Genomic DNA, 110,488 nt, shown 5'->3' on the forward strand with positions numbered 1-110,488 from the left:
AGCTATGATCTAGGGAGACTTTTCTGGAAATGTCTCACTGCAGTGGCCTCACTCATTTGACTTGAGTACACACTATCTTGTCTGTAGTAAACAGAGGTGTCGCTAGCAGTCTCACTTCAAAATTCTTGCTTGATTAGAACTGCCCCAGGCTCTCGTTACTCAACTGCGACTTTAACACCATGTGTCTGATATGAGCGGGAAGGATGAATTAACTAGAGCGACAGGCGAGCAACGACAGCAGATATTCATGGTCACATAGCACCCCTGTACGATGAGTCTCCCAATATTTTTCAGAATCTTTGGTATACTGCATGGCTGAAAAGATCTTAGGGACTGAAACATACTATGTGCTGGACTATAAAGGGTGACAGGTATAATCAAAAATGAGAAATTCTCAACCACGGTTCTACTGGTAAACCATCATCAGACGAGCACTCCAGTCTGTCCTGACTGAACTGCAGTGATATTTTCCGTAAGTAATATTGCCACCCCTCACCTTTTAATCCCTCCCACTCTATCATGTCTAAAACAATGGAAACCCAGAACACTGAGCTGCTAGCTTATCTTCCCCCCCCCCCCAATACTGCAAGCATATCTCACTTGTGACAATGGTGACATTGTCATAATTCTGCACGCCACTCTATGCCTTAAGCGCTTTCCCACAATACTCTTTGTATTGAAATATTCACTGCTCAGGATGTTAGTCCCGTCATGCTCAATCTTTTGATTCCCAACATTGTATGTGAGCTTAACAGCATCTTTCTCCACAGCCCATTCCACCATTTGTTCCGGTGAACTGGTTCCCATCCTCCAGCAATTCTAGTAAACCTCCCTCTTTCTTCCCCAACTCCCCCCCCCCCCCCACCCCACTGGTACAACCTTCCTGGTTGGATATTAGACCACCCCTAGTTCAGGTGCAAGTGGTCTCTTCTGTACAGCTCCCACCTTCCCTGGAAGAGAACACAATGATCCAAAAATCTGAAGCCTTCCCTCATACACCAAACCTAGCCGTGCATTAAACTGTATCACCTGGCTTTTTCTGGCTTCTCTAGCACATGGCAAGGGAACCAGTTCCGAGATCACAACCGAGGAGGTCCTGTCCTTTAGCTTGGCATCTAACTTCTGGAATTCACTTCACAAGCCCTCATCATACCCATGTCATTGGTGTGGACGTGGACTATGACCTCTATCTGCTCACCAATTTAAGAATGCCGTAGACTTGATCTAAGACGTCCCTGATCCTTACACCTGGAGGCAACATACCATTCGGAAATCTTGTTCTCATCTATAGAACATGCAGTTTAAATAATTATTTAATTATTTGATTATGGATTATAATCTGTTCCCGAACTATTCTTCAGAACTTGTATGATTTTGATTCTTCCCATTGTAAAATGCCACCTGATGTAAGCTGGCATGTAATTTCTCTTCGACTTTTCTTCCTGATCTTGATACTGTGAAAATTTTTTGTGGAAAATCCTCCTGGAAAGTGGTGTGTGCTCCTCATAAGCAGCTGAGGTGTTAGAGCTCCCTTCGCTTCTGTTCTGCTGGAGCAGCTGAACCTTTTTACTTGAACAAAAGCCTGCATTCTTGCAGCTGGCGTTGCTGAAAATCATTGCACTGAATCCCATTATGCCTTTGAAGTAGCACATGACAATGGACAATTAAAGGAAACTAAGTGGGTTTCTCTCCTCTTTGGAACTCGAATAAAACATGGTGAATTAATTATGAATCTTTTTTGTTTTGTTTTTATAAACTATGTGGCTCCTATTGGAGGGAACAAATGAACTGATTCCTTTGCCATGTAGCACTCCAATGTGTTCAGGCTGCCACTACTTAGCCAAATTTGTTTGATGAACTGGTGCAATTCGAGCGTGATGCATCAGAGGCTGAAAAGACTATGGACTAAAACCCACTATGTGCTGGATGATGGGTGTAAATGAAAAAGAGAAATTCATGATTAAGGCAAGTTAAATGACTTGCCAAAGATATAATCTTGAAACACACTGTCTCTATCTGTTGCTGCTGGACCCTCCCCCTGGTAGTCATTCGTGCATCTCCAAATAGACTTTATGCAGTTACCTAAACGGATGGGTTGTGATTTTTTAAAAATATTTCGACGGGTAAAAGCTTATCCAGCTTAGAGAAATAATGTTGTGACTGTTGCTATTTTTTTATTATGAGAATTTATACCTAGGTTTGGAATTCCTGAGAAATTCTCAAGTGGTAACGGTCCACACGTTCTGGGTAGAGTTATACAGGGATTGACAAAAGCCTTGAACTGTAAATATCTTTTCACCTGCCCTTACCACCCTCATTCTTACGGGTCAGCTGCAGGACAGATGGGTCCTGAAATGAATGTTGTGCAGCGAGACTGAACAGAGGTGGCCAGAGGCACATCCACTGGTGCTCATGACAATCTGTGCTCTAAGGAACAGGCCAAGCTCCACATGAGATGGTATTGCAACGTCCCTTTTTAATTAAACAGATGCATATCCGTAATATCAGTGTATAGCTCTAACACAAAAGTTCCCAGCAGGATGCACTTAAAGCCCAGAAGATGGTGCTGGCTGTAGAGTGTCAAACCTACCAGCCGAGAGATTAGGTACTAGTGAGAACTTACCAATGAAAGAACAGCCTGGAGCCCTGTTGGACACACTGGACCACTGCTCTGCTATACAATAAGGAATGGCTATCATTCCTTTCTGAGACCACATTTTGGCAAGTCGAATCATTTGCTGTACTCCTACTACTTGCATACGGACAGGGACTAAAGAGCAAGGTTCCAGAGATCAAGACAACTAAGAGGTGGCCACAGGAGGCAGAGGAACGGTTATAGGATTGCCTTGAGTCAGTGAACTGGGTCGTGTTCAGGGAACTCATCTGAGGACCCGAATGTCATTACATACTTTATGAAAACAGTTGCAGATGAGTATGTCCCCACAAAATCATTCAGGATTTATCCCAATCAGGAGCCCCAGATGAAATCCAGAAACTGCTGTGAGCTGGATCAGAGGCACCTAAGTCTGGAGGTCAAGAATGTTACAAGAGGTGCAGGTATGATCTCCAGAAAGCCATCGCATGGGCAAAGTGGAGCTTCTGGACTAGACTGGAATCAACAAGGTATGCTCGACAGCTGTAACAGAGTTTGCATGCCATAACTTCATACAAAGTTAAATCTTACATTTGGGACAGCTCAATGCTTTCTATGCTCGCTTTGACCACCAGAACAGGGAGGAACCATTGCGCCCCCCTCCCCCCCAATGTCTCCCGATGATCCTTTGGTCTCAGTATCTGAAGGTGACATGCAGGCTGCCTTCAAACATCTTTGGAACTTGAATAAAACATGGTGAATTAATGTGGTCCAGATAGAGTACTTGGCCCAGTACTGAAGACCCGTGCTGACCAACTAGTTGGTGTATTAACAGGAATCTTCAAACCCTTGCTCCAGCAGGTATGGTGCCCATCTGCTTCAAGCAGGCTTCAATGTACCAATGCCCGAAAAGAGCATGGTAACCTGTCTCAATGACTGTTGCCCAGTGGCACTTACATCCAGAGTGATGAAATGTTTTGAGAGGCTGGTGTTGAAACATATGAGCTCCTGTCTGAGTGGCGACTTGGACACCTAATGAAGCAACAGATGCTATCTTGTTGTTTCTTCACACAACCCTGGAACATCTGCATAGTAAAGATACGTACATCAGGATCCTCTTTATCAAAATACAGCTCAGCAAATTATACCATCATACCCTCAAAACTAATCAGTAAATTTGAACATCTGGGACTCAATATTTTCATGTGCAAATGGATCCTGGATTTCCACACTTGTAGACCCCACTCAGTTCATATCCACAATCTCCATCAGCACAGGAGCACCACAGGGATGTGTGCTTGGCGCCCTGCTCTAGTCACTACATCTATGACTGTGTGGCGAAGTACTGCTTCAACACCATATGCTGATGACACCATTGTTATGGGCTGAATCACCATACAGGAGGGAAATGAAAATTTGGCTGAGTGGTGTAATAACAATAATCTCTCAATCAATGTCAATAAGAACAGGGAACTGATTGTAGATTTCAGGAGAGGGAAACCAGAAGTCCAAGAGCCAGTAATCATTGGAGGATCAGAGGTGGAGTGGGTCAATAACTTTAAATTTCTGGGTGTCACTATCTCAGAGGACCAATCCTGGACCCATCATATAAATATAATTGCAAACAAAGCAGAACACTGCCTCAACTTCCTCAGGAGTCTGCAGAGATTTGGCATGTCATCAAAAACCTTGGCAAACTTCTTTAGATGTGTGGTGAAAAGTGGCTGAAGTATGGCCTGGTTTCGGAACAGCAATGCCTTTCAGCAGTAAATCCAAGGAAAGGTATTGGATTTGGCCCAGTACATCGTGGGTAAAACCATCCCAACCATTGAGCACATCTGCATGAAACACTGCCATAGAAAATCAGCATCCATCATCAAAGATCCTCACCACCCAGGACGTGTTCTTTCCTTGCTGCCGCCATTAGGTAGAAGGTACAAGTGCCTCAGGATTTGCACCACCATTCAAGAACAGTTACTATTCCTCAAATATCAGGCTCTTGAACAAAGGCGGATAACTACACTCATTCTGCAACTGGTGTCCCCACAATCAATGGTCTCACTTTAAGGACATTGTATCTTGTTATTTCATGCTCGTTATTTATTGCTATTTATTTATATCTGCATTTGCACAGTTTGTTGTCCATTGATCTTGTTTACAGTTACTGTTCTATAGATTTGCTAAGCATGCCTGCAGAAGAAGAATCTCAGGGTTGTATGTGATGATATGTTTGTACTCAGATAGTAAATTTTAGTTTGGACTTTGAAAGTTAAGGCAGCAGTGCCACTGAATCAGGGAATAGGTGGCCTGAAGAGCTTTGAAAGTGTGGGCTGACGGACTGAATGCTTCATCTTTGCTATTTGTCACCTTAAGTAATCACTATGTATTATAAATTTTGGGTGATCTGGACACCTATTTTCTGCCTAAATGCAGAAGTACAGTATCTCAGGAGACTAATACTCCTAACACTTTTCTTCACCCTAGTTATGAATATTAATTGTGTACATGCTTGCTGGGTGTGCTGTAAAGGGCACCTATACATTCGGAAGGTGGCTTGCCAATGTAGTCTGTACCCCTGAACCAAAGTGAGCTTGATTCATGGTTTTCCTTCGATAACAAAACCAGAACTGCAAAGGGAGCACAGGGCTGCACTGCCCATAGGAATGACTCCTGGGATAGTATCAAACTAATTACCACAGTTACATAATCCCCTTGATTTCAAGCTGCTTCTTGGGGATGGGGCGAAGTATGTTCCTGTAACCATCAAGGGATGGGATGAGACTTGGGTAGCAGTATCTATACAACTGGCGACCCTCTGAATCTTGTTAATGGTACTTACTGGGTTTGTAGTCGCCAGTCTGATCAGTGGCTGCAAGAAATACCCCTTAAAAATGGGATATTTTGCCTAAACTGAATGCACAGTTGTTATCTTGACTACATAATACCATGGATATACCACCTGCCTACTCTCTCTACATCCTACTGTGTGGAGCTGCCATCAAAGGAGCATGATGAAGACTGAGTGCTTCTGGACTGTAGTCTTCCTGTTCCGGGGACCTACTAGCCTGGTTACCTACCGGCTTGTGAAAGCATTAACATGGCTTCAGCACTGCTGGAGAAACTGGCTACAAACATTGTCTTAGCATTATGTAACAGGAGCTGGGCCATCAATGATGTTGCTGCTGAATTTCTGACAATTCACACTGTGGCCCTGCAGAATCGACGAGCATAGAGTTTCTGTTGTTGAAGAGAGGTGGTACTTGTGCCATTATTAGCTGTGAATGTTGTACATACATCCCTGATATCAACAGTCAACTGTCCCTTCTGAATCTCTTAACGGAGGCTCAGAGACGATGCTATTGATGTTATTCTCTGCAGAACAAAAAGCAGAAGTAACAAGCTGGATGGACAAAAGAGAGGCAGTGGATGTCATTTACTTGGATTTTCAGAAGGCATTTGATAAGGTGCCACATATTAGGGTGCTTAACAAGATAACCCTATGGCAATACAGGAAATACACTGGCGTGGATAGTGGTCTGACAGGCAGGAGGCAGCGATTGGGAATAAAAGGTGCCTTTTCTGGTTGGCTGACAGTGACTAGTGGTGTCTTTCAGGGGTCAGTATTGGAACTGCTACCTTTCACGTTGTTTGTCAATGATTTAGATAATGGATTTGATGGCTTTGTGGCAAAGTTTGCAGATGATACGAAGTGGATGGGTAGGTAGTGCTGAGGAAGCAATGCAATTGCAGGAGGAATTAGACAAATTGAAAGAATGGACAAACAAGTGGAAGATGGAATACAGTGTTGGGACATGTATAATAATGCATTTGGTAAAAGAAACAATAGTGTGGACTATTATTGAAATGGGGAGAACCTTCAGACATCAAAGGTGCAGAAGGGTTTGGGAGTTCTTGTGCAAGACTCCCAGAAGGTTAACTTACAGAAGGTTGAGTCTGTGGTAAAGAAGGCAAATGCAACGTTGACATTTATTTCAAGGGGAGTAGAACATAAAAGCAAGGAGTTAGTGCTGAGCCTTTATAAGACACTAGTCAGGCCACACTTGAGTTTGGGCCCCATATCTCAGAAAGGATGTGTGGTAATTGGAGAGAGTCTCAAAAGAGATTCACAAGGATGATTCCGGGAATGAAGCGGTTAACATATAAGGAGCTTTAGGCAGCTTTGGGCCTGTACTCGCTGGAATTTAGAAGAATCCGGGGACATCTCGATGAAACCTACCTAATGTTGAAAGGATATTTCCTATTGTGGGAGTATCCAGAACTAGAGGGCACAACTTCAAAATTGACGGGTGACCTTTTAGAACAGAGGTAAGGTGGAATTTTTTAGCCAGGGAGTAGTAAATCTGTGGATGCTCTCCCACAGACTGCGGTGAGGCCAATTCCATGGGTACATTTAAGGTATATTGATAGCTTCCTGATCAGTCAGGGTATCAGTGGATATGCTGAGAAGGCAGGTGTATGGGGTTGAGTGGGATCTGGGATCAGCCATGATCAGATTTTATGGGCTGAATGGCCTAATTCTGCTCCTAATATCTTACGGTCTTATAAGAAGTGTGGAAGTTGTGGTAAGGCAAGGGTTAAATACAATATCCAGTCAAAATAGCCTGCGGCAGTTGTAGTCAAAGCAGACTTTTGATGTGAGATCACCAGAGCCAATGAGAATGACACTGTAGAGTGTTTTCACATCTTTTTATTATTCCTGTCTTGACTGTCTCTGTCCCACCTTCCCCCACCCCACCCCACCCCTGCTGTATAAAGGGAAGCTTTGTTCTTAGTTGATTACACACTGCCATACTAAGGAACAATTGCTTTACTACTTTCAAACTGTTATTGGTTGTCAGCTTGGCAATTAATCTTGTTAGTCAGGAATTCAAACATACACAATTTACCAAATGGTTAATATTTGTAACTCATAAGCCAATTCTGTATAGATTTAGCACTTTTATGTCCCGGTTTGAGAACAGGGGCCATGCTGTTCTCAAGCCAGGGGCCCAAGTAAGTAAAGTATGTTTAGTCAATGCATTCTGGGCCCAGTTATTTTGTGTAATTATTGGTAACCACCTCACAGGGACATTAACAGATCAAGACAATCAGGACAGTGGGGTGGGGACACTCACAGCCAGGGTCATTTGGGAACACATGCACCCTAACTTACCCTTCACCTCCCTGCAGTGGGGTGGGGACACTCACAGCCCAGGACCATTTGGATACACATGCACCCCAATTTTCCCTTCACCTCTGCAGTGGGTGGGGACATTCCAGCACAGGAACATTCGGAACACCCACACCCCAATTTCTCCTTCACCTTCCTGCAGTGGGGTGGGGATGCTTACGACACAGAACACTGATAGCTCAGGACCATATATATAGAGAACCATATTCTTTATATCTGTTCCTCCAGCTTCTGCTGACATTTTGAAGGACTATAGTATAATGTAATCATGGTGATTGCAATGAGTTTCATTCCTCAGTTCTACCTGGGTGTCCTTGCTGGATGTGTCCTCTTTGCCATAACATTCTCCGTAATCATGCTTACTGGTCCATAGATCCCAGGGTTCTCTTTCCAGCCTTCTTTAATAAAGGCACAACATTAGCCCTCCAACCGCCTTCCATTGCTAACAATACCAGTATCTCAGCCAACGTGCCCACAACAGTTCCCATACTGTTCTTGGATACACCTGACCATGACCTCGAAATACACTTCTGCACATGGGGCAGGTGAAGGGCCTTTCACTGGTATGACTGTGCCGATGAATTTCCAGATGGAGTAAGTAAAAGAATGCCTTGCCACATTCACCACATTTCTGTTGTTTCTCCTTGGGCCAACATCCACACTCAGAACCTACAACAATTTCTCCCTGCTGCGAATAACACTGCTTTCTCCAACTTTCAACAGCTGGTGGTGTTCAGATTCTGGTGGGCTGATCTTGGTATGTTATTTGGATCAGTCATTCCCCTGTTTCTACCACCCTTCAAATTAGATTTAGAGCCGGAGATGGGAAGGGAAAAAAATGAAATACTACTTCACTGTCTGTTGTAATTTAGTATTTTTTATGTCTTGCACTGAACTGCTCTGCAAAACAGCAAATTTCAGGATGTACTCAGTGGAGCTATTTTATTACGTACACCTGTCCACCTCATTAATGAATATATCTAGTCAGCCAATCATGTGGCAGCAATTCAGTGCATAAATGCATTTAGATATGGTTAAGAAGATCAGTTGTTGTTTAAACCAAATAACAGAATGAGGAAGAAATGTGACCCAAAGTAACTTTGACTGTGGAATGATAGTTTGTACCAGACAAGGTGGATTGAGTTTCTCAAAAACTGCTGCTCTGGGATTTTTCTGCACAACAGTCTCAAGAGTTTACAGAGAATGGTATGAAAAACAAAAAAGAATTTAGTGAGCGACAGTTCTGTGAGCAAAAACACTTTGTTTATGAGAGAGGTCACAGGCGAATGGCGTCTGGTTCAAGCTAACACGAAGGCAAAAGTAACTCAAATAACCATGTGTTGCAACAAGAGCATCTCTGAATGCACAGCTTGTCAAGCCTTGAAGTGGATGGCCTGCAGCGGGAGATGACCACGCTGAATGGTGGTGGGAAAGAAGCTGTTTCTAAAACATTGAATGTGCGTCTTCACGCTCCTGATCCTGAAGGCTTGTTCCTGATGGTGACAATGTGAAGAGGGCACGTCTTGGGTGACAGGCTAGTAGGCAGGTGAAGGGAAGGTGGGGGAGTGAGATGAAGAGATATGTGTGTCATGCTGTCTCTGTGTCGGTCTGCATCTCCGTGCCCTTCTGTGTGTCCATGTCTTAAAAGGGGAGAATTTGCAAGATGCACCCAGGAAAAGTTTCTTGAAACAGAGCCCACCTAGGGATGGAGCTCTAATAGACCTTATTTTGGGGAATGAGCCTGACCAGATGTTAGAAATTTCAAAGGGGGGAAGCATTTTTTGGGAGCAGCGGCAATAATTCAAAGGTTGAAGTTATGGATAAGGCCCTCAGATGAAAATGCATCACTGTCTGGTATGATGGCTCCCAGACTGAATTGAAAGAGGTTGCAGAGTCAACCAGCTGCATCACAGGCACTCCCTACCTTCGAGGACATGTTCAACAAGCAGGGCCTCAGGAAGCCAGCATCCATCATTAAGGACCGTCACCATTGAGTACATTCACCCTTTTTGTTACTACCATCGAGGAGGAGGTACAGGAGCATGAAGACCCACATTCAGCATTTTGAGGACAGCTTCTTCCCCTCTGCTGTCAGATTTTTGAATGGTCCATGAACACTACTTCATCATCACACAAGTTTGCCCACTCTGGGTCTTGTCATCTCCAACTGCTGACGAGGCGCCAACTGTCTCTCTCCTATTCAAATCTCACACTTTCTCAATATATGGCCATCCACTCTATTCATATCAATCCCAACCCACAGACAAGGGGTGGCTGGCAGACTTAACATCTACCTTGTTGAGGCCAGGCAGAAACTTACTTGTCCTTTGTAAAGGATGCCACTCAGAACCATCAGGCCATTCTTTTCTGCACCATCACCAACCTCATCACCTTTGAAAATCGACCATCCACTGTCACCAACCTTACCCCCCACGGTTCTCATTTCTACCTCCTTCCCAAGATCTACAAACCTGATTCTCCTATAGGCCCATCGTTTCTGCCTGTTCCTGATCCACTGAACCCGTGTCCGCATACCTCAAAAAGTAACCTGCGGTGTATTGCTGCTGCAAAACAACAAATTTCACATCACATCAAATGACGGTAAACCTGATTCTTATTCTGCTCACTTGGGGATGGCTGATTACAACTGTATTAGTCAGACACTGGAGAAAGTAGATTGGGAATAACTGAAGGTAAATCCATACCTGACGTGGAAGTGGGCTAACAGACAGTTGGTTAAGAGTTCACAACCAACATGTGCCTGTGAGGGTGAAAGGCAAATGATTACAAGGTTCAGGTTGTTGTCAATTTGGTCAACAAGAAAAAAGAAGCATGTATGAAGATTAGAAAGCTGGAATCAGACAAAGCCCTTGAGGAACATTTTCAAAACATGATGCTTCAAGAAGGCAGCATCCATTATTAAGAACTGCCATTAGCTAGGACATGCCCTTTTATTGTTAATTATCATCTCAGCCAGGTATGGAATCACCAATACCCTTGAATGGAAAATCCTATAAAAGGTAGTTGATTCAGCCCAGTAAAGCTCTCCTCTATTGAGCACATCTATATAAAAAGTTGTCGCAGGAGAACAGAATCTATCATCAGGGACACCACCACCCAGGATATGCTATCTTCTCACTGCTGCTATCAAGATAAAGGTACAGGAGCCTTAGGGCTCACCCCACCAGATTCAGGCATAATTTTAACCTTTAACCTTCAACCATCAGGCTCTTGAACCAAAGGCAATAACTTCACAGCTCACTTGGCCTAACATGGAAGTGTTCCCACAACCTATGGACCCACTTTCAAGGACTCTTCATCTCATGTTCGTGATATTTATTGTTTATTTATTTATTATAATTCTTTCTTTTTGGATTTGTACCCACAGACAAGGAGTTGACCCAGACAGAAACTTTGTGCAAATATTTTATGTATTACACTGTACAGCTCCCATAAATGACAAATTTCACAATATTCGGTATGTCAATGATAATAAACTTGATTCTGATCATAAAGAAAAAAAAGAATTTAGACAAAGAATGTTAGGAGGAATATAATGGGCCATGAAATGTCCTTGAAAAGTAAAAATAGGGAGAATCCTAAGGCATTTTACATAAACATAAGGAACAAGAGGTTATCTCAGGAAAGGGTAGGTCCATTGATTGAGAAAGGGATTTATACATAAAGTCCTGATGAAGAGTTTTAGCCCAAAGTATCAATGTTCATTTCCTTCCTGAATTGCAGATAATATCCCTGGTCGGGTGCTGAAGGTCTGTATGGCCCAGTTAACAGAGGTATTAACAAACATCTTTAATATCTCTGAAACAGTCTGCTGTCCCTGCAGGGTTCAAGTCAGCACAATAGAGAGCATCGGTAACTGGCCCAGTGGCACTGACTTCAACAAAAATGGGGTTTTCAGCAGTTGGTAATGGATCATATAAAATCCCACCTTCCAGCTTCATTGGACTCTTTACAGTGAACCTACCACTCAAACCCATCCACTGATGATACTATAGCCTCAGCTCTCCTGTCCCAACTTGCAAACAATGCTTCATACGTTAAGATGTTAATTCATTGACTTCATCTCAGTATTTAACATGATCATTCCTCAGAGGGTAGTGGGTAAACTGTCCTTGTTGGGATTCAACAACCTCTCTGTAATTGGACTTTGGACTTCTTGACGAGAAGACCCGAGTCAGTCCGAGTTCGTAACAATATCAAAAGCTCCATCACACTGAGCACTGGTGCCTCCCATGGTTGAGTGGTTAATGCATTGATGTTCATGCTTCTGACTCACATCTGTGTTGCCAGACTCAGTTCAAACTGTATCATCAAGTTCGCCAATGATACTGCAGTGTTTAGCATCATCAGCAACAATGATTAGTCGGCATAAATGAAGAGAGAGGGGTTTCTGAAATGGTGGAAAAACAATAACCTGTCTCAACGTGGACAAGACAAAAGAGATGATTGTGGACTTCCAGAAGGCACAGGTTGACCAGTCTCCATTGTATATCAATGGCTCTCCAATGGAGCACAATGTTCCTCAGTGTGAAAAAACAGACGATCTAACCTGGACCTACAACACCCCCTCAGTAGTTAAGAAGGCACAGCAGGGTCTACAATTTCAGAGGAGATTGAAGCCACTTTTCTAGAAATTTCTACCAGAGCACCTCAAGACTGCCTTTGTGTGGTGTGGAAGCTGCGATGCATTGAACCGCAGGACCCTACAGAGGACAGTAAGAGCCACCGAGAGGATCCTCCCTCCTATTTCTGACTTTTACCGGGTGCATTGTAGATGAAGGGTCCAAAGCATTGTTGAAGATCTGTACCACCCATCCCAGACCCTCTTTGACAGACGACCGTCAGGAAGGAGGTACATAAGCATGAGGATTAGGACTGCCAGATTGGGTAACAGCTTCTTCCCGCAGACTGTAAGAATAATGCATACCCTGCCACCACTGAGTTCTCAATACTGGGACAGTGAGCTGTTTACTGCATGCATTAGTAAAAGTAGTTTACAGTACTAATCTATCTAATATTTTGGTGTATCTGCTATGTGTGATGTATATTGTGTGGCTCCACTATGGTGTGGAGAAGTGTTGTTTGTATATACGCGCTGATACAGTCAGTTGACAATAAAGTTGTAGATATATATTGATATGGAGAGATAAATAGTGCAAGAGATTAGATATATACAGCAGAGAGATAAAGGTACATATCTCTAGCAGGTAGATAAAGAGAGAGATCTTTAAGTAGTGCAAATATTTCCCTGTTCAATGCAACTTTGCAGTAGGTAGATTGCCCAGGGGCCCAGAGCCTGACGTCAGACGTGACGCCACCAATAGCGGAGTTGGGCGGCGGTTTGGAGCCAAGTGCTGGGCCGCACGTTTAATCAACACCGAGGAGCGGAGCGGAGCGGTTCCCGGCCGGGGAAAGAGGCGTCGCGGTGAGGATAAACCCTCCCCAGCCCCGTCCCTTACCAACCTCCCCGAGCTGCCGCCGGCAGCGCTTGTGTATCGGTGGTGTAGAGCGCCCGTGTAATTGTGGCCATTGATCCCACGGCGCCCGGTGCGCCGGCAGAGGATTTGGGAGCCGGCGGGGCGCTTCCAGACCCTGCCGAGCTCTCCACACCCAGGTGTGGGCATGCAGCGGAACTCAGACCGGATAAGTAGCAACTGAGTTACACTCTAGTAAATAAACGAATATATTCTGATTACGCTGCTGCTTCTAACAGATGATGCGAGAACAATTGCCTTTTTAACTTTGGTAGATAAATTGACCACTGTAAATTAACCGAGCGTGTAGTAGGGAATTACCGGTAGTATGACTGTGGAGAATAAAGCAGAAATAATTTTGATTTAGTGTTTATAATTGGAATGTATTTGGGTAAAGGGGCCTTTTTCTGTATTGTATCTCTTGACGGCAGCATGATGGACACTTTATGTTTGTTGGTGTGAGGAGAAAAGGGCGGATATAGTGTGTTTGCACTCTCAGAAGGACTGTGTAAGGTGCCACTCAAAGCTATAAAGCACGATCAGGGCTGAATGGTTTTGTATCATTTAGTGTAAGGTTACTACTGCGCCAGTGACCAGAGTTCAATTCCCGCCGCTGTCTGAGTTTGTGTTCTCCCGGTTCAATTTAGTAAATTAATTGGCGACAAGTGTAATTGGGCCGGAAGGGCCTGTTACTGTGCTGCATCTCCTGTGCTGTACTGTGACTTTGCATGCGAGGGCAAGGCATGCCCCTATCTTACAGCTGAGGTTGAGTGTCAGGTGGGGACCAAAGATGAGTCAAGAGTGGACGCATCAAGATCCCCCAGTGTGAGAAGTCTATGACTCTGGCTCTAAGTGAGCGCATCCAATTCAGTGAAATAAACAGAGTAGTGGATTAGTTTGTAAATGACTACAGATTCAGAATTTTGGGTGTTGAGAGCTATCTGGGAGCCTTGCACCAGTCACTGAAAGTGAAATTAAGCTGATGGAAGGTATTGGGAAGGAATTTAAAGAGATAATGCTGCAGTTGCTCAGTAGCCATTTTATTGGCCTCTTCCTGCACCAGATAAACTGAGCACTGAGTCTACGTTCACCATCTCCTGCTGCTGTGGCCCATCGTTTTCAAGGTTTGATGTGTCCACGTTCAGGGATACACTTCTGCACACTACTGTTGTACCAGGTGGTTACTTGAGTTGGTGTCTCATTCCTGTCGACTTGAACCAGTCTGGCCACTCTCCTCTCACCCCTCCCATTAACAAGGTTTTTGCCCATAGAACTGCTGCATAGTCAATGTTCTTTCATTTTTCGCACCTTTCTCTGTAAACTCTTGAGATTGCTGTGCATGAAAATCCCAGGAGATCAAGAGTTTCTGAGATATTCAAACCTCCCTGCCAAACACAATCATTCCACGGTCAAAATCACTTGGGTCACTTTTCTTCCCCTTTCTAACCTTTGTTCTGAACAAAAATTGAACTTCTTGACCATGTCTGCATGCTTTTATGCATTGAGTTGCTGTTACATCATTGGCTGATTAGATGTTTGCATTAATGAGCAGGTGTACTCATTAACGTAGCCACTCAGTGTTTCTAGACCCTGGTGAGATGGTTTCTGGAATATTGTATATGAGTGTGATCTCCATCCCAGCCTGCAGTAAGATCCACCCCAGACGGCCCTTGAGGTTGAGTCCCTGAGTACATTTAAGACAAAGATCAATAGATGTTAAGGTACCTGGAATGGGCTGCCAGGGGAAGTGATGGGAAGCAGATACAACTGGAACATTTAGACAGATGCATGAAAGGCAGGGAATGGGGACAGATGGATCCTGTGCAAGTAGATGGGATTAGTTTGGATCAGCATCACGGTTGGCACAGACATGGTGGGCCAAAGGGCCTCTTCATCTGCTGTACTCCATATTGAGGGAACCAAAGAAATGGGGTCAGTACAGGGAAGATGCATCGAAGGAAGAGATCAGAGGTAAAGGGATGAATATCACACTGCCACTTCTTGCATTGTTTTCCTGATTTCTTCCAGAAAAAGCTCATTGATTTGAACATCTCTATTCAGTTTCTGCTCATTGAAGAATCTCACTAGCTGCTGCAAACTCTCCAGATGGACCAACTAAAATCCAATTAACGATGCATGAGGATTACAGAATCAGGTTTATCGTTGACATGTCATGAAAGTTGTTGTTTTGCAGCAGCAGTACAATGCAATAAATGTTAGACTGGGGATTCTGAGGCTTTAGCTCATTGAGGCTTATACAACACAAAGCGGTTGTACTTCTCGTGACTTTATTGAAGGCATTGATTAATCATTCACAGTCCAGGCTGGAAAAGTATGTGAACCCTTGTATTTAATAACTGGTAGGACTACTTTAGCAGCAATAACCTCCTTCAAATGTTTCTTGTAGCTAGTGATCAAACTTGCATTATGTTGAGGAGGAGTTTTAGACCATTCCTCCATACAAATCTGGGATACTTTGTATGAACAGCCCTCTTCAGGTCATGCCACAGCATCTTTAATTGGGTTAAGCTCTGGACTTTGACTCAACCATTCAAAACACAAAGTTTTCTCCTTTTTAAAGCATTCTGTTGTTGATTTACTGTTGTGTTTCGGATCATTGTCTTGTTGCATCATCCAACTTCTATTAAGCTTCAGGTGACGGACCACTACCCTGACATTCTCATGTAAAATAACTTGATACAATTTTGAATTCATTGTTCTCTCACTGATTGTGATCTGTGCAGCCCCTGAGACAGCAAAGCAGACCCAAACCATGATGCTCCTTCCACCATGTTTCACAGCTGGGATGAGGTTTTGGTGTGCAAAGCCCTTTTTCCTTCAAACATAGCAGTGTGCATTTCTGTCGAAAAGATCAACTTTTTGTCCCATCTGTCCACAGAGCATTGTCGTTGAAGTGTCATGAAACGTCCAAGTAGTCTTTTGCAAACTTGAGACACGCAAGAATGTTTTTTTGGAGGGCAGTGGTTTCCTCCGTGGTGTCTTGTCCAGTGTCTTTCTTACAGTAGAAACATGGACAGAGACTTTAGCAAGTTCTAGAGGTCTCTGCGGGTCTTTTGCTATAACCTTTGGATTCTTTTTCACTTGCTTCAGCATTGCACATTGTGCTTTTGGTATGATCTTTGCAGGATGCCCACTCCCAGAGAGAGTAGCAACAGTACAGAATTTCCTCCATATGTAGGCAATTTCTCTTACTGTGACCAGAATATTCAGGTCTGTAGAAACTTTTCAAGTTTCCTGCATCTCTACCAGTCTTCTAAGGTCCTCTGAAAGTTGTTTTGATGGAGGCATGGTGTATGTAAACAGATCTTTCTTGAGAAAACCAGGCTCTGTCAGTAACATGACTTTGTGTGTCTTTTTATAACCACACTTGCAATCTCATCTTATTGATTGGAACACCTAATTCCAAATAGCTTTTGTAGAAGGCATTACCCTCAGAGGTTCACCTACTTTTTTGAAACTTGACTGTAATTGTTTAAATAATGTACTCAGTATTGATGAGAAGTACAATTGTTTGTGTGTTATTAGTTTAGGCAGATTGTTTGTCTATTATAACTTAGATGAAGATCAAACCACATTTCATGAGTAACTAATGCAGAAAACCAGGTAACTGCAAAGGGTTCACAAACTTTTTCTTGCAACAGTACCAATGACGTTGATAGGAAGATGGATGAGGTTCTGCCATGTGGGTTCAGGGAGTTAGGTGCTATGTTAAAGGACAGGACCTTCCGAGTTGTGATCTCAGGACTGCTATCTGTGCTGTGTGCTTGAGGCCAGAAATAGGTTTAACATACAGTTTAACATGCGGCTAAGGAATTGGCGTAGGAAGGAGAGCTTCAGATTTTTGGACCATTGGGCTTTCTTCCAGGGAAGGTAGGACCTGTACAGAAGAGACAGTTTACACCTAATTTGGAGAGGGACTAATATTGTAAAAGAAAGGTTTGCTGTTAATGCATGAGTTGGGGAGGGGCGGAGGGGTATGGATGGGAACAAGACTGCCAGAAGAGATGGTGGAATGGTTGTGGAGTCATGTTGTTAAAAACTCAGACAATGTCAGCAAGCAAAAAGTTAGGCATGGTGGGACTAATGTTCTGAGTTGCGTATATTTCAATGCAAGAAGTATTGTAGGAAAGGCAGATGAGCTCAGGGCATGGATGAACACATGGAATTTTGATATTGTAGCCAACAGTGAGACTTGGTTGCAGGAGAGGCAACACTAACAACTCAGTATGCCAGGGTTCTGTGGTTAAACATGTGATGGAGGAGGAAGGATTAAAGGAGGAGGGGTGGCGTTACTAATCAGGGAAAATGTCACGGCTTAGTCAGGACAGACTGGAGAACTCATTAAGTGAGGCTTTATGTGTGGAATTGAGGTACAAGAAATGTATCACCATGATAATGGGGGCTATATTATAGACCGCCCAACAGACTGCAGGAGTTAGAAGAACAAATTTGTGGGGAGATCGCAGACTGTGGGAAGAAACATAAGGTTGTGATAGTAGGTGATTTTAACTTACAACATATTGACTGGAACTCCCATAATGTAAAAGCATTAGATGGGATAGAGTTTGTCAAATGTCTTCAGGAAAACTTCCTTAATCAGTATATGGATGTCAGGGAATGAAACAGAGCAGGTGGCAGAAAGTTGTGCAGGGGAACACTTTGCAACTAGTGATCATAATGCCATTAGTTTCAAGGTAATTATAGAAAGGATGGGTTTGGTCTTCAGGTTGAGGTTCTAAATTGGAGGAGGCCAATTTAGATTGTATTAGAAGGAATCGGCCAGGTGTGGATTGGTATAGGTTGTTGTCTGGCAAAGATGTACAGGTGTCCCCGCTTTAAAAATGTTTGCTTTACGCCACTTCGCTTTTACAAAAGACCTACATTAGTAACCTGTTTTTGCATTACAAAGAGGATTTTCACTTTTATGAACATTTTTCCCGTATAAATTAATGGCTCTTCACTTTACGCCATTTCGGTTTAAGAAAGGTTTCGTAGGAACGCTCTACCTTTGTAAAGGGGGGAGACACCTTTACATGAAAAGTGTGAGGCCTTCAGAAGTGATATTTTGATAGTAAAAGGCTTGCATGTACCTGTCACAATAAAAGGTAAATATAACAAATTTAGGGAACCTTAGTTTTAAAGAGAGATTGTTGCCCTGTTTAAGAAAAATGGGTGTTTAGCAGGTACTGGCAGTTAGGAACAATGAGGTACTTGAGATTTCGAAGAAATGCAAGAGAACAATTAAGAAATCAGGAAGGCTAAAAGAAGACATGAGGTTTCTCTAGCATACCAGGTGAAGGAGAATCATAAAGGCTTCTACAGATATGTTAAAAGCAAAAGAATTCCAAGGAACAAAATTGATCCTCTGGAATATCAGAATGGTAATCTGTGCGTGGAGACAAAAGAGATGGAGAGAGATCTTAAATGGTTTTTTTGCATTTACTCAGGAGATGACATAGTCTATATGATTGAGGCAAAGCACAGTGAGGTCATGGATCCAAATCAGATTACAGAGGAGAAGATGAGGCAAATCTGGGAGGATAAATCTCCAGGACTTAAAGGAGGCAAGTGCAGAAATTGGAGAGGACCTAGCAGAGATATTTAAATATCTGCTAGTGACAGATGAGGTCCTGGAGGATTGGAGGATAACTTATGTTACTCTGTTTAAGAAAGGCTCTAAAAATAAATAGGAAATTTTTGGCCAGTGAGCCTGACGTCAGTAGTGGGAATGTTAATTGGAAGATATTCTAAGTGAATGGATATATGAATATTTGGATAGATGTGGGTTGATGAGGGATAGTCAGCATGGCTTTGTGCATGGTAGGTCGTGTTTAACGAATCTTAGAGTTTTTTGAGGATGTTACCAGGAAAGTTGATGAAGGTGAGGAAGTGGGTGTTGTCTACATGGACTTCAGCAAGGCATTTGACTAATTCCCCCATGGGAGGTTGGTCGCAAAAGTTCAGTTGCTTGATATTCAAGATGAGGAAGTAAACTGGATTAGACATCGTCTTTGCGGGAGATGCCGGAGTGGCAGATGGTTGACTGGAAGCCCGTGACTCATGCTATGCCACAAGGATCGGTGGTGCTATTGTTTGTCATCTAATGTGATAAAGTGGATCAGGGAATTTGCAGATGGCACCATGACTGGGGCAGTAGTGGACAGTGAGGAAGACTATCAAAGCTTGCAGTGGCATCTGCACCAGCTGGAAAACTGGGCTGAAATATGGCAGATGGAATTTAATGCAGATAAGTGTGATGTGTTGTACTTTGGGAGGGCGTGCCAGTGTATGTCTTTACATGGTGAGTGGTAGGACACTGAGAAATGCGGTAGAACAGTGGGATCTTGCATTACAGATCCATAATTCTCTGGTCATAGGGCCGTAAAGAAAGCCTTTGGAACATTAGTCTTAATAAATCAAAGTATTGAGTACATGTGTTTGGTTGTTATGTTGAAGTTGTGTAAGACTTTGGTGAGGCCTAATTTGGAGTATTGTGTGGAGTTTTGGTCACCTACCCACAGAAGGATATAAATAAAATTGAAAGAGTACAGAGAACATTTTCAATGTTACTTGGACTGGAGGACCTGAGTTGAACGGAAAGATTGAATAAGTTAGAACTTTAGATTTGATAGAGGTATGCAAAATTATGAGGGGTATAGATAGGGCAAATGCAAGCAGGCCTTTTCCGTAAGAGGATAAGTGAGACTACCATTGAAGTCAAGGGTTAAGGGCGAATGATGAAATGAATAAGGGGGTCATTGGCAGAAACATTTTCATTCAGATGATGAGAGGGTGGAACGGGCTGCCAGATCAAGTTGGGGATGTGATTGTGATTTCAAAGTTTAAGAGATATTTGTACAGGTAAATGGATGGGAGGGGTATAGAGAGCTATTGTCCGGATACAGGTCAAAGGGATAGGCAATTTAAGTGGTTCGATATGACCAGATGAGCCAAAGGGCCAGTTTCTGTGCTGTAATTTTCTCTGACTTTGAATTATAATAAAAATTAATTTTAATATTTAAGTCGTGCAGAAATAGTGATGTCATGTTCATGGTGCATTTATAAATCAAATGGTGGAGGGAAAGAAGCTATTCCTAGTACGCTGAGGGTGTATGTCTTCAGGTTTCTGTATCTCCACTCTGATGGTAGCAATGAGCAGGCATGTCTTCAGTGCTGGTGATCCTCAATGATAGATACCACCTTTTGAGGCCTCGCTCTTTGAAGATGGCCTCTGGTGGGGAAGCTAGTGCCCATGATTGATCTGAGTTTAGAACCCTCTGCTGCTTTTTGCAATGCCATGCAGTGGCTCTTCCAGACCAGTTGGTGATGCAGCGAGTTAGATTGCTCTCTACAGTGCATCTGTAAAAATCTGCTGGAATCGTTGGGACATACCAAATGTTCTGAAAATCCTAATGAAATATAACCTCTTACCATCATATCCTTGCTTTTCTGCTATAATACGACGTCAGCTGTGGTGTGAGGTGCTTCATTCTTGCCTGTGGAACAGCTGAAGGGGCCACACCTCACTGCTCCAAATTAAACACAAAAAATTTGCAATTCTGCTGCAGGGTGTCAGAGCACTGCTCTTCCTGGACAGGGTTTGGGAGAAGAGCCTGACTTTTGTGCCCCATGTCATATGCTGTTCTTTTTCTCTCTGGCTTTGTTGATTAGTATGTAAAGGGGGTTTCTTCTTTTTCTTTGTTACTGTGTATGTTAATCAAAATGGCTTCTTTGTTTTGTTAAAAGTAGGAATGCTTCTTTGTTGCGAGAGAGTGCTGGAAGCTTGTTTGGGTTAAAATTTACTGATAACGAGAATTGTATTCCTTTGTAAACCAATTGGGATTAATGTTGTTCTTTCTTCTGAGTCTGTAAGCTATTGTTGGCGAGCTTTTGGGGAGATAGGCGCGAGGGGGTGAGAGAGAGAGAGGACGCGATGCTGTAAACTGGGCGAGGAACGGACCCCAAGTGGGGGTCCAAGGTCCAAGGTCCAAGGACGAAGATAGATGTGCTTGGCTGGCCACTTCGGGTGGTACTGAGCTGCGAGTCGAGGAGTTCGGAGGGGATGGAATGGTGGCCAGAAGACTTCAGTAATTGAGCTCCAACGGTTGTGCACAAAGTGGTTTGGACTTTGATAAGTTGGCGCCTTTTCTTTATTTTCTTTTCCTTCATATATACTGTATCGTTATTAATCACTTAGTTATAGTAATCTTTATAAATTGTACTCATTTAATCGCATATGGTGTACTGTCTGTTTTTGGGCGAGGGGGGGACATCACACAGCATCCACACCAGCTGATTACCCAGTCTGGCGGGGCCGAAGGCTGCTCCCCCTAGACGAGAACGAGCTGAGCGAGCCTGAGGCGACCCAGGGGGTTACATTGTGGGGTGCTCGCCCGGGATTGATTTCTGTGGAAGCTGTGTGATCGCCCTCTTTAAATTATGTCTGCGGCGAAGAGCTGGTGTGCCTTTGCGGGTGTGCGATTGCTGGTTATCTCTGCATGTGTATTGGGTGGGGTGGCTGTTGGTGCCCCGGAGGGCGTTGTTCGAGTTCCGACTAGCGTTGACGAAATGGTGGTGGGGCCATGGGCTGTCCATGCTGTTAATGGAGCGGGGAAGGACTGGTGGGTATGTTCCAGCTATGGTGGGCTCTGCCCGGTTGTTGGAATAATGTCCAGCCCTAAAGGGGCGGAGGCGGGAGCGGAGCGGACCTCTCAGTTGTTGGGTGAGTGGCAGTGCTTGGCTGAGGGAAAGCGACTGGGATTGGTTGGAAGTTTGAGTAGGCGGGCTGGTGGCGTTGTTAGAACTGTCGGGTACAATTACCTCGGGGTGACAGCTGCCAGTTCTGGGAAAGTGTGGGAAAATGCGTGTGGTTCGACTGGAAGTCAAATGCCGCAGCTGGGGGGCTTATCATATCCGTGGCAGGAGATTGGTGGAAAGTTTTTAGGGTATCCCTTTTGGCTAGGGGGGCAGATAAATTGCTTGTGGTGCCAAGGGGATCTGTCAAGGGGATCAGCTCCTCCCTCAGTTGTTCAGTTGATCCAAGAGGTGTTGGGATCTTTATAAAGTGTACTCATTTAATCGCATATGGTGTACTGTCTGTTTTTGGGCGAGGCGGGGACATCACACAGCATCCACACCAGCTGATTACTCAGTTTGGCGGGGCCGAAGGTTGCTCCCCCCAGACAAGAACGAGCTGAGCGAGCCTGAGGCGACCCAGGGGGTTACAAGTACATAGCTAGTCTGTTGAGAATGGATCCCCAAGGTTAGTGCTTTGTTCTTTGTGTGAGTTGTGGGAACTCTGGGAGTCTCTCTGCAGCTACTTGGAGACTGATTTAAGGAACTGGAGCTGTAGCAGGATGACCTTTGGCTCATATGGGCGAATGAGAAGGTGACAGGAGTTACGTTGCGGGAGACAGGTACCTGGGTGACCAGCAGGAGAGGGATAAAGTATTGGCAGCCAGTGTAGGTTTTCCCTGTGGCCATCCCCCTCAATAATAAGTTTACTGCTTCAGATACTGTTGAGTGGGAAGACCTTCCAGAGGGAAGCTGCAGCAACTGATTCTCTGGTAAGGAGTCTGGCTCAGAAGGGAATTGGGCAGAAGAGAAGTTCATTGGTAATAGGGGATTCCATAGTCAGAGGAACAAAAGGCAGATTCTGTGGACATAAAGGAGACACCAAGATTGTATGTTGCCTCCTAGGTGCCAGGGTCAGGGATGCTTCGAATGAGTTCACAGCAATGAAAGCCAGTAGTCGTGAGACATTTTACCCAATTGACAGAAGTAGGAAAAGGGATGAGTTCCTGAAGAGAGAATATGGGAAGATGGGTAGAAAACTGTAAAGGAGGACTTCAAGGGTAGTAATCTCTGGATTACTGCCTGTGCCATGAGCCTGTGAGGGTAAAAATAGGATAATTAGGCAAATGAATGTGTGACTAAGGAGTTGGTGCAGGGGGCAGGGTTTCAGATTTTGGGATCTTTAGGATCTCTCTAGGGGAGGTTTAACCTCTACAAAAAGGGCAGGTTACACCAGAACTTGAGGAGAAATATACTTGTGGGCAACTTTGCTAAGAGTTGTTGGGAGGGTCAAAAGTAATTTGACAGGGGTATGGGACCAGAGTGATTGGGCTCAGGATTGTGCAGTTGGTATCTACACAAGAAGATTCAGTGTGGAGTGAGTCTGTGAGGAAGGGCAAATGTGATAGGGCAAAATTGCAGTCAGTGGGATAATTTGAAGAGTTACATGGGGGAAAATTGAAAAGGGTGATGAATACAGGACTGAAGGTGTTATACTTAAATGCACACAGTATACAGAATAAGGTAGATTATCTTATAGCGTTGTTAGAGATTGGCAGGTATGATGTTATTGACATCACTGAGTCGTGGCTGAAAGAAGAGTGTTGGGAAATTAACATCCAAGGATACACGTTATATTAAAAGGACAGGCAGAGACTGTGGGGCGTCTATTGGTTAAAAAATGAAATCCTTCAAAAATGGTGACATAGAATCAGAAGATGTAGAATCCTTGTGGGTAAAGCTCAGAATCTGCAAGGGTAAAAAGTCGCTGATGGGAGGTATATAGAGCCAGGAGATGCGATACAAATTAGAATGGGAGATAGAAAAGGCATGTAAAAAGAGCAATGTTACAGTAGTCTGGGGGGATTTCAATGTGCAGGTAGATGAGAAAAATCAGGTTGGTTCTGGATCTTGAGGGAATTTGGAAGCTTTTTAGAGCAGCTTGTGGTGAGCCCACAACAGAAAAGGGAACACAAAGTGCACTGCAGATGCTGTGGGCAAATCAAGACGTACAAAAAAGCTGGAGGAACTCAGCAGGTCGGGCAGCATCCGTTGAAAGGAGCAGTCGACGTTTCAGGTTGAAACCCTTCGTCAGGACTAAAGAAGGAGGGGGCAGGGGCCCTATAAAGAAGGTGGGGGGAGGGTGGAAAACCAATCAGAGGAAAGATCAAGGGGTGTGGGAGGGGAAGCAGGGAGGGGATAGGCAGGAGAGGTGAAGAAGGAATCTAAGGGGAAAGCACTATGGGTAGTAGAAGAAGGCAGAGTCATGAGAGGTGATAGGCAGCTAGAAGAGGAGGCAGAGTGAAAGTGGGATGGAGGAAGGGAGGGGGAGGGAATTACTGGAAGCTGGAGAGTTCAATGTTCATACCAAGGGGCTGGAGACTACCCAGATGGTATATGAGATGTTGCTTCTCCAACCTGAGTTTGGCCTCATCATGGCAGTAGAGGAGGCCCTCTATGGACATATCTGAATGGGAATGTGAAGGAGAGTTGAAGTGAGTGGCAATTGGGAGATCCTGTCTGTTGTGATGGACGTAGCGTAGGTGCTCGACGAAGCGGTCCCCCAATCCCCCGCACCGGGAGCACCGGATGCAATAGATGACCCCAACAGACTCACAAGTGAAGTGTTGCCTCACCTGGAAGGACTGTTTGGAGCCCTGAGTGGTGGTAAGAGATGAGGTGTAGAGACAGGTCTAACACTGATGCTTGCAGGGATAAGTGCCAGGTGGGAGATCTGTGGGGAGGGACGTGTGGACGAGGCAGTCGCGGAGGGAACGATCCCTGCGAAAAGCAGAGAGGGGTAGAGAGGGAAAGATGTCCTTAGTGGTGGGGTCCTGTTGAAGGTGGTGGAAGTTGTGGAGGATAATATGCTGGATCCGGAGGCTGGTGGGGTGATAGGTGAGGACAAGGGGGACGCGGTCCCTGTTGTGACGGGAGGATGGGGTGAGGGCTGAAGTGCGGGAAATGGAGGAGATGCGGGTGAGGGCATCATTGATGACGGCAGAAGGGAAACCACGATTCTTAAAGAAAGAGGACATTTAGGATGTCCTGGAACGGAAAGCCTCATCCTTGGAGCAGATGTGGCGGAGATGGAGGAACTGGGAATAGGGAATAGAATTTTTGCATTTGGCAGGGTGGGAAGAGGTATAATCAAGGTAGTTATGGGAGTCATTGGGTTTATAGAAGATGTCAGTGGACAGTCTATTTCCAGAGATGGAGACCGAGAGATCAAGAAAGGGGAGAGAAGTGTCTGAGATGGACCAAGTGAATTTGAGGGCTGGGTGAAAGTTAGAGGCAAAGTCAATGAAATTGACAAGCTCAGCATGGGTGCAGGAAGCAGCACCAATGTAGTCGTCAATGTATCGAAGGAAAAGTTGGGGAGCAGTACCAGTATAGATTTGGATCATAGTCTGTTCCACATAACCCACGAAGAGGTAGGCATAGCTGGGGCCCATGCGAGTGCCCATAGCTACACCCTTGATCTGGAGAAAGTGGGAAGAGCCGAAAGAGAAGTTATTAAGTGTGAGTACCAGTTCCGCCAACCTGAGGAGTGTGGTGGTGTTGGGGAACTGGTGAGGTCTATTGTCCAGAAAGTAGCGGAGGGCTTTGAGGCCTTCTGGCCCTCTACTCTGTCTCCTCTTCTAGCTGCCTATCACCTCTCATGACTCTGCCTTCTTCTACTACCCATAGTGCTTTCCCCTTACATTCCTCCTTCACCTCTCCTGCCTATCTCCTCCCTGCTTCCCCTCCCCCACCCCTTGATTTTTCCTCTGATTGGTTTTCCACCCTCTCCCCACCTTCTTTATAGGGCCCCTGCCCCCCCTTTAGTCCTGACGAAGGGTTTCGACCTGAAACGTTGACTGCTTCTTTCAATGGATGTTGCCCGACCTGCTGAGTTCATCCAGCTTTTTTGTACAGAAAAGGGAATTCTGTATTGGGTGTTGTGTCGTGAAACAGAATTGATTAGGGATCGTAAGGTAAAGGAATTTTTAGAGGACAGTGATCATTATATGATAGAATTCATCCTGCTGTGTGAGAGGGAGAAGCTGAAGTATCTGGATAAAAGTGGAGTATAGGCAATTACAGAGATGAGGGTAGACCCGGCCGAAGTTGATTGGAAGGGAACATCAGCAGGGTTGACCTCTGAAACACAATGGTTGGAGTTTTTGAGCGCAATTCAGAAGGTGCAAGATAGATGCATTCCAAAAAAGAAGTATTCTAAATGAAGGATGTGGCAACTGTAGCTGACAATTGAAATCAAAGACAGCATAAAAGCAAAAGAGTGGGCTTATAATATTGCAATAGTGAGAAATCGGAGTATTGGAAACCTTTTGGGGAAAAAAAACACAGGAAGCAACTAAAAAAGGGCATAAGGAGAGAAAAGATGAAATATGAAGGTAAACTAGCCAAGAATATAAAAGCTGATACAACTAGTGTTTTTAAAAATAAGAAAAGATGGCGCCAGAGTTATTTGTAGACCCACGTGACTTCATCTTGGGAGCTACTAATGCCAAGAAAGCTTTTGGCACATTGGTCTTATAAATCAATGTATTGAGTACAGGAGTTGGGATGTTATGTTGAAATTTTATAAGATGTTGGTAGGGTTTTAAGGCATTGCTCAGGTTGCAATAGGATTATTGTGAGTAATTTTGGGATCTCCATCTAAGAAAAGATGTTCTTGCATTGAAGTGGGCTCAGAAGAGGTCTACAAGAATTATTCCAGAATGAAAGGGTTAATGTATGAGGAGCGTTTGATTACTCTGGGCTTGTACTCTGTAGTCTAGCAGAACCTCTGGGGATCTTATTGAAACCTGTAGAACTGTGACAGGCCTAGACAGAGTGGATGTGGAGAGAAGGTTTCCTGTTATGGGGAAGTCTAGATCTAAAAGGTACAGACTCAACATAGAGGACGTCCATTTAGAGCAGAGATAAGATGGAATTTCTTTAGCTAGAGGGTGGTGAATCTGTGGAATTCATTGCCACAGATGGCTGTGGAGGCCAAGTGATTGGGTATGTTTAAAGCAGAAGTTGACAGGTTCTTGCTGTGTTGGGATGTCATATGTTACATGGAAAGGGCAGGAGAAAGGGGTTGAGAGGGACAATAAATCAGCCATGATGGAATGGCAGGGAAGATTCGATGGGCCAAATGTTTAAATGTTACAATGTCATAGTCGGGGAGCTACCACCAGAGTCACAGCTGATTAAAGTGATCTGTTCTGAGTTACTACCCTGTACTTACTGATGATTTTTGTAATTTTTTAAAGGATTTTAAAGATGGAAGAATTGTGAATGCTTAACTCAAATGGAATATCATATCAGGTCTGTGGCCCCACTCAGCTGCCCAACACCTGACTATCATCGGCCTGTGAACGTGGAGGGAGAGACGCTGGTTTGTTTCACTTCAGACCCCAGGCAGTGAGGGCTGTTGCAGGCACCGACCGTGACACAGCTGGGGAGAAGACACGCTGTCTACAGTGGGGAGGGGAGAAACCACTTGTGTGAGGACAGGAACCAAGTTGCAGGGAAGCCGAGTAACTTCTTCCAGCCCGTGAAGGAGTGGGCAGTGATCACTCCAGTCCAGATTGGGAAAGGAACAGCCACTGCACCGAGAGACCGTGTGTGACACGTTGGGGGAGGTGAGCTCACCTGATCTGTGGCTGGGAACTTGTTCACCACATCCTTATTTTTGTACCAATGAAACATTCATTCTTTTGATTGAGGAAGTATTTTAAATGATCCATTTCCCCTGAGAATATATATATCTTTCCACCTGTTTCCATTTAAGGAAAGTAATTCATTTGCTCATCTTTTTACTGACTGATCACTGAGGTCCTGAGGAAACATTGTCCTGCTGCTTTGAAGGGTCTCACTAGGTCATAAGCCCTGATGAAACCCAGGCAAATTTGCACCTGGTTCACCTCTTCTGCGAGAGGGAAAGGAATCACTCGCTCATCCCACTTGGTGACACACCATTGACTTCATACCAGGGTGAGTCCATTCTCCTACTCTGATTGTGGGGAGGGGTTCATTCGGTCATCCAACCTCCTGACACATTGGATCGCAGTAAGGACATTAAGTGACCTGGTGACGTGATGAGCGGCCAACAAATACCTGCCAGGGAGAGGCAATCCACCTGCTCTCACTGCGGGAAGGCTTTCACAAATTCCTTGAGCCTGCAGGAGCACCAGCGAGTGCACATCGGGGAGAAGCCTATCACTTGCTCTGATTACGGGAAAGGGTTAACTCAGTCATCCAGGCTTCTGACACACCAACAAATTCATAATGGAGAGAGGCCGTTCACCTGTTCCAAGTGTGGGAAGGGGTTTACTCGGTCATTCAGGTTCCTAGCTCATCAACGAATTCACACTGGGGAGAGGCCATTCACCTGTTCTGAGTGCGGCAAAGGGTTCACTATGTCATCTATCCTTGCTAGTCACCAACGAATTCACACTGGGGACAGGCCATTCAGCTGCTCCCAATGTGGGTTGAAGTTTACTCGGTCGTCTAGCCTTTTGACGCATCAGCGAATTCATACCGGTGAGAGGCCCTTCAACTGCTCCACGTGCGGGAAGGGGTTCACTCGGTCTTATGAGCTTCTGAGGCACCAACGAATTCACACCAGGGAGTGGCCATTCACCTGCTCCGAGTGCGGGAAAGGGTTGACTCGGTTGTCCGAGCTTCGGACACACCAACGAATTCACACCGGGGAGAGGCCATTCATCTGCTCCGAGTGCGGGAAGGGGTTTGCGAGGTCATCTGTCCTTCTGCTGCATCAACGAATTCACACCGGGGAGAGGCCGTTCACCTGCTCCGAATGTGGAAAAGGGTTTGCAAGGTCATCTGTCCTTTTGATGCATCAACGTATTCACACCGGGGAGAGACCGTTCATCTGCTCTGAATGTGGGAAAGGATTCACTCGGTCATCTGACCTTCTGCTTCATCAGCAAGTTCACACCGGGGAGAGGCCGTTCACCTGCTCCGTATGCGGGAAGGGATTTACTCGGTCATCTCTCCTACTGAGGCACCAACGCATTCACACCGGGGAGAGGCCGTTCACCTGCCCTGAATGTGGGAAGAACTTTGCACGGTCATCTCACCTCTGCAGACATCGCCGAACGCATACTAAAGGAAAAGTTTAAATGTGTGGTTCGTGTGTAGGAATTTAAGTTATGAAGCTGCTGACACAGCAGTGAGTTCACAAGCGACTGCAAGAACTGATTCTGTATTTATTGCTGCTGTTGATCACATCCAGGTTTGGACCCTGGTCATTGGACACATTTGGGTTGTTTCCCCTGGAACTGCAGGTACATTTGTATTCTGCATCAATTATAAATAAATATGTTCTGTGTGAATGAACTGGGATTGAGGAGGATGTGAAGAGACTTTGAGGGGTTGCAGACAACCTGAAGGGACGGTAAAGAACACAGCGGATGGAGTCGTGTGGGAAAATGGGAAGACATGAACTTCATTGGGGAAATTCCCAATGTTAAAGAGATCATAGGATGTCAGACAGGAAGAAAATGGCGTGCAGTCACTATTAGTCATGACCTTGCTGACTGTTGGGGCAGGTGGGAGGGGCAGAATGGCCTTTACCTATGTTAGGATGGTCACACAAATCAGGGAGCACAACCACTGAGGTTTCAGCAGCATTAGTGAAGGGAGAAGCTGTGAGTCGTTGGTCTGGTCTCGTGACGCAGGGTCTTGACGAAAAACATCAACTTGTCCCATCTTCCTACAAAGATGCTGCTCGACCCGCTGAGCTCTATCAGCATCCTGATTTGTATTTCCAGCATTCAGCACGTGGTTCACCTGGGAAAGTGGGCCAAGGGCTGTACGTGAAACTTAAACCAAGTGCAAAGTGTTGTATTTTAGGAAGTTAAACCAGGGCAGGACTTGCATGGTGAATGCAGTGTTTTGGGGAGCATTGGAGAAGAGAGAGACCTCTGTGTACGGAGTTCCTTGAAAGTGGTATCGTGGTTAGACGGATGTTGAAGGTGTTTGGCACCCTTACCCTCATCGGTCAGGGGATTGAGTGCAAGAGTCAGCACCTGGCTTGCAGCTGGAATTTATGTACAGTTCTGGTCACTAACAATAGGAAGGACGCTACTGAGAAGTGAAAGGTGCAGAATAGATTCACAAGGATGATACCAGGACTGGAAGGTTTCCGTTATAAGGATAGACTGGATAGAACAGAGAACCCTACAGCACAGTGTCGGCCTGTGATAGTTGCTTCAGCCCCACACACATAAAACTGCAGGTTGGGAAGTACACCGAAGGCTATTTTGTCCTTTCGAAAGTTATAATGTTTACGTAAGTAAACAATCAAAGGTATCGTGCCCCACATTTGGCAGTTGCAGCGATGCAGTGGACCTTTAACATCAAACACGCTAAATGTATCTGTGTTTACTGTTTCGCTAAAATTGACTTTGTCACAATGTGGCTGAGTTGTTCCTTCATCAGCACTGTGTGTTCTAGAGTTCAAAAGCAAGCCTGTCCATTAATCTCTGCTAGACATGAACACCAGCAAAGACTTGACAACATTGTAGATTTAACTTCAAGGTATGTTACGTAGGACTAGATGTTAATACAACAAGTGTATGGGACATTGGAAAAAAAGTTGAATTTCCCCATGGGGATGAATAAAGTATCTATCTATCTATCTATCTATATCCCTTCTTTGACTACTGAGACATGCTGCCCAGACTCAGCGGGGTGGCCAAGTGAGTGGTGGCATCTTCTGGGTTATCAAGTGGGCGCCCTCTTTCCTCAGTGTTTCACTGATAGGCCCACGACACCTCCAGAGGGTTCAGCAGTGAATCCCGGTGTCCCGGGCTCACCCCCTAGATGCCATTCACTCACTTAGGGTCCAGATGGGAAGAACACCGAAGGCTATTTTGTCCATTCGAATGTTATAATGTTTACGTAAGTAAACAATCAAAGGTATCGTGCCCCACATTTGTCAGTTGCAGCGATGACCCTCTGAATCTTGTTAATGGGTCTTACTGGGTATGTAGCTGTCAGTCCAGTCGCTGGCTGCAAGAAATACTCTTTCAAAATGGGCTATTTTGCCTAAACTGAGTGCACGGTTGTTATCTTGCCTACTAAGTATCATAGATGTACCACCTGCCTACTCTCTCTACATCGTACTGTAAGGAGATGCCATCAAAGGAGCATGATGAAGACTGAGTGCTTCTGGACTGTAGTCTTCCTGTTCTGGGGACCTACTAGACTGGTTACCTACCGGCTTGTGAAAGCATTAACATGGCTTCAGCACTGCTGGAGAAACTGGCTACAAGCATAGTCTAAGCATTACGTAACACAATCCAGGCCATTAATAACGTTACTGCTGAAATGCTGACAATTCACACTGTGGTCGTGCAGAATCAACTAGCACTAGAGTTTCTGTTGTCTGAGAGAGGTGGTACTTGTGCCATTATTAACTATGAGTGTGGTACATCCCTGTCATCGACATCCAACTGTCCCTTCTGAAACTCTAATGGAGGTTCAGACACTACACTACTGAGATTCGTAAGATTCAGGTGGTTGTCTGCAGAACAAAAAGAAGTGTGGAAATTGTGGTAAGGCAAGGGTTGAAGAGAACACCCAGTCAAAATATCCTGGGTGCTGTTGTAGTCAAGCTAGACCTTTGTGAAGTGAGATCGTCAGAGCCAACCTAGAGTCAAGATCTGTGAGAATGACTATGGCAGTGTGAAGCACACAAGAAGAACATCTTGTTGAGTGCAGTCAAGTTGTCAGCTCATAGTGACCCTATGGATAGTGTAGATGACCAGAGGGTTTTCGCGGCAAGATACGGAAGTTGATTGCCAGGAATTCCTTCTGCGCAGATACTGCTGCTGCCCTGGTCGGGACCCCGCTGGATTTGAACTGGGGTCCATCAGTCTCGAAGTCTTGTGCTGGTAGATTCCCTTTACCAGTCAAGATAGAAATAATGAACAGGTATGAAATACATTCAGCAGCTAAGGGACAATTGCTTTACCAACTTCAAAGTGTTATCTGTTGTCAGCTTGTAGTTTCTGTTGACTTTTAATATCTGTACTGTGAATGGCGATTGATCTTGAAAGAAGGAATTCAAACATACACAAACTACCAAGTGGTTAATATCTGATAAGTATAAAGTATATAAGTATACTGATAAGTATAAAAGTAACAGTTTTCTGTCCTAGCTTGAGAATAGTGCGGTCACGGGCCTTTCCCCGGTGTGACTGTGCCGATGAATTTCCAGATGGGATGGTACAAGAATGCCCTGCTGCATTCACCTAATTTCTGTTGTTTCTCATGTTCAACAACTAGGATCTCAAGAAGGCAGCGTCCATCATTAAGGACCCTCATCAAGGAGGACATGCACCCTCCTCGTTACTACTATGATGGAGGAGGTACATGAAGAACCATGTTCAGCATTTTGAGAACAGCTTCTTCCCCCCCCCCAGTTGTTAGATTTCTGAATGGTCCATAAACACTACATTATTATCACACACATGTACCTGCTCTGGATCTGTTGTTCTCTGACCAATGACTAGACAGCAACTGTCTGTTTCCAATTCGAATCTCACATCCTTGGAATACACGGCTATCCACTCCGTTCACATTAATTCCAAACTCGCCATCAAGCACACAGAGAAGGGGATGTTGTTCTAGTCTGGTAGACTGACAATTTGCTGAGGCCAAGGAGAAAATTTCCAACTCCTCCTCTTACTTGTTGCCTGAAAAGGATCCCATCAGGCCATTCCTTTCTCCACCATCACCAACCTCAACACCTCTGAAGATCTCCTATCCACTGCCACCAACCTAAAAGTACTCTTACCCTCACTCGGTTCATTTCTATCTCCTACGCAACCGAAATCTCCCAAGTTGCTTCTGCCCATTCCTGCCCCAGTTAACCTGTGTCCGCATGCCTCAAAAATGAATCACGTTTTCCACTGTACTGCTGCTGTGAAACAACAAATTTTACCTCGTATCAGGCAAACCTGATTCTCATTCTGCTCACTTGGGGATGGCTGATTACAACTGTTTTGGTCAGACACTGGAGAAAGTAGATTGGAATCAACTGAGGGTAAATCCGTACCTGACGTGTATATCTGTTAAGATCCCATTGGTTGGGGTTCAGGACGAACATATGCCTGTGAGGATGAAAGATAAAGATCACAAGGTTCAAGTTATTGTCAGTTTAGTCAATAAGTAAAAAAGAAGCATATACAAAGTTTAGGAAGCAGAATTAGACAAAGCCCTTGAGAACATCTTCAAAAGGCGATGCCTCAAGAAGGTGGCTTGCATGATTAAGGACTGCCATCACCAAAAGGCATGCCCTTTTACCATTACTTATCATCACAGCCTGGTATGGAAACACCAGTGCCGTTGAATGGAAAACTCTACAAAATGTAGTGGATACATCCCTAACAAGAGAAAATCTGTAGAAAACACACAAAAAATGCTGGAGGAACTCATCAGGCCAGGCAGCTTCGATGGAAAAGAGTACAGTTGATGTTTCCGTTCGAGACCCTTTGGCAGGATAAATCCCTGTAGATCATGGGTAAAGCCCTCCCCACCATTGAGTATATCTGCACAAAAAGTGGTCGCCGAAAATCAGCATCTATCATCAGGGGCCCCACCACCCAGGAAATGCTGTCTTCTTGCTTCTGCCATCAAGATAAAGATACAGGAGCCTTAGGACTCACACCACCAGGTTCAGGAACAGTTAGTACTCCTCAACCATCAAGCTCTTGAACCAGAGGGTATAACTTCACTCAACCTCACTTGCCCCATCATTGAAATGTTCCCCAATCTATTTTTCAAGAGTTCTTCATCTCATGTTCTTGATATTTATTGTTTATTTACTACTTATTATTATTTCTTTCTTTTTGTATTTTCACTGTTTGTGTCATTTGCGTGCTGGTTGATAGCCCAAGTTGGTGTGGTCTTTCATTGCTTCTGTTGTGGGTTTATTCACTATGCCCACAAGAAAATGAATTTCAGGGTTGTATGTGGTGACATATTGTATATGTACTTCTATAATTAATTTACTTTGAACTTTGACTACCATTAGGGAGGAGGTACAGGAGCCTGAAGACACACATCCAATGTTTTTGGAACATCAGATTTCTGAAAGGACAATGCTCCCATGAACACATCATCACCATATTTACTTCCTTTCTGCACTAATATTTAATTTTATGTCTTTATTATTGCAATTTAAGGTATATTTTATGTATTGCAGTATACTGCTGCCATAAACAAGAAATTTCATGGTAATAAACGGAATTCTGATTATGATTATAAAGAAAAAATAAAAGAACTTAGTAAAAAATATTAGCAGGAATATAATGGGTCATGAAATGTCCCTGATAAGTAGAAATAAGGAGAATCCTAAGGTATGTTACATAAACATAAGGAACAAGAGGGTGTCTCAGGAAAGGGTAGGTCCACTGATTGAGAAAGGAATTCATACATGAAGTCCTGATGAAGAGTTTCAGCCTGAAATATCAGTGTTCCTCTCTGTTCTGAATTGCTGAGTTCCTTCAAATTTTGTGTGTGTTAGCCAAAATTCCAGCATCTGCAGAATCTCTTGTGTGTCTTTTGGACAAGACCAGAGGAAGGGGTGAGGCCCCTCTCTGTAATAAGTACTTTGTAATAGAATTTCACAATGAGAAGATTGTGATTGATGGTGAGATGAGAAAAGGGGCAAATTAGAGGGCATGTTGTTAGAAGAAAGGGGAGGTGTTGGGTGCCTTAAAAAAAAAATTAGGATGCATATGTTCCCAGTGCCCAATGTAATCTATCCCAGGATAATGAAGGCAAGCATGGTGAGATCTTTATATCTTATTTAGCCAAGGACAAGAATCCAGAATACTGGAGAATAGTCAAAAGTTGTTTGTACAAAAAAAAGTAACCTGGAAATTATCGACCAATAATCATTACACCAGAGTAGGAAAATTATTAGAAAGCATTCTTGGAAAAAGGATTTACTTGGATTAAATTTATTTGGAAAAGCACGGGCTTATCGAGAAAACAGCGGGACTGTATGTATGGTGGAGGTCCTTTCTCACAAACCTCATTTTCTTGAAGTGACAGATGATTGAGGGAAGGGCAGTTGATATTATACGTCTGGATTTTAGTCAAGTACCTTATGGTAGGCTGGTCCAGAAGATTATGTCACATGGTATCAACGGTGAAATGGCAAACTGAATCCAGATTAATTTGGTCACAGATGACCAGGGGAGGTGGCAGAGTGTTGTATATCTGACTGGAGGTCTGAGTTTAGTTTTGTAAGGTTTGTGCTGGCACCTGTTGTTTCTAATATTTGGATGAAAATGTAGGTGGCCTGGTCAGGTGACAGAAAAACTGGTGGAATTGTAGGTGGTGAGAAAGATTGTCAAAAGGATAAACACAAGAGATTCTGTAGATTAGCATGCTGGAGGAACTCAGCAGATCAGGCAGCATCAATAACAAGGAATAAACAGGTGATGATTTGGCCCTGTTCCCACATTGGGATTGGAAAGGAAGGGGGGAAAAGGGGAAGGTGGAGAGAGGACAAAGCTAGAAGTTGATGCAAAGGCAGGTGAAGGAGAAGGCAAGTGGATGGGGGAGGTCGATGAAGTGAAAAGCTGGAGATGGTGGTGGAAAAGGTAAAGGACTGAAGAAGAAGGAATCTGAAAGGAGAGTGGTCCATGGGAGAAAGGTCAGGAGGGAGGGGCACGAGGAGAGGTGCTAGGCCAGTGAGGAGTGGTAAGAGGTGAGCCAGAGTGCAGAATGGAAAGAGCTGGAAACAAGGGGATAAAAATTACTGGAAGTTAGAGAAATCAGTGCTCATGCCTTCAGGTTAAAGGCTGCCCAGGTGCAATATGAGGTGTTGCTTTTCCAGCCTGAGAGTGGCCTCATTGTGACGGAAGGGGAGGGCATGAACCAACATGTCAAAGTAGGAATTAGAATTGGAACTAAGGTGTTTGAACACTGAAATCTTGCTTGCTGTGGATGGAGAGAAGATGCTCGACACTGCATTGGGAGCACCTGCCCCAAATGACTTGCAAGTGAAGAGTTGCCTCACCTAGACGGACTGTTCAGGGTCTTGAATGAAGGTGAAGGAGGAGGTGAATGGACAGGTGTAACTTTTCTCCCACTTGCAGGGTTAGTGCTAGTTGGGAGGGCTGAATGGAAAAGGGAATCAGGGAGAGAGCCATCCCTGCTGAAAGCAGAAAATGGAGTGGGTGGGGGTGAGGTAAAAATGTGTTTGGTGGTAGGCTTCTGTGGAAGATGGCAGAAGTTGCGGAGAATGATGTACCGGATGCAGATGGTCATGGAGTGGTAGGTAAGGACAAAACAAACTTGTTAAGGCAGCGGAGATATGGGGTGAGGGCAGATGTCCGGGAAGTGGAGGAGATGTGGATGAGGGCAGGATTAATGGTGGAGGAAGGGAAATCCACTCTTTGAAGGATGTTCTGGATCTGATGATGCTGATTAACTAGCTGGAAAGTTCACTGAGATCTCTTTGGCAGTCTGAGCAGGCTTTATTTATACCAGTGCCCTCGAAGAGCACGGTGACCTGCCTCAATGACTATTGCCCAGTTGTACTTACAGCCACAGTGATGAGGAGCTTTTGAGAAGTTGGTGATGAAACATCAGCTGCTGCCTGTGAGGCGACTTGGATCTGCTCCAATTTGCCTACCAGAGCAACAGGTCCACAACCGATGCCATCTCACCAGCTCCTCAGTCACTGGAACTTCTAGACAGCAATATGTCAGGATGCTCCTTATCAACTACAGTTCAGCATTCGATACTATCATCCCCTCAAAACTAATCAATACACTGATGACACCACTGCCATCAAAGGGGTGTGAATCAGCATATAGGAAGGAGATTGAAAATCTGGCTGAGTGGTTAAAATCAGAATCAGGTTTATTATCACCGGCATGTGACATGAAATTTGTTAACTTAGCAGCAGCAATACAATGCAATACATAATCTAACAGAGGGAAAAAATTAATGAATAAACAAGTAAATCAATTACAGATATTGAATAGATTATTTAATAATGTGCAAAAACAGCAATACTGTATATTAAAAAAAAGTGAGGTGATGTCCAAAGCTTCAAAGTCCATTTAGGAATCAGATGACAGAGGTGAAGAAGCTGTTCCTGAATCACTGAGTGTGTGCCTTCAGGCTTCTGTACCTCCTTCCTGCTGGTAACACTAAGAAAACAGCATGCCCTGGGTGCTGAAGGTCTTTAATAATGGACGCTGCCTTTCTGAGACACCGCTCCCTGAAGATGTCCTGGATACTTTGTAGGCTAGTACCCAAGATGGAGCCGACTAGATCTGGCTTTTAATAATCTCTTACTCAATGTCAGCAAGAAGAAGGAGCTGATTATTGATTTAGGAATTGGAAACAAGAGCCAGAAGACAGCGGAGGTTTCAGATCAGAGTTTTCCTACATGAGCTGTCAACCATGGCTGGTGAGTCCCATCTGCCCAAAGCAGCTGGTTTTAAGGCACCAGAAACCCACCTTTGTCCCTTCTCCAGTCAGTGGAAATGATTCCACAGGGGTTGGACTTGGTTATAAGAGGCTATTTGAGGCACATGCCATTGGGGGTATTTAATAGGTAGTGGGAGCTTACCCCATTACCACTCCCTGCTATAACAACCATAAGAAACCATGGGCTTATTGAGTATGACCTCAAGAAAATAAATCTTAGGGTTGTATATGGAAACATATATGTAACCTGACAAATTTACTTTGAACTTTGGAAAGGAAGCCCCAGCCTGGGAACAGACGAGGTTGAGTCAATGGAACTGAGGACATGGAATGGCATTTTTACAGGTGGCAGTTTGAGAAGAAGTATTGTCAAGATTCTTCAAGAATCATTAGGATTATAAAAGATATCAGAAGACAGTTTGTCTCCAGAGATGGAGACAGAGAAATTGATAAAGGGACGAGAGGTGTGAGAAAAGGACCAAGTGAATTTAAGGATGGGGTGGAAGTTAGATGCAAAGCTGTTGAAATTGCTGTGCTCAGTCTGGGTGCATGAAGCCAGCACCAAAGTGTCCACCTCAGTGTTTAAAAAGAAACAACTGGTACCAGAGGCTGATGAATGAGATGTTGGTTTAAACGTACACTGAACTATTTTAACAGAAGCTAGAAAAGAGGTTCCCTCACACTGTCGATTGAGAGAAGATACACACAAAAGATAGGCAATGATGTTAATGAATACATGGAACGCATGCATACCATACTTAAGAAATATTTCAGATTAATCTTCGAAGGGAGGATTCCCATCTTATTAAATGTTATTGTAACTGAGTTGCAACATGGGTCATGAAAAATGCTTGCTGTTACTTGTGTGGGACTAGAATTGTGGGTGTTTTGCAAAACTGTCAGAACTAAAGCATCAGAGTGTTAACCTGCCCCAGTGGGTTTGCGTAAAATGTCATACATATTATTTAGAAAACATTGCATCAGTTGTCCTGTACAATTTGAATGTTATTTAACTTGCAATACTGTTTTATATTTAACTAAAATGGCAGTGACTGGGTTTTAGTTTAATGCTCTGTCTACAGTTTCACTGTGAACTTTAAGTTTTAACATTCTCTGGTCCATGGCATTAATCATGGAGTCATCAGCCAATGAGATGGTTCAGCTCCAGAGCAGACGAAGGATGTGCTGGTTGATCAGTCAGCAGAAATGCTGGTGACAGGACAGTCAGCCTGCACAATAGGATGGCTTTGGATTATCCACTTGTAGAGAAAGGAGACACCTCTGCCATAATTACAAACCGGCTGGGACTTTGTAGCCCTTCATAGCGCTAGGAGGTAGGTGGCTACGATAGTTCACGGGGGGGGGGGGGTCAGATAGGCACTTTGATTTTATGTTTAGTAGTTTTGTGATTTGCTCATCATTTGGTGGGGCATCTGTAGGAATTGTATTAAATCCTGTAATGGGGTTGCCACATTGGAGCTGAATGTACTGTAAAGAGTTAAACTTTATATGTGCAAATATCTTTACGGTGGCCTTGGGTGTATATCACTATCTGCAAAAGCTTGGATCATGACTGTGAGAACCTAAAATTCACATGAACACAGAGCCTGGACTCATGAAGAGTGTTGGCAAGTGAAGACTGGATCGGCGGTTTGAGCCGGTACTAATGTATTGATCCACTTCCTGCAGCATTTTATATCAGTGGAGTGCGTGTGACAGTAGAACGGTCGGGGGCTTAGTGGGGACTGAATGACGGGCTGGGTCACAAACAGTGTAATGGATCGAGTAGAGCAGGAGGTATGCTGCAGTGAGGGGAGGAGTTCACACACATCTTGTTAAATATTTTAATGCTTCCTCTACCTGCCCGAATAAATGAAGTTTTGAAACCGATAAGGGGAATTTGTATCTTCCTGACATAAGATCCACAGCCCTTTCGGTGTAACATTTGCCAGGGGCCCGCACACAACTTAATGCCAGTTTTAAAGTTTGCTCTGTTCTGATAATCACCAGGGCAAACCAGAAACTGCAGAGGTTTATGCACTGCTTGGGGATTGGGACGTTGCCTTCAGATCGACACTAAGGTCAGCAAGAGCCACACTCTCCCATGCCATCAGGAAGGCAAAGTGTGTGTGTGCAGAGAAAATCCAGAGACATGTACATGTGACATCAAGGAAAGCCCCCCCCCTCTCTTCCTGAAAACAGACCCCCTGTCTGGCCACAGCTGAGCCAAGGACAAACCTAGCCAGGTAAACCCACGCTGAGCCGCAGGGCTGGATAACATCACTCACCAAGTGCTGATGGGCTGCATGGCCCATTTAGCAGAGGTTTTAATGGACATCTTTAACATCTTTGAAACAGTTTACTGTCCCTGTAGGGTTCAAGGCAGCCACCATCATTCTCTGCCTAGGAGTGCATTGGTACCTGGCCTAAATGATTTCCATCCAGTGGCACTGACTTCAACAGAAATGAAGTGTTTTCAGCAGCTGGCAATGGATCATATAAAATCCCACCTTCCAGCTTCATTGGACTCTTTCCAGTAAACCTACCAGTCAAACCCATCCACTGATAATACTGTAGCCTCAGCTCTTCTGTCCCACCTTGTAAACAATGCTTCATACGTTAAGATGTTGTTCATTGACTTCATCTCAGCATTTAACACAATCATCCCTCAGAGGGTAGTGGGCAAACTGTCCTTGTTAGAATTCAACACCCCTCTCTGTAATTGGACCTTGGACTTCTTGACGAGAAGACCCCAGTCAGTCTGAGTTCATAGCAACATCTCAAGCATCACACTGAGCACTAATACATATAGATAGAGAGATTTGTGAAATGGTGGAAAAACAATAACCTGTCTCAACGTGGACAAGACAAAAGAGATGATTGTGGACTCTGGAAGGCACAGGTTGACCAGTCTCCATTGTATATCAATGGCTCTCCAATGGAGCACAATGTTCCTCAGTGTGAAAAAACAGACGATCTAACCTGGACCTACAACACCCCCTCAGTAGTTAAGAAGGCACAGCAGGGTCTACAATTTCAGAGGAGATTGAAGCCACTTTTCTAGAAATTTCTTCCAGAGCACATCAAGACTGCCTTTGTGTGGTGTGGAAGCTGCGATGCATCGAACCGCAGGACCCTACAGAGGACAGTAAGAGCCACCGAGAGGATCCTCCCTCCTATTTCTGACGTCTACCGGGTGCATTGTAGATGAAGGGTCCAAAGCATTGTTGAAGATCCCTACCACCCATCCCAGACCCTCTTTGACAGACGACCGTCAGGAAGGAGGTACATAAGCATGAGGATTAGGACTGCCAGACTGGGTAACAGCTTCTTCCCGCAGACTGTAAGAATAATGCATACCCTGCCACCACTGAGTTCTCATTACTGGGACAGTGAGCTGTTTACTGCATGCATTAGTAAAAGTAGTTTACAGTACTAATCTATCTAATATTTTGGTGTATCTGCTATGTGTGATGTATATTGTGTGGGTCCACTATGGTGTGGAGAAGTGTTGTCTGTATATACGCGCTGATTACAGTCAGTTGACAATAAAGTTGAACTTGATATATATTGATATGGAGAGATAAATATTGCAAGAGATTAGATATATACAGCAGAGAGATAAAGGTACATATCTTTAGCAGGTAGATAAAGAGAGAGAGATCTTTAAGTAATGCAAATATTTCTCTGTTCAATGCAACTTTGCAGTAGGTAGATTGCCCAGGGGCCCAGACCCCCAGAGCCTGACGTCAGACGTGACGCCACCAATAGCGGAGTTGGGCGGCGGTTTGGAGCCAAGTGCTGGGCCGCAGGTTTAATCAACACCGAGGAGCGGAGCGGAGCGGTTCCCGGCCGGGGAAAGAGGCGTCGCGGTGAGGATAAACCCTCCCCAGCCCCGTCCCTTACCAACCTCCCCGAGCTGCCGCCGGCAGCGCTTGTGTATCGGTGGTGTAGAGCGCCCGTGTAATTGTGGCCATTGATCCCACGGCGCCCGGTGCGCCGGCAGAGGATTTGGGAGCCGGCGGGGCGCTTCCAGACCCTGCCGAGCTCTCCACACCCAGGTGTGGGCATGCAGCGGAACTCAGACCGGATAAGTAGGAACTGAGTTACACTCTAGTATATAAACAAATATATTCTGATTACGCTGCTGCTTCTAACAGATGATGCGAGTACAATTGCCTTTTTAACTTTGGTAGATAAATTGACCACTGTAAATTAACCGAGCGTGTAGTAGGGAATTAGTATGACTGTGTGGAGAATAAAACAACAAATTTTGATTTAGTGTTTATAATTGGCGTGTATTTGGTTAAAGGGGCCTTTTTCTGTGTTGTGTCACCATAACGGCAGCATAGATTTAGGATATGAAAATGACGATATTGTGGTATGTTTGTTGGTGTGAGGAGAAAAGGGCGGATATAGTGTGTTTGCACTCTCAGAAGGACTGTGTAAGGTGCCACTCAAAGCTATAAAGCACGATCAGGGCGGAACGGTTTTGTATCATTTAGTGTAAGGTTACTACTGCGCCAGTGACCAGAGTTCAATTCCCGCCGCTGTCTGTAAGGAGTTTGTGTTCTCCCTGTGACCGTGTGGGTTTCCTCCCGGTTCAGTTTAGTAAATTAATTGGTGACGAGTGTAATTGAGCCGGAAGGGCCTGTTACTGTGCTGTACCTCCTAAAAAAACTGGAAGACCAAGGGGTTGGTGACTGCTGTCAATTGAGAAATGTTTAATAGAAATATATCAAAAGATCAGGAATAAACTGGTTATATCTCAGTTAGGAAGCTTTATGGATCAATGCAAGGGTCCCAGCTGTTCACAAGCCATGGCCACTGATTTGGGCCCAGTATCTTGTATCCATATTCACTGATGATGTTGAACTGGGTGATTGTGTGTGTTGGAACAACGATACAGGATGTTATCAAGTGGAGAAATGAGATGTGCCTGGTGTTATGCCGCCGGCCCCCTCCTTTGTGAGAATCTCAAGAACCCTAGCCAAGAGGGGGGTCAGCTGACCCAAAAGCGGAAGGGACGTGCTGAATAGACACAGGAAAATGGGAGAGAGAGAGAGGGGCCACGTTCTCCCAAGAAGCAGAATAAAGGTGACCTTGACTATTGTCTCATGGAGACCACGTGAAAAGCCCTCGGGCAAAGTGGGCTGGTTGAGAGAGAGATCGCATCACCTGCAACCTGATTGACACCTGCGATCCCGTGAAGAAGTATAAAGGAGGGTCTGGGGGGGGGGGGACCCTCAGACGCACCCAGGAGACGAAGGAAGCACGATACCGATTCCCGTGGGAGCGGGACGCCATGTTGAAGGAAGCCACGTGCGTTAGATTCCAACTTTTGAATCTGTGGCTAGAACCAACGAAAGACTGCTTTTAGCTAACAACGGGGAAGTCTGCTCCCCTGATTCCAAGGATTTGCTCTGCCAAGACGACGGGCAAGTGTTTATCTTTTCCAAATCATCTTTTTCTCTCTCCAACTTGAAAACCCCAGCGGTTCCCAAAAGGGAAAAGCCTGCAAACTTCTGAGTGACTCTTTATATTTCAATTGGACTCTGTATTACCCCTAGACAACTATAGAGCTTATTTCTGATTGATTATGGTTACACTGGTGTTTTAGATTGAGTTTGACGATGTATATGATCTGAATGTTTTGTATTAACCATACGTTTGTGCCCTTTTCGAATAAAACGTTTGAAAATAGTAGCATCCGACTCAGCTGATCCATCTATCTTTGCTGGTAAGTTACCTGGTTACGGGGTTACGTAACACTGGTTACTGACTAATTGCGTCAAATCTGGTGATGAGAGTGAAATCTTTGCAAGAGGGTTTTGAAAGTGGAAAAGCTGTTTTGTTGGGTCAGTGCACTCACTATGGAAGTCTGTGAGCAGTTATCACAACTGGGGCTTTCCTTGGTTGAAGTGGATGACCGTGAGTTTTGTGCCTTGTAATGCTCTTCTATCTCCACGATGTGTTGCTGACTCTCCTTTCTGGTCCTTGGATCTCACTGTTTATCTCATCTGCCCAGTCTGCTGGAGTTGAATTTGCATGCGAGGGCAGGCATGCTTGTATCTCACAGATGAGAGAGAGTGTCAGGTGGGGACCAAAGGTGAGTCAAAGTGGACACATCAAGATCCCCCAGGGTGAGAATAGGACAAATGAAATATCACATGGAGACGTCTATGACTCTGGCTCTAAGTGAGCGCATCCAATTCAGTGAAATAAACAGAGCAGTGGATTAGTTTGTAAATGACTACAGGTTCAGAATTGTGGGTGTTGAGAGAGATCTGGGAGCCTTGCACCAGTCACTGAAAGTGAAAGTGCTGGTACAACCAGCAATTAAGCTGATGGAAGGTATTGAGAAGGAATTTAAAGAGATGCTGCAGTTACACTCGGTGGCCATTTTATTGGCCTTTTCCTGTACCGGATAAACTGAGCACTGAGTCTACAGTCACCATCTCCTGCTGCTGTGGCCCATCGTTTTCAAGGTTTGATGTGTCCATGTTCAGGGATACACTTCTGCACACTACTGTTGTACCAGGTGGTTACTTGAGTTGGTGTCTCATTCCTGTCGGCTTGAACCAGTCTGACCTCTCTCCTCCCACCCCTCCCATTAACAAGGTGTTTCTACCCACAGGACTGCTGCACAATAAATATTTGTTTGTTTTTCGCACCCTTCTCTGTAAACACTCAATCCTGCTGTGCATGAAAATCCCAGGAGATCAAGAGTTTCTGATAAACCTCCCTGCCAAGCACAATCATTCCAAAGTCAAAGTCACTTTGGTCTCTTTTCTTCCCTTTTCTGACCACTGATCTAAACAGCAACTGAACCTCTTGACCATGTCTGCATGCTTTTATGCATTGAGTTGCTGTTGCATCATTGGCTGATTAGATGTTTGCATTAATGAGCAGGTGTACTCATTAATGTAGCCACTCAGTGTTTCTCGACCCTGGTGAGATGGTTTCTGGAATATTGTATATGTGTGTGATCTCCATCCCAGCCTGTGGTAAGATCCACCCCAGACGGCCCTCGAGGTTGAGTCTCTTGAGTACATTTAAGACAAAGATCAATAGATGTTAAGGTACCTGGAATGGGCTGCCAGGGGAAGTGATGGGAAGCAGATACAAATGGAACGTTTAGACAGATGCGTGAAAGGCAGGGAATGGGGACAGATGGATCCTGTGCAAGTAGACGGGATTAGTTTGGATCAACACACGGTCGGCACAGACATGGTGGGCCAAAGGGCCTCTTCATCTGCTGTACTGTTCTGCACTCTATATTGAGGGAACCAAACAAATAGGGTCAGTGCAGGGAAGATGCAGCAAAGGAAGAGATCAGAGGTAAAGGGTACTTTAGCGCTGATCAGACTTGCATAATGTTGAGGAATTTCAGACCATTCCTCCATACAGAACTGTTTCAGTTCATCAATATTTCTAGAATACTTTGCATGAAAAACCCTCTTCAGGTCATGCCACAGCATCTTTAATTGAGTTAAGGTCTGGACTCTGACTTGGCCTTCCCAAAACACTAACTTTCTCCTTTTTGAATCCGTTCTGTTGTTGATTTACTCTTTTGTTTCGGATCAATGTCTTATTACATCATCCAACTTCCATTAAGCTTCAGGTGACAGACCGCTACCCTGACACATTCTCATGTAAAATGACTTGATATAATTTTAAATTCATTTTTCTCTCAACGATTGCAAGCTGTCCAGGCCCTGAGGCAGCAAAGCAGCTCCAAACCATGATGCTTCTTCCACCATGCTTCACAGTTGGAATGAAGTTTTAGTGTTGGTGTTCAATGCCCTTTTCCCTCCAAACGTAGCAGTGTGGATTTCTGTCAAAAAGTTCAACTTTTGTCTCACCTGTCCACAGAGCATTGGCTCAGAAGTGTCATGGAATGTCCAGGTGGTCTTTTGCAAACTTGAGACATGCATGAATGTTTTTTTTTGGAGAGCAGTGGTTTCCTCTGTGATGTCCTCCATGGACGCCATTCTTGTTCAAATTTTTTCTTTCCGTAAACACATGAACAGAGACTTTAGCAAGTTTGGGAGATTTCTGTAGGTTTATTGCTATAACTTTTGGGTTCTTTTTCACCGCTTCAGCATTGCACGGTGTGCTTTCGGTGTGATCTTTGCATGATGCCCACTCCCAGAAAGAGTAGAATTTCCTCTATTTGTAGACAATTTATTTTACTGTGCACTGATGGATATTCAGGTCTGTAGAAATGCTTTTCTTGCCTTTTCCAGTTTCGTGCATCTCTACCAGTCTTCAAAGGTCCTCTGAAAGTTGTTTCGATCGTGGCATGGTGCAAATGCTTTTTGGTGTTAGGTGTTCCAATCAATAAGATGAGATTGAAAGTGTGGTTATAAAAAAGACACACAAAGTCAGGTTACTAACTGAGTCTGCTCTTCTCAAGAAAGATCTTTCTTGAGAAGAGCAGACTCAGTTAGTAACCTAACACCAAAAAGCATTTGTAGAAGGCATTACCCCAGAGGTTCACATACTTTTTTGAACCTTGACTGTGATTGTTTAAATAATGTACTCAATCTTGATGAGAAGTACAATTGTTTGTGTGTTATTAGTTTAGGCAGATTTAGTTTGTCTATTATTATGACTTAGATGAAGATCAAACCACATTTTGAGTAATGCAGTAACTAATGCAACGGGTTCACATACTTTTTCTTGCAACGGTACCAATGATGTGGGTAGGAAGACAGCTAAGGTTCTGCCATGTGAGTTCAGGGAGTTAGGTGCTATGTTAAAGGACAGGACCTCCCGAGTTGTGATCTCAGGACTGCTATCTGTTCTACATGCTTGTGAAGCCAGAAATAGGAAGATCATACAGTTTAACATGCCGCTAAGGAGTTGGCGTAAGAGGGAGAACTTCAGAGTTTTGGACCATTGGGCTTTCTGCCAGGGAAGGTGGGACCTGTACAGAAGAGACAGTTTGCACCTAAACTGGAGAGGGACTAATATCCTAAAAGAAAGGTTTACTGGTAATGCACGGGGTGGGGAGGGTGGGGTGGGAACAAGACTGCCAGAAGAGAAGGTGGAATGGTTGTGGAGTCATGTTGTTAATAACTCAGACAATGTCAGCAAGCAAAAAGTTAGGCATGGTGGGACTAATGTTCTGAGTTGCGTATATTTCAATGCAAGAAGTATTGTAGGAAAGGCAGATGAGCTCAGGGCATGGATGAACACATGGAATTATGATATTGTAACCATCAGTGAGACTTGGTTGCAGGAGAGGCAACACTAACAACTCAGTATGCCAGGGTTCTGTTGTTAAACATGTGATAGAAGAGGAAGGATTAGAGGAGGAGAGATGGCGTTACTAGTCAGGGAAAATGTGACAGCAGTGCTTAGTGAGGACAGACTGGAGAACTCATCTAGTGAGGCTGTATATGTGGAACTGAGGTATAAAAAATGTATCATCATGATAATGGGGGCTATATTATAGACCACCAACAGTCTGCAGGAGTTAGAAGAACAAATTTGTGGAGAGATCGCAGACTGTGGGAAGAAACATAAGGTTGTGATGGTAGGTGATTTTAACTTTCAACATATTAACTGGAACTCGCATACTGTAACAGCATTAGATGGGATAGTTTGTCAAATGTGTTCAGGAAAGCTTCCTTAATCAGTATATGGATGTCAGGGAATGAAACAGGGCAGGTGACAAAGTTGTGCAGGGGAACAACAGGTTGAGATTCTAAATTCGAGAAGGCCAATTTACATGGTTTTAGAAGGAATTGGCCAGGTGTGGATTGGGACAAGGTGTTTCCTGGCAAAGATGTACATGAAAAGTGGGAGGCCTTCAGAAGTGATATTTTGAGAGTAAAAAGCTTATATGTGCTTGTCACAATAAAAGGTAAAGATAACAGGTTTAGGGAACCTTAATTTTAAAGAGGGATTTGTTGTCCTGTTTAAGAAAAACGGGTGTTTAGGAGGTTACAGGTGGCCCCCGTTTTTCAAACGTTCGCTTTACGACAGCTGTTATGAAAGATCTACCTTAGTACCCGTTTTCGCTAACCAAAGAGGATTTTCGCTTTTACAAAGAAAAGACACTTACTTTATACGTGTGTTTACCCGAGAAAGACTACCATGACCGTGAAGCCTTGTGCGGGCAGTTGTGTGTGCATGCGTGTACGTGCCAATTTTTTTTCTCTCTCCAAATCAATTTTGGTTCGCTGTCTTCCCGATTTTGATAAGTGAAACTCCACCGTGCATACAATATTTCTACTTTATATAGGCTGTATATTTATCATATAATTCCTGCTTTTACTATATGTTAGTGTTATTTTAGGTTTTATGTGTTATTTGGTAGGTTATTTTTTGGGTCTGGGAGCGCTAAAAAATTTTTCCCATAAAAATTAATGGTAATCACTTCTTCGCTTTACGACATTTCAGCTTACAAACTGTTTCATAGGAACAATCTACCTTTGGATAGCAGGGGAAACCTGTACTGGCAGTTAGGAACAATGAGGACTTGAGAATTAGAAGAAATGCAAGAGAACAATTAAGAAATCAGGAAGGCTAAAAGAAGGCATGAGATTGCTCTAGCATACCAGGTGGAGGAGAATCATAAAGGCTTCTACAGATATGTTAAAAGCAAAATGATTCCTAGGAACAAAATTGATCCTCTGGAAAATCAGAATGGTAATCTGTGCGTCAGCTAAAAGAGATGGGGGAGAAAGGTCTTAAATAGATTTTTTGCATCTGTATTTACTCAGGAAATGACATAAAGTCTGTAGGATTGAGGTTAAGCACAGCGAGGTCATGGACCCGAATCAGATTACAGTGGATGAGATGCTTGCTGTCTTGAGGCAAATCTGGGAGGATAAATCCCCAGGGCTTGTAGGAGGCAAGTGCAGAAATTGGAGGCGACCTAGCAGAGATATTTAAATATCTGCTAGTGATGGGTGTGGTCCTGGAGGATTGGAGGATAACTTATGTTACTCTGTTTAAGAAAGGCTCTAAAAATAAATAGGAAATTTTTGGCCAGTGAGCCTGACATCAGTAGTGGGAATGTGATTGGAAGGTATTCTAAGTGAATGGGTATATGAATATTTGGATACACATGGGCTGATGAGGGATAGAGGAAAGTTGATGAAGGTGAGGAAGTGGGTGTTGTCTACATGGACTTCAGCAAGGCATTTGACTAATTCCCCCATGGGAGGTTGGTCACAAAAGTTCAGTTGCTTGATATTCAAGATGAGGAAGTAAACTGGATTAGACATCGTCTTTGCGGGAGATGCTGGAGTGGCAGTTGGTTGCCTCATTGACTGGAAGCCCGTGACTCATGCTATGCCACAAGGATCGGTGGTACTATTGTTTGTCATCTAATGTGATAAAGTGGATCAGGGAATTTGCAGATGGCACCATGACTGGGGCAGTAGTGGACAGTGAGGAAGACTATCAAAGCTTGCAGTGGCATCTGCACCAGCTGGAAAACTGGGCTGAAATATGGCAGATGGAATTTAATGCAGATAAGTGTGATGTGTTGTACTTTGGGAGGGTGTGCCAGTGTATGTCTTTACATGGTGAGTGGTAGGACACTGAGAAATGCAGTAGAACAGTGGGATCTTGCATTACAGATCCATAATTCTCTGGTCATTGGGTTGTAAAGAAAGCCTTTGGCACATTGGTCTTCATAAATCAAAGTATTGAGTACAGGTGTTTGGTTGTTATGTTGAAGTTGTGTAAGACTTTGGTGAGGCTTAATTTGGAGTATTGTGTGGAGTTTTGGTCACCTACCCACAGAAGGATATAAATAAAATTGAAAGAGTACAGAGAACATTTTCAATGATGTTACTTGGACTGGAGGACCTGAGTTGAACGGAAAGATTGAATAAGTTAGAACTTTATTCCTTGAAACATAGATTGAGGGGAAATTTGATATGAGGGGTACAGATAGGGCAAATGCAAGCAGGCTTTTTCCATAGAGGTTAAGTGAGACTTTAATTGAAGTCAAGGGTTAAGGGCGAATGATGAAATGAGTAAGGGGGTCATTGGCAGAAACATTTTCATTCAGATGGTGAGAGGGTGGATCAAGTTGGGAATGTGATTTTGATTTGAAAGTTTGAGATGTTTGTACAGGTAAATGGATGGGAGGGGTATAGAAGGCTATTGTCTGGGTACAGGTTGAAGGGATAGGCAATTTAAATGGTTCGATATGGACCAGATTAGCCAAAGGGCCAGTTTCTGTGCTGTAGTTTTCTCTGACTATAAAATGTAATAAAAAAAATAATTTAAATATTTGTCATGCAAAAATAGTGAGGTCATATTCATGGTCCATTCAGAAATCAAATGGCAGAGGGAAAGAAGCTATTCCTAGTACGCTGAGGGTGTATGCCTTCAGGTTCCTGTATCTCCACTCTGATGGTAGCAATGAGCAGGCATGTCTTCAGTGCTGGTGATCCTCGGTGATGAATGCCACCTTTTGAGGCCTCGCTCTTTGAAGGTGTCCTCTGGTGGGGAAGCTAGTACCCATAATGGAGCTGAGTTTGCAACCCTCTGCTGCTTTTTGCAATCCTGTGCAGTGGCTTCTCTATACCAGTTGGTGATGCAACGAGTTAGATTGCTGTCTATGGTACATCTGTAGAAATTTGCTGGACATTTGGGGACATACCAAATGTTCTGAAAATCCTAATGAACTATAACCACTTACCATCATGTCTTTGCTTTTCTGCTACAATACTACGTCAGCTGTAGTGTGAGGTGCCTCACTCTTGCCTGTGGAACAGGTGGAGGGGCCACACCTCACTGCTCCAAATTAAACACAACAATTTGCAGTTCTGCTGCAGGGTGTCAGCGCACTGCTCTTCCGGGACAGGGTTTGGGAGATGAACCTGACCTTTGTGCCCCTTGTCCTGTGCGTTAATTTTGTTTCCTGAATGATTCCTTGCTTATCGTCAGGCTGGTTTTTTCATGTGGGACCCCACAATGCAGAAGTCCACTTCCTCAGCTCCCATAGGCCCAAAAGTCCTTTGATATCAATAGACAATAGGTGCAGGAGTAGGCCATTTGGCCCTTCAAGCCAGCGCCACCATTCAATGTGATCACGGCTGATCATCCACAATCAGTAATCCGTTCCTGCCTTCTCCCCATATCCCTTGACTCCACTATCTTTAAGAGCTCTATCTAACTCTTTCTTGAATGCATCCAGAGAATTGGCCTCCACTGCCTTCTGAGGCAGAGCATTCCACAGATCCACAACTCTGGCTGAAAAAGCTTTTCCTCAACTCTGTTCTAAATGGCCTACCCCTTATTCTTAAACTGTGGCCTCTAGTTCTGGACTCCCCCAACATCGGGAACATGTTTCCTGCCTCTAGCGTGTCCAACCCCTTAATAATCTTATATGTTTCAATCAGATCCCCTCTCATCCTTCTAAATTCCAGTGTATACAAGCCCAGTCGCTCCAATCCTTCAACATATGACAGTCCCGCCATCCTGGGTATCAACCTCGTGAACCTGCGCTGCACTCCCTCAATAGCAAGAATGTCCTTCCTCAAATTTGGAGACCAAAACTGAACACAATTCTCCAGGTGTGGTCTCACCAGGGCCCTGTACAACTGCAGAAGGACCTCTTTACTCCTATACTCAATTCCCCTTGTTATGAGAGCCAACATGCCATTAGCTTTCTTCACTACCTGCTGTACCTGCATGCTTACTTTCAGTGACTGATGAACAAGGACCACTTGTGATATATTCAATGACTCCACCTCCCTTGCTGTCACAGGCAGAGAATTCCGAAAGAGTGTGTTCAGTGTTTGGTGATCTGAGTGTGAAATAATTGATCACTCTGCCAAGTTTTGTGCTCAGGTCTCCAGAGCTGGACACAAGCCCCGGGCCTAACTCAGAGACAGAGTAATATATCAGACACAGACCCTTCAGCCCATCTAGGGAATGCCAGCTTTGTCTTCTGCCTGGTCCTATGTACCTGCAGGTGAGCCATAGTCCTCTAAACCCCTCTTATCAATGCAACTGTCCAAGCTTCTCTTCTCTGCAATGCGGCAGATCGCAGAGAGTGTTGTAGACAGCTCCTTGTGGAGTTTCCTTGCATTTTTAAAAAGTGAGTGAGCCCTGTCGGGAATTGTCTGCCAAGCAGGAGATTGCTTGTGTGGATAGAACTTAGAAAGGGCCATTACAAAGAAGTGAGGCCATTGTGAGAGTGGATCTGGACTTTGACAAGAACAGGCGGAGGCTCTAAGTAAGTTTCTAGTGAGTTCTTTTTCTCACTGCCTTTGTAGATTAGTACATAGCTAGTCTGTTGAGAATGGATCCCCAAGGTTAGTGCTTTGTTCTTTGTGTGAGTTGTGGGAACTCTGGGAGTCTCTCTGCAGCTACTTGGAGACTGAGTTAAAGAACTGGAGCTGCAACAGGATGACCTTTGGCTCATATGGGTGAATGAGGAGGTGAAAGATAGGAGTTACATTGAGGTAGCCACCCCTACGTTGCAGGAGACAGGTACCTGGGTGACTAGGCAGGCAGTGTAGGTTTTCCCCCTCAATAATAAGTTTACTGCTTCAGATACTGTTGGGAGGGAAGACCTTCCAGAGGGAAGCTGCAGCAACTGACTCTCTGGTAAGGAGTCTGGCTCAGAAGGGAATTGGGCAGAAGAGAAGTTCATTGGTAATAGGGGATTCCATAGTCAGAGGAACAAAAGGCAGATTCTGTGGACATAAAGGAGACACCAAGATTGTATGTTGCCTCCTAGGTGCCAGGGTCAGGGATGCTTCGAATGAGTTCACAGCAATGAAAGCCAGAAGTCGTGAGACATTTTACCCAATTGACAGAAGTAGGAAAAGGGATGAGTTCCTGAAGAGAGAATATAGGAAGATGGGTAGAAAACTGTAAAGGAGGACTTCAAGGGTAGTAATCTCTGGATTACTGCCTGTGCCATGAGCCTGTGAGGGTAAAAATAGGATAATTAGGCAAATGAATGTGTGACTAAGGAGTTGGTGCAGGGGGCAGGGTTTCAGATTTTGGGATCTTTAGGATCTCTCTAGGGGAGGTTTAACCTCTACAAAAAGGGCAGGTTACACCAGAACTTGAGGAGAAATGTACTTGTGGGCAACTTTGCTAAGAGTTGTTGGGAGGGTCAAAAATAGTTTGACAGGGGTATGGGACCAGAGTGATTGGGCTCAGGATTGTGCAGTTGGTATCTACACAAGAAGATTCAGTGTGGAGTGAGTCTGTGAGGAAGGGCAAATGTGATAGGGCAAAATTGCAGTCAATGGGATAATTTGAAGAGTTACATGGGGGGAAAATTGAAAAGGGTGAAGGTGTTATACTTAAATGCACACAGTATACAGAATATGGTAGATTATCTTATAGCGTTGTTAGAGATTGGCAGGTATGATGTTATTGACATCACTGAGTTGTGGCTGAAAGAAGAGTGTTGGGAACTTAACATCCAAGGATACACATATCAAAAAGACGGGCAGAGGTGGTGAGGTGTCTATTGGTTAAAAAATGAAAACCTTCAAAAATGGTGATGTAGGATCAGAAGATGTTGAATCCTTGTGGGTAGAGTTCAGAATCTGCAAGGGTAAAAAGACCCTGATGGGATTTATATACAGGCATCCGAACAGTAGCCAGGAGATGTGATACAAATTAGAATGGGAGATCGAAAAACCATGTAAAAAGAGCAATGTTACAATAGTCTTGGGGGATTTCAATGTGCAGGTAGATAAGGAGAATCAGATTGGTTCTGGATCTCAAGAGGGAATTTGTGGAATGTCTACAAGATAGTCTTTTAGAGCAGCTTGTGATGAGCCCACAACAGAAAGGGACACTCTGCATTGCGTGTTCTGTTATGAAGCAGGATTGATTAGGGATCGTAAGATAAAGGAATTGTTAGAGGATAGTGATCATAATATGATAGAATGCATCCTGTTGTGTCAGAGGGAGAAGCTGAAGTATCTGGATAAAAGTGGAGTATAGGCAATTACAGAGGCATGAAGGTAGAGCCGGTCAAAGTTGATTGAAAGAGAACACCAGCAGGGATTATGGCAGAACAGCAATGGTTGGAGTTTCTGAGTGCAATTCAGAAGGTGCAAGATAGATACATCCCAAAAAAGCAGTCTTCTAAATGAAGGATGTGGCAACTATAGCTGACAAGGGAAGTCAGAGACAGCATAAAAGGAAAAGAGTGGGCCTATTATACTGCAATAGTGAGAAATCTGTGGGTTGGAAACCTTTTTGAAAAGAAAGCACAGAAAGCAACTGAAAAAGGCCATAAGGAGAGAAAAGATGAATTAGAAAGGTAAGCTAGCCAAGAATATAAAAGCTGATAAAGCTAGTGTTTTTTAAAAATAAGAAAAATGGCACCAGAGGTATTTGTAGACCTAGGTGACTTCATCTTGCGAGCTGTTATGCCAAGAAAGCTTTTGGCACATTGGTCTTATATATCAATGTATTGAGTACAGGAGTTGGGATGTTATATTGAAATTTTATGAGATGCTGGTAGGGTTTTAAGGCATTGCTCAGGCTGCTCTGGGAAGATTGTGAGCAATTGTGGGCTCTTTATCTAAAAAAAGATGTGATTGCATTGAAGTGGGCCCAGAGGAGGTCTACAAGAATTATTCCAGAATGAAAGGGTTAATATATGAGGAGCGTTTGATTACTCTGGGCTTGTACTCTGTAGTCTAGCAGAATCTCTGGGGATCTTATTGAAACCTGTAGAACTGTGACAGGCCTAGATAGGGTGGACGTGACGAGTAAGTTTCCTATTGTGGGGAAGTCTAGAACTAAAAGGTACAGACTCAACATAGAGGACATCCATTTAGAGCAGAGATAAGATGGAATTTCTTTAGCTAGAGGGTGGTGAATCTGTGGAATTCATTGCCACAGGTGGCTGTGGAGGCCAAGTGATTGGGTATGTTTAAAGCAGAAGTTGACAGGTTCTTGCTGTGTTGGGATGTCATACGTTACATGGAAAGGGCAGGAGAAAGGGGTTGAGAGGGACAAAAATCAGCCATGATGGAATGGCAGGGAAGATTCGATGGGCCAAATGTTTAAATGTTACAATGTCATAGTCAGGGAGCTACCACCAGAGTCACAGCTGATTAAAGTGATCTGTTCTGAGTTACTACCCTGTACTTACTGATGATTTTTGTATCTTTTTACAGGACATCAAAGGTGGAGGAATTGCGACTGGGTATCTCAGACAGAATATCACATCCGATCTACACCCCACTCAGCTCCCTAGCACCTGAATATCAACGGCCTGTGAACGTGGAGGGAGAGACGCTGGTTTGTTTCACTTCAGACCCCAGGCAGTGAGGGCTGTTGCAGGGCACCGACCGTGACACAGCTGGGGAGAAGACACGCTGTCTACAGCGGGGAGGGGAGAATCTACTGATGTGAGGTCAGGAACCAATCTGCAGAGAAGCCGAGTAACTTCTTCCAGCCCGTGAAGGAGCGGGCAGTGATCACTCCAGTGCGGATTGGGAAAGGAACAGCCACTGCAACGAGAGACCGTGTGTGACACGTTGGGGGAAGGTGAGCTCACCTGATCTGTGACTGGGAATGTGTTCACCACATCCTTGTTTTTGCACCAGTGAAACATTCGTTCTTTTGACTGAGATAAGCTTAATCCATTTCCCTGAGAATATTCAAATCTTCTTTCCACCTGTTTCCATTTGAGGAAAGTAATTAGTTCGGTCATCTTTTTACTGACTGATCACTGAGGTTCCAGAGAAACACTGTCTTGCTGCTTTGAAGGGTCTCACTCGGTCATCAGCCCTGATGAAGCCCAGGCAAATTTGCACCTGGTTCACCTCTTCTGGGCGAGGGAAAGGAATCACTCGCTCATCCCACTTGCTGACACACCATTGAATTTGTATCTGAAAGAGTCCATTCTCCTACTCTGATTGTGGGGAGGGGTTCATTCGGTCATCCAACCTTCTGACACATTGGATCACAGTAAGGACATTAAGCGACCTGGCAACGTGATGGACGGCCAGCAGTTACCTGCTGGGGAGAGGCAGTGCACCTGCTCTCACTGCGGGAAGGCTTTCAATAATTCCTTCAGTCTGCAGGAGCACCAGCGAGAGCACATCGTGGAGAAGCCCATTACTTGCTCTGATTACGGGAAAGGGTTAACTCAGTCATCCAGGCTTCTGACACACCAACAAGTTCAGAATGGAGAGAGACCGTTCACCTGTTCCGAGTGCGGGAAGGGGTTTACTCGGTTGTGTGTGCTTCTGAGGCACCAACAAATTCACACCAGGGAGTGGCCATTCACCTGTTCTGAGTGTGGGAAAGGATTCACTATGTCATCTAGCCTTGTGAATCACCAACGAGTTCACAATGGGGACAGGCCATTCAGTTGCTCCCAGTGTGGGCTGGAGTTTACGCGGTCGTCTAGCCTTCTGATGCATCAGCGAATTCATACCGGGGAGAGGCCGTTCACCTGCTCCGAGTGCGGGAAAGGGTTGACTCGGTTGTCCGAGCTTCTGACGCACCAACGAATTCACACCGGGGAGAGGCCGTTCATCTGCTCCGAGTGCGGGAAGGGGTTTGCAAGGTCATCTGTCCTTCTGCTGCATCAACGAATTCACACCGGGGAGAAACCGTTCACCTGCTCCGAATGTGGGAAAGGGTTTGCAAGGTCATCTGTCCTTCTGACACATCAGCGAATTCATACCGGGGAGAAGCCATTCAACTGCTCCGAGTGCGGGAAGGGGTTCACTCGATCTTATGAGCTTATGAGGCACGAGCGAATTCACACCAGGGAGAGGCCATTCACCTGCTCTGAGTGCGGGAAAGGGTTCACTCGGTCATCTCTCCTACTAAGGCACCAACAAATTCACACTGGGGAGAGGCCGTTCGTCTGCTCCAAGTGTGGAAAGGGATTTGCAAGGTCATCTGTCCTTTTGATGCATCAACGAATTCACACCGGGGAGAGGCCGTTCACCTGCTCCGAATGTGGGAAAGGGTTTGCAAGGTCAAGTGTCCTTTTGATGCATCAACGTATTCACACTGGGGAGAGACCGTTCATCTGCTCTGAATGTGGGAAAGGATTCACTCGGTCATTTGACCTTCTGCTTCATCAGCAAGTTCACACCGGGGAGAGGCCGTTCACCTGCTCCGTATGCGGGAAGGGATTTACTCGGTCATCTCTCCTACTGAGGCACCAACGCATTCACACTGGAGAGAGACCGTTCACCTGCCCTGAATGTGGGAAGAAGTTCTCTCAGTCATCTCACCTCTGCAGACATCGCCAAACGCATACTAAAGGGAAAGTTTAAAAGGTGCAGTTTGTACATGGGGCATTTAAACATTGCAGCTTCTGACACAGTGGTGAGTTCACAAGTGATTGCAGGAACTGATTCTGCTGCTGTTGATCACATCCAGGTTTGGACCCTGGTCACTGGACACATTTGGGTTGTTTCCCCTGGAACTGCAGGTACATTTGTATTCTGCATCAATTATAAATAAATATGTTCTGTGTGAATGAACTGGGATTGAGGAGGATGTGAAGAGACTTTGAGGGGTTGCAGACAACCTGAAGGGATGGTAAAGAACACAGCAGATGGAGTCGTGTGGGAAAATGGGAAGACATGAACTTCATTGGGGAAATTCCCAATGTTAAAGAGATCATAGGATGTCAGACAGGAAGAAAATGGCGTGCAGTCACCATTAGCCATGACCTTTCTGACTGTTGGGGCAGGTGGGAGGGGCAGAATGGCCTTTACCTATGTTAGGATGGTCACACAAATCAGGGAGCACAACCACTGAGGTTTCAGCAGCATTAGTGAAGGGAGAAGCTGTGAGTCGTTGGTCTGGTCTCGTGACGCAGGGTCTTGACGAAAAACATCAACTTGTCCCATTTTCCTACAAAGATGCTGCTCGACCCGCTAAGCTCTATCAGCATCCTGATTTGTATTTCCAGCGTTCAGCACGTGGTTCACCTGGGAAAGTGGGCCAAGGGCTGCACGTGAAACTTAAACCAAGTGCAAAGTGTTGTATTTTAGGAAGTTAAACCAGGGCAGGACTTGCATGGTGAATGCAGTGTTTTGGGGAGCATTGGAGAAGAGAGAGACCTCTGTGTACGGAGTTCCTTGAAAGTGGTATCGTGGTTAGACGGGATGTTGAAGGTGTTTGGCACCCTTACCCTCATCGGTCAGGGGATTGAGTGCAAGAGTCAGCACCTGGCTTGCAGCTGGAATTTATGTACAGTTCTGGTCACTAACAATAGGAAGGACGCTACTGAGAAGTGAAAGGTGCAGAATAGATTCACAAGGATGATACCAGGACTGGAAGGTTTCCGTTATAAGGATAGACTGGATAGAACAGAGAACCCTACAGCACAGTGTCGGCCTGTGATAGTTGCTTCAGCCCCACACACATAAAACTGCAGGTTGGGAAGTACACCGAAGGCTATTTTGTCCTTTTGAATGTTATAATGTTTATGTAAGTAAACAATCAAAGGTATCGTGCCCCACATTTGTCATTTACAGCGATGCTGTGGACCTTTAACATCAAACACGCTAAATTTATCTGTGTTTACTGTTTCGCTAAAATTGACTTTGTCACAATGTGGCTGAGTTGTTCCTTCATCAGCACTGTGTGTTCTAGAGTTCAAAAGCAAGCCTGTCTGCTAGACATGAACACCAGCAAAGACTTGACAACATTGTAGATTTAACTTCAAGGTATGTTACGTAGGACTAGATGTTAATATCCCTTCTTTGACTACTGAGACATGCTGCCCAGACTCAGCGGGGTGGCCAAGTGAGTGGTGGCATCTTCTGGGTTATCAAGTGGGTGCCCTCTTTCCTCAGTGTTTCACTGATAGGCCCACGACACCTCCAGAGGGTTCAGCAGTGAATCCCGGTGTCCCGGGCTCACCCCCTAGATGCCATTCACTCACTTAGGGTCCAGAAGGAATCCTTTCTGCTCATCCAAAGCCACAGACTAACAGACTACCCTTTTCAGCAGCTCTGGAGAGGTCTTTCACTGCTTGTCGGTGTGTCTTCCCTCGCACTCCCAACTCCCGGTGTAGCCTTGATGTTGGTGTGGCTACAAATCCCCTGCTGCCTACTTCGACCGGTCGCATCCTTGCTTCCCAGCCACGTTGCTGCACATCGGCTGCAAGCTCAGCGTACCTCAGCTTCTTGCGCTCGTAGGCCTCCTCCACTGCATCCTCCCAGGGCACTGAAAACTCGATGATGTAAACGAGATGGAGTGAGGCTGACCCTAGCACAAGGTCTGGTCTGAGGTTGCTTTCCGCAATTTCAGTTGGGAAGCAGAGCCTCTGGTCTAAGTCTGCCACCATCTTCCAATCACGTGCCCTGCCGAGCCGCCCGGTGTCTGGTCTCGATGTGGTGAGTCTGGCTTTACCCTCACCTTCCCGGACAAATGCTGTTAGTGGCCAGCAGGGTGGAGGAGGAGGGAGAGCATTGGCGCTCGTCTGCCGACTTTCCAGCACTGCTGCAAGACACCGTAACACCTGGTTGTGCCACCAGGTGTATCAGCCTTGAGTGAGACTGGTCTTGCAGCCCACCAGAATGTGTTTTAGTGTTGCTGAAGTCGGGCAGAGGGAGCACGTGGGGTCATCTCCATACCACTGGCTGAAGTTCATGGGAGACGGCAAGACATCATAGGCAGCCCTGATGGTGAAGCTCGCTCTGAATGTCTGCATCTCCCACAGCTCTCTCAGGAGATCTTTCTTTTCTCCACTCCTTCCCACCTCATCCATTGCCCTTGGCTTGCCTGAGCGACGGTCTTTGCCACCGCCTCCTGCTGACATATCTCTTGCGTCACAAGCCTGCATCTCTGAGACAGAGCAGCCTTGTTCCAGGCTGGTGTACTGTCCCCAAGACCAGACCACTCCTCCCTTGCTGTACTCGGCCCACGATGTCCCTGAGCGACGGGCTTTGTGCACCTTGCTGTCTCCTCCTGCGTCTCTGAGACGTAGCAGCCTTGTTCCAGGCTGGTGTACTGTCCCCAAGGCCAGACCGCTCCTCCCTTGCTGCACTCGGCCCATGTTGTCCCTGTGCTTGAGTGCCGCCTTTGCTTGCTCAGTTGCTTCTGATAGAGTTCATTTCCTCCCAGTATCCAGGATGAGGGCAGCTTGTGCTACAAATGGATCACTCGCCTCTGTTAACATCATCTCCAGTCTTTCTTTAGTGCACTTGTATTCCTCTGAAAGACTGGAAATGGGTAGCTGTAGGACTCCTTTGTTGTAGGGCCCTGTGCTGCTGAGGCACCTGGGAAGACCAAGCCACCTCCTTACGTATGAACTGATCAGTGTATAGCTTTTCCACCTTCGCGATTGGAACTTCATGCAGGGTTAGTGGCTACATGAGGCGTGGAAGGAGCCCAGACTGCATACACCAGAGCTTCAACTTGCCAGGGAGTGTGGTTCTGTCGATGCTCTCGAGGCCACTGACGGCGTCCTTCCTGAGCTGATCTGCCTGCTCTGTGTCTTTGAGGGATGCATTGTACCACCGACCTAGGCTCTTCACAGGCTTCTTGAAGACTGTTGGAATTGTTTCATCGCCCATGTAGAAGCGTTGGTCTACCAGCTTCCCCTTGATGATGGAGATGCTTCTGGACTTGCTTGGCCTGATCTTCAGCCGAACCTGCTCGATATTCTCTTGAAACTTTCTCAACAGGTGTACAGTACAAGCCTTGGTTGTGGTGAGTGTTGTAAGATCATGTATGCTCTGATAGGCGGCAGTCTCACACCAGGTCTTATATGCTGTCCTCCAACCACCCATCAAGATGCTCTAATGATCACCTCCATGGCAGTGGTGAAGGCTAGCGGGAGATGGTAGAACCGGCCACGTTTCCCACTTCCAGATGTTGCCACGCTGTGGTGTAGTCTGCTGTTGTCAAACATAGCTGCACGTCCTGGAAGTAGGCCTTAACGAGGCTTGTGAGGGCCACTGGGACTCTGAAGAAGTCAATAGACAATAAGTACAGGAGTAGGCCATTCGGCCCTTCGAGCCAGCACCGCCATTCAATGTGATCATGGCTGATCATCCACAATCAGTACCCTGTCCCTGCCTTCTCTCTATATCCCTTGACTCCGCCATCTTTAAGAGCTCTATCTAACTCTTGAAAGCATCCAGAGAATTGGCCTCCACTGCCTTCTGAGGCAGAGCATTCCATAGATCCACAACTCTCTGGCTGAAAAAGTTTTTCCTCAACTCTGTTCTAAATGGCCTACCCCTTATTCTTAACCTGTGGCCTCTGGTTCTGGACTCCCCCAACATTGGGAACATGTTTCCTACCTCTAGCGTGTCCAACCCTTTAATAATTTTATATGTTTCAATCAGATCCCCTCTCATCCTTCTAAATTCCAGTGTATACAAGCCCAGTCGCTCCAATCCTTCAACATATGACAGTCCCGCCATCCTGGGAATCAACCTCGTGAACCTACGCTGTACTCCCTCAATAGTAAGAATGTCCTTCCTCAAATTTGGAGAGGAAAACTGAACACAATTCTCCAGGTGTGGTCTCACCAGGGCCCTGTACAACTGCAGAAGGACCTGTTTGTTCCTATACTTGTTATGAAGGCCAACATGCCATTAGCTTTCTTCACTGCCTGCTGTACCTGCATGATTACTTTCAGTGACCGATGAACAAGGACATCTAGATCTCATTGTACTTCTCCTCCTCCTTTTCCTAACTTGACACCATTCAGATAGTAATCTACCTTCCTGTTCTTGCCACCAAAGTGGATAACCTCATATTTATCCACATTAAACTGCATCTGCCCACTCACCCAACCTGTCCAAGTCACCCTGCATTCTCCTAACATCCTCCTCATATCTCACACTGCCACCCAGCTTTGTGTCATCTGCAAATTTGCTGATGTTACTTTTAATCCCTTCATCTGAATCGTTAATGTATATTGTAAATAGCTGCGGTCCCAGCACCAAGCCTTGCGGTACCCCACTAGTCACTGCCTGCCATTTTGAAAAGGACCCATTAATCCCTACTCTTTATTTCCTGTCTGCCAACCAATTTTCTATCCATGTTAGTACCCTACCCCCAATACCATGTGCTCTAATTTTGCCCACTAATCTCCTATGTGGGACCTTATCAAAGGTTTTCTGAAAGTCCAGGTATACTACATCTACTGGCTCTCCCTTGTCCATTTTCATAGTTACATCCTCAAAAAATTGCAGATGATAGTCAAGCATGATTTCCCCTTCGTAAATCCATGCTGACTCGGACCGATCCTGTTACTGCTTTTCAAATGTGCCACTATTTCATCTTTTATAATTGACTCCAGCATCTTCCCCACCACTGATGTCAGGCTAACTGGTCTATATTTCCCTGTTTTCTCTCTCCCTCCTTTCTTAAAAAGTGGGATAACATTAGCAATCCTCCAATCCTCAGGAACTGATCCTGAATCTATAGAACATTGGAAAATGATTACCAATGCATCCACGATTTCTAGAGCCACCTGCTTAAGTACCCTGGGATGCAGACCATCAGGCCCTGTGGAATTATCAGCCTTCAGTCCCATCAGTCTACCCAACAACATTTTCTGCCTAATGTGAATTTCCTTCAGTTCCTCCGTTACCCTAGGTCCTCTGGCCACTATTACATCTGGGAGATTGTCTGTGTCTTCCCTAGTGAAGACTGATCCAAAGTACTTGTTCAACTCGTCTGCCATTTCCTTGTTCCCCATAATAAATTCACCAGTTTCTGCCTTCAACGGCCCAACTTTGGTCTTAACTAATTTTTTCCTCTTCACGTACCTAAAGAAGCTTTTACTATCCTCCTTTATATTCTTGGCTAGCTTACCTTCGTACCTCATCTTTTCTCCCCATATTGCCTTTTTAGTAATCTTCTGTTGCTCTTTAAAAGTTTCCCAATCCTCTGGCTTCCCGCTCATCTTTACTATGTTATACTTCTCTTTTATTTTTATACTGTCCTTGACTTCCCTTGTCAGCCACGGTCGCCCCCTACTCCCCTTAGAATCTTTCTTCCTCTTTGGAATGAACTGATCCTGCACCTTCTGTATTATTCCCAGAAATACCTGCCATTGTTGTTCCACTGTCATCCCTGCTAGGGTACCCTTCCAGTCAACTTTGGCTAGTTCCTCCCTCATGGCTCCATAGTCCTCTTTGTTCAACTGTAATACTGACACTTTCAATTGTCCCTTCTCCCTCTCAAATTGTAGATGAAAACTTATCATATTATGGTCACGACCTCCTAATGGCTCCTTTACCTCAAGAGTTCCCTTAATCAAATCCGGTTCATTACACAACACTAAATCTAGAATTGCCTTCTCCCTGGTAGGCTCCAGTACAAGCTGCTCTAAGAATCCATCTCAGAGGCACTCCACAAACTCCCTTTCTTCGGGTCCAATACCAACCTGATTTTCCCAGTCTACCTGCATGTTGAAATCCCCCATTAGATAGATAGATAGATAGATACTTTATTCATCCCCATGGGGAAATTCAACATTTTTTCCAATGTCCCATACACTTATTGTAGCAAAACTAATTACATACAATACTTAACTCAGTATAATATGATATGCATCTAAAATCACCCTCTCAAAAAGCATTAATAAATAGCTTTTAAAAAGTTCTTAAATAGTTTACTAAAATACATTGAATGGTAACTTAAGCTCAGTCCTAACCCCGGCACTTTAACATATCTTACCCCTGGCGGTTGAATTGTAAAGCCGAATCGCATTGGGGAGTAATGATCTCTTCATCCTGTCTGAGGAGCATTGCATCGATAGCAACCTGCCGCTGAAGCTGCTTCTCTGTCTCTGGATGGTGCTATGCGGAGGATGTTCAGGGTTTTCCATGATTGACCGTAGCCTACTGAGTGCCCTTCGCTCTGCTACTGATGTCATACTCTCCAGTTCTGTGCCCACGACAGAGCCCGCCTTCCTTACCAGCTTATTAAGACGTGATACGTCCCTCTTCTTAATGCTGCCTCCCCAACACGCCACCACAAAGAAGAGGGCGCTCTCCACAACTGACCTATAGAACATCTTCAGCATCTCACTACAAACATTGAATGACGCCAACCTTCTAAGGAAGTACAGTCGACTCTGTGCCTTCCTGCACAAGGCATCTGTGTTGGCAGTCCAGTCTAGCTTCTCGTCTAACTGCACTCCCAGATACTAGTAGGTCTTAACCTGCTCCACACGTTCTCCATTAATGATCACTGGCTCCATATGAGGCCTAGATCTCCTAAAGTCCACCACCATCTCCTTGGTCTTGGTGATATTGAGACGCTGGTAGTTTGAGTTGCACCATATCACAAAGTCCTGTATCAGTTTCCTATACTCTTCCTCCTGAACATTCCTGACACACCCCACTATGGCCGTGTCATCTGCGAACTTCTGCACATGGCAGGACTCCGAGTTATATTGGAAGTCTGATGTGTACAGGGTGAACAGGACTGGAGAGAGCACGGTCCCCTGCGGCGCTCCTGTGCTGCTGACCACCGTGTCAGACCTACAGTCTCCCAACCGCACATACTGAGGTCTATCTGTTAAGTAGTCCACTATCCAAGCCACCATGTGAGAGTCTACTCCCATCTCCGTTAGTTTGTGCCTTAAGATCCTGGGCTGGATGGTGTTAAAGGCACTAGAGAAGTCCAGGAATGTAATCCTCACAGCACCACTGACCCCATCCAGGTGAGAGGGATTTGTGCAGCAAATACGTGATAGCATCCTCCACTCCCACCTTCTCCTGATACGCAAACTGAAGAGGATCCCGGGCGTGCCTGGTTTGTGTCCTCAGATTCTGTATTATCAGCCGCTCCATGGTCTTCATCACATGCGACGTCAAGGCAACAGATCTGAAGTCATTCAACTCCTTTGGTTGTGGTTTCTTCGGTACCAGGACAATACAGGATGTTTTCCACTGTCTGGGTACATTACAACCGTAGCATTACCTTTGCGACATGCTAATCTTAGCTCTTGATTCAACTTGCACCCTATATCCTTGCTACTATTTGGGGGCCTGTAGATAACTCCCATTAGGGTCTTTTTGCTCTTACAATTTCTCAGTTCTATCCGTACTGACTGCATCTCCTGATTCTATGTCCCCCCTCGCAAGGGACTGAATTTCATTCCTCACCAGTGGAGCCACCCCACCCCCTCTGCCCGCTTGTCTGTCCTTTCAATAGGACGTATACCCTTGAATATTCATTTCCCAGCTCAGGTCCTCTTGCAGCGAAAGCAGTCCAGCGGAGGCTGTGGGGGAATGAGCTGAAGGCATTGGCGAGGTCCAGGAACACCACACGTGAAGATCTGTTGGCGACCTGGATCTGATGCCAGATGGTGCAAGTGTGTTCCGGACAGCCAGATCCCTGCTTTCTGGATTGATGTATCAATCAGATGGCTTCTTTGCATTTATCTTGACAGCCTATGAGCCACCACACTAAAGAAGATTTTGCCTTCAACGTTTAGGAGACTTTCCCCCCGGATCTTCTTTTCTGTTGCAGGTCGTAACAGGCTGGGTTCAGGTTGCTCTCCTGCGCCTTGCTCTTCCTCCGCTGGGACAGGGGTATTAATCTCATGCAGACTTTGGGTTTTGTCCTGCTGCTGAATTTCAGTCGACTGACCCGACCTGCTTCTCAAAAAGTAGCTGTCGATGTGAGGTCCCTGTTGCCCCTTCTTCAGGCACCCTTTCCTGCCCAAATGTATTTTCAGGCCTGCAGTGCCTGAAGTAACCTTTGCCCAGCCACATATGCAGGTCTGGAGCTTGGGTCCTGCTGCAACCTCAGATATGCTGGTCATCCAACTCATTGTCTGTTCCGTCCCTGTGTCCGTTGCCGGGCTGTCTGCCGATGAGTCATCTTCCGCCCCTGCTCTCGCTGACCTGGGGGGGTATCTTACAGGTTTTCGTAGCCAAGGGTGGGTGGGACCCACGCACATTTGCATGCTGGATCCCGCTGCCACAGGTAGCTAGCCCGCGGAAACCCCAGTGGGGTCTGTTCCCTCCTGCCAGCTGTCTTTCCATGCTGTCACAAGCTCTTTCCCTAGTTGTCAGCTGCTCTTTCACTAGTTAAACATTTTAAGCAGATTTTCTAAATACGACTCTGTCTTTGTTGCCTGTTGTATTCCCCTCAGGGTATGTGGCTGCAGAGTGGGTCAGTGAGTGGTAACTTAGGGGATACTTAGGCAAGTATTTCTGAACATCCTTTATGATTAAGCTATGAATTATGGGTAATGTAGGATCTTTGGATCTAGCGATTTATGTAATGTCTATTATTTCAAGTGTTAATTATAGTTGAGTTTGTAGGTTATTTTAAAGGATTACATATTAAATTTGGATTATGTCATTGAATTAGTTATGGAAGACTAAGCAGTGTAAATTGAGGGTGAATATGGTTTTAACTAATGAAATGATTTCTTTGTATCCCTGTACATGTCCAATGATTTGGCCTGTAGGTTGAAATGCCTTGTGTTGGTTTTTGGGAATTCTGCTCAGAGACCCCGGGGAGCAGTCGAGCAGAGAACAATGCCTGATGTCAGTATGGGATGGGTAATTTTTCTCTCAGAAATAACATGTAAATATTTCCTTTGATATTGAATCATTAAAGATCCATTTTGACTCCTTAAAGTGCCTGCTAGTGTCCACTTTCTTACATTCTCACAAGGCCATTTGAACCACGATGCTGTGCTGACCCTTTTAACCTACTCTAAGATCAATCGAATTCTTTCCACCTTGAGAGGCCTCCATTTCTCTCTATCCATGTTCCTATCTAGGGCTACGTCCGCACTAGACCAGATAATTTTGAAAACACCAGTTTCACATAAAAACGATAGACGTCCACACCAAGTGTTTTTGAAAATACCTCCATCCACATTAAAATGGGTATTTGGGCGATCTCCTCCTACTGGGCATGTGCAGGACACATCTACAGAAAACAAGCGACATGTTTGGTGTCGAATCTCACAGTGAAAGTGCACGTTTGTCCAGTTACAGACTAGAAAAACTTAAAAGGAGATTGCCAAACGATGGATAGTGTTGGCTCTCGCGCAGGAGGACTTAAAGCTTTAAAAAAAACAAATACTGGAGTGTATGGAGGCAACCAGTGGAGTTCATGGACAGTATGACCCAGCTGACGACGAACATTGAAAAACTGACTAACTCTGTTGAATTAATAAAGCACCTTGTTAAATGTATAAAACATGTCTGTATCAGTGTTATCTTGTATTTCCATACAATGTTACATTAGGCTGTAACACATCTATTGTCGGAGAAATACTTGCATAAATAGATAAACCAGCTTCACACAAGCAAGGACAGAAAACAGGACAAAGTGAGTATACTTATTTATTCAGTAAGTTATGGGTCAAAGTATTTGGTGAGTACATTTCGAACTCTTCTGGCTTCAGTCTCGTTGCTGTCTGTTCTGAAATTGTTAGATTGTGTGTGGGGAGGAGGGAGTTGCGTTCAGGAAAACGATGAAATGCCGCCATCTGTTCCGGCACGTCAGGACAGCATTTCTAGAAATTTCCAGTTACCCCGTCCACACCACTTCTGCCCAAGTGGCGTTTTCAAATTTACACACTCTGGAGGGCGTTTTAGAAAAGCTCTGCTTCAGTGTGGACGGAAGGTCAAAACGAAGAGAAAAAGCTTTGGTTACGGATTTATTTGGTCGAGTGTGGACGTAGCCTAGGAGTTTCTTAAATGCTCCTAATGTATCAACTTCTACCACCTCTGGCATGCACCACCATGCTCAGTGAAAAAAGGGAACGTTTTCCTCAGCTATTTTTCCCCTGGAGCAGTGTGGTGAAGTGTCACCTTCCAGATGTTCATAAACTCATGAAAGGCATAGATACCGTGAATAATCGCAGCCATTTCCCACAATAGGGGAGAGTAGAACTAGAGAACATTAGTTTTAGGTGAGATGGGGGAAGCTTTAAAGAGCACATGAGGGTCAAATTTATAGCACAGATTGCCAGATTGAGTGGTTTGAGGTAGGCAGAATTACAGTATCTAAAACATATTTAGACAGTTTCATGGACAGGAAAGTTTAGAAGGATTGGAGGAGTTCAGTCTGGACTATCTGGGCCAAAGAACTTGTTTATATGCCTTCCACCTCAGACTCTTAACTGCCACTTCTCCACATGGCTCACTGGGTGGGCACTCAATGAAACACTCCTGACGGCCTTGGCCTGACACACCAAGACAGTTACAGGCCAGATGCCCCCTCAGTGCTCAGGTTCTGTGTTTTACCCACTCCCACCCCTCCCTTCTGTGGTGTGGGGACATTCATAGATCAGGACCACTCTCCCACCTCCCTGCAGTGGGATAGGGATGCTCACAGATCAGGACCATTGGGTGTATGTACACACACTCACTCACACTCTTTCCTGATCCCGTATTTATGGGAATGTGAAAGTTGCAGTCAGAGAAGGTTAGCTTGGGGCAATTGTAGCCAACCACGAACCTGGAAGTGAGATTGACGGACCCAACATGGTATACTGTAGATGACGTAGGTGAGAATGACTGCAGTAAAGTATAAATAACTGAGACGATTACACCACCTTTACACAGTAGGGGGTGCCAGAGATAGGAACAAAGGAAAGATGTAAAATACACCAACAACTCAAAAGCAATTGCTTCTGCATAAAATTTGTAAACCTTGGTTTAAACATTAACTGCTGGTAATTGGTAATTTTTGTTTTGAACAGTGTAGATATATTTTATATTGCTATACTTGATTGTCTTTGATTCAGGTCAACAAACATGGAGTTGGGATGGTTGACACAGCGCAGGATTAAAGGGGTATATTTTTTATTTGTAGTCAGTCTGGCCCTCAAACCAAGACAAAGTTGATAATGCTTTCTGCCTTCTCCGCCATCAGTACCGTAGCGATGCTGTTTATTTTAAGTAATTTTTCCTGCCTGTTCTTAAGAACTTGTGCAATTTTAATTCTGCCCATTGTAAAATGCCACATGATGTATGCAACACACACAAAATGCTGGTGGAACGCAGTCAATGTTTCGTCAGGATCTCATGTAATTTTTCTTTGTGGCTCTTCCTTTCAATCTGACATGAGGGAAATCTTTAGTGGAAGTGCAGTGTGTGCATCTCAAATAGCGGTTAAGGAGGTTCAGCTACCTTCCCTCCTGTTCTGCTCAAGTAGCCTAACTTTTTACCTTAACAAAACCTGCAGGTGGTGCAGTGGGATAGTTAATAATAGTTAATAATAATTAAAATGACTCTGCCTTAGGAGAAACACGTGACAATGGATAATTATGGAATTTAAGTGGGCACAAGTATGTCTCATCATTATGGGTAATGATATAAATTATCTGCTACAATTCTTGTTATTAATTATTGTTGAAGAAACCACCATGACCAATAATAACATAATCAATATAATTGGGCCCAGAATACACAGACTCTTAGGACTCAAACATTTCTTTTATTTTCTTGTGCACAAGAACAACATGTCAACCACAATAGTCTGATGTCTGAACAAAAACAGCCATTTCTGTACAAAATTGGCTCATCAGTTACAGATATTGATTGATCTTGGTTGTAAATGTTTGAATTCCTTACAAGATGAAATGCCATTCATAATGGAGGTGTTAAATTTAATTGAAAGTTCAAGCAGACAGTCGATGATGTTTTGAAGTTAATTGTTGACAATAGTGCCTTAGTAGTTTGTCATGTTTCCCATCCTGTTATCTCATCTGTTTCTGGAACCCCTAATGTATAAAGGGAAACTGTTTTTTGGAAGACATGGCTGGAAAAGCTACCTGTGGTTCCTGCCTGTGAAGGCAGAAATAGGAAGATCGTACAGTTTAGCATGTGGCTGAGGAGTTGATGCAGGAGGGAGGGCTGCAGAGTTTTGGATCATTGGGCTCTCTTCTAGGATAGGTGGGACCTGTACAGTAGGGCCAGTTTGCACGTGAACTGGAGGAGGACGAACATCCTAGTGGGAAGATCTGCTAGTGTTGCACGGGGTGAGGATGGGGTTTAAACTGGAGTTGCAGGAGGCAAGACCAGCAGCCCAATGTTCCTTTAACTTGGCCCCTAAATCCCCGAACTGACTTTGCAGGGCCTCGTCACGCCTCCTACCCATGTTGTTGGTATGACGTGGACCTCGACTTCTGGCTGCTCACCCTCCCGTGCTGTGGACTGTATTTGAAATGTCCCTGATCTTGGCACCTTGGAGGCCACATGTCATCCGGGAATTTCATTCTCGTCCACAGAACACACGATTTAAATAATCTGCTCCCGAGCTATACTTAAGAACTTGTACGATTTTAAATTTTCCGGTTGTAAAATGCCACCTGATGTAAGCTGCCATTTAATCCTTCTTTGAAGATTTTTCCTCCCGTTCTGATACTGAGAATTTTTTTTGTGGAAAATCCTCCTGGAAAGTGGTGTGTGCTCCTCATATAGCAGCTGAGGTGTTACAGCTCCCTTCGCTTCTGTTCTGGAGCAGCTGAACCTTTTTACTTGAACAAAAGCCTGCATCCTTGCAGCTGGCGTTGCTGAAAATCATTGCACTGAATCCCATTATGCCTTTGAAGTAGCACATGACAATGGACAATTAAAGGAAACTTCTCAACTCTTCAGAATTTGAATAAAGCACAGTGAACTATGAATCTTTTCCTGCTTTTTAATTACTTCAATTGTTTTTTTATAAACTATGTGGCTCATACTAATGGGAAGAATGGAAATAACGTGGGAAGGAACGATCTGAATCCTTTGTTATGGCCACGCAGTACTCCTGTGTGTTCAGGCTGCCATTACTTAGCCAAATTCTTTTGATGAACTAGTTTCCAGCGCGTTGCATCAGACTGTGGACTAAAACACACCATGTGCTGGATGATGGGTGTAATCGAAAAAGAGATTCCCGATTAAGAAAAGTTAAATGATTTGCCGAAGACATAATCTCGAAACACCCTGTCGGCATCTGCTTCTGCTGGATTCTCCCCCTGGAAGTCATTTCTGCATCTCCAAACGGACTTTATGCAGTTACCTAAATGTAAGGTGTGGGAATATGCACTTGTTATTTGGTTTGTTATTCCCATGGGTAAAAGCTTTTATCCAACTCAGAGAAATAATGTTGTAACTGCTGCTAATTCTTTTATTATGAGAATTCTTGGGATTGGGATTCCGGAGAAATTCTCAGGTGATAATGGTCCTCACTTTCCGGGTAAAGTTATACAGGAGTTGACAAAAACTTTGGAGTGTAAATATCTTTTCACCTTCCCTTACCACCCTCAATCTTACAAAGGTGGCTGAAGGACAAATGTATTAAAATGCATCAAAGCTAAATTGCACAGCAAGAACATAAGAAATAGGAGCAGGAGTCGGCCACCTGCCCCGTCGAGCCTGCCACTCCGTTCAATAAGATCATGGCTGATCTGACCATGGACTCATCTCCACCTACCTGCCTTTCCCCCAGAACCCTTAATTCCCCTATGATGCAAAAATCTATCCAACCTTGTCCAAAATATATTTACTGAGGTAGCTTCCACTGCTTCAAGATTGAGCTAAGGTGTCCAGATCTGTTTCTAGTGGCCCCGATGACAATGCGCTGTGCTCCGAACCATGCACCAGGCCTGTCTCCACATGAGATGGTACTGGGACGTCCATGAGCGCATCAGATGCTCATCCCTATTTAATTAAACAAATGAGTGAAAGCATGTTGCAGCATTGTATAGCACTAGAACAAGTTCTTTAAGGTTCCCAGCAACACCTACTTGAAGACCAGAAGATGGTGCTGGCTGCAGAGGTGTCAAATCTACTAGAAGGGAGATGGGGTCTATTAGGGGGTATATGGGGTATATTACCAATGAAAGAACAGCCTGGCGCCCCTGTCGGGAAGGTCCATTCTACGTGCTGTTTACATATACTGCTTTAAAGTTGGAAGGAAAGCCAATGTGGAAACACACCACGTGCTATTCAGGCAGTGGTGCCACTTGATCTGGAAGTGGGTGACCAGAACAACGTTGATAATATCAGCTGTCAGACTGAACTCTTTATCTTTGCTTCTTGCCACCTTGAGTAATCACTATGTTTGGAATAATCTGGACGTCTTTTTTCTGCCTAAATGCTGAAGTACACTATCTCAGGAAACTAATACTTCTACCACTCTTCTTCACCCTTGTTATGACTACGTGTCATGTACTAACCGGTCATTCTGTAGAGAGCGCCTATACGTTTGGAAGGTGAGTTGCCAATATGGTCTATGCCCCTGAATCATACTGTTTGATTCTGTGTTTTATTCATTTAACAGAACTAGACCTATAAAAAAGGCAGAGGACTGTACTGGCCATAGAAATGATTTTTGCCAATGCAACTGTTTTTCAGGATAGTATCAAACTAATTACAACAGTTACATAATCCCCTTGATTTGAAGCTGCTTCTTGGGGATGGGGTGAAGTATGTTCCTGTAACCATCAAGGGATGAGATGAGACGAGTAGCAGTACGTGCAATATCTATACAACCGGTGACCCTCTGAATCTTGTTAATGGTACTTACTGGGTAAGTAGCCGCCAGTCCAATCAGTGGTTGCAAGAAATACCCCTTAAAAATGGGATATTCTGCCTAACCTGAATGCACAGTTGTTATCTTGCTTAGATAGTGTCATAGATGTACCACCTGCCTACTCTCTGTACACCCTACTGTGAGGAGCTGCTATCAAAGGAGATGCAGTAGATGTGGTGTACTTGGATTTTCAGAAAGCCTTTGACAAGGTGCCACACAGGAGGCTGCTTAGCAAGATAAGAGCCCATGGAATTACAGGGGAGTTACTAGCATGGGTGGGGCATTGGCTGGTCAGCAGAAAACAGAGAGTGGGAATAAAGGGATCCTATTCTGGCTGGCTGCTGGTTACCAGTGGAGTTCCACAAGGGTCGGTGTTGGGATCGCTGCTTTTTACGATGTATGTCAGTGATGTGGACTATGGGATTAATGGATTTGTGGCTAAGTTTGCTGATGATACAAAGATAGTGTTGAGGAAACAGAGAGCCCGCAGAGAGATGCAGATGAAGTGGCAAATGAAACACAATGTTGGAAAGTGTATGGTCATGCACTTTGGTGGAAAAGGTAAATGGGCAGACTATTATTTAAATGGAGAGAGAATTAAAAATGCAGAGATGCAAAGGGACTTGGGAGTCCTTGTGCAAGATACTCTAAAGGTTAACCTCCAGGTTGAGTCGGTGGTGAAGAAGAGGAATGCAATGTTGGCATTCATTTTAGAGGCATAGAATATAAGAGCAGGGATGTGATGTTGAGGCTCTATAAAGCACTCGTGAGACCACACGGAGTATTGTGTGCAGTTTTGGGCTCCTTATTTTAGAAAGGATATACTGACATTGGAGAGGGTTCAGAGAAGATTCACGAGAATGATTCCAGGAATGAAAGGGTTACTGTATGAGGAACGTCTGGCATCTCTTGGGCTGTATTCTCTGGAGTTCAGGAGAATGAGGGGGAATCTCATAGAAATTTTCTGAATGTTAAAAGGCCAGAACAGGTTAGAAGTGGCAAAGTTATTTCCCATGGTAGGGGAGCCTTGGACAAGAGGGCACGACTTCAGGATTGAAGAACGTCCATTTAGAACAGAGATGCGGAGAAATTACTTGAGCCAGGGTGGTAAATCTGTGGTATTTGTTGCCATGGGCGGCTGTGGAGGCCAAGTCATTGGGTGCATTTAAGGCAGAGATAGATAGGTTCTTGATTAGCCAGGGCATCAGAGGGTGTGTGGAGTGTTATGTACCCTGTAATGTGTTAGAAAGGATCAGTAGAAATGGAACACACCAGGAGTCTGAGTCTTCTGTTAAAAACACTAGTTTATTAGTAACTATGTAATAAAGTAATAAAATATAAGACAGATAAGGCAAACAGGTTAGCAGAGTTTATGCATATATAAGCAAGTAAATAAAGTTCCCAAACTTCTCCCAGCTCAGGTGATAAATGATACAGTCTTACAATGGTATAGGGATGAAGTCAGTTCAGTTCTGGATATTGAATTGAGTAGGTTGAAGAGCAAGAGAGAGGTGATTTGTCTTCCCAATGCCGATGCCGTCAAATCTTCCCGTTGTCCTCTGAAGTCCCTGTTAAAGTCACCGACTGCGACCACACAAAAGAGGGTGCCATTTTCACACGGTAAAGCTATCGACCCAGGCCAGGGTTAAACACACCGCTAGCTTTCCACCGGTCACCCCTTTTCCGCACTGTGAGCAAAAACCCACCCTTGTCGTGGGCACACAAATCTCATCCAGTGTCCGTTTCGTCAGCGTCTTCCGTGTGTCCGATTACAAAGCCAGCTGACCTTGTATATATTCCACAACTGCTGAACTCCAGCTGTCCATCATATAGCCCCGCCCCACCGTAACCATGGCAACTCACGGACTGTTCGTTGCTCTCTCTCCCTCCCCCACTCTCTCTCTCTCGATGGAGAGAAGGTGCTCGACTGGATATTACCCCTAATTTATGTTGGGTCTCACCACTGTAGAGCAGGCAGCATTGGGAACACCGGCTACAGTAGATAACCCCAATAGGGAAGTTGCATCACCTGTGTGGTGAACTACATATACCTGTCTGGACATGCCCCTCTGCTGACTGCTCCTGTGGCTCCTCCCACAGACCCCTGTATAAAGGCGGTTGGAGGCACTGCTCCTCCCTCAGTCTCCAGGATGTTGTGTGGGGGTCTCTTGCAGCTAATAAAAGCCTATCGTTCGCCTCCCGTCTCCGAGAGTTATTGATGGTGCATGAACCTGGAAGGACTGTTTATGGCCTCAGTACCTCCTCGTGTAATTCCATCTTCGATCTCCTCACTTGCATCTCACAGTCGGTACAGGTTGCCAACAACTTCTCCTCTACTGTATCCATCATCACAGGTGCACCACAAGGCTGTGTGCTTAACTCCCCTGATCACCTTGCTTCGCACTTCTGACTGTGAGGCTAAGCACAGCTCCAATGCCATATTCAAACCTGCTGAAGACACCACTGTCATGGGGGGGGGGGGGGGGGTGACAATTTAGCATACAGGAAGGATATTGAAAATCTGGCTGAGTGATGCCATAACAACAAGACCAAGGAGCAGATCATTGACTTCAGGACTAGGAAATCAGAGGTCCATGAGCCAGTTCTCATTGGAGGATCAGAAGTTGAGAGGGTCAACAACTTTAAGTTCCTCTCTGTTATCATTTCGGAGGACCTGTCCTGGGCCCAGCATGTAAGTGCACTTATGAAGAAAGCACGACAGCACCTCTACTTCCTCAGGAGTTTGAGAAGATTCAGCATGTCATCTAAAACTCTGGCAAACATCTGTTGATGTTTGTGGTGGAGAATATATCGACTGGCTGCATCACAGCCTGAAATGCAAAATTTCAAAATGCAAAATCACCAATGCCCTTAAATGCAAAATTCTACAAAAGGCTTAGTGCTAAAGCACTGTGCCACTTTGTTAACAGATACCTTTAATATCTCTGAAACAGTCTACTATCCCCGCAGGGTTCAAGGCAGCCACCATTACTCTGATGCCCGAGAGAGCAACAGTAACTGGCCTAAATGATTACTGCCCAGTGGCACCGACTTCAACAAAAACGGTGTTTTCAGCAGTTGGTAATGGATCATATAAAATCCCACCTTCCAGCTTCATTGGACTCTTTACAGTGAACCTACCACTCAAACCCATCCACTGATGATACTGTAGCCTCAGCTCTCCTGTCCCAACTTGCAAACAATGCTTCATACGTTAAGATGTTAATTCATTGGCTTCATCTCAGTATTTAACATGATCATACCTCAGAGGGTAGTGGGTAAACTGTCCTTGTAGGGATTCAACAACCTCTCTGTAATTGGACTTTGGACTTCTTGACGAGAAGACCCCAGTCAGTCCGAGTTCGTAACAATATCAAAAGCTCCATCACACTGAGCACTGGTGCCTCCCATGGTTGAGTGGTTAATGCATTGATGTTCATGCTTCTGACTCACATCTGTGTTGCCAGACTCAGTTCAAACTGTATCATCAAGTTCGCCAATGATACTGCAGTGTTTAGCATCATCAGCAACAATGATTAGTCGGCATAAATGAAGAGAGAGAGGTTTCTGAAATGGTGGAAAAACAATAACCTGTCTCAACGTGGACAAGACAAAAGAGATGATTGTGGACTTCCAGAAGGCACAGGTTGACCAGTCTCCATTGTATATCAATGGCTCTCCAATGGAGCACAATGTTCCTCAGTGTGAAAAAACAGACGATCTAACCTGGACCTACAACACCCCCTCAGTAGTTAAGAAGGCACAGCAGGGTCTACAATTTCAGAGGAGATTGAAGCCACTTTTCTAGAAATTTCTTCCAGAGCACATCAAGACTGCCTTTGTGTGGTGTGGAAGCTGCGATGCATCGAACCGCAGGACCCTACAGAGGACAGTAAGAGCCACCGAGAGGATCCTCCCTCCTATTTCTGACGTTTACCGGGTGCATTGTAGATGAAGGGTCCAAAGCATTGTTGAAGATCCCTACCACCCATCCCAGACCCTCTTTGACAGACGACCGTCAGGAAGGAGGTACATAAGCATGAGGATTAGGACTGCCAGACTGGGTAACAGCTTCTTCCCGCAGACTGTAAGAATAATGCATACCCTGCCACCACTGAGTTCTCATTACTGGGACAGTGAGCTGTTTACTGCATGCATTAGTAAAAGTAGTTTACAGTACTAATCTATCTAATATTTTGGTGTATCTGCTATGTGTGATGTATATTGTGTGGCTCCACTATGGTGTGGAGAAGTGTTGTTTGTATATACGCGCTGATACAGTCAGTTGACAATAAAGTTGAACTTGATATATATTGATATGGAGAGATAAATAGTGCAAGAGATTAGATATATACAGCAGAGAGATAAAGGTACATATCTTTAGCAGGTAGATAAAGAGAGAGATCTTTAAGTAATGCGAATATCTTTCTATTTCCTTTTGTAAGTTATAGTACATTTTATGTAATGCACTCGACTGCTGCCACAAAATGATAAATTTCACAATGTACAGTCCGTCAGCAAAAGGAAACCTGACCTTGGTTCTAAAATCTGACTTTAAACATAGAAAACCTACAGCACAATACAGGCCCTTCGGCCCACAAAGTTGTGCTGAATATGTCCCTACCTTAGACATTACTAGGGTTACCCATAGCCCTCTATTTTTCTAAGCTCCATGTACCGATCCAAAAGTCTTTTAAAAGACCCTATTGTATCTGCTTCCACCACTATTGGCAGCAGCCCATTCCACGCACTCAGCACTCTCTGAGTAAAAAACTTACCCCTGACATCTCCTCTGTACCTACTCCCCAGCACCTTAAACCTGTGTCATCTTGTGGTAACCATTTCAGCCCTGGGAAAAAGCCTCTGACTATCCACATGATCAATCCTCCCATCATCTTGTACACCTCTGCCCATCTCCCTGAACTATTCAGATCCACTTTCTCTCCAGTTACCAATATCCTGTTGGAATTTCTTAGAATTCCTTCACCTTATAGATCAGGAATATGATGCCAGTGAGATGGAAGAGATTTAAGTGAGGGCTGAGAGGCAGAAGTTCTGCCACACACAGGGTGAAGGAGCTCATTGGAAGCAGAAGCCAGAGGAGGTGAGGGGAGGCAGAAACAATTACAAGACTTAAATGTAAATCTTACATTTGAATGATCAGTTGAATATCGGCTAATGCATGTAAATATGAAGAGCGTAAAGATCTATGGAGGAGTTTGGGAGAAGGTCTGTGCCGTGTTCTAACATTCACAGGGTGCACAGTCCAACTCCAGATACCCCATGGAGTGCAGCCTCCTGCTCCAGTGATGTCATGATGGATTATCCATTCCTAAAGGCAGCATCCTACTGGAGTGAGGCCCTTAAGCAGACACGGAAGATCCCCCAATGTATCAAGCAGAGCTGGAGAACTGTTCCTCAGGCAACATTCCGGACCCTGCCCCACCCCCGTGACCAGCCAGCTTGCACTCATTGCAATTCCTGCACCTTATTCTGATTTCTGCGTCCTTCCTTTCCAGTGCTGTGGAAGGCTCTCGGTCTGAACTTCCACCGCTCCATACGTTCTGCCTGACCTGCTGATCTCCTGCATCTGCGGACTCTGCTTTGTTGTTAATATCTGTCTCTCTGGAACTACAGCAGCGAGGAAGCCGCGAAGAGGTGACAGGCGCTATCCAAATGCAGCCCGTGCGCCTGACGTCAGACGTGACGCCATCAGCAGTGGGCGGCGGTTTGGAGCCAAGTGCTGGGCCGCGATATCGAGGAGCGGTTCCCGGCCCCGACCGGGGGAGAGACGGTACGGGCGCTCCGAGTATCGCGGTGAGGATAAACCCTCCCCAGCCCCGTCCCTTACCAACCTCCCCGAGCTGCCGCCGGCAGCGCTTGTGTATCGGTGGTGTAGAGCGCCCGTGTAATTGTGGCCATTGATCCCACGGCGCCCGGTGCGCCGGCAGAGGATTTGGGAGCCGGCGGGGCGCTTCCAGACCCTGCCGAGCTCTCCACACCCAGGTGTGGGCATGCAGCGGAACTCAGACCGGATAAGTAGCAACTGAGTTACACTCTAGTAAATAAACAAATAAATTCTGATTACGCTGCTGCTTCTAACAGATGATGCGAGAACAATTGCCTTTTTAACTTTGGTAGATAAATTGACCACTGTAAATTAACCGAGCGTGTAGTAGGGAATAAAACAGAACTATAGTTGATTTAGTGTTTATAATTGGCGTGTAAAGGGGCCTTTTTCATTGTTGTGTCTCCATAACGGCAGCATAGATTTAGGATAAGAAAACGATTGGCGATATTGTGATATGTTTGTCGGTGTTGTGAGGAGAAAGTGGTGCATATAGTGTGTTTGCACTCTCAGAAGCATTTGCCACGCAAAGTTATAAAACAACATCAGGGCGGAACGGTTTTGTATCATTTACTGTGAGGTAAATGCTGCGCCGGTGACCCGGGTTGAATTCCAGCCGCTGTCTGTAAGGAGTTTGTGTTCTCCCCGTGACCGTGTGGGTTTCCTCCCGGTTCGGTTTAGTAAATTAATTGCTGATTTGGGTGTCATTGGGCTAGTTGGTTTGGAAGGAGTAAAAACGATGTTATGCTGGTGTGAGCTGAGAAATACTCAGTAGAAATGGATAATGCTACAGTTACACTCGGTGGCCATTTTATTGGCCTTTTCCTGTACCGGATAAACTGAGCACTGAGTCTACAGTCACCGTCTCCTGCTGCTGTGGCCCATCGTTTTCAAGGTTTGATGTGTCCACGTTCAGGGATACACTTCTGCACACTACTGTTGTACCAGGTGGTTACTTGAGTTGGTGTCTCATTCCTGTCGGTTTGAACCAGTCTGGCCACTCTCCTCTCACCCCTCCCATTAACAAGGTGTTTCTACCCACAGAACTGCTGCATAGTCAATGTTCTTTCGTTTTTCGCACCTTTCTCTGTAAACTCTTGAGATTGCTGTGCATGAAAATCCCAGGAGATCAAGAGTTTCTGAGATATTCAAACCTCCCTGCCAAACACAATCATTCCACGGTCAAAATCACTTGGGTCACTTTTCTTCCCCTTTCTAACCTTTGGTCTGAACAAAAATTGAACTTCTTGACCATGTCTGCATGCTTTTATGCATTGAGTTGCTGTTACATCATTGGCTGATTAGATGTTTGCATTAATGAGCAGGTGTACTCATTAACGTAGCCACTCAGTGTTTCTAGACCCTGGTGAGATGGTTTCTGGAATATTGCATATGAGTGTGATCTCCATCCCAGCCTGTGGTAAGATCCACCCCAGACGGTCCTCGAGGTTGAGTCCCTGAGTACATTTAAGACAAAGATCAATAGATGTTAAGGTTCCTGGAATGGGCTGCCAGGGGAAGTGATGGGAAGCAGGTACAACTGGAACGTTTATACAGATGCGTGAAAGGCAGGGAATGGGGACAGATGGGTCCTGTGCAAGTGAACGGGATTAGTTTGGATCAGCATCACGGTCGGCACAGACATAGTGGGCCAAAGGGCCTCTTCATCTGCTGTACTGTTGTACACTCCATATTGAGGGAACCAAAGAAATGGGGTCAGTGCAGGGAAGCTGCATCGAAGGAAGAGATCGGAGGTAAAGGGATGACTATCACACTGCCACTTGCACTGTTTTCCTGAGTTCCTCTAGAATCAGCTCATCGATTTGAACATCTCTATTTAGTTCCTGCTTGTTGGGGAATCTCACTGACCACTCCAGTCACTCCGGATAATCATAATCACGGTGACATTACTGTTGTAGTACAACCTCACTGATCCCTCGATGTCCTTCCTGATAGACCAGCTGAGACCCAATCCGTGATTTGTAAGGGTTGTCAGCATTGACGTTGTGAAATCCGTTGTTTTGCGGCATTCGTTATTTAGGGGAACAGAAGGCAGGCTCTGTGAATGAATGGTATGTTGCTTCCCGGGCGTCAGGGTCTGGGACATGTCGCATCGAGTCCTCAGCATGAAGTGGAAGGATGAGCGACCAGAGGCTATGGTCCCTGTAGGCTGGAAGATGTCGAGGTCCTGCAAAGTGAGTTCAGGGAGTTGAGTGTAAATTTAAAGGACTGCACCTCCAGGGTTGTGATGTCTGGAGTGCCACCTGTGCCGCGTGCTGGCGAGGCCAGAGGTCAACAGGTGACAGCAAGGCAGGAGGGAGTGTGTGGGGAACTGACCAAATCAGTGGCCCAGCGCCACCCAACTCCGCTGTTGGCGATGTCAGGCACACGGGCTTCTGGGTACTTGACCCGATGCAAAATTGCATTTAAAAAGCACCTACTTGACAGCTTCCTCACTGCTCTTCTGATTGTAATCGGGGAAATCTGGTTGGTTGCCATCCGCCTGTCTCAAAGGACAACGGGTGATAATCATCATCACAAGCCTGGGCGGAAGGTATGGAGATTCTGAGGTGCCCAGTCGTCAAGATTCCCTTCTCGGCCTCACCAGTGTAGTCCCAAAGGAAAGCTTATGAAGCAATATGTTTGGTACCAGCTTGGCTGCAGGAGCTGCCGGAAGGGTGTCCAATGACATCCGGCTGCCTTAGGGGATCTTCCGGATTTTCTGTCCGGGTTTACTCCCGTAGCCTTCGTCTCTCCCGAGGCTGCCCACAAAGCAGAGGGGATATTTACCCACAAGCTGGGGATCTGGTTCACGAGCACCAGGGTGTGCGTCCTACGTGTGCAGGGGCCAGACCTCCTCCCTGTCCTCTGTAGTTCAGCTGGAGTCCGAAAGATGTTCGATTTCTGTGTGTCAGGAGTCGCTACATGAGGCTTGCTCGCTGATGGAGAGGCTGTGTACTGTGACTTAAACATTCAGTTCTCTTTTTCGCAAGCCAGCAGTGGAAGCTGAAACTGAGAGCGACAAGCACTAGACGCCTCACAACCATTTTAACACTAGTTTAAAGGTGATTATGGAAAAGGATTAGTCTGGTCCTTGGGTTGAGATCCCAAGTTGGAGAAAGGCCAGTTTTGATAGTGTCAGGAAGGCCCTGGGACAGGTTCCTTTCTGGCAAAGGTGTACTCAGTAAGTGGAAGCGTTGAAAAGTGAAATTTTGAGAGTGCAGGGTGGATATGTTCAGAATGATAGGCAAGGACAATAGGTTTGGGAGCCTCGGTTACTGAGGACCTGGTTAAGTAAAAGAAGGTGCACAGCAGATATAGGTAGGTCACCGTGAATCAGGTACATGCAGGGTATAACAATTACAAATGAACAGGGCTAAAAGAAGACAAGGTGAAGGAAAATCTCAAGGGCTTCTACACAGATATATTAAGAGCAAAAGGATATCACGGGGCAGAATCGATCCTCTGGAAGACCACAGGGGTAATCTACGCAGGGATCCAGAAGTGATAGGGAGATCTCTAATAGATATTTTGCAACTGTATTTGCACAGGAGACAGACGGCCAGCGAGGGAAAGTGGCAGTGAGATAATGGACCCTATACAGAACACAGACAAGGAGATAAATCCCCAGGGCTGTTCCCAGTCCCTGTGGGTGGTGAGTGCAGGAGTTACAGGGGCCTTAGCAGAGATATTTAAAACATCATTGGCCACCAGTGAGGTGCCTGAGGATGGGAGGATAGCTCGTGTTGTTCAAGAAAGGCTCCAGGACTAAGCCTTTGAATGAAAGGCCAGAGAGTCTGACGTCAGTAGTGGGATCGTTATTGGAAGGTATTCCGAGGGACCGGATATGTAAGTGTTCGGATAGACGGGGACTGATTGGGATAGTCAACGTGGACTTGTGGTAATTTCAAACCAATCTTGCAGAGTTTGGCGAGGAAGTTACCAAGAAAATTGATGAAGGCAAGGCAGTGGATATTTTCTACGTGGATTTTGACAAGATCCTGCACGAGAGGTTGGTAAGCAAAGTTCAGTGCCTTGGCTTTCAAGATGAGTTAGTAAATTGGATTAGACATTGGCTTTGCGGGAGAAGCCAGAGAGTGGGGTGGAGGGTCGACTCTCTGACTGGAGGCCTGTGACTAGTGGAGTGCTGCAGGGATCAGTGCTGGGTCTGTTGTTGTTTGTCATCTATATCAATAATGATAATGTGGTAAACAGGATCAGCAAATTTGCAGATGACACCATGATTCGGGGGAGGAGTGCACAGTGAGGAAGACTATCAAAGCTCACAGTGGTGCCTGGACTGGCTGAAAAAATGGCAGATGGAATTTAATGCAGATAAGTGTGAGGAGTTGTATTTTGGGAGGACCAGCCAGGGTGGGTGAGCAGGAGGGCACTGAGGAATGTGGTAGGACAGTGGGATTTTGGAATACAGATCCGTAATTCTTTGAAAGTGACGTTCTAGGTTGATAAGAGCCCTAAAGAAAGCTCTTGGCAGACAAATTGATGTATTGAGCACATGAGTTGGAACGTGATATTGAAATTTTATCAGACGTTGGTAGTGTTTTAAGGCATTGCTCTGGGATTATTGTGAGCAATTTTGTGCTCTTTATCTGAGAAATGATGTGCTGGCAGTGGAGAGGACCCAGAAGAGTTTCAGGGGAATAATTCCAGGAGTGAAAGGGTTAATGTATGAGGAGCGATTGATTGTTCTGGGCCTGTACTCTCTGGTTAGAGGAATGTGTGGGGATCTTATTGAAACCTATCGAATATTGAAAGGCCGAGATAGAGTGAATGTGGAGAGATGCTTACTATCGTGTGTGGGGGGGGGGGGGGGGTGTCAAGTACCAGAAGGCACAGTCAAGATAGAGGAACGTCCATTTAGAGGAGAGATGAGGGATTTCTGTAGCCAGAGGGTGATGAATCAATGAAATTCATTGCCACAGCTGGCTGTGGAGGCCAAGTGGTTGGGTATATTTAAAGCAGAAGTTGGCAGTTTCTTGATTAGTCAGGGCTTCATAGGTTATGGGGAGAGGGCAGGAGTATGGCATCGAGAGGGGTAATTAATCAGCCATGATGGAATGGTAGAGCTGATTCGATGGGCCAAATGTCTAAATGTCACAGTAATAGTGTCATAGTCAGAGAACTACCAACTGAGTCACAGTCGACCCAGGAGATTAAAGTGATCTGTTCTGTCACTACCCTGTACTTACTGATGATTTTTGTAATTTTTTTTACAGGATTTTAAAGATGGCAGAATTGTGAATGCTTAACTCAGACGGAATATCACATCCGATCTACACCCCACTCAGCTCCCCAGCACCTGAATATCATCGGCCTGTGAACGTGGAGGGAGAGACGCTGGTTTGTTTCACTTCAGACCCCAGGCACTGAGGGCTGTTGCAGGCACCGACCGTGACACAGCTGGGGAGAAGACACACTGTCTACAGTGGAGAGGGGAGAATCTACTGATGTGTGAGGTCAGGAACCAATCTGCAGAGAAGCCGAGTAACTTCTTCCAGCCCGTGAAGGAGCGGGCAGTGATCACTCCAGTGCGGATTGGGAAAGGAACAGCCACTGCAACGAGAGACCGTGTGTGACACGTTGGGGGAGGTGAGCTCACCTGATCTGTGACTGGGAACGTGTTCACCACATCCTTGTTTTTGCACCAGTGAAACATTCATTCTTTCGACTGAGATAAACTTGATCCATTTCCCTGAGAATATTCAAATCTTCTTTCCCGTTTCCATTTGAGGAAAGTCATTAACTCATCCCACCTGCTGACACGCCAGTGAGTTCTGGTCAGGGAGAGACCAATCTCCTGACGCAACTGACTGGACACAAGTGACCCGCCGTCCTGATGAATGACCAGCAAATGCCCGCCGGGGAGAGGCAGTTCTCCTGCTCTCAGTGCGGGAAAGCGCTCAAGAATTCCTTCAACTTGCAGAAGCACCAACGAGTCCACACCAGGGAGAGGACATTCACCTGCTCCGATTGCGGTAAGGGGTTCCCTTGGCTGTCCGGGCTTCTGTTGCACCAACGGATTCACACCGGGGAGAGGCCGTTCACCTGCACCAAGTGCGGGAAGGGGTTCACCGAGTCCCACGCGCTTCTGAGGCACCAACAAATTCACACCGGGGAGCGGCCGTTCGTCTGCTCCGAGTGTCGGAAAGGGTTCACTAGGCCATCTGACCTGCTGGTGCACCAGCGAGTTCACACCGGGGAGAGGCCGTTCATCTGCTCCGAGTGCGGGAAGAGATTCACTCAGGCATCTCTCCTGCTGGTGCACCAACGGATTCACACCGGGGAGCGGCCGTTCATCTGCTCCGAGTGCGGGAAGAGCTTCACACGGTCATGTCACCTTCTGAGGCACCAACGAATTCATACCGGGGAGAGACCGTTCTCCTGCCCAGAATGTGGGAAGAAGTTTGCTTCTTCATCTTATCTCTGCAGACATCGAAAAACGCATACCAAAGGGAAAGTCTAAATGTACAGTATGTGGGTGGGGATTTAAACACGGCAGCTGCTGAGAGAGCAGTGAGTTCACAAGTGATTGTAGGAACTGATTCTGCAGTTATTGCTGCTGTTGATCACATCCAGGTTTGGACCCTGGTCACTGGACACATTTGGGTTGTTTCCCCTGGAACTGCAGGTACATTTGTATTCTGCATCGATTATAAATAAATCTGTTCTGTGTGAATGAACCGGGCTTGAGGGGGATGTCAGAGACTTGGAGCCGACGTGGACAGGCTGAAGGGACGGCCAGGAACACGGCAGATGGAGTCAAGTGTGGGAAATTGGGAGGTCATGAACTTCAGTGGGGAACTCACAATGTTAAATGGATCACGGGATGTCGGACAGCGGGAAAATGGTGTTTGGTCACCATTAGCCATGACCTTGGTGACCAATGGGGCCAAATGACCTTTACCTGTGATAAGATGGTCCCACAAAACGGGGAGCACAACCCACTGACTGACTGAGGCAGAAGGTGTGAGCGGTTGGTCTGGTTTCGTGACGCAGGGTCCCGACCCGAATACTTCAATTTGTCCCCGTTGGAGTGGTTTCTGAGTTTAGCAAATGACTTTGACCACCAAACTTCGGTCTGAGTATAAATTGTGGATTTAATTTGGAGTGTAGCTCTGAACATTGGGTTCCCAAAAGCCAAGAATCCCAAACCAGACAATGCTGACTGAAATTAATTTGGATGTCTGTGGTGTGGGTGTGGAGTCTGTGTGTAGTTTCAAAGAAAGCATTGTCTGTACGTTGTAAATCTGGAATTGTCCTTGGAAGTTTTGCACATAAATTATCAAGCCCCACGTTGGGCCAATCAGACCTTTTGTCCAAAAGCGTCTGCAGATGGTGCCTGCTGTACCTTGTTTTGTCAAATATAGAATCTCCTTCGCCTCTGCCAGTACTGTTCTCCAGTGAGTTCATTCACACAACATTTGATGTCAGGAGTGGTGCGACCCATCGTGTGGCCAAGTGATTTTAGTAGTCTTAAGTGGGTGGAAATCTTTAAAAATTAGCACTCGCACTTGGATCTGTTTGGGTCAGTGCTACATGGGAACACAAGATCATGAACGTGGAGAGCTGAACTGGTATAGGTACAAAGACAGTGCGTGCGTGCGAGTGTGTGTGTGTTTCTGTAAGGGACAAAACCTCGGCTGTTGATTTGGTGAGATGGAGCCACCAGTTGTGAAGGGTTGGGTTCGGGCCGCCAGTGTGTCCTCCATCTGCGTGGCATTTTAGCGTGGCCGTTTTGCGAGTGTGATGCAAAGGAATACAGGAGGCATCGTGAGCTCAGCAGCTCAAAAGTGGCAGATTGCGGAGTACGTACCCTGCGGATTTAGGTGTGTACTGTTTAACTGGTACTTGTCATTTATATTTTGCGTAGTGTGGGAATTAGTGTGGAATTATGCCAGGGAGAGGTTTTACCCGGATTTATCTGTCAGCATATTACCCATTGAGGTGAGGCAGCGCCAGGCCAAGAAATCTGATGATCCACACCAGCCCTTGACTCTGATTAAAGCCATTCGTGAGCCTTCTCTTCCACCCCCCCCCCTCCCCCGGGAGAAACAGAGCACGGTGTCTAGAGTTGTCCTCACTTAAAGTTGCATGTTGGAATATGGAATTCTGGCACAAGCTCAAGGAAATGGTTAAAATTCACCAGATGCACCCCAAAGATAAGTGTGTGTTTGGTAAAAGTGAAATGCCCGAGGCTCATGTGGGACAGCGGCCCGGGGGTGCGAGATGGTACGCGGGCAACTTGTGGGAAAGGCAGCAATGAAGAAAGATTCCTCTTTTCAAAGGGAAGTGAGGCAGCACCTGTTGGGGAGGGGAGGGGGTGCGAGTAACTGGGGTACGATAATGGCAGTGAGTCAGAGAGCTGATGAGACGGCCATGGCTTATGCAGAACGTAAGAATCTGGTGTATGAGGAGTATTCGGGGTTGGACAGTCCAGGAAGGGACGACCCAGTCTTCCTGAAAATGATGGAGAAAGGTCTGAGCTCAGCCCAGCAACAAGTTTTAGATTTAGACATAACGGCAGGGGTCGACCTACTCTGCGACAGTTTCACGGGCCAGTGGGATGGACCAAAGAAAGTGCCAAGAGTGGGTTCAACTGCTGTGGTATCACAGAGGGTTTGCTTTTTGTGCCAACAATCTTGCAAATGATTGTCAGATCAGGCATAAACCAATAAAGGAATTGGGATGGTGGACATGGTAAGGGATGTCCATGAGGAGTACTTTATTCTGTTTTGCAGAACGTCAGGCCACTGGGCTTGAAGATGCCCTCAGATCAAGCCCGATTTGATCATTCTTCCTGCCTTCACCACCACCAGCACCGTGGACTGTGCAGTTTACTTGAAGTATTTCATTGTACGATTTAAAATCTGCTCACTGTGCAATGCCACATGGTGTATGTAGGTCCACGCGTAATTTTTCTTTGTGGCTTTTCCTTCCACTCTGATACCGGGAGATTTTTTTGTTTAGTTTCAAATCCAATTGCAAATGCAGCGTGTGGACCTCTGAGGTGGCGTAACGGCCTTCCCTCCTGCTCTGCTCAAGTAGCCGAACTTTTAACAAAACCTGCATCCTCGCAGCCGATGCGGCTGTAAATAATTGCACCGGCTCTCGTTTTGTCTCGGGAGTAGCTCATGACAATGGATAATTAGGCAAACTACGTGGGCAGTAGTACCTGTCGTCATCATGGGTAATGATGTAAATTACCTGCTGCGATCGTTGTTCTGAATTATCCATCATGATCGAGAATAAGATGACCCACTCTGACTCCTCATTTTTCTTCTCCAGTCCTGCTGAAGGGTCTCGGCCCGAAACCTCAACTGTGCACTTCCACAGATGCTGCCTGACCTGCTGAGTTCCTCCAGCATTTTGTGTGTATCACTTGGACTTCAAGCATCAGCAAATTTTCTCTTGCAATAAAATAATCGAAATAACTGGGCCCAGAATGCACCGACTCTTATGACTCAAACATCCCCTTTATTTTACCTGTGCACCAGAACACCGCGTCGACCACAATCTTCTGATGTCTGAACACTGCCATTTCTGTACAAAATTGGCTCATCGGTTACAGATATTGATTGTTTTTAGTTGTATATGTTTGAATTCCTTACATGATTAAATGCCATTCACAATAGAGGTGTTAAATTGAAACTTCAGGCAGACAGTCGATGTTTTGAAGTTAATTTTGGGCAATAGAACCTTAGTTGTTTGTCATGTTTCCCATCCTTCTGTTATCTCGTCTGTTTCTGGAACCCCTAATGTATAAAGGGAAACTGTGTTTTAGGAAGACATGGCTGGTAAAGTCTCACGATAGAGGCCTCACTGATTTGCGTTGAGTACACACTATACCATCTGTAGTAAGCTGAGGTGCTTCTGGTGGTCTCACTTGACGAGAACCACCCCAGGCTCTCGTTATCTTAGAGCAACTTTCACACTATGTGGCTCATACTTACAGGAAGGATGAAATAACTAAAGGGAACAAAGGAGCTGACTCCTTTGAAGAAACAGCCACAGCAGATATTCATGGCCTGTGTGATGAGTCTCCCAATATTTTCTGGATTCTTTGGTGAACTGTGTGATGTGCCAGTGGCTGAAAAGACTTTATGGACTAAAACACACTCTGTGCTGGACTATAAAGGACGACGGGTATAATCAAAAATGAGAGGTTCTTGATCTGTCCTGACTGCATTGTCGTCACATTTCCCCGAGTGGTAATGCCACCCCTCCCCTTTCTTTCTACCCTCCCACTATATCGTGTCTAAAACAACAGAACCCCAGAGCAAGTGAGCTGCCAGACCCCCTGCAATGTTGTAATTCCAAGTGCTGATCCGTGCCCTAAGCTCGTCCATCTTTCCCATGTCTTTTGCATTGAAATATACCCAGATCAGAACATTAGTCCATGTTCAACCTTTTGATTCCTGACTTTGAATTTAGGCTTAACAACATCTTTCTCCACAGCCACTCCATCAAGTTAATTCTGCTAAATTAAAGGACAGGATCACGACCTGTGGTTCCTGCCTGTGAAGGCAGAAATAGGAAGATCGTACAGTTTAGCACGTGGCTGAGGAGTTGATGCAGGAGGGAGGGCTGCAGAGTTTTGGATCATTGGGCTCTCTTCTAGGATAGGTGGGACCTGTACAGTAGGGCCAGTTTGCACATGAACTGGAGGTGGACGAACAGTGGGAAGATTTGCCGGTGTTGCACGGGGTGAGGATAGGGTTTAAACTGGAGTTGCAGGAGGCAAGACCAGCAGCCCATTTGTTCCTTTAACTTGGCTCCTAAGTCCTTGAACTCACTTTGCAGGACCTCGTCACTCCTACCCACGTCATTGATACCGATGTGGACCACGATGTCTGGCTCCTCGCCCTCTTATTTAAGTATGTTGTGGACTCAATCTGCAATATTCCTGATCCTGGCACCCTGGAGGCCACATACCACCTGGGAATCTCGTTCTCATCCACAGAACACGCAGTTTAAATCATTTGTTCCTGAGCTACACTGAAGAGTGTGTATGACATTAATTTTTCCCACTGTAAAATGCCGCCTGATGTAAGCCACCATTTAATTTTTCTTTGACGATTTTTCTTCCCGTTTTGATATTGAGAATATTTTGTGGAAAATCCTGGAAGTGCGCCGTGTGTACCTCATAAGCAGCTGAGGTGGTGCAGCTCCCTTCGCTTCTGTTCTGCTGGAGCAGCTGAACCTTTCTACCTGAACAAAAGCCTGCATCCTTGCAGGACAATTAAAGGAAAATATGCAGCTTTCTCACCTCTCCCGATAACGTATGGTCGATAAACACAACGTTAGGAGGTAGGTGGCTACTATAGTTCACAGGGGTGGTCAGAAAGGCACTTTAGTTTTATGCTTAGTAGTTTTGCGATTTGCTGATCATTTGGTGGGGCATCTGTAGGAATTGTATTAAATCCTGTAATGGGGTTGCCACATTGGAGCTGAATGTACTGTAAAGAGTTAAACTTTATATGTGCAAATATCTTTACGGTGGCCTTGGGTGTATATCACTATCTGCAAAAGCTTGGATCTTGACTGTGAGAACCTAAAATTCACATGAACACAGAGCCTGGACTCATGAAGAGTGTTGGCAAGTGAAGACTGGATCGGCGGTTTGAGCCGGTACTAATGTATTGATCCACTTCCTGCAGCATTTTATATCAGTGGAGTGCGTGTGACAGTAGAACGGTCGGGGGCTTAGTGGGGACTGAATGACAGGCTGGGTCACAAACAGTGTAATGGATCGAGTAGAGCAGGAGGTATGCTGCAGTGAGGGGAGGAGTTCACACACATCTTGTTAAATATTTTAATGCTTCCTCTACCTGCCCGAATAAATGAAGTTTTGAAACTGATAAGGGGAATTTGTATCTTCCTGACTTAAGATCCACAGCCCTTTCGGTGTAACATTTGCCAGGGGCCCGCACACAACTTAATGCCAGTTTTAAAGTTTGCTCTGTTCTGATAATCACCAGGGCAAACCAGAAACTGCAGAGGTTTATGCACTGCTTGGGGATTGGGACGTTGCCTTCAGATCCACACTAAGGTCAGCAAGAGCCACACTCTCCCATGCCATCAGGAAGGCAAAGTGTGTGTGTGCAGAGAAAATCCAGAGACATGTACATGTGACATCAAGGAAAGCCCCCCCCCCTTCCTGAAAACAGACCCCCTGTCTGGCCACAGCCGAGGTGAGGAGGATCCTAGCCGGGGTAAACCCACAGGGCCGGACAAAATACTCAGCTTAGTGCTGAAGGACTGTGTGACCTAGCTAACAGGTCTTCATGGACATCTTTCATATCTCTGAACCAGTTTGCTGTCCCCGCAGGGTTCAAGGCAGCCGTCGTTATTCTGGTGCCCAAGAGAGTAACAGTAACTGGCCTAAATGATTACCGACCAGTGGCACTGACTTCAACAAATAAAAAGTGTTTTGAGCAGCTGGTAATGGATCATATAAAATCCCACCTTCCAGCTTCATTTGACTTTTACCAGTAAACCTACCACTCAAACCCATCTACTGATGATACTGTAGCCTCTGCCCCTCCACCATCTGTCCTGTCCCACCTAGCAAACGAAGCTTTGTATGCCAGCTCGATCATCCCTCTGAAGGTAGTGGGTAAACTGTCCTTTTTGGTATTAAGCATCCCTCTCTGTAATTGGATCTTGATGGGAAGGCTGCAGTCAGTCCCAGTTGGCAGCAACATCTCAAGCTCTATCACTCTGAGCACTGGTGACCCTATAGTTGTGTGTTTTATCTATTGCTGTTCACGCTACTGACTAACGACTGAGCTGTCAGATTCAGCCCAGTCTGCATCGTTAAGTTTGCTGATGATACCACAGTGGTTGGCCTCATCAGTAACAATGAGTCGGCACACAGAGAGGCCTATCAAATAGTGCCAGAACATCAACCCGAGTGTCTACGTGGACCAGACAAAAACAGATGATTGAGGACTTGAGGAAGGCATAGTTTGACCACTCTTCATCACACGTCAATGGCTCTGCCGTGGACAGTGAAGAGCACGAAGTTGCTTGGTGTGCACATAATAGACCATCTAAACTTGACCCACAACACCTCCTCCCTTGTCAACAGGGTACAACAACGTCTACAGTTTCTGAGGATATCGAGGCATGTCCCCATTCCAACAACCTTCTCCAGAAGGACCATCGAGACTGTCAAGTGTGGCACAGAAACTTCTTTATATTTGTGCAGTTAGAGAAGTAGGGATGCCAGTCAGGATAGTTGAATGCCCCTCTTGCAGGATGTGGGAGGGCAGGGAGACCTCCGGTGTGCTTGACATTTTAACCTGCAGGCAGTGCATCCAGCTGCAGCTTCTAACACTCCACGTTAAGGAGTTAGAGCTGGAACTGAATCATTTGGGAGGTTGAGGGTTGATAGACAGGGCATATAGAGAGGTAATTACACCCAAGGTGCAGGACATGGGAAACTGGGTGACAGGGTGGTGAAAGGGGTTAAACAGCCAATGGCCATCCCCCTCAACAACAGGAATAAAGGTTCAAAGTTCACATTATTATCAAAGTATGTATCAGAATACCACTCTGGTATTCGTCTTCCCCAGACAGCCATGAAATCCAACAAGAGCATTGTGTTCATTGAAAGAAAAGACATCAACACCCCTCCCCCGAATGAAAAGAAAAACTCATATAAAGACTCCTGTCTTTAAAAATAATCAGTGACAATAACATCAGACTCCTAGTGCCCTCCCTCCCCTGCACAGAGAACTAACAGGCTGCCCACACGGGAAAAACAGCAGCAAGAACATCAGACTTCAAACCCCCAGCCCCTCCCTCACCCAAAAACGACACCACTTTGGATACCGTCGTGGAGATGACCTGGCAGAGTTGTAGCTGTCAAGTCTCCAGCACAGAGTACGGCGCTGTGGCTCAGAAGGGAAGTGGGGAGAAGAGGTGAGCTCTGGTGGTAAGAGATTTGTTAGGAGAACAGAAGGGAGCTTCTATGGACAGGAGTGAGATTCATGAATGGTGTATTGCTTCCTGGGTGTCGGGGTCAGGAATATCTCAGATCGAGTTCTTAAGACCATAAGATGTTGGAGCAGAATTAGGCCATTTGGCCCATCAAGTCTACCTGGTCATTTCATCATGGCTGCTCCAGTTTTCCTTTCAGCCCCAATCTTCTGCCTTCTCCCCAAATCCCCTGATGAATCAAGAATTCATCAACCTCTGCCTTAAATATACATAAAGACTTGGCCTCCAAAGACAGCTCCCTGTGGCAAAGAATTCCACAGATTCACCACTCTGACTAAAGAAACTCCTCCTTGTCTCCGTTCTAAAATAACACCTGTCTATTCTGAGGCTGCGTCCTCTGGTCTTAGACTCTCCCACCATTGGAAACATCCTGTCCACATTCACTCTATCACAATCTTTTACCATTCGGTAGGTTTCAATGAGGTCACCTCTCATTCTTCTGAATTCCAGTGAATCAGACACTTTCCAGACGACAAGCCGTTCATTCCTGGAATGATTTTTGTGAACCTCCATTGAGCACAATCCTGCTCGCAATACTCCAAGCGAGCCCTACCAGTGCTTTATACAGTCTCAGCATTACATCCTTGCTTTTGTATCCTTGTTCTCTCGAAATGAATGCTGACATCGCATTTGTCTTCCTCACCACTGACCCATCCTGCAAATTAACCTTCAGGCAATCCTGCACTTGCACCTCACCGCAGTTTTTAGTATTTTCTCTCCACTTAGAAAATAGTCCACCTTTCCATTTCTTCTACCAAAGTGAATGACCACAAACTTACCAACACTATTCTATCTGCCATTTCTATGCCCATTTTCTACTTTCTGTAGCTTTTTTACTCCCTGCTCCTCCACTTACTTTCATTTTGTCTCAAATTCGCAGCAATGTATTCAATTCCATCATCCAAGTCATTGACATGGAACATAAAAAGAATTGGTCCCAACCCAGACCCCCGTGAAACACCATCGTCACCAGCAGCCAGACAGAAAAAGGTCCCTTTATTCCTATTCACGAGGAAATCTGCAGATGCTGGAAATTCAAGCAACACACACAAAATGCTGCCTGGCCTGCTGTGTTCCACCAGCATTTTGTGTGTGTTCCTCTATTCCTATTCTTTGCCTCCTGCCAATCAGCTAGAGCCTTATCCATGCTAGAATCTTTCCTGTATACCATTGGCTTGTTAAGCAGTCTCGTGTGGCACCTTGTCAAAGGCCTTCTGAAAATCCAAGTGCACACCATCAACTGATTCTCCTTTGTGTATCCTGCTTGTTATTTCTTCAAAGAATTCGAAACAGATTTGTTAGGCAATTCTAACAGCAAGTTGCTGACTGTATCCTATTTATCATGTGCCTGCAAGTACCCTGAGACCCCATCCTTAACAATCAACTCCAACATCTTCCCCGCTAATGAGGTCAGACTAACTGGCCTATTGGTTCCTTTCTTCTGCCTTTCTTGCCTCTGGAAGAATGGAATAACATTTGCTTTCAGTCTTCCAGAACCATTCCAGAATCTAATGATTCTTGAAAGATCATTAGTAATGCCTCCACAATCTCTTCAGCCACCTCTTGCAAAACCCTGGGGTGTACACCATCTGGTCCAGGTGACTTATCTACCTTCAGACCTTTCAGTTTCCCAAGAACTTTCTTGTTCTGGTAACTTCACACGCTTCATGTCTCCTGACATCAGGAACTTCCACCATACTGCAAGTGTCTTCCACAGTGGAGACTGATGCAAAATGCTTATTCAGTTCATCCACCGTTTCATTGTTATCCATTACTACTTCTCCAGCAGTCTGGTATCCACTCTTGCCTCTCTTTAACACTTTACGTATCTGAAGAAACTTTCGATATCCTCTTTAATGCTATTGGCTAGCTTACTTTCGTAATCCATCTTTACCTTCTTGATGACCTTTTAGTTGCCTTCTGTTGGTTTTTAAAATCTTCCCAATCCTCTAATTTCCCACTAACTTTTGCTCTATTATATGCCCTCTCTTTGGCACTTTTGTTGGCTTTGACTTCTCTTGTTAGCCATGGTTGTGTCATCTTTCTTTCTTCCGCTTTGGGATGTATATACCCTGTGCCTTCCAAACCGCAGAAATTCCAGCCAAATTCCTGTCATCCCTGCCAGTGTTCTTTTCCAATCAATTCTGGCCAGCTCCTCTCTCGTGCCTCTGTAATTCCCTTCACTCCACTGTAATACTGATAGATCCTACTTTAGCTTCTGCTTCTCAAATTTCAGGAAGAATTTGATCATATTATGATCACTTTCCCCTAAGGATTCTTTTATCTTAAGCTCTCTAATCAATTCTGGTTCATTGCACAACACCCAATCCAGAATAGCTGATCCTCCAGTGGGCTCAGTGACAAGCTGCTCTAAAAAGACACCTTGTAGGCACTCTAGAAATTCTCCCCCCTGTAATCCAGCGCCAACCTGATATTCCCCATCTACCTGCATATTGAAATCCCCCATGACTGTTGTAACATTGCCCTTCTGGCATGCATTTTCTATCTCCCTTTGTAATTTGTAGGCCACTATTTGTAGACTACTATTTGGGGATCTCTATACAACTCTGATCAGGGTCTTTTTACCCTTGCAGTTCCTTATCTCTATCCACAATGATTCTACACCTTCTGACCCTATGTTACCTCTTTCTAATGATTTGATTTCATTTCTTACCAACAGAGCAACACCACACGCTCTGCCTCCCTGCCTGTGCTTTCGGTACAATGCGTATCCTTGGACGTTAAGCTCCCAGCTGTAATCTTTCAGTCACGATTCAGTAATGCCTACAACATCATACCTGCCAATCTGCAACTGTGCTGCAAGTTCATTTGCCTTATTCCATTTACTGTGTGCATTCAAATACAATACCTTCGGTCCTGTATTTACTGTTTTCGATTTTGTCTGCCTTTTACGTTGCAACTCATCCTGTTGACTGCAACTTTGCCCTATCAACTGCCCCTCCTCACTACACATCGCCTCAGCTTGTCATCTCATTTTGAGTGCTATCATCCACCTTTCCTACGATAATCTTGCTTTGAAATATAGACAGCCCAGGACACTAGTTGCACTATGCTCAACCTTCAGATTCCTGACTTTGAGGTCTTACCAACATCTGCCTCCACAACCTCTCCACCAACTCCGGATCCCATCTCCCTGAAACTCTAGTTTAAACCCTGACCATGCAGCGTTAACAAACCCCTTCACTAGGATATTAGTCCTCCTCCAGTTCAGGTGTAAACCATCACTTCTGTGCGGGTCCCACCTTTCCTGAAAGAGACCCCAATGATCCCAAAAATCTCATGTCTTCCCCACCACCACTTACACCAAGTCCTTAGCCACATATTAAACTATATAATCTTCCTAGTTCTGGCCCTACTGGCATGTGGCACGGGTAGAAATTCTGAGATCACAACCCTGGAAGTCCTGCCCTTTAACGAACTCCCTGAACTCCTTATGCAGAACCTCGTCACTCATCCTCCCTGTGTCATCGCTACCTACATGGACCACGGCCTCTGGCTGTTCATCAGTCCTCAGCATTCAGTGGGAAGGTGAGGGTCATAGTCCAGGAAGGTACCAGTGTCATGGGTCGGAGGGATGACGCGGTTCTGCAAAGAGAATTCAGGGAGTTAGGTGCTAAGTTAAAGGGCTGGACTTCCAGGGTTATGACCCCAGGATTGCCACCCGTGCCATGTGCTCGTGAGGTCAGAAATCATAGTTTAACATGTGGCTCAGGAGATGGTGCAGGAGGGAGGGACAGGTCCACTTCACTTCTTCCGTTTAATATTGACACAACCGTTTGTCTGATGGTCTCTTGTGTTTCATTCGTCAATCTGCTTATTTTGTGCGCCGACTCAAGTGAAGCTGAAATTTGTTGCAGAGAGATAGCAGACTGTTGGAAGAAATAGAAGGCTGTATTGGTAGGTGATCTTAACTTTCCACATTGACTGGGACTCCTTTAGTCTCACTCTCTGTTTTCTGCCGACCAGCCAATGCTTCACCCATGCTAGTAACTCCCCTGTAATTCCATGGGATCTTACGCTGCTAAGCAGCCTCATGTGCAGCACCTTGTCAAAGGCCTTCTGAAAATCCAACTACACCACGTCTACCGCATCTCATTTGACTACTGTGCTTGTAATTTCCTCAAAAAAATTGCAGTAGGTTAGTCAGGCAGGAATTTCCTTTCAGGAAACCATGCTGGTTTTGGCCTATCTTGTCATGTGCCTCCCTGATACTCTTGAATGTCTGGTATACTGCATATGTCTTCCACTGTGAAGACTGATGCAAAATACACATTAATTTCCTCTGCCATCTCTGCATCTCTCATTAAAATATCTCCAACATCATTTTGTATTGGTCCTATATCTACTCTCAACTCTCTTACCCTTTATATACATAAAAAAGCTTTTAGTATCTTCTTTGATATTAGTCACCAGCTTCCTTTCATAATTCGTCTTTTCCTTCCTAATGACCTTCTTAGTTTCCTTCTGAAAGTTTTTAAAAGCTTCCCAATCCTCTATCTTCCCACTAGCTCTGGATTCCTTGTGTGACCTCTCTTTTGCTTTTACTTTGGCTCTGACTTCACTTGTCAGCCACGGTAGTGTCCTTCTTCCATTTGAAAATTTCTTCTTATTTGGAATATATCTGGCTTGCACTTCCCTCATTTTTCACAGAAACTCCAGCCATTGCTGCTCTGCTGTCCTTCCTGCAAATATCCCTTTCCAGTCAACCTTGGCCAGTTCCCCTCTCATGCCACTGTAATTTCCTTTATTCCACTGAAATACCGACACACTGGAATTTAGTTTCTCCTTCTCAAATTTCAATGTGAACTCGATCATATTGTGATCACTGTTCCCCAAGGGTTCCTTAACAACCTCTCTTATCACCTCCAGATCATTGCACAAAATTAAATTCAGCACAGCCGATCCCCTAGTGGGCTCAACAACAAGCTGTTCTAAAAAGCCATCCCTTGGCCATTCTACAAATTCTCTCTCTTGAGGTCCAGTACTGACCTGGTTTTCCCAATGCACAGTCATGTTAAAATCCCCAATGATTACCATGACATTGCCCTTCTGACATGTCTTTTGTATCTCCTGCTGTAATTTGTAATCCACATCCCGACTGCTGTTTGGAGGCCATTGGGGTCCTTTTACCCTTGCCATTTCTTAACTCAACCCATAGAGACTCTACGCCTTTCGATCCTATGTCATCCCTTTCTAATGATGTAATATTAATTCTTATACACATATTCTTTATAATATAAAATACAGTGTGTTGACAAAGTATTCAGCCCTTTGTTCACATAAGTGAATATTACAATTAGGGAGTTTGATCAATTGAACTGTGAACTTTTTATTTGTGAATCACATGCTCCTTTTCTTTCACAGTAGAGTCCAAAAAGACTGGGAAAATTGCAAAGCATGAAAAAGTAAGAATTCAAAAACTGAAATGTCAGCTGTTAACAAGCTTTCATCCCCCTTTGCTCAGCACTTAGTTGAACCACCTCTCACAGCAATTGCAGCCAGTAATCTTCTTGTATAAGTTTCTTTTAACTTTGCACAGTGTGATGGAGCAGGAACTGCCCATTCCTCCCTGCGAAATTGCTCGAGCTGTGCCAGGTTAGTTGGGGAGCAGCAGTGAACAGCAATGGTGAGGTCTTGCTAGAGATGTGGAAGATCAGGACTCCGAGTCGGCCGCTGAAGGACATCAAATCTTCTTCACTGTTCTGGCAGCGTGCTTTGGGTTGTTGTCCTGCTGAAAGATGAATTTCCTCCCCAGTTTAAGCTTTCTGGCAGAGGCCAGCAGGTTTTCAGCGAGGAACACTCTGTATTTCATTCATCTTCCCATCAGTCCCGACCAGATTTCCAGTCCTCATGCTTAAAAGCACCCCCATAGCACGATTCCACCATACTTAGGGATGGTGTTACTTGGCTGAAGTGCCATGTTATATTTATGCCACACGCACTGCTTAAAAAGACCATAGCTTTGCCCTTAAAGACTTTTCAAAGCATTACTTGGAAGATACTGTAAAGATGTGGAAGAAGGTCTTGTGGACCGATGAGACTAAGGTGAAACTTTCAACACTAAGGGGTGCGCGTGGTGTAAATCTAACACTATGCATCAGCCAGGTAACACCGTCCCTACTGTAAGATATAGTGGAGGTAGAATCGTGCTATGGGAACGCTTTTCAACAGCACATCAGGATTGATGGGAAGCTGAAAGCTGTTAAATGCAGAGAGGTCCTGGAGAAAACCCTGCTGGCCCCTGGCAGAAAGCTTAAACTGGGGAGGAAGTTTGACTTTCAGCAGGACAGCGACCCAAAGCACGCTGTCAGCACAACCATGCAGTGGCTTCAAATGAAGAAAACTGATGTCCTTGAGTGGCCCGGTCAGAGTCCTGACCATAACCTGATTGACTATCTCTGGCAAGATCTCACAATTGCTGTCCACTGCCACTCCCCAACTAACCTGGCACAGCATGAGCAATTTTGCAAGGAGGAATTGGTAATCTTGCTTCATCACATTATGCAAAGCTAATAGAGACTTATCCAAAGGACTACTGACTGTAATAGCTGTGAGAGGTGGTTCAACTAAGTACTGGCAAGGGGAGGGGAGGGGAGAATACTTTTGAACTGCTGATATGGCAGATTTAGAACTTTTAGTTTCTCATACTTTACAATTTTTCATTTTTCATGGGCTCTACCATGGAAAAAAAGGAGCATGTGATTCACAAATAAAAATTCTCAGTTAAATTGATCAAAATCGCTTTGTAATACTCATTTTCGTGAACAGAGGGTTGGGGCTGAACACCTTTTCAAGGCACTGTAACTAAAATAATCAAAATAACTGGGTCCAGAATGCACCGGCTCTTTCAACTTAGCCATTCCTTTTATTCTATTTGTGCACAAGGGCAACAGAGCCCATGTCATCCACTCTTCACTGAAGCCTGAACAAAAACTGCCATTTCTATACAAATTTGGCTTATCAGTTACAGATAGTGATTATTATAAACTGTATATGTTTGAATTGCTTACTCACAAGGTGGAACACCATTCACAATAGAGGTGTTAAAGTTAATCAAAACTTTGAGCGGGCAGTCAATGGTAAGTTCAAGGTAAATTTTATTATCAGAGTATAAATAGGTAACCACATAGAACCATGAGATTTGTTTTCCTGTGGCCATACTCAGGAAATCTACAGAATAGTAAGTACAACAGGATCAATGAATGAGAGCAGAATAGTACAAATGACAAATGCAAATAAATAATGAGAACATCAAATAATTTTTCAAGATTCAAGATTCAAAAACTTTATTGTCATTCTAACCGTACGTCAGCTCTGCAGGGCAGAATGAGACAGCGTTTCCCAGGAGCAGCACAATCATAACATAACAAACGCAACACTAAATAATAAACATAACAATAAATAGTAAAACACAACTGCCACATGTCAATAGACAATAGGTGCAGAAGTAGACCATTCGGCCCTTTGAGCCTGCACCGCCATTTTGAGATCATGGCTGATCATCTACTATCAATACCCAGTTCCTGCCTTGTCCCCATATCCCTTGATTATCCTATCCATAAGATACCTATCTAGCTCCTTCTTGAAAGCATCCAGAGAATTGGCCTCCACTACCTTCAGAGGCAGTGCATTCCAGACCCCCACAACTCTCTGGGAGAAGTTGTTTTTCCTTAACTCTGTCCTAAATGACCTACCCCTTATTCTCAAACCATGCCCTCTGGTACTGGACTCTCCCAGCATCTGGAACATATTTCCTGCCTCTATCTTGTCCAATCCCTTAATAATCTTATATGTTTCAATCAGATCCCCTCTCAATCTCCTTAATTCCAGCGTGTACAAGTCCAGTCTCTCTAATCTCAGTCAGTTAATGTCCGTTAAAGATGAGATAAAGAGTCCTTAAAGTGAGATCATTAGTTGTGAGAACATCTAAATGGATGATATTTTGAAGTTAGTAAAACTAATAGAACCTTAGTTGTTATCCTGACGAAGGGTCTCGACCCGAAATGTCGACAGTGCTTCTTCCTATAGATGCTGCCTGGCCTGCTGCGTTCCACCAGCATTTTGTGTGTTGTTTAGTTGTTATCTCATCTGTTTCTGGAAACCCCTAATTGGTAAAGAGAAGCTATGTTTTAGGAAGACATTTCTGGAAAAGTCTCACTATAGAGGCTTCGCTTGTTTACCTTACGTACACTATAACTCATCTATAGTAAGCAGAGGTCTTTCTGGTGGTCTCACTTGCTTGACAAGAACTGCCACAAGCTCTCCGTGCCTTAACGTGACTCACACGATGTGGCTCATTCCAACAGGAAGGAGGAAATAACTAAAGGGCACAAGCAAGCTTCAAAACCAACAAGGTGGCACCTGCATACAATGCTCCTTCGGTTGGCATCTTCTCGATAGATCATGAAACCATATATTTCACTTCTTTTACGTTTGTTTTTCATCTTGTTTTTCTTGGTTGCTTGGCTATCTGAAGAAGAGGAATTTCAGAGTTGTATACTTTGATAATAAATGAACCTTTGATAAAGCAACAACAGCAGATATTCATGGCTACATAGCACCCATATGTGATGAGTATCCCAATATTTTCCAGATTCTTTGGTGAACTGTGTGATGTGCCAGTGGCTGAAAAGACCTTATGGACTAAAACACACTCTGTGCTGGACTATAAACGATGATGGGTATAATCAAAAATGAGAAATTCTCGACCACAGTTTTCCCCATAAACCATCACCAGTTGAGCACTCCAGTCTGTCCTGAATGAACGTTCTTCCTGACCAGTGATGCCACTGCTCTAAAATGTCTAAAACAACAGGACCGCAGAATATTGAGCTACCAGTCGTCCCCCTCCAGCAACGATGTCTCACTGATGGCAACAAGGGCTGATCCATGCCCTGAGCTCATCCACCTTTCCTACATTGAAATATTTGCAGTCCCACCATGTTCAACCTTCTGATTCCTGACTTTGTATGTAGGCTTAACAACATCTTTCTCCACAACCACGCCACTGAGTTAAAGGACAGGACCTCCAGGGTTGTGATCTCAGGACTGCTACCCATGATACATGCTAGTGAAGCCAGAAATAGGAAGATTGTACAGTTTAACACATGGCCAACAAGTTAGACCATAAGATATAGGAGCAGAAGTAGGCCATTCAATCATGGGCTGATCCAATTCTTTCAATCATCCCCACTTCCTGCCTTCTCCCCATACCCTTTGATGCCCTGGCTAATCAAGAACCTATCTATCTCTACCTTAGATGCACCCAATGACTTGGCCTCCACAGCCACTCGTGGCAACAAATTCCACAGATTTACCACCCTCTGACTAAAGTAATTTCTCCTCAACTCAGTTCAATCCTGAAGTCGTGCCCTCTTGTCCTACACTCTCCTACCATGGGAAATAACTTTGCCATATCTAATCTGTTCAAGCCTTTTAACATCTGGAATGTTTCTATGAGATTCCCCCCTCCTTCTCCTGAACTCCAGGGAATACAGCCCAAGAGCTGCCAGATGTTCCCCATACGGTAGAAGTACAGCGTAGATTCACGAGGTTAATTCCTGGGATGTCTGGACTGTCTTACGCAGAGAGGTTAGAGAGAGTACACGCTGGAATTAAGGAGATTGAGAGGGGATCTGATTGAAACATATAAGATTATTATGGGATTGGACAAGATAGAGGCAGGAAATATGTTCCAGATGCTGGGAGAGTCCAGTACCAGAGGGCATGGTTTGAGAATAAGGGGTAGGTCATTTAGGACAGAGTTAAGGAAAAGCTTCTTCTCCCAGAGAGTTGTGGGGGTCTGGAATGCACTGCCTCAGAAGGTAGTGGAGGCCAATTCTCTGGATGCTTTCAAGAAGGAGCGAGATAGGTATCTTATGGATAGGGGAATCAAGGGATATGGGGACAAGGCAGGAACCGGGTATTGATAGGAATTGATCAGCCATGATCTCAAAATGGCGGTGCAGGCTCGAAGGGCCGAATGGTCTACTTCTGCACCTATTGTCTATTGGTAACCCTTTCATTCCTGGAATGAATTCTCGTGAATCTTCTCTGAACCCTCTTCAGTGTGAATATAAAGTTGATATAGGAGGAAGAGCTTCAGACTTTAGGATCATTGGCATTAGTGTAAACCATTGGTATGGCTTCCACCAGCATCACTCCCCAACTCTTCCAACCCCTCATGCTGCTTCCTGCTTGTGGATTTCATCAACTTTGCCTCCAACTTCCACCCTAACCTCAAATTTCCTTGGTCCATTTCTCACACCTTTCTCGACGTCTCCGTCACCATCTTTGGAGACAGTATATTTAACGATACCTTTTATAAACCTTCTGACACTCACAGCTACCTGGACTTTACCTTCACTTGTAAAAATGCCATCCCATACTCTCAACTCCTCCGTCTCTGCTCTCAGAAAGAGACTTTTCATTCCAGGATTCCTGAGATGTCCCCCTCCTTTAAAGGATGTGGCTTCTCTTCCTCCACCATCAACACTGCCCTCACCTGCATCTCTTCCACTTTGTGCACCTCCGTCCTCACCCTACCCTCCTGCTGCCACACAAGGGATAGGGTTCCTCTTCTCTTCACCTTGCCCCCAACTAGCCTCCATGACCAGTACATAATTCTCTGTAACCTCCACTATCTCCAATATGATCTCACCACCAAAGACGTCTTTCCCTAATCCCCTCCCATATTCCACAAATGTGACTCCCTTGTCCACTCCTACCTCCCCGCTAATCTCCCTCCTGGTGTATATCTTTGCACGCAGAACAAGTGCCACATGGGCCCCGACACCTCCTCCCTCAGGGCCCCAATCACTCCAGGTGAGGTGACAGTTCCCCTGTGAGTCTGTTGGGGTCATCTGCTGTATCCAGTTCTCCGGGTGTGGCCTCCTGTGTATCGGTGAGACCGTCTCACTAAGCACCTTTGCTCCATCCGCCACAAAAAATGGGGTTTCCCGTTAGCCACCCATTTCAATTTCCCGTTCCAACAGGTCAGTCCGTGGCCTTCTCTACTGCCACAATGAGGCTGAAGATGACACCTTATATTCTGTCTGGGTAGCCTCCAAAACGATGGCATGTACATCAATTTCTTGAGGTAATTGCCCCCCTCATCCTTCATTTCCCATTCCTGTTTCCTTCCCTCACCTTACCTGCCCATCACCCCCCTCTGATGCTCCTCCCCCTTCCCCTTCTTCCATGGTTTCTGTCCTCTCCTATCAGATTTCCCCTTCTGCAGCTCATTATCTCCTTCACCAATCAACTTGACTTCACCCCCTCCCCTCTCCCAGTTTCACCCATGACCTTCCTTCCCTCACCCTTCTTACACTGAGTTCTCCTCTTCCTTTCCAGTCCTGACGAAGGGTCTCGGCCGTAAACGTCGACTGTTTTCTATTACCCATAGGTGCTGACTGGCAGGCCGAGTTCCTCCAGCATCTTGTGTGTGATCATTGGGCTCTCTTCCAGTGAAGGTGGGACCTGTACAGAAGGGATAGTTTCCACGTGAACTGGAGAGGGGGCTAATATCCTAGCGTTTCCTAATGTTGCACGGGCAGGATTTAAACTTGACTTGTGGGGTGGGGGGTACCAGCTCGCCCTTGGTGAGGCATGGTTGCAGGATGGGCAGGACTGGCAGCTCAATGTTCCTTTAACTTAGTACCTAACTCCCAGAACTGACTTTGCAGGGCCTCGTCACGCCTCCTACCCATGACAATGGACAATTAAAGGAAACCAAGTGGGTTTCTCAGCTCTTCAGAACTTGAATAAAACACGGTGAATTGGCGCACGTCTGCTCTTATCCCATTCCCCACCTCCCCGCCAGCCTACCAGGGATAGGGTTCCTCTTGCCCTCAGCTACCATCCCGCCAGACTCCGCGTCCAGCACATAGTTCTCCGAATCTCTCGCCACCTCCGACGTGATCCCACAACCAAGCTGTGTGTTCAGGCTGCCAGTACTTAGCCAAAATTGTTCGATGAACTAGTACAATTGGAGTGTGATGCATCAGAGGCTGAAAAGACTAGGGACTAAAACCCACTCGGTGCTGGATGATGGGTGTAAAAGAAAAAGAGAGATTCTCGATCAAAGCAAGTTAAATGATTTGCCAAAGACATTATCTTGAAACACCCTGTCGGCATCTGCTGCTGCTGGACTCTCCCCCTGGTAGTCATTTCTGCATCTCCAAACGGACTTTATGCAGTTACCTAAACGGATGGGTTGTGATTTCGTGTTTTTATTTCGACCGGAAAAAGCTTATCCAGCTCAGAGAAATAGTGTTGTAACTGTTGCTATTCTTTTATTTTGAGAGTTTATACCTATATTTGGGATTCCTGAGAAAATTCCAAGTGATAACTATTCTCACTTTATTGGTAGTTCTACAGGAGATGACAAAAGCTTTGTAGTGTCAATGTCATTTCACCTGCCCTAGAGACCTAGAGCCACCTAGACCCAGAGACCATGCTGAACTATTGTTCTGCCTAGACCCATCGACCTGCACCTGGACCATAGAGTACCATACCCCTCCCATCCAGGTGCTTATCCAAACCTCTTACATTTTGAAATCAGACTCCACCACTTCCACTGGTACCTCGTTTTACAATCTCATCACATGAAGTTTCCCCCTTGTTCCCCTTGAATATTTCACCTTTCACCTTAACATATGACCTGTAGTTCTCATCTTATCCAACCTCACTGGAGAAAACCTACTTGTATTTACCCCTTTGAAGAGCAGTGCCTCAAAAAGGGTGGCAACAATCATCAGGGTCTCCCTTCCACCCATCTGAGGTATTTATCAGAGGTGTTGTGTAGGCAGGGGCCTCAATAATCCCCTCCCATGCGTCCAACAATGTCTTTGACCCCCGACTGTCAGGCAGGATGTACAGCAACATTAGGACAACCACTGTTAGGGTAGGAAACAGCTTTCTCCCCCGGGCCGTGAGACTACTGAACTCATTGCCACCACCCAGGTCTGATCAGGTATGAAACGGCAGTAGTGTTATACTGTATACTTTTTGACTTGAGTCATACATGCACCTTATTATTTGTTGACTTAATATGGTAATATTACCTGACGACTATGTGTGCAGGAAGTGTGTCCAGCTGCAGCTTCTGGCAGACCGCATTGAGCGTCTGGAGCTACGATTGGATTCATTCAATCAAGATTTGAATAGTTCAGCATAAAGCCATTGATTAGACAATCAAGATTTGAATAGCTCAGACTCAGCAGAAAGCAGCTGACTGGGCAATCGAGGTCAGGTGACCATGCAGTTTGAAAAGCTCTAACAAATAAATCGAGGGTTATCTCAAGCGAAGCGGCCTGTGGAAAGCGGCCAATGAGTTGGTGGGCCAGTGAAGGAGTGGAGATTTGAGGCTTTGACTCGAGAGGCTTCGACGAGAAGAGGCTGAGGACGAGCTTCTCTCCAAGTGAAGTAAGGCCGGGTAAGTTCCTTTCAAAGGAGAAAGTTTGAAAAGTTGAGGCAAGTATTGGGTAGGTCATGGCAGCTGAGATCGGCCCCGTGGTTTGTTCATCCTGCAGCATGTGGGAAATCAGGGATACTTCCAGTGTCCCTGACGACTATGTGTGCAGGAAGTGTGTCCAACTGCAGCTTCTGGCAGACCGCATTGAGTGTCTGGAGCTGCGATTGGATTCATACTGGAGCATCTGCGATGCTGAGAAAGTCATGAATAGCACGTTCAGTGAGTTGGCCACACCGCAGGTAAAGGCTACACAGGCAGAAAGGGAAGGGGTGGCCACTAGACAGCGTAGCAGTAGGCAGATAGTGCAGGAGTCTCCTGAGGTCATCTCCCTCCTAAACAGATGTACTGTATTGGATACTGTTGGGGGAGATGTCTCATCAGGGGAAGGCAGCAGCAGCCAAGTTCATTGCACCATGGGTGGCTCTGCGGCACAGGAGGGAAGGAAAAGGAGTGGGAGAGCTATAGTGATAGGGGATTCGATTGTAAGGGGAATAGATAGGCATTTCTGCAGCCGTAAATGAGACTCCAGGATGGTATGTTGCCTCCCTGGTGCAAGAGTCAAGGATGTCTCTGAGCGGCTGCAGGACATTCTGGAGTGGGAGGGTGAACAGCCAGTGGTCGTGGTGCACATAGGTACCAACGATATAGGTAAAAAACGGGATGAGGTCCTACAAGGTGAATTTAGGGAGTTAGGAGATAAACTAAAAAGTAAGACCACAAAGGTAATAATCTCTGGATTACTACCAGTGCCACGTGCTAGTCAGAGTAGAAATAGGAGGATATTTCAGATGAATACGTGGCTTGAAAAATGGTGCAAGGGGGAGGGATGCAAATTTCTGGGGAATTGGAACCAGTTCTGGGGGAGGTGGAACCGGTATAAACAGGATAGTCTGCACCTGGGCTGGACTGGAACCAATGTCCTAGGGGGAGCGTTTGCTACTGCTGTTCAGGAGGCTTTAAAGTAATGTGGCAGGGGGATGGGAACAAGTGCAGAGAGACAGAGGGGTGTAAAATGAGGGTAGAAGCAAAAAGTAGTAAGGTGAAAAGTAAAAGTGGCAGGCAGGCAAATCCAGGGCAAAAAGGGGCACTTTTCAACATAATTGTAAAAGGGCTAACAGTGTTGTAAAAACAAGCCTGAAGGCTTTGTGTGTCAATGCGAGGAGCATTCGTAACAAGGTGGATGAATTGAATGTGCAGATAGTTATTAATGAATATGATATAGTTGGGATCACAGAGACATGGCTCCAGGGTGACCAAGGATGGGAGCTCAACATCCAGGGATATTCAATATTCAGGAGGGATAGACAGGAAAGAAAAGGAGGTGGGGTAGCATTGCTGGTTAGAGAGGAGATTAACGCAATAGAAAGGAAGGACATTAGCCTGGAGGATGTGGAATCGATATGGGTAGAGCTGCATAACACTAAGGGGCAGAAAACGCTGGTGGGAGTTGTGTACAGGCCACCTAACAGTAGTAGTGAGGTTGGGGATGGCATTAAACAGGAAATTAGAAATGCGTGCAATAAAGGAACAGTAGTTATAATGGGTGACTTCAATCTACATATAGATTGGGTGAACCAAATTGGTAAGGGTGCTGAGGAAGAGGATTTCTTGGAATGTATGTGGGATGGTTTTCTGAACTAACATGTCAAGGAACCAACTAGAGAGCAGGCCATTTTAGATTGGGTATTGAGCAATGAGGAAGGGTTAGTTAGCAATCTTGTCGTGCGAGGCCCCTTGGGTAAGAGTGACCATAATATGGTGGAATTCTTCATTAAGATGGAGAGTGACATAGTTAATTCAGAAACAAAGGTTCTGAACTTAAAGAAGGGTAACTTTGAAGGTATGAGACGTGAATTAGCTAAGATAGACTGGCAAATGATACTTAAAGGGTTGACGGTGGATATGCAATGGCAAGCATTTAAAGATCGCATGGATGAACTACAACAATTGTTTATCCCAGTTTGGCAAAAGAATAAACCAGGGAAGGTAGTGCACCCGTGGCTGACGAGGGAAATTAGTGATAGTATCAAGTACAAAGAAGAAACATATAAATTAGCAAAAAAAAGCAGCACACCTGAGGACTGGGAGAAATTCAGAGACCAGCAGAGGAGGACAAAGGGCTTAATTAGGAAAGGGAAAAAAGATTATGAGAGAAAGCTGGCAGGGAACATAAAAACTGACTGTAAAAGCTTTTATAGATATGTGAAAAGTAGAAGAATGGTCAAGGCAAATGTAGGTCCTTTACAGTCAGAAACAGGTGAATTGATCATAGGGAACAAAGACATGGCAGACCAATTGAATAACTGCTTTGGTTCTGTCTTCACTAAGGAGGACATAAATAATCTTCCGGAAATAGTAGGGGACTGAGGGTCTAGTGAGATGGAGGAACTGAGGGAAATACATGTTAGTAGGGAAGTGGTGTTAGGTAAATTGAAGGGATTAAAGGCAGATAAATCCCCAGGGCCAGATGGTCTGTATCCCAGAGTGCTTAAGGAAGTAGCCCAAGAAATAGTGGATGCATTAGTGATAATTTTTCAAAACTCCTTAGATTCTGGATTAGTTCCTGAGGATTGGAGGGTGGCTAATGTAACCCCACTTTTTAAAAAAGGAGGCAGAGAGAAACCGGGAAATTATAGACCAGTTAGTCTGACATCGGTGGTGGGGAAAATACTAGAGTCGGTTATCAAAGATGTGATAACAGCACATTTGAAAAGAGGTGAAATCATCGGACAAAGCATGGATTTGTAAAAGGAAAATCATGTCTGACGAATCTTATAGAATTTTTTGAAGATGTAACTAGTAGAGTGGATAGGGGAGAGCCAGTGGATGTGGTATATTTAGGTTTTCAAAAGGCTTTTGACAAGGTCCCACACAGGAGATTAGTGTGCAAACTTAAAGCACATGGTATTGAGGGTATGGTATTGATGTGGATAGAGAACTGGTTGGCAGACAGGAAGCAAAGAGTGGGAGTAAACGGGACCTTTTCAGAATGGCAGGCAGTGAGCAAGGCTCAGTGCTGGGACCCCAGTTGTTTACAATATACATTAATGATTTAGACGAGGGAATTAAATGCAGCATCTCCAAGTTTGCGGATGACGCGAAGCTGGGCGGCAGTGTTAGCTGTGAGGAGGATGCTAAGAGGATGCAGGGTGACTTGGATAGGTTAGGTGAGTGGGCAAATTCATGGCAGATGTAATTTAATGTGGATAAATGTGAGGTTATCCACTTTGGTTCCAAGAACAGGAAAACAGATTATTATCTGAACGGTGGCCGATTAGGAAAAGGGGAGGTGCAACGAGACCTGGGTGTCATTGTACACCAGTCATTGAAGGTGGGCATGCAGGTACAGCAGGCAGTGAAAAAGGCAAATGGTATGTTGGCATTCATAGCAAAAGGATTTGAGTACAGGAGCAGGGAGGTTCTACTGCAGTTGTACAAGGCCTTGGTGAGACCGCACCTAGAATATTGTGTGCAGTTTTGATCCCCTAATCTGAGGAAAGACATTCTTGCCACAGAGGGAGTACAGAGAAGGTTCACCAGATTGATTCCTGGGATGGCAGGACTTTCATATGAAGAAAGACTGGATCGACTAGGCTTATACTCACTGGAATTTAGAAGACTGAGGGGGGATCTTATTGAAGCGTATAAAATCCTAAAGGGATTGGACAGGCTAGATGCAGGAAGATTGTTTTTGATGTTGGGGAAGTCCAGAATGAGGGGTCACAGTTTAAGGGTAAAGGGGAAGCTTTTTAGGACCGAGATGAGGAAAAACTTCTTCACACAGAGAGTGGTGAATCTGTGGAATTCTCTGCCACAGGAAACAGTTGAGGCTGGTTCATTGGCTATATTTAAGAGGGAGTTAGATATGGCCCTTGTGGTAAAGGGATCAGGGGGTATGGAGAGAAAGCAGGTACAGGGTTCTGAGTTGGATGATCAGCCGTGATCATACTGAATGGCGGTGCAGGCTCGAAGGGCCGAATGGCCTACTCCTGCACCTATTTTCTATGTTTCTACCTCATATGCTGTGTGTGAGATATAGACACGGGGTTGTTCACCTTGATCTGGAGGAACGTTGTTTCGTTTGGCAGTATACATGTATAGAGTTGAATGATAATAAACTTGAACTTGAAAACTGAGTATCAGTGGATCATGATAAAGCCCAACTGATTCAGGTTCAGGGACAATGACCTCGCACTGTACAGGAGATCCAGATATGACCTCTGTAAAACTCTCAGGATGCCAAGTCCGGATACCAGAGTCAATCAGAGTCTCAATTACATCACGGGCCATTTGGAATATCGGAGTGATCCCTGGCAACATGCATCTGGATGTTCTGAAATCATTCACTAATCACAGGGCCACTTGGAACAAAAATATTTTAAGAGTAGTTGCTTGTTCTTTCCTGATTCAGCAGCAAGAGGTATCCACAAAGGAGACACAGCACGTGGGTCAAAGGTTATAATAAATTACCTCATTAGACGTATAAAGAATCAAATATAGAAAGAAAACAATTAATAAAATAGTAAAAGAGACAATATTTATCAACCGATCATACTCCACACAGTATACTGTCAGATGCCCGATGGCTTTTCAGTCTTTCTTCCCTCCTCCCCACCTCTCTGGCTCTCAGTACTCGTCGCAACCCAGCCTAACAGAAAGTACCCCCTTGCACAAAGAATTGTCCCCATTTATACCCTTCAAAAATCTGACATAACATTTCCAGACAAGTGTCCATTCTGTGTTACACATTTTAGCATAAACCAAGCAGGAATCAAATTTAAATCTTTCCTTACACTCCATCCTTTCCCTCCCAAGTGGGACTTCTTGATACTAGTTAGTGTTCAGGTACAGTGCCATTTTGATCTCCAAGTTTGCCAGTGAAACCTGCAGCATATTCTTAGCTGGATCAAAAGAGACAGTACAGCAGAGACTTTGTGTCATGGTCAAATGGGCAGGGGATAGTGGGTGGGTCTGGGGTCATGTAGATGAACATAGCCCCATCCTCAAAGGATCTGGTTGAGACCTTCAAGTTCATGGACATCCATATTACCAGGACCCTCTCCTAGTACCTCCA

General features: G+C 45.1%; 1 protein-coding gene across 1 annotated transcript; it reads left to right on the forward strand.

Annotated features, from left to right (window-relative positions):
• Nucleotides 1–13,141: 13,141 nt before the first annotated feature.
• LOC140716434 (uncharacterized) lies at nt 13,142–84,395 on the forward strand. The gene is given in 5 exon segments (XM_073029171.1): nt 13,142–13,230; nt 27,358–29,226; nt 55,570–56,832; nt 83,782–84,141; nt 84,143–84,395. Coding segments are annotated over 4 exon segments (2,781 nt in total). The 5' UTR covers nt 13,142–13,230; nt 27,358–28,185; the 3' UTR covers nt 84,260–84,395.
• Nucleotides 84,396–110,488: the final 26,093 nt, after the last annotated feature.

The sequence above is a fragment of the Hemitrygon akajei genome, chromosome 25 (genome assembly GCF_048418815.1).
Source record: "Hemitrygon akajei chromosome 25, sHemAka1.3, whole genome shotgun sequence".
Taxonomy (NCBI): domain Eukaryota; kingdom Metazoa; phylum Chordata; class Chondrichthyes; order Myliobatiformes; family Dasyatidae; genus Hemitrygon; species Hemitrygon akajei.